The sequence below is a fragment of the Pristiophorus japonicus genome, unplaced genomic scaffold, assembly GCF_044704955.1.
Source record: "Pristiophorus japonicus isolate sPriJap1 unplaced genomic scaffold, sPriJap1.hap1 HAP1_SCAFFOLD_468, whole genome shotgun sequence".
Lineage (NCBI taxonomy): Eukaryota > Metazoa > Chordata > Chondrichthyes > Pristiophoridae > Pristiophorus > Pristiophorus japonicus.
In genome coordinates this window covers 373,080-492,071 of record NW_027254372.1, presented here as the reverse complement: position 1 = coordinate 492,071, position 118,992 = coordinate 373,080, and the positions used below count along the sequence as shown (strand labels likewise).

Sequence of the window (118,992 nt, the reverse complement as noted above, 5' to 3'; positions counted from 1 at the left end):
CCCCTTTCTCTTCCCCTCTTTCCTACTCCTTCTCGTCTCTTCTCCCCCACTTTCTACATTCTCCCCACCTCTATCTCTCCCCTTCCCCTCCTGTCTCCCCTTCCCTCTCTCTCTCACTCCTTCACCACTCTTTCCCGTTCCTCCACCCCTCTCTCCCCTTCAGCTCTCTCACTCCTTCCATTCTCGCTCTCCCCTTCCCCTCTCTCTGCCTCCCTGTCCCCCTTCCCCTCTCTTTCCTGCTCCTTCCCCTGGCTTCAGGGAAGCAGGAGGCTCCATAGCTCAGTCGTTAGAGCACTGGTTTTGTAAACTAGGGGTCGTGAGTTCAAATCTCACTTGTGCTTACTCAAAATTAATTTAGTTTTTAAATATGGATCTCTCATTTCTGGCACTCTCTTCCACCTCTGCCTTTTCACTTTCACTCTCACTTTTTCCCTTTCCTTTCAGACTCCCCCCTTCTCCCTCGCTCTCTCTCTCTCCCCTTCCCCTCTCTCCCCCTCTCCTTGCCCTCCCTCCCCCCCCCCCCCACTCACTCTCTACCCATCATAAAAGGCTTATAAAAAAACATCACTTTGTTCACAGTACTTGTAGCAGCACTTGTGTGCTGACAGATTTGCTTTGTATTGTCACTGGTGGCAATAAACGCATGGGCTATCGCTATGGCCTTACTCAAGGTTGGGGTCTCTACAGTCAAAAGTTTGCGAAGTACCGTTTCGTGGCCAATGCCAAGTACAAAGAAGTCCTTGAGCATGTGCTCCAAATGTCCTTCAAAATTTGCAATGTCCTGCAAGGCTCCTTTAGCTCGGTGACATAGCCTGCCACTTCCTGGCCTTCAGACCTCTTGTACGTGTAGAACCGGTACCTCGCCATCAGAACGCTTTCCTTCGGGTTCCCATGCTCCCGGACCAGTGTGCACAACTCATCGTATGATTTCGCTGTGGGTTTCGCTGGAGCAAGCAGGTTTTTCATGAGGCCATACGTTGGTGCCCTGCAAACGGTGAGGAGAATCGGCCTTCGTTTGGCAGCGTTCGTTTCTCCTTCCATCTCGTTGGCCACGAAGTATTGGTCGAGTCGCTCCACGAAGGATTCCCAATCATCTCCCTCCGAAAATTTCTCCAGGATGCCCACTGTTCTCTGCATCATTGGTTTCGTCATCAGTATCTCGTCGCCAGTTGTTGTGTATGAATAAAGAGTCTGACCAGATACTGCGGGCTCAAAGCAAAGTGTGACCTTAGTCTTTTTATTACAGGTCTCCAGAGTGCCTCCTAGCCTGTGAGGCCACCTTAAGTACAGGTGCTCCCAAGGGATTGTGGGATCCCTTGGGACTTCAGGGGATGAGCCCTCTGGTGGTTACACAAGGTATTTACAGATTTACATATATAACACCCATCATGACTCGCTCAACATCTTTTTACCCCTCTCTCACTCTCCCACTATCTCGCTTTCCCCATCTCTCACTCATTCCCCTCTCTCCTTCCCTCACTCACTCCTTCCCCTCACTCTCTCCATCCCCTCCCTCTCTTTCCCGACCTCCCTCACTTCCTCGCTGTCTCCCCTCACCCCTCTCTCTCTCTCTCCCTCCCCTCTCTCTCACTCCTCCCCCTCTCTCTTTCCCCTTCCCCCCTCTCTCACTCCTTCTGCTCTCTCTTTTCCCTTCCCCTCTCTTTCCTGCTCCTTCCCGTTTTTCCCAGAGCAGGTGGCTCCATCGCTCAGGGGTTAGAGCAGTGGGTCGTGAGTTCAAATCTCACTGGGGCCTAATGTTAGTATTTAAATACCCGTCTCTCATGTCTCCCACTCGTTTCCCTCCCTCCGATCTCTCTCTTGCCCTTTCCTTTCAGGTTATCCTCCTCTCTCTCCCCTCCCCCCTCTCGCTCTAACTCCTTCCCGCCTCTCCCCTTAACCTCTCTTTTCCTGTCCTCCCTCTCTCTCTCGCCCTGCCACTCTCTCCAACCTCGTTCCCTCTTCCCCTTCTCTCTCACCCCTCTCTCCACTCCCTCCTCTCCCCTCCCCCCTCTCTCCACTCCTTCCACTCTCTCTCCCTCCCTTCCACACTCTCTCTCTCACTCCATCCCTTCCTCTCTTTTCCCACCTCTCTCTTCCTCGCTGTCTCCCTTCCGTCTCTCACTCCTTCCCCTCTCTCTCCCTTCCCCTCTCACTCCCCTTCCCCTCTCTCTCCCCTTCCCTCTCTCTCTCACTCCCTTCCCTCTCTCACTCCCTTCCCCTCTCTCTTTTCCCTTGCCCCCTCTCCCTCACTCCTTCCCCTCTCTCTCCCCTTCCCCTTCCTCTTGTCCCCTTTCTCTCCCCTTCCGCTCTCCCCCCTGCCCCCTCTCTCCCACTCCTTCCACTCTCTCTCCCTCCCTTCCCACACTCTTGCTCTCCATCCCCTTCCTCTCTTTCCCTCCTCCTTCTTTTCCTCGCTGTCTCCCCTTCCTTTCCGTCTCTCTCCTTCTTCCCCACTCTCTCCCGTTCCCCTCTCTCTAGCCTTCATCTCTCTCTCCTCTCCCCTTCCCCTCTCTCTCACTCCTTCCCCTCTCTCTTTCCACTTGTCCCCTCTCTCTCACTCCTTCCCCCTCTCTCTCCCCTTCCGTCTCTCTCACTCCTTCCCCTCGCTCTCACCTTCCTCTCTCTCTCACCCTCTCTCTCCCCACTCCCCTCTCTCTCTCTCTCTCCCCTCCCTCTCCTCCCCTCTCTCTCCGTCCACTGTGGCTCACTCCTTCCCCTCTCTCCACTCTTCTCACCCTCCTCCCTCTTCCCTTTCTCTCCTTCCCCCCCTCTCTCTCCTCATTCCCATCAGACTCTCCCCTCCACCTCCAGCCCATCCCCCATCTCTCCACTTCTGCTTCCCCCCTCTCTCCCCTTCCCACTCTCCCATTCCCCTCTCTCTCACCCCTTGGCCACTCTCTCCCCTCCCTCCCTCCCTCTCTTTCCCCTCCCCGCCTCTCTCTCTCTCCCCTTCCCCTCTCTCTTTCTCCCTGTCTCCGGAGATTGTGGGTTCAAATCTCACTGGGGCCTACTCAAAATTAACTCAGTATTTAAATTCACCGTCAATGAACCAGGGCTTTAATTATAAATATTAAACAGCTCTGAGACTGACCCTGGAACAACAGGCTCCCCTCACACCCTTCCCCCCACTCCTCCTCTCGTCTCTCTTACACTCTCTCTCCCCTTCCAAATCTCTCTCTCCCTTCCCCATCACGATCAGTTCTACATATTTTCACTCCTCTCTCCCTTTCCCACTATCTCGCTTTCCCCATCTCTCCCTCATTCCCCTCTCCCCCATCCTCCTCCCTCACCACACCCTCTTTCTAATTCCCCCTCTATTCCCTCACTCTTTATCCTTCCCCCTCTCTCTCCCTTCCCACTCCCCTTCCCCTCTCTCTACCCGGCTCCTTCTCTCTCCCCTTCCCTCTCTCACTTTCCCCATCTTCCCCTCATTTCCCTCTCCCCGACTTCTCCCTCCCTCCCCTCTCTCTTCCCTTCCCCAGCCTCTCGCTCCCCTTTCCTCCTCTCTCTCACTCCTTCCACTCTCTCCCTTTCCCCTTTTCCCTCCCTCCTGTCTTTCTCTTTTCCTTTCCTTTCAGGTTTTCCCCCTCTCTCTCCCCTCCCCCTCTCTCTCACTCCTTCCGCCTCTCTCACCTGAACCTCTCTCTCCCCTTCCCCTCTCTCTTTCCCCCAGTCTCCCCTTCCTAACTTCTCTCCCATTCCATCCCTTCTCTCTCCCACCCTTCCACACACTCTCTCCATCCCCTCCCTCTCTTTCCCCACCTCACTCTCTTCCTCGCTGTCTCCCTTTCCCTCTCTCTCACTCTCTCCCCTTCCCCTCTCTGCCCTCCCCCTCTCTCTCTCACTCCTTCCCCCTCTCTCCTCTTAACCTCTCTCTCCTTTTCCCCTCTCAATTCCTCCCATCTCCCCTTCCTCCCTCTCTCTCACTCCTTCCCATCTCTCTCCCCACCCAATCTCTCCCCTCCCCCTCTCTCCCACTCCTTCCCCCCTCTCTCCCCACCCTTCCACATTCTCTCTCCCTTCCTTCCTCTCTCTCCCCTTCCCCCTCTCTCTCACTCCTTCGACTCTCTCTTTTCACTTCCCCTCTCTTTCCTGCTCCTTCCCCTGTCTTTCCTAAAACAGATGGCTCCATAGCTCAGGGGTTGTGAGTTCAAATCTCACTGGGGCCTAATCAAAATTAGCTCAATATTTAAATTCACTGTCAATTAACAAGAGCTTTAATTATAAATATTAAACAGCTCCGAGACCGACCCTGGAACAACATGCCTCCCCTCTCCTCTTCTCATCTCTGTTACACTTTCTCTCCATCCAAATCTCTCTCCGCCTTTCCCCATTCTACATCTTTTTAGCCCTCTCTCCCTTTCTCGCTTTCCCTGTCTCTCACTACTCATTCCCCTCTCCCCCCTTCCCACTCCCTCCCCTTCCCCTCTCTTTTCCCCTTCCCCTCTCACTCTGCCCTTCCCGCTCGCACCCTCCCCCTCTCTTTTCCTCTCTCCTCTCTCTCACTCCTTCCCCTCTTGCTCACCTTCCCTTCCCTCTCTCTCCCAGTTCCCCTCTTTCTTCCTCCCTGTCTCACCTTCCCTCGCTCACTCCATCCAATCTCTCTCCCCACCCCCTCTCTCTCTCCCCTCCCACTCTCTCCCCCTCCCCACTCTCTCTCCTTCCTCACTCTCTCTCGTTCCCCTCCCACTCTTTCCCCTTCCCCCTCGCTCACACATCTTCCTCTGTCTCACCTGTTCCCTCTCTCTCCTCTACCCATTTTGTTCTCTCTCTCTCTCTCCTTCCCCTCTCTCTCTCTCCCCTTCCCCCTCTCTCTCTCCTTCACCTATCTCACCCCGTCCCCCTGTCTCTCTCCCCTGGAGTATTGTGTAAAGTTTGGTATCCTAACCTGAGGAAGGACATTCTTGCTATTGAGGGAGTGCAGCGAAGGTTCACCAGACTGATTCCCGGGATGGCAGGACTGACCTATCAAGAAAGACTGGATCAACTGGGCTTGTATTCACTGGAGTTCAGAAGAATGAGAGGAGATCTCATAGAAATGTTTAAAATTCTGATGGGACTGGACATGTTAGATGCAGGAAGAATGATCCCAATGTTGGGGAACTCCAGAACCAGGGATCACAGTCTAAGGATAAGGGGTAAGACATTTAGGACCGAGATGAGGAGACACTTCTTCACCCAGAGAGTGGTGAACCTGTGGAATTCTCTACCACAGAAAGTTGTTGAGGCCAGTTCACTAAATATATTCAAATAGGAGTTAGATGTAGTTCTTACTACTAGGGGGATCAAGGGGTATGGAGAGAAAGCAGGAATGGGGTACTGAAGTTGCATGTTCAGCCATGAATTCATTGAATGGCCGTGCAGGCTCGAAGGGCCGAAAGGCCTACTCCTGCACCTATTTTCTATGTTTCTATGTTTCTATGTTTCCCTCACTCTCTCTCCCCTTCCTCCTGTCTCTCTTCCCTTAGCTCACACTCTCTCCCCTCACCCTGTCTATCTCCCCTTCCCTCGGTATCTCTCTCCTTCCGTCTCTCTCTCCCCTTCCCCTTCCTCTCTCCTTCTATCTCGCTCTCTCCCCTTCCCCCTCTCTCTCTCTCTCTCCCTTTCCACTGTCGCACACGCCTTCCCCTCTAACTTTTAATTTTCTCCCCCATTCTCTCCCTCTCCTCCCCTCGTCTCGCCCCCCTCCCACCTCCCTTTCTCTCCTTCCCTCGCTCTCGCTCTCCCCTTTCCCATCAGTATCTCCTCCTCCCCCTCTGGCCCATTCCCCCCACTCTCCCCTTCTCCCTCTCGACCCACTCTCCCGCTATCCCCGCTCTCTCGAACTCCTTCCACTCTCTCTTTTCCCTTCACCTCTCTTTCCTGCTCCTTCCCTGTCTTGCCCAGAGCAGGTGGCTCCATAGCTCAGGGGTTAGAGCACTGGTCTTGTAAACCAGGGGTCGAGGGTTCAAATCTCATTGGGGCCTTCACAACATTAACTCAGTATTTAAATTTATGTCAATTAACAAGGGTTTTAATTACAAATATTAAACAGCTCCGAGACTGACCCGAGATCAAAAGGCTTTCCTGTTCTTGTCTCTCTCCCCTATCGTCCCCTGACCCGCCCTTTCCCCCTTTCCCTCTCTCCCTACTTTCCCCATCACTACACATTCTGCCTCTTTTTCTCGTTCCCGCTCTCTCGTTTTCCCTGCTACTTTTCTCACTCATTCCACTCTCTCCCCTTCCTCTCTCTCTCCCTCATTCCCCACTCTTTCCCCTTCCCCCTCTCTCACACATCTTCCTCTATTTACTGTTCCCTCTCTCTCCTCTACCCATTTTCTCCTCTATCTCTCTCTCCTTCCCCCCTCTCTTTCCTTCCCCCCCTCACTCTGCTTCCCCTATCTGTCCCCTGCACCCTGGTTCCCCTTCACCCTTCACCCTCTCCCTCCCCTTCCCCCTCTTTCCCCTTCCGCTGTCGCTCACTCCATCCCCTCTCCCGTTTAATTTTCTCCCCCACACTCTCCCTCCCCTCCCCTGTCTCCACTCTTCTCGCCCCCCTCCCTCCTCCCTTTATCTCCTTCCCTCGCTCTCTCTCTCCCTTTTCCCATCAGACTCCCCCTCCCCCTCTGGCCCATTCCCCCCTCTCTCCCCTTCTCCCTTTCTCCCTTTCTCTCCCTTCCCCCCCACCTCTCCCCCCTTCCCCTCCCTCTCTTTCCCCTTCCCCCCCTCTCTCACTCCTTCCACTCTCTCTTTTCCCTTCCCCTCTCTTTCCTGCTCCTTCCCCTATCTTTCCCAGAGCAGGTGGCTCCAGAGCTCAGGATTTCGAGCCCTCGTCTAGTAAACCAGGGCTCGTGGGTTCAAATCTCCCTTGGGCCTAATTTAGTATTTAAATACCTGTCTTTTATTCCTCCCACTTTTCCCTTTCCTTTCAGGTTCTCCCCCTCTCTCTGCCCTCCCCCTCTCTCTCACTTCTTTCCCCTTCCCCTCCTCTCGCTCACCACTTCCTCCCTCCTCTCACTCTCCTTTCCCTTTCCTTTCAGATCCTTCCCCTCTCTTTCCCTTCCCCATCTCTCACTCTCTTCCCTTCCCCTTCACTTCTCTCCTCTTTCTCACTCCTTCCACCTCTCTTCCCTGAACCTCTCTTTCCCCATCCCTCTCTCTTTCTCCGAATCTACCTTTCCTTCACTGCTCTCTTCCGTTCCTCTCCCCTTCCCTCTCTCTCTCACTCCTTCCATCTCTCTTTTCCCTTCCCCTCTCTTTCCTGCTCCTCCCTTGTCATTTTTAGAGCAGGTGGCTCCTTAGCGCAGGGGTTAAAGCAGTGGTTTGGTAAACCAGCGGTTGTAAGATCAAATATCACTGTGGCCTACACAAAGTTAATTCTGTATTTAAATTCGCCATCAGTTAACAAGGATATTAAACAGCTCCGAGGCCAACCCTGGAACAACAGGCTCCCCTGTGTAACAATCTCTCTCTCCCTTCCCCATCACAACCACTTCTACATCTTTTTACCCCTCTCTCCCTTTGCCGCGATCTCGCTTTCCCTGTCTCTCATTCATTCCCCTCTCCCCACTTTCTCCTTCCCTCTCCCTCCCTTCCCTCTCTCTTGCTCTCCACTTCCCTCTCTACTTTCATTCACTCCACACTCCTTCCCACTCTCTCCCCTTCCCTCTCTCACACCATCCAATATCTCCCTCCACACACTCTCTCGCCTTCCCCCCTCTTTCCTCTCCCCCCTCTGTCTCTCTCTTCCTCCCTGTCTCCCCTTTTCCCTCTCTCTCACTCCTTCCCCACTCTCTTCCCTTCTCCCTCTCTCTCACTCCTTCCCCATTCGCTCCCTTCCCCTCTCTCTTTACTCTTCCCTCTCTCTCTCACTCCTTCCACCCGCTCTTTTCCCTTCCCCTCTCTTTCCTTCTCCTTCCCCTGGCTGTCCTAGTGCAGGTGGCTCCATAGCTCAGGGGTTAGAGCACTGGTCTAGTAAATCTCACTTGAGCCTACTCAAAATTAGCTCAGTATTTAAATTCATCGTCAATTAACAAGGGCTTCAATTATAAATATTAAATATCTCCGAGACTGACCCTGGAACAAAAGGTTCTCCTTTTCCCTTCTCCAACTTCCCCATCATGACACGTTTTGTCTCTTTTCCCTTCCCCTGCCCTTTCCCCCTCCCTCTCACATCTTCCTCTCTCTCAAACATTCCCTCTCTCTCCTTTGTCCATTTCCTCCTCTCTCTCTCTCTCTCCTCCCCCTTTCTCTCTCCCTTCCCCCTCTCTCTCCTTCGCTCACTCTCTCTCCTCTCCCTTTCCCCCTTCACCCTCCACCCTCTCCCCTTTCCCCCTCTCCCCTCTTCCCTCTCCACCCTCTCCCCTTTCCCCCTCTCCCTTCTTCCCTTCCCCCTCTCTCTCCCTTCCCCCCTCTCTCTCTCCTCCCCATCTCACCCCTTCCCCCGTCTCTCTTCCCTTCGCTCACTCTCTCTCCTCTCCCTTTCCCCCCGTCACCCTCCACCCTCGGCCCTTCAGTCGGTATCTCTCCCCTTTCCCCCTCTCCCCTCTTCCCTTCCCCTTCTCTCTCCCTTCCCCCTCTCTCTCTCCGGCCCTATCTCACCCCTTCCCCGTCTCTCTTCCCTTTGCTCAATCTCTCTCCTCTCCCCTTCCCCCCTGCACCCTCCACCCTCTCCTCTTCCCTCGGTATCTCTCCCCTTTCCCCATCACCCCTCTTCCCTTCCCCCTCTCTCTCCCCTTCCCCCTCTCTCTTCCCTTCCCCCTCTCTCTCTCCCCTTCCACTGTCACTCACTCCTTCCCCTCTCCCTTTTCATTTTCTCCCCCACTCTCTCCCTCCCCTCCCCTGTCTCCACACTTCTTGCCCCCTCCCACCTCCCACCTCCCTTTCTCTCCTCCCCTCGCTCTCGCTCTCCCCTTTCCCATCAGACTCTCCCCCTCCCCCTCTGGCCCATTCCCCCCTCTCTCACCTTCTCACTCTCTCATCTTCCCCCCTCTCTCTCCCCTTCCCCTCCCTCTCTTTTCCCTTCCCCTCTCTTTCCTGCTCCTTCCCCTGTCTTTCCCAAAGTAGATGATTCCATAGCTCAGGGGTTAGAGCACTGGTCTCGTACACCAGCGGTTGTGGGTTTAAATCTCACTGGGGCCTAATTTAGTATTTAAGTAGCTGTCTCTCAATCCTCCCACTCTTTTCCCTTTTCTTTCAGGTTCTCCCCCTCTCTGCCCTCCCCCTCTCTCTCTCTCACTCCTTCCCCCTCTCTCCCCTTAACATCTCTTTCCCCTTCCTCCCTTTCTCTCCCCTTCCTCTCCTCTCTCTCAATCTCTATTCCCTCCCTCCTCTCTCTCTCCTTTCCCTTTCCTTTCAGATTCTTCCCTTCTCCCTCTCTCTCCCCTTCCCCTATCTTTCCGTTCCCTATCTCTCTTCCCTTCCCCTCCCTCTCTTTCCCCCTTCCCTCTTTCCTACTCCATCCCTTCTCTCTCCCCCCTTCCATATTCTACATTCTACCCACCTCCGTATCTCCCCTTCCCCTCCCTGTCTCCCCTTCCCCCCCTCTCACTCCTTTCCCTCTCTTCCCTTCCCCTTCACTTCTCTCCCCTCCCCCTGTCTCACTCCCCTTCTGCTCCCTCCTCTTCTTCACTCTTTCTCATTCCTTCCCCCTTTCTTCCCTTAACCTCTCTTTCCCGGTCCCTCTCTCTCTCCCCTGCTCCCCTCTCTTTCTCCTAATCTACCCTTCCCTCTCTCTCTCACTCCTTCACCACTCTTTCCCGTTCCTCCACCTCTCTCTCCCCTTCCCCTCTCTCTCACTCCTTCCACCCTCACTCTCCCCTTCCCCTCTCTCTGCCTCACTGTCCCCCTTCCCCTCTCTTTCCTGCTCCTTCCCCCGTCTTCCTTACAGCAGGTGGCTCCATAGCTCCGGGGTTAGAGCACTGGTCTTGTCAAACCAAGGGTCATGAATTCAAATCTCACTTGGGCCTACTCAAAGTTAGTTTAGTATTTAAATATGCATCTCTCTCCTCTGCCCTTTTGCTCTCCCTCCTCACTTTCCCTTTCCTTTCAGAGTCTCTTATTCTCTCTCCCTCCACACCCTCACACTCTCTCTCTCCCCATCATAAAAGGTTTATAAAACAGCAGCACTTGTGTGCTGAGAGATTTGCTTAGTATTGTCACTGGTGGCAATAAACGCCTGGGCTATCGCTATGGTCTTACTCAAGGTTGGGGTCTCTACAGTCAAAAGTTTGCGAAGTATAGTTTTGTGGCCAATGCCAAGTACAAAGAAGTCCTTGAGCATGTGCTCCAAATGTCCTTCAAAATTTGCAATGTCCTGCAAGGCCCCTTAGCTCGGTGACATAGCTTGCCACTTCCTGGCCTTCAGACCTCTTGTACGTGTAGAACCGGTACCTCGCCATCAGAACGCTTTCCTTCGGGTTCCGATGCTCCCGGACCAGTGTGCACAACTCATCGTACGATTTCTCTGTGGGTTTCGCTGCAGCAAGCAGGTTTTTCATCAGGCCATACGTTGGTGCCCTGCAAACGATGAGGAGAATCGCCCTTCGTTTTGCAGCGTTCGTTTCTCCTTCCATCTCGTTGGCCACGAAGTATTAGTCGAGTCGCTCCACGAAGGTTTCCCAATCATCTCCCTCCGAAAATTTCTCCAGGATGCCCACTGTTCTCTGCATCGTTGGGTTCGTCATCTGTATCTCGTCGCCAGTTGTTGTGTATGAATAAAGAGTCTGACCAGATACTGCGGGCTCAAAGCAAAGTGTGACCTTACTCTTTTATTACAGGTCTCCAGCCTGTGAGGCTTCCTGAAGTACAGGTGCTCCCAAGGGATTGTGGGATCCCTTGGGACCCCAGGGGATGAGCCCTCTGGTGGTTACGCAAAGTATTTACAGGTTTACATATATAATACCCATCATGACCCGTTCTACATCTTTTTACCCCTCTCTCCCTTTCCCACCATCTTGCTTTCCCCATCTCTCACTCATTCCCCTCTCTCACTCTCTCCCCTACCCACTTTCTCCACCCTCTCTTCCCTTCTCTCTCTCCCCTTCCCCTTTCTCTCCCCATCCCCTTGTCTCTTTTTCCTCTTCCTCTCTCTCTCTCCTTCCCCCTCTCTTCCCCCTTCCCTCTCTCTCTCACTCCTTCCACTCTCTCTTTTCCCTTCCCCTCTCTTTCCTACTCCTTTTCCTATCAGCTTCTGCAAATGTGGCTTAATAGCTCTGGGTTAGAGCACTAGACTTATAAACCATTGGTTGTGAGTTCAAATCTTACTGGGGCCTGCTCAAAATTAGCTCAGTATTTAAATTCATCATTAATTAACAAGGGCTTTAATTATAAATATTAAACAGCTCTAAGACTGACCATGCAACAACAGGCTCGTCTCTCTTGCACTCTCTCTCCCCTTCCAAAGCCCTCTCTGCCTTCCCCATCATGACCTATTCTACATCTTTTCACCCCGTCTTTCACTCATTCCCCTCTGCCCCCTTTCCACTCAATCGCCTCCCCCTCACTCCCATTCCCCTCTCTCTCCGCTTGCTCTCCCCTTCCCTCTCTACTTTCATTCACTCCCCACTCCTTCCCCTCTCTCTCCTTCCTCGTCTATCTTACTTCTCTCCCCAACCCCTCTGTCCGCTAACCACTCCCCTTCCCTCTCTCACTCCATCCACTCTCTCCCTCCCTCCACACACGCTCTCCCCTTCTCCCCTGTCATGTATTCAACCAGCATTGTAACCCATGTATAAACTGACCTAAGTTGTACACCGTGAGAACACTGACCACCAGGTGGGAGACACTCCTAACCTGGACCTTCAGGTATAAAAGGGGAAGCTCCACCCACCTTCATCACTTGAGTGCTAAGGAATAAAGGACAGGTCACAGACTGACCTTCTCTCAAGCATGGACCTCGTGTGCATTTATACTGTGTAGTAAGGACGTATCAATGGCGACAAGAAACTGGAATTTAAACCACGCAAGCATGGCCACTAGCAGAACAGACGACAGGTACTGTGTTAAGGAATGGTTGGGACAGAGATTCAACATTGTTAAAGCAGCACACAGTTCTCCAGGCAGACAAGGGCAGTCAGGCATGCCCCAACATGTAGTTGAACCCAGAGGGGGAGTTCGACAGAGACAATGGCAAGCTGAACAGCGATTCACACCATTGCAAGGGACAACGCGGCCAGTAATGGGCCCATCAAGACCTGTTAATGGTGCACTCAAGGACAATAACAGGGGCAGTCAGGGACGATCGACTGGCAAAGGACCTTTTGTTTCAAACCACAACTCATGCTGGAGGCTTGGAGGCACACATTCAGCCGGAGTTTGCAGAGATGAGCAAAATACCTGCAGAAATTGCAGAAATGGACACTGGGGGAAATCGCTGGAAGCTGAAGTTCAGTGAGTTCATGTGGAGCACGTATACAGTTCATACACCAGGACGCCACCGATAATGATGAAAGTGCTCCTCAATGGCATCCCAGTATCAATGGAGTTAGACACGGGTGCCAGCCAGTCCCTGATGGGTATCAAACAGTTCGAAAAGTTGTGGGCATCCAAGGCCAGGAGGCCAAAATTATCGCCGATTGACGCACAGCTATGGACTTATACAAAGCAGATCATTCCGCTAGGCAGCGCCACGGAAGTCGTGACCCACAAAAATTCGGAGAACAGGTTGCCACTCTGGATTGTCCCAGGGGACGGTCCCGCACTACTGGGGAGGAGTTGGCTTGCTGTCATGAACTGGAAATGGGGCGATGTCAATGCAATTTCCTCTGTGGAGCGAGTATCATGCTCACAGGTCCTGGACAAATTTGACTCATTATTTCAACCCGGCATTGGCACTTTCATGGGGGCCAAGGTAGTGATTCACATAAACCCGGACGCCAGACCAGTACAGCACAAGGCCAGAGCGGTCCCGTACGTGATGCGGGAAAAGATAGAAGGTGAATTGGACCACCTGTTGAGGGAAGGCATCATCTCACCAGTCGAATTCAGTGACTGGGCGAGCCCGATTGTGCCGGTGCTCAAGGCGGATGGGTCGGTCAGGATATGTGGCGATTACAAGGCCACCATCAATCGGATGTCGCTCCAAGACCAGTACCCGCTACCGAAAGCGGAGGACCTCTTTGCGACCCTATCCGGTGGCAAACGTTTTTCAAAATTGGACCTGACCTCAGCTTACATGACCCAGGAGCTGGTGAGTGAGTCGAAGAAGCTGACCACCATCACGACACACAAGGGGTTGTTTGAGTACAACAGATGTCCGTTCGGGATTTGCTCGGCCGCCACGATCTTTCAATGAAATATGGAAAGCCTCCTCAAGTCGATTCCAGGGACGGTGGTTTTTCAGGACGACATCCTCATTATGGGTTACGATACTGAAGAACACCTCCACAACCTGGAGGAGGTGCTACGCAGACTGGACCGGGTAGGTCTGTGAGTGAAAAAGGCGAAGTGCATCTTCCTAGCTCCAGAGGCAGAATTCCTGGGGGGGAGGGTAGCAGCAGACGGGTTCAGCCCTACTGCGTCCAAGACGGAAGCGATCCAGAGAGCACCCAGACCCCGTAACACGATGGAGCTGCATTCGTTCCTGGGGCTCCTGAACTATTTTGGTAACTTTCTTCCCAAATTGAGCACGCTGCTAGAGCTGCTACACGTGCTCCTACGCAAAGGTCGCGAATGGGTCTGGGGGGACAGCCAGGAAACGGCTTTTAATAGAGCACGCAATTTGTTATGTTCCAACAATCTGTTAACGCTATATGACCCATGTAAGAAACTTGTGTTAACGTGCGATGCGTCGTCCTATGGTGTCGTGTGTATGATGCAGCATGTCAATGCCAAGGGTCAGTTACAGCCGGTAGCTTATCCCTCCAGGAGTCTGTCCCAGGCAGAAAGGGGCTACGGGATGGTAGAAAAGGAGGCGCTCGCATGTGTATATGCGGTAAAGAAAATGCACCAGTACCTGTTTGGCAGGAAATTTGAGCTGGAGACAGATCACAAACCCCGAACGTCCCTTTTGGCCGACAACAAGGCCATAAATGCAAACGCATCGGCCCGCATACAGAGTTGGGCACTCACGTTAGCTGCCTATGACTACACAATTCGGCACAGACCGGGCACCGAAAACTGGGCCGATGCACTCAGCAGGCTCCCACTAGCCACCACTGAGGGGGCTACTGAGCATGGTGCTGAGATGGTCATGGCCGTTGAAGCTTTCGGAAGCGAAGGCTCCCCCGTGACAGCCCGTCAGATTAAAGTCTGGACAAATAGAGACCCGCTATTGTCTTTAGTCAATAAATGTGTCCTGAATGGGGACTGGGCAGCCACGTACAGGGCATGCCCTGAGAAATTTAAACCATTTCACAGGCGCAAAGATGAGCTCTCGATTCAGGCCGATTGCCTACTGTGGGGAAACCGCGTAGTCATGCCCCAGATGGGCAGAGAGGTGTTCATCAGAGAACTCCACAATGGGCACCCGGGCATTGTCACGATGAAGGCAATTGCCAGGTCACATGTTTGGTGGCCAGGATTAGATGCAGATCTGGAACTTTGTGTTCGCAGGTGCAACACGTGTGCCCAGCTGGGCCATGCACCCAGGGAAGCCCCCCTTAGCCCCTGGCCATGGCCCGCCAAGCCTTGGTCACGCATCCATGTGGACTATGCAGGTCCTTTCATGGGGAAAATGTTTTTGGTTGTAGTAGACGCCGACTCCAAATGGATCGAGTGTGACATTTTAAATTCAAGCACATTCTCTGCCACGGTAGAAAGTCTACGGGCAATGTTCGCCGCCCACGGTCTACCGGACATCTTGGTCAGCGACAATGGCCCGTGCTTCACAAGCACTGAATTCCAGGACTTCATGGCAGGCAATGGAATTAACCATGTTAGAATGGCACCGTTCAAGCCAGCCTCAAACGGCCAGGCAGAACGAGCAGTGCAGATAATCAAACAGGGGATGCTCAGATTCCAAGGGGGTTGCCTACAAACCCACTTATCACGCCTCCTGTTAGCCTATAGATCCCGACCACACTCGCTCACAGGGGTTCCACCCGCAGAGCTACTAATGAAAAGGGCGCTCAAAACCGATTATCCCTTATACACCCCACCATGAAAGAAATTGTCGAGAGCAGGCGCCAGTCACAATATCACTACCATGACAGGTATGCGAGGGCGCGATGTATTGATGTAAATTATCCTCTTTTTGTCCTCAACTACGCTGCAGGGCCCAAATGGCTCGCAGGCACTGTGGTTGCCAAAGAGGGAAATAGGATTCTGGTAGTTAAACTTACCAATGGACAAATCTGCCGCAAACATGTGGATCAAACAAAAAGGAGATTCAGCAACCCCATAGAAGAAGCAGAGGAAGAACACGATATAGAGTTCACTCCACCACAGGTGACCGACCACCGGAACCAAAGGGAGGAGAGCCCAGTCACTGTGGGCAGTCTGGACAGGCCTGAGGCACTGCAAACAGACACTCAGGCCAGCGCCCAACAACCGGAGCCCCAACTCAGGCGCTCTACAAGGGAGCGTAAACCACCAGAGAGACTCAACCTGTGATCCCAATAAGACTTTGGGGGGGGAGGTGATGTCATGTATTCAACCAGCATTGTAACCCATTTATAAACTGACCTAAGTTGTACACCGTGAGAACACTGACCACCAGGTGGGAGACACTCCTGACCTGGACCTTCAGGTATAAAAGAGGAAGCTCCACCCACCTTCATCACTTGAGTGCTAAGGAATAAAGGACAGGTCACAGACTGACCTTCTCTCAAGCATGGGCCTCGTGTGCATTTATACTGTGTAGTAAGGACGTATCACCCCCTCTTTCCTCTCCCCCTCTGTCTCTCCCCTTCCCCTCTCTCTTCGTCCCTGTCTCCCCCTCCCCCTCTCTCTCACTCCTACCCCACTCTCTCCCCTTCCCCTCTCTCTCTCCCCTTCCCCTTCTCTCTTCTCTTCCTCCCTCTCTACCCCTCCCCCTCTCTCTCACTCTCTCCGCTTCCCCCTCTCTCTTTTCCCTTCCACACTCTTTCCTGCTCCATTCCAGAGCAGGTGGCGTCATAGCTCAGGGGTTACAACACTGGTTTATTAAACCAGAGGTCGAGGGTTCAACATCCCAGTAGAGCCCTACTCAAAATTAGCTCAGTATTAAACTTCACCGTCAATTAACAAAGGCTAAAGATATACAAAAGCTCTGAGACCGACCCTAAAAGAAAATTCTCTCCTGTTCTCATTTTGTCCCTCTCTCCCTGCTTTCCCCATCACTACACATTCTGCCTCTTTTTACTCATTCCCGCTCTCTCGCTTTCCCTGTTTCTCTTTATCATTCATTCCCCGCTCTCTCCCCTTCCCCACTCTCTCCCCTTCCCAATTCTCTGCCGTTCCCCTCCCTCTCTTTCCCTTTCGCCCTCTCTCTCTCACATCTTCCTCTCTCTCACCCATTCCCTCTCTTTCCTCGACCCATTTCCTCCTCTCTCTCTCCTTCCCTCTCTCTCCCCTTCCCCCGTCTCTCTCTCTTTCCCCCGTCGCTCTTGCACCTTCCCCCTTCTCCTTCTCCCCTTCCCTCATTATCTCTCTTCTTCCCTCATCTCTCTCCCCTCCCCCCTCTCTCTCCCCTGCTCCTTCCCCCCCTCTCACTCCTTCCACTCTCGCTCTCCCCTTCCCCTCTCTCTGCCTCCCTGTCTCACTTCCCCTCTCTTTCGTGCTGCTTCCCCTGTCGTTTTTATAACAGGTGGCTCCATAGCTCAGGGGTTAGAGCACTGGTCTTGTTAAACCAGGGGTCTTCAATTCAAATCTCACTGGGGCCTACTCAAAATTAGCTTGATATTTAATTTCACCACCAATTAACAAGGGCTTTAATTATAAATATTTAACAGCTCCAAGACCGACCCTGGAACAAAAGGCTTTCCTGTTCTCGTCTTTCGCCCCTTTCAATGTCGCTCATTCCTTCCCCTGTCTCCACTCTCCTCGCTCCCTTTCTCTCCTTCCCTCGCTCTCGCTCTCCCCTTTCCCATCAGACTCTCCCCCTCCCCCTCTGGCCCATACTCCCCACCCCTCTCTCTCCTCTTCGCTCCTCCCTCTCCCCTTCCTGCTCTTAAACACTCGTTACCCCCTTTCTCACCTTCACCCACTCTCTTCGTGGGAAAATTCGTGGGAAACCCCCCCCCCCACACAGTGTTTGGACTCATTGGAAAGGAAATTTAACTTGGAACTATCTACCAGAAAGTTTGAAGTCTTAAAATACTCATGGAAGAAACTACAAACTTTAATCGAATTTTGGATTCTACACGACAAATTAAGTCTGTGGGCAGGTTTAGTAGAACTAAATAAAGAAGCCAGTTTGATTATTGAAACTGTTTGGGGCATTGAGACTAAAATAGATTGTGTGGAAAATGGATACTCGAAAACCCTTCTCCACAAGAGACATTAACATTGCAACAATTAATTCAGAGATGGCCAGCCATCAACCTGAACCTGGAAAGCCATTTTCAGCTGATGCCATAAAAAAAGACCCACTCTAGCCTGTATGCAAAAACCAAGCACAAAGAACATTGTGATTACCAAGCTAATATTTCCATCAAGAAACAGATTTAGAAGATCAGCCCACCCGAGACATATTAGCTTTTATCGAGCCCGCCAAAATTAAACAAAGAATTTTGGTCTGATTTGGCACGAAGGTAAGGTACAGTATAACTGTTTTAACAAAGGGTATGCCATAATATGCCTTGGCCATCAAGAAGGGAGAGAAACCAACGCGACAGTTGTAAACTAACATCTCCAGCCTTGACGTCCTGAAATCAAAAAGGAAGGAAGGACATCACCTGCGCGGCAGCAACAGACCACAGCCAATGTGGTACCACTAAAAACCACTGCGATCGACCAACCTCGAAACAAAACTTCACAAGGAAGAAACCGAAGAATCGAAAGTTTCCACTCTACAATCTCGGCCTGACTACCAACAGGTGCAAACGTTACCTAAAAGGACTTTGAAACCTATTTCTAACGAAAAAAAATGCGTACTTACCCCACAAATCCAAAACGTGCCCTACCGCATCAGTGGACTCAGCCCAACTGAAGATTGAGCAGTAAGAAGTCTTCTCCGACGTTCGGGGTACGGCAAGCAGAACCTACAGAATCCAACGAACCACAAAACCGCCAACTACCACTAACTGACCAGAAAGGATTGGTAAGCATAGTCCCTGCCTGCCCTGGAGTCTAACCTAGCTAGGATTAGGAATCGGGGAGGTAGGAGGTATAATTTTCACTGTAACCCCTTTGAATGTGTGATGTATTGTTCTTTATTAGTGTAATTATAAGTGTGACATTGTATTTTCTTATCCTTAATAAAATCAAAGTTTTTTTGCACCAAACCAGTTGTCTCTTCCACTTTATCACACCCCAAATTAATCCATAATCTAAAACCCAAGAGAGTGGGGGCAATTTGAACTGCTTAGAAGGTCAGAGGTGAACCTGACCCCCGGGACCACCCCATACACCTCTCTCTCTCCCCCTCCCCTCTTTCTCTTTCCCCTTCCCGCCTCTCTCTCTCTTCCTCCCTCTCTCCAGGGATTGAGTTCAAATCTCACAGGGGCCAACTCAAAATTAGCTCAGTATTTAAATTCATCGTCAATTAACAATGGCTTTAATTATAAATATTAAGCAGCTCCGAGACCCACCCTGGAACAAATGCTCTCCTGTTCTCCTTACCCTTCCTTTCCCCTTCTCTATCTTTCCCTGCTGTCCACATCACTACACATTCTGTCTCTTTCTGCTTCCCCCGTTACTTTTCGCATTCATTCCCCTCTCCCCTTCCTCCTCTCTCTCTCTCCCCTTTCCTCTCTCTCTCTCCCCTTCCCCCTCTCTCTCTCTCCCCTTTCCTCTCTCTCTCCCCTTCCCCCTCTCTCTCTCCTCTTTCCTCTCTCTCTCTCCCCTTTCCTCTCTCTCTCCCCTTCCCCCTCTCTCTTTCCCCTTCCCTCCCTCTCTCTCTCTCCTTCCCCCTCTCTCTCTCCCCTTCGCACACTCTCTCTCTCCCCTTCCCTCTCTCTCTCTCCCCTTCCCCCGCTCTCTCTCCCCCCTTTCACTGTCGCTAACTCCTTCCCCTCTCCATTTTCATTTTCTCCCCAACTCTCTCCCTCCCCTCCCCTGTCTCCACTTTTTCGCTCCCCTCTCTCCTCCCTTTATCTCCTTCCCTTTCTCCCTTCTCTCCCACTCCTTCCCTTCTCTCTCCCACCTTTCCACACACTCTCTCTCTCTCTCTCCATCCCCTCCCTCTCTTTCCCCACCTCACTCTCTTCCTCGCTGTCTCCCCTTCCCTCTCTCTCACTCTCTCCCCTTCCCCTCTCTGCCATCCCCCTCTCTCTCTCACTCCTTCCCCCTCTCTCCTCTTAACCTCTCTCTCCTTTTCCCCTCTCTATTCCTCCGATCTCCCCTTCCTCCCCTCTCTCTCACTCCTTCCCCTCTCTCTCCCCACCCAATCTCTCCCCTCCCCCTCTCTCCCACTCCTTCCCCTCTCTCTACCCACCCTTCCACATTCTCTCTCTCTCCATCCCCTCCCTCTCTTTCCCCACCTCCCTCTCTTCCTCGCTGTCTCCCTTCCCCTCCCTCTCTCTCCCCATCCCCCTCTCTCTCACTCCTTCCACTCTCTCTTTTCCCTTCCCCTCTTTTTCCTGCTCCTTCCCCTGTCTATCGTAAAATAGGTGGCTCCATAGCTCAGGGGTTAGAGCGCTGATTTTGTAAACCAGGGGTTATGAGTTCAAATCTCCCTGGGGCCTACTCAAAATTAGCTCAATATTTAAATTCACCGTCAATTAACAAGGGCTTTAATTATAAATATTAAATAGCTCCGAGACCGACCCTGGAACAACAGGCCTCCCCTCTTCCACCTCTCATCTCTGTTACACTTTCTCTCCATCCAAATATCTCTCCGCCTTTCCCCATTCTACATCTTTTTAGCCCTCTCTCCCTTTCTCGCTTTCCCTGTCTCTCACTCATTCCCCTCTCCCCCCTTCCCGCTCCCTCCCCTTCCCCTCTCTTTTCCCCTTCCCCTCTCACTCCGGCCTTCCTGCTCGCACCTTCTCCCTCTCTTTTCCTCTCTCCTCTCTGTCACTCCTTCCCCTCTTGCTCACCTTCCCCTCCCTCTCTCTCTCCCATTCCCCTCTTTCTTCCTCCCTGTCTCACCTTCCCTCTCTCACTCCATCCAATCTCTCTCGCCTTCCCCTCTCTCTCCCCTTTGCCTCTCTCTCTCCCCTTCCCCTCTCTCTCACTCCTTCCCCTCTCTTTTCCCCTTCCCCTCTCTTTCCTGCTCCTTCCCCTGTCTGCACCAGAAATAGTAGCCATAGCTCAGGGGTTAGAGCACTGGTCTAGTAAACCAGGCGTCGTGAGTACAAATCTCACTGGGACTTAATTTATTATTTAAATACCCGTCTCTCATCCCTCCCACTCTCGTCACCCTTTTTCCTCCCTCCTGTCTCTCTCTTTTCCCTTTCCTTTCAGGTTCTCCCCTTCTCTCTCCCCTTCCCCTCTCTGTCCTCCCCCTCTCTCTCTCACTCCTTCCCCTCTCTCCCCACCCTCCACACGCTCTCTCTCCATCCCCTCCCTTTCTTTCCCCACCTCCCTCTCTTCCTCTCTCTCTCCACTTCCACCAATCTCTCCCCTTTCCTCTCTCTCTCTCCTTCCACTCTCTCTTTTCCCTTCCCCTCTCTTTCCTGCTCCTTCCCCTGTCTTTCCCAGAGCAGGTGGCTCCATACCTCAGGGGTTAGAGCACTGGTCCAATAAACAGGGGCCTACTCAAAATTAACTCAGTATTTAAATTAACAAGGGCTTTAATTATAAATATTAAACAGCTCCGAGACTGATCCTAGATCAAAAGGTTTCCCTGTTCTTGTCCCTTTCCCTCTCTCCCTGCTTTCCCCATCACTACATATTCTGCCTCTTTTTACTCGTTCCTGCTCTCTCATTTTCCTGGCTACTCTTCTCACTTATTCCCCACTCTCTCCCCTTCCCCAATCTCTCCCGTTCCCCTTCCACTCTCTCCCCCACCCCACTCTCTCCCCTTCCTCTCTCTCTCCCCTTCCCCACTCTCTCCCCTTCCCCACTCTCTCCCCTTCCCGTCTCTCTCCCCTTCCCCACTCTCTCCCCTTCCCCACTCTCTCCCCTTCCCCTCTCTCTCCAGTTCCACACTCTCTCCCCTTCCACTCTCTCTCCCCTTCCCCTCTCTCTCCCCTTCCCCTCTCTCTCCCCTTCCCCACTCTCTCCCCTTCCCCACTCTCTCCCCTTCCATAGTCTCTCCCCTTCCCCTCTCTCTCCTCTTCCCCACTATCTCCCCTTCCCCACTCTCTCCCTTTCCCCACTCTCTCCCCTTCCCCTCTCTCCCCTTCCCCACTCTCTCCCCTTCCCCACTCTCTCCCCTTCCCCACTCTCTCCCCTTCCCCTCTCTCTCCAGTTCCCCACTTCTCTCCCCTTCCACTCTCTCTCCCCTTCCCCTCTCTCTCCCCTTCCCCTCTCTCTCCCCTTCCCCACTCTCTCCCCTTCCCCACTCTCTCCCCTTCCATAGTCTCTCCCATTCCCCTCTCTCTCCTCTTCCCCACTATCTCCCCTTCCCCACTCTCTCCCTTTCCCCACTCTCTCCCCTTCCCCTCTCTCCCCTTCCCCATTCTCTCCCCTTCCCCACTCTCTCCCCTTCCCCACTCTCTCCCCTTCCCCTCTCTCTCCAGTTCCACACTCTCTCCCCTTCCACTCTCTCTCCCCTTCCCCTCTCTCTCCCCTTCCCCTCTCTCTCCCCTTCCCCACTCTCTCCCCTTCCTCACTCTCTCCCCTTCCATAGTCTCTCCCCTTCCCCTCTCTCTCCTCTTCCCCACTATCTCCCCTTCCCCACTCTCTCCCTTTCCCCACTCTCTCCCCTTCCCCTCTCTCCCCTTCCCCACTCTCTCCCCTTCCCCACTCTCTCCCCCTCCCCACTCTTTTTCCTTCCTCACTCTCTCTCGTTCCCCTCCCACTCTTTCCCCTTCCCCCTCGCTCACACATCTTCCTCTGTCTCACCTGTTCCGTCTCTCTCCTCTACCCATTTTCTTCTCTCTCTCTCTCCTTCCCCCCTCTCTCTCCCCTTCCCCCTCTCTCTCTCCTTCCCCTATCTCACCCCTTCCCCCTGTCTCTCTCCCCTGGAGTATTGTGTACAGTTTTGGTCTCCTAATCTGAAGAAGGACATTCTTGCTATTGAGGGAGTGCAGTGAAGGTTCACCAGTCTGATTCCCGGGATGGCAGGACTGGCCTATCAAGAAAGACTGGATCAACTGTGCTTGTAGTCACTGGAGTTCAGAAGAATGAGAGGAGATCTCATAGAAATGTTTAAAATTCTGATGGGACTGGACATGTTAGATGCAGGAAGAATGTTCCCAATGTTGGGGAAGTCTAGAACCAGGGGTCACAGTCGAAGGATAATGCGTAAGCCATTTAGGACCGAGATGAGGAGAAACATCTTCACCCAGAGAGTGGTGAACCTGTGGAATTCTCTACCACAGAAGATTGTTGAGGCCAGTTCACTAAATATATTCAAAAAGGAGTTAGATGGAGTTCTTACTACTAGGGGGTTCAAGGGGTATGGCGAGAAAGCAGGAATGGGGTCCTGAAGTTGCATGTTCAGCCATGAACTCATTGAATGGTGGTGCAAGCTCGAAGGGCCGAATGGCCTACTCCTGCAACTAATTCCTATGTTTCTATGTTTCTATGTTTCCCTCACTCTCTCCTTCCTCCTGTCTCTCTTCCCTTCGCTCACACTCTCTCCCGTTCCCCTCCCTCTTTTTCCCCTTCCCCCTCTCTCTCACATCTTCCTCTCTCTCATCCGTTCCCTCTCTCTTCTCTACCCATTTCCTCCTCCCTCTCTCTCTCCTTCCCCTCCCTCTCTTTCCCCTTCCTCCTGTCTTTGTCCCCTTTCTCCGGTCTCTCTCTCCTTCCCCCTCTCTCTCCTCATCCCCTTGCTCTTTCCCGTTCCCCCTCTCTCTCTCACATCTTCCTCTCTCTCATCCGTTCCCTCTCTCTTCTCTACCCATTTCCTCCTCCCTCTCTCTCTTCTTCCCCTCCCTCTCTTTCACCTTCCCCCTGTCTACCCTTCCCCCCTCTCTTTGCCCTTCCCCTGTCTCTCTTCCCTTCCCCCCTCTCACTCCCCTTCCCCATCTCTCAATCCCCTTCCCCCTTCTCCCTCTCTCCTTTCCTCGCTATCTCTCCCCTTCCCCCTCCCTCTCTCCGCTTCCCCCTCTCTCTCTCCTTCGCCTTCTCTCTCCCCTTCCCCTTCTCTCTCCCCTTTCCCCCCTCCCCTTCCCCTTCCCCCTCCATCTCTCTGCTTCCCTCTCTCTCTCCACTTCCCCTCTCTCTCCACTTCCCCTCTCCCTCCACTTCCCCCTCTCTCTCCCCTTACCCCCTCTCTCCGTCCACTGTTGGTCACTCGTTCCCCTCTCCCTTTTCATTTTCTCTGGCATTCTCTCTCTCTCCTCCCCTGTCTCCACTTTTTTCACTCCCTCCTTCCTCCCTTTTTCTCCTTCCCTCGCTCTCGCTCTCCCCATTCCCATCAGACTCTCTCCCTCCCCCTCCCCACGCTCTCCCCTCCCCCACTCCCTCCCCTTCCCCCTTCTCTCCCATTCCCCCCACTCCCCTTCCCGCTCTTAAACACTCGTTATGCTCTCTCTCACTCCTACCCCTCTCTCCCTTCCCCCTCTCTCCCATTCACCGCTCTCTCACTCCTTCTCTGCTCTCTCACTCCTTCACCACTCTCTCCCCCTCCCTCCCTATCTTTCCCCTCCCCGACTCTCTCTCTCCCCTTCCCCTCTCTCTCCCCTTCCCCTCTCTCTCACTCCTTCCACTCTCTCTTCGCCCTTCCCCTCTCTTTCCTACTCCTTCCCCTGTAATTCCCAGGGCAGGTGACTCCATAGCTCAGGGGTTAGAGCACTGATCTAGTAAACCAGGGGTTGTAGATTCAAATATCACTGGGGTCTACTCAAAATTAGTTCAGCATTTAAATTATAAATATTAAACAGCTGCGAGACCGACCCGAGATCAAAAAACTCTCCTGTTCTCCTTCTCCCTCTCTCCCTGCTTTCCCCATCACTACACATTCTGCCTATTTTTGCTCTCTCGCTTTCCCCGTTTCTCTTTATCACTCATTCCGCTCTCTCTCCCCTTCCCCCTCTCTCTCCCCTTCCCCTCTCGCTTTCCCATTCCCCCCCTCTCTCTCACATCTTCCACTCTCTCATCCGTTCCCTCTCTCTTCTTTACTCATTTCCTCCTCCCTCTCCCACTCCTTCCCCTCGCTCTCGCTCCCCTTCCCCCACTCTCCCTCCCCTTCCCCCTCTCCCTCTCCTTCCCCTCCCTCTCTCTTCCCATACCCCTCTCTCTCTCCCCTTCCCCCTCTCTCTCTCCTTCCCCCTCTCTCTCCGTCCACTGTCACTCACTCCTTCCCCTCTCCCTTTTCATTTTCTTCCCCACTCTCTCCCTCCCCTCCCCTGTCTCCACGTTTTACGGCCACTCCCTTTCTCTCCTTCCCTCGCTCTCGCTCTCCCCATTCCCATCAGAATCTCCCCTTCCCCCTCTGGCCCATTCCCCACTCTCTCCCTTTCTCCCTCCCCACTCTCTACCCACTCTCACCCCCCTCTCTCATCTTCCCCACTCTCTCCCCTTCCCAACTCTATCTCCCCTCTTCCCTTCCCCCCTCTCTCCACCTCCCCTCCCCGCCTTTCTCTCTCCCCTTCCCCTCTCTCTTGCTCCCTATCTTCAGGGTCGTGAGTTCAAATCTCACTGGGGCCTACTCAAAATTAGCTCAGTATTTAAATTCACCGTCAATTAACAAGGGGTTTAATTATAAATATTAAACAGCTCCGAGACCGACATTGGAACTACAGGCTCCCCTCACATCCTTCCCCCTCTCCTCTTCTCATCTCTCTTACACTCTCTCTCCACTTCTAAATCTCTCTCTCCCTTCCCCATCACGACCTGTTTTACATCTTTTTACCCCTCTCTCACTTTCCCGCTATCTCGCTTTCCCCATCTCTCACTCAGTCCCCTCTGTCTCTTCCCCTTCCCTTGCCTCACCCTGTCTCCTTCCCCCTCTCTCTTCCCTTCCCCTCTCTTGCTCTCCCCTTCCCTCTCTACTTTCATTCTCTCCCCACTACTTCCCCTCTCTCTCTCACCTTCCCTCTCGACTTTCTTTCTCTCCCCACTCATTCCCCTCTCTCTCCTTCCTCTAACTTACTTCTCTCCCCAACCCCTCTGTCCGCTAACCACTCCTCCCCCCTCTCTCCTCTTCCCTCTCTCACTCCATCCACTCTCTCCCTCCCTTCCACACACTCTCTCCCCTTCCCACCTCATTCCTCTCCCCCTCTGTCTCTCCCCTTCCCCTCTCTCTCTCGCCTTCCACTCTCTCTCCCCTTCCCCCTCTCTCTCTCCCCTTCCCACCTCTTTCCTCTCCCCCTCTGTCTCTCCCCTTCCCCTCTCTCTCTCGCCTTCCACTCTCTCTCCCCTTCCCCCTCTCTCTCCCCTTCCACTCTCTCTTTTCCCTTCCCCACTCTTTCCTGCTCCTTCCCCTGTCTTCTCCAAAGTAGGTGACTCTGTAGCTCAGTAAACCTGGGGTTGTGTCTTCAGCTTTCAGAGGGGCCTCCTCAAAATTTACTCAGTATTTAAATTCACTGTCAATTAACAAGGCCTTTGATTATAAATAATAAACATCTCCAAGGCCGACCCTAGAAGAAAAGGTTTCCCTATTCTTGCCTCTCTGCCTGCTTTCCCCATCACTACACATTCTGCCTCTTTTTACTCGTTCCTGCTCTCTCGCTTTCCTCGTCTCTGTTCGTCACTCATTCCCCTCTCTCTCCCCTTCCCCTCCCTGTCTCCCCTTCCCCCTCTCTCTCACTCCTTCCCCTCTCTTCCCTTCCGCTTAATTTCTCTCCCCTCCCCCTGTCTCACTCCCCTTCTGCTCTCTCCTCTTCTTCACTTTTTCTCACTCCTTCCCCCTCTCTTCCCTTAACCTCTCTTTCCCCATCCCTCTCTCTCCCCTGCCCCTCTCTCTTTCTCCTAATCTACCCTTCCCTCTCTCTCTCACTCCTTCCACTCTCGCTCTCCCCTTCCCCTCTCTCTCACTCCTTCCACTCTCGCTCTCCCCTTCCTCTCTCTCTGCCTCCCTGTCTCACTTCCCCTCTCTTTCCTGTTCCTTCCCCTGTCTTCCTTACAGCAGGTGACTCCATAGATCAGGGGTTAAAGCACTGGTCTTGTAAACCAGGTGTCGTGATTTCAATTCTCACTGGGGCCTACTCAAAGTTAGTTCAGTATTTAAATATGCATCTCTCCCTCCTTACTGTTACTTTGCCCTTTCAGACTTCCCCCTTCTCCCTCTCTCCCCATCATAAAAGGTTTAAAAAACAGCAGCACTTGTGTGCTGAGAGATTTGCTTAGTATTGTCGCTGGTGGCAATAATCTCCTGGGCTATCGCTGTGGCCTTACTCAAGGTTGGGGTCTCTACAGTCAAAAGTTTGCAAAGTAGAGTTTCGTGGCCAATGCCAAGTACAAAGAAGTCCTTGTGCATGTGCTCCAAATGTCCTTCAAAATTTTCAATGTCCTGCAAGGCGCCTTAGCTCAGTGACATAACTTGCCACTTCCTGGCCTTCAGACCTCTTGCACGTGTAGAACCGGTACCTCGCCATCAGAACGCTTTTCTTCGGGTTCCGATGCTCCCGGACCAGTGTGCACAACTCATCGTATGGTTTTGCTGGAGCAAGCAGGTTTTTCATGAGGCCATACGTTGGTGCCCTGCAAACGGTGAGGAGAATCGGCCTTCGTTTGGCAGCGTTCGTTTCTCCTTCCATCTCGTTGGCCACGAAGTATTGGTCGAGTCACTCCACGAAGGTTTCCCAATCATCTCCCTCCGAAAATTTCTCCAGGATGCCCACTGTTCTCTGCATCGTTGGGTTCATCATCTGTATCTCGTCGCCAGTTGTTGTATATGAATAAAGAGTCTGACCAGATACTGCGGGCTCAAAGCAAAGTGTGACCTTAGTCTTTTATTACAGGTCTCCAGAGTGCCTCTCCAGCCTGTGAGGCCTCCTTAAGTACAGGTGCTCCCAAGGGATTGTGGGATCCCTTGGGACTTCACGGGATGAGCTCAAGGTATTTACAGATTTACATATATAACACCCATCATGACTCGCTCTACATCTTTTTACCCCTATCTCACTTTCCCACTATCTCACTTTTCCCGTCTCTCACTCATTCCCCTCGCTCCTTCCCTCATTCACTCCTTCCCCTCAATCTCTCCATCCCCTCCCTCTCTTTCACGACCTCCCTCTCTTCCTCGCTGTCTCCCCTCACCCCTCTCTCTCTCTCCCCCTCCCCTCTCTCTCTCTCCTCCCCCTCTCTCTTTCCCCTTCCTCCCTCTCTCACTCCTTCTGCTCTCTCTTTTCCCTTCCCCTCTCTTTCCTGCTCCTTCCCGTTTTTCCCAGAGCAGGTGGCTCCATCGCTCAGGGGTTAGAGTAGTGGGTCGTGAGTTCAAATACCCGTCTCTTATTTCTCCCACTCGTTTCCCTCCCTCCTATCTCTCTCTTTGCACTTTCATTTCAGGTTATCCTCCTCTCTCTCCCCTCCCCCTCTCTCTCTCACTCCTTCCCCCTCTCTCCCCTGAACCTCTCTTTTCCTGTCCTCCCTCTCTCTCCCCTGCCGCTCTCTCTTCCACCCAATCTCCCCATCCCCTTCCCCTTCCCCCTCTCTCTCACTCGTTCCCCTTTCTCTCCCCTTCCGCTCTCTCCACTCCCCCTCTCTCCCACTCCTTCCACTCTCTCTCCCTCCCTTCCACACTCTTTCTCTCCATCCCCTTCCTCTCATTCCCCACCGCCTTCTCTTCCTCGCTGTCTCCCCTTCCCTCTCTCTCACTCCTTCCACTCTTTATTTTCCCTTCCCCTCTGTTTCCCGCTCCTCCCTCTCTCTTTCCCAACTTTCTTCCATTCCCGTCTCTCCCCTTCCCCCCTCTCTCTCACTCCTTCCTCTCCCTCTCTTTCCCCTTCCATCGCTCTCTCACTCCTTCCACTCTCTCTTTCCCCTTCCCCTCTCTTTCCTGCTCCTTCCCTTGTTTTTCCCAGCGCAGGTGGCTCCATAGCTCAGAGGTTATGTCACTGGTCTAATAAACTAGGGGCTGTGAGGTCAACTCTCACGGGGGCCTACTCAAAATTAGTTCATTATTTAAATTAACAAGGGCTTTAATTATAAATATTAAACAGCTCTGAGAACGACCCTGGAACAACAGGCTCTTCTCGTCTCTCTTACATTCTCTCTCCGCTTCCAAATCTCTCTCTCCCTTCCCCATCATAACCCGTTCTACATCTTTTTTCCCCGTCACTCACTCATTCCCCTCTCCCCCCTTCCCCCTCCCTCGCCTCACCCTCTCTCCTTCCCCCTCTCTACTTTCATTCTTTCCTCACTCCTTCCCTCTCTCTCCCCTTCCCCTCTCTCTCTCCCCCTCCCCCTCTCTTTTCCTTTCTTCTCTCTCTCACTTCTTCCCCTCTCTCTCCCCTTCCCCTCCCTCTCTCTCTCATACCCCTCTCTCTTCCTCCCTGTCTCACCTTCCCTCTCTCTCCATCCACTCTCTCTCCCCTTCCCCCTCTCTCTCACTCCTTCCACTCGCTCTTTTCCCTTCCCCTCTCTTTCCTGCTTCTTCCCCTGTCTTACCGAGAGTAGGTGGCACCATAGCTCAGGGGTTAGAGCACTGGTCTTGTCAAACAACGGGTCGTGGGTTCAAAGCTCACTGGGACCTAAATGCCTGTCTCTCATTCCTCCCACTCTTTTCCCTTTTCGTTCAGGTTCTCCCCCTCTCTGCCTTCCCCCTTTCCCCCTTTCTCTCTCTCACTCCTTCGCCCTTTCTCCCCTTGACATCTCTCTTCCCTTCCCCTACTCTCTCTCACTCTCGCTTCCCTCCGTCCTCTCTCTCGCCTTTCCCTTTCTTTTCATATTCTTCCTTTCTCCCTCTCTCTCCCCTTCCCCTCTCTTTCCCTTCCCCATCTCTCTCCCCTTCCCCTCCCTCTCTTTCCCCTTCCCCTCTCTCTTTCCTCTTTCCTACTCCTTCCCTTCTCTCTCCCCCTTCTACATTCTCCCCACCTCTCTCTCTCCCATTCCCCTCCCTGTCTCCCCTTCCCCCTCTCTCTCACTCCTTCCCTTCTCTTCCCTTCCCCTTCACTTCTCTCCCCTCCCCCTGTCTCACTCCCCTTCTGCTCCCTCCTCTTCTTCACTCTTTCTCACTCCTTCCCCCTCTCTTCCCTTCACCTCTCTTTCCGTGTCCCTCTCTCTCTCCCCTGCACCTCTCTCTTCCTCCTAATATACCCTTCCCTCTCTCTCTCACTCCTTCACCACTCTTTCCCGTTCCTCCACCTCTCTCTCCCCTTCCCCTCTCTCTCACTCCTTCCACTCTCGCTCTTCCTTCCCCTCTCTCTGCCTTGCTGTCTTCCTTCCCCTCTCTTTCCTGCTCCTTCCCCTGTCTTCCTCACAGCAGGTGGCTCCATAGCTCAGGGGTTAGAGCACTGGTCTTGTTAAACCTGGGGTCGTGAGTTCAAATCTCACTGTGGGCCTACTCAAAGTTAGTTTAGTATTTAAATATTTAAATCTTTCCTTTCAGATTCCCCCGCTCTCCCCTTTTTCCCTCTCCTTGCCCTCCCTCCCCAACCCCCACCCCCCCACTCTCTCTCTCCCCATCATAAAAGGTTTATAAAACAACATCACTTTGTTCACAGTACTTGTAGCAGCACTTGTGTGCTGAAAGATTTGCTTTGTATTGTCACTGGTGGCAATAAACGCCTGGGCTATCGCTATGGCCTTACTCAAGGTTGGGGTCTCTACAGTCAAAAGTTTGTGAAGTATAGTTTCGTGGCCAATGCCAAGTACAAAGAAGTCCTTGAGCATGTGCTCCAAATGTCCTTCAAAATTTGCAATGTCCTGCAAGGCCCCTTAGCTCGGTGACATAGCTTGCCACTTCCTGGCCTTCAGACCTCTTGTACGTGTAGAACCGGTACCTCGCCATCAGAACGCTTTCCTTCGGGTTCCATGCTCCCAGACCAGTGTGCACAACCCATCGTATGATTTCTCTGTGGGTTTCGCTGGAGCAAGCAGGTTTTTCATGAGGCCATACGTTGGTGCCCTGCAAACGGTGAGGAGAATCGCCCTTCATTTGGCAGCGTTCGTTTCTCCTTCCATCTCGTTGGCCACAAAGTATTGGTCGAGTCGCTCCACGAAGGTTTCCCAATCATCTCCCTCTGAAAATTTCTCCAGGATGCCCACTGTTCTTTGCATCGTTGGGTTCGTATCTCGTCGCCAGTTGTTGTATATGAATAAAGAGTCTGACCAAATACTGCGGGCTCAAAGCAAAGTGTGACAATAGTCGTTTTTTACAGGTCTCCAGAGTGCCTCTGCAGCCTGTGAGGCCACCTTAAGTACAGGTGCTCCCAAGGGATTGTGGGATCACTTGGGACTTCAGGGGATGAGCCCTCTGGTGGTTACACAAGGTATTTACAGATTTACATATATAACACCCATCATGACCCGCTCTACATCTTTTTACCCCTCTCTCACTTTCCCACTATCTCGCTTTCCCCGTCTCTCACTCATTCCCCTCTCTCCTTCCCTCACTCACTCCTTTCCCTCACTCTCTCCATCCCCTCCCTCTCTTTCCCGATTCCCTCTCTTCCTCGCTGACTCCCCTTACCCCTATCTCTCCCCCTCCCCTCTCTCTCACTCCTCCCCCTCTCTCTTTCCCCTTCCCCCCCTCTCTCACTCCTTCTGCTCTCTCTTTTCCCTTCCCCTCTCTTTCCTGCTGCTTCCCGTTTTTCCCAGAGCAGGTGGCTCCATCGCTCAGGGGTTAGAGCAGTGGGTCGTGAGTTCAAATCTCACTGGGGCCTAATGTTAGTATTTAAATACCCGTCTCTCATTTCTCCCACTCGTTTCCCTCCCTCCTATCTCTCTCTTTGCCCATTCCTTTCAGGTTATCCTCCTTTCTCTCCCCTCCTCCTCTCTCTCTCATTCCTTCCCCCTCTCTCCCCTTAACCTCTCTTTTCCTGTCCTCCCTCTCTCTCCCCTGCCGCTCTCTCTTCAACCCAATCTCCCCATTCCCTTCCACTTCCTTTCTTTTCCCACCTCCTTCTCTTCCTCGCTGTCGCCCCTTCCCTGTCTCTCACTCCTTCCCCTCTCTCTTTCCCCTTGTCCCCTCTCTCTCACTCCTTCCCCTCTCTCTCCCCTTCTCCTCTCTCTCACTCCTTCCCCTCTCTCTTTCATCTTGTCTCTTCTCTCTCACTCCTTCCCCTTTCTCTCCCCTCCCGCTCTCTCCTCTTCCCCTCTCCCACTCCTTCCACTCGCTCTCCCTCCCATCCACACTCTCTCTCTACATCCCCTTCCTCTCTTTTCCCACCTCCTTCTCTTCCTCGCTGTGTCCCCTTCCGTCTCTCTAACTCCTTCCCCACTCTCTCCCCTTCCCCTCTCTCTCCCCTTCCCCTCTCTCTCCCCTTCCCCTCTCTCTCACTCCTTCCCCTCTCTCTTTCATCTTGTCTCCTCTCTCTCACTCCTTCCCCTTTCTCTCCCCTCCCGCTCTCTCCCCTTCCCCACTCTCCCACTCCTTCCACTCTCTCTCCCTCCCATCCACACTCTCTCTCTCCATCCCCTTCCTCTCTTTCCCCACCTCCTTCTCTTCCTCGCTGTCTCCCCTTCCGTCTCTCTAACTCCTTCCCCACTCTCTCCCCTTCCCCTCTCTCTCCCCTTCCCCTCTCTCTCCCCTTCCCCTCTCTCTCACTCCTTCCCCTCTCTCTTTCATCTTGTCCCCTCTCTCTCACTCCTTCCCCCCTCTCACCCCTTCCCCCCTCTCTCCCCTTCCCTTTCTCTCTCCCCTTCCATCCCTCTCTTCCCCCCTTCCCCCTCTCTGTCCCCTCCCCCCCTCCTCTCTCGCCTTACCCCTCTCTCTCCGTCCACTGTCGCTCTCTCCTTCCACTCTCCACTCTTCTCACCCCCTCCCTCCTCCCTTTCTCTCCTTTCCCCCCTCTCTCTCCCCATTCCCATCAGACTCACCCCTCCCCCTCTCTCCCCTTCCCGCCCTCTCTCCCCCTCTCCCTTTCCCCTTCCCCCCTCTCTCACTCCTTCTGCTCTCTCTTTTCCCTTCCCCTCTCTTTCCTGCTGCTTCCCGTTTTCCCCAGAGCAGGTGGCTCCATCGCTCAGGGGTTAGAGCAGTGGGTCGTGAGTTCAAATCTCATTGGGGCCTAATGTTAGTATTTAAATACCCGTCTCTCATTTCTCCCACTCGTTTCCCTCCCTCCTATCTCTCTCTTTGCCCATTCCTTTCAGGTTATCCTCCTCTCTCTCCCCTCCCCCTCTCTCTCTCACTCCTTGCACCTCTCTCCCCTTAACCTCTCTTTTCCTGTCCTCCCTCTCTCTCCCCTGCCGCTCTCTCTTCAACCCAATCTCCCCATCCCCTTCCTTTCTTTTCCCACCTCCTTCTCTTCCTCGCTGTCTCCCCTTCCCTCTCTCTCACTTCTTCCCCTCTCTCTTTCCCCTTGTCCCCTCTCTCTCACTCCTTCCCCTCTCTCTCCCCTTCCCCTCTCTCTCACTCCTTCCCCTCTCTCTTTCCTCTTGTCTCCTCTCTCTCACTCCTTCCCCTTTCTCTCCCCTCCCGCTCTCTCCCCTTCCCCTCTCTCCCACTTCTTCCACTCTCTCTCCATCCCCTTCCTCTCTTTCCCCACCTCCTTCTCTTCCTCGCTGTCTCCCCTTTCGTCTCTCTAACTCCTTCCCCACTCTCTCCCCTTCCCCTCTCTCTCCCCTTCCGCTCTCTCTCCCCTTCTCCTCTCTCTCACTCCTTCCCCTCTCTCTTTCATCTTGTCCCCTCTCTCTCACTCCTTCCCCTCTCTCTCACCTTCCTCTCTCTCTCACCCCTTCCCCCCTCTCACCCCTTCCCCCTCTCTCTCCCCTTCCCTTTCTCTCTCCCCTTCCATTCCTCTCTCCGCTTCCCCCTCTCTCTCCCCTTCCCCCTCTCTGTCCCCTCCCCACTCCTCTCTCGCCTTACCCCTCTCTCTCCGTCCACTGTCGCTCACTCCTTCCCCTCTCCACTCTTCTCACCCCCTCCCTTTCTCTCCTTTCCCCCCTCTCTCTCCCCATTCCCATCAGACTCACCCCTCCCCCCTCTCTCCCCTTCCCGCCCTCTCTCCCATTCCCCTCTCTCTCACTCCTTCGCCACTCTCTGCCCCTCCCTCCCTCTCTTTCCCCTCCCCACCTCTCTCTCTCCCCTTCCCCACTCTCTTTCTCCCTGTCTCCAGGGTTGTGGGTTCAAATCTCACTGGGGCCTGCTCAAAATTAACTCAGTATTTAAATTCATCTTCAATGAACCAGGGCTTTAATTATAAACATTAAACAGCTCTGAGACTGACCCTGGAACAACAGGCTCCCCTCACAGCCTTCCCCCTCTCTTCTTGTCTCTCTTACACTCTTTCTCCCCTTCCAAATCTCTCTCTCCCTTCCCCCTCACGACCCGTTCTACATCTTTTTACCCCTCTCTCCCTTTCCCCGTCTCTCACTCATTCCTCCTACCCCCCATCCTCCTCCCTCACCACGCCCTCTTTCTAATTCCCCCTCTCTTCCCTCACTCTTTATCCTTCCCCCTCTCTCTCCCTTCCCCTCACACTCCCCTTCCCCTCTCTCTACCCAGCTCCCTCTCTCTCCCCTTCGCTCTCTCACTCTCCCCATTTTCCCCTCTCCCCGCCTTCTCCCTCCCTCCCCTCTGTCTTCCCTTCCCCACTCTGTCCCCTTCCCCTGCCTCTCGCTCCCCTTCCCCCCTCTCTCTCACTCCTTCCACTCTCTCCCTTTCCCCTTTTCACTCCCTCCTGTCTTTCTCTTTTCCATTTCTTTTCAGGTTTTCCCCCTCTCTCTCTCCTCCCCCTCTCTCTCACTCCTTCCGCCTCTCTCACCTGAACCTCTCTCTCCCCTTCCCCTCTCTCTTTCTCCCAGTCTCCCCTTCCTCTCTTCTCTCCCACTCCTTCCCTTCTCTCTCCCCACACTTCCACACACTCCCTCTCTTTCACCACCTCACTCTCTTCCTCGCTGTCTCCCCTTCCCTCTCTCTCACTCTCTCCCCTTCCCCTCTCTGCCCTCCCCCTCTCTCTCTCACTCCTTCCCCCTCTCTCCTCTTAACCTCTCTCTCCTTTTCCCCTCTCTGTTCCTCCCATCTCCCCTCTCTCTCACTCCTTCCCCTCTCTCTCCCCTCCCCCTCTCTCACTCCTTCCCCTCTCTCTCCCCACTCTTCCACATTCTCTCCATCTCCTCCCTCTCTTTCCCCACCGGCCTCTCTTCCTCGCTGTCTCCCTTCCCCTCCCTCTCTCTCTCCTTCCCCCTCTCTCTCACTCCTTTCACTCTCTCTTTTCCCTTCCCCTCTCTTTCCTGCTCCATCTCGTTGGCCATGAAGTATTGGTTGAGTCGCTCCACGAAGGTTTCCCAATCATCTCCCTCCGAAAATTTCTCCAGGATGCCCACTGTTCTCTGCATCGTTGGGTTCGTTATCTGTATCTCGTCGCCAGTTGTTGTATATGGTTAAAGAGTCTGACCAGATACTACGGGCTCAAAGCAAAGTGTGACCTTAGTCTTTTATTACAGGTCTCCAGAGTGCCTCTCCAGCCTGTGAGGTCTCCTTAAGTACAGGTGCTCCCAAGGGATTGTGGGATCCCTTGGGACTCCAGGGGATGAGCCCTCTTGTGGTTACACAAAGTATTTACAGATTTACATATATAACACCCATCATGACCGGCTCTACATCTTTTTACCCCTCTCTCCCTTTCCCACCATCTTGCTTTCCCCGTCTCTCACTCATTTCCCTCTCTCACTCTCTCCCGTCTCCCTCGCCTCACCCTCTCACCTTCCCCCCTCTCCCTCTCTCCTCTACCCACTCTCTCCACCTTCTCTCCCTTTTTCTCTCTCCCCTCCCCCTTTCTTTCCCCATCCCCCATTCTCTCTTTCCACTTCCTCTTTCTCTCTCCTTCCCCCTCCGTTTCCCCTTTCCTCTTTCTCTCACTCCTTCCACTCTCTCTTTTCCCTTCCCCCTCCATTTCCTGTTCCTTCCCCTGTCTTCCGCAGAAAAGGTGGCTCCATAGCTCAGGGGTTAGAGCACTGGATTTGTAAACTAAGTGTCGTGAGTTCAAATTGCACTATTCAAAAATTATTTAAATTCATTATCAATTAACAAGGACTTTAATTATAAATATTAAACAGCTCTGAGACCGACTCTAGATCGGAAAGGCTCTCCTGTTCTCCTTACCAGTCCTTTCCCCTTCTCCCTCTCTACCTACCTTCCCCATTGTGAATGTTTAAAAATGTATAGAGACATTGAAGTTAAGAATGTGGGAATTGTATAGGGACAGTATAAGCTAACAAAGAATTCATGGGGGAATAGTCATGACATCTCAGACTCGAGACTGCGAAATGTTACAACATTAACACATATTGAAACAAAACCCACAGCTTGCAGAAAATCCTCAAGGTCTTATTAAATCATGTTATTAACCTGAAACATTAACAGAAGATCTTTGTTTAAAATCAGACCATACTTAGGTCAGCTTATGAGTGGACAAAGGGAAAGAGGGATCAAAAGAGATAGGCTGAATTAGGATGTCACTCTGGCCCTATCTTGTTATCTTTTGCTGAAAATGAATAACCATCGTCCCTTTACAATGTAACGCCACTTTGTCCGTAGGAAGTGGGTGCGTTCTATCAGAGTTGCATTCCTTCTGTCTGATAAGGTCCCCGATCGGGATTTGCTTTTTAAATAAAAGCTTGCTTTGTTTAAAGCACAAACGGTATTCGTTTCAGTAATTTTGCTGAACCAGATTGAGGTAAAAGAATCCAGAAATCAACATTTGGTGTCAGAAGTGGGATCTCAACGGACGACTGTCGAAAACTTGCGAATTAAGAGCCAGACTAGCCTTGGACGAGACGAGGGGAAAGTGGCCACTGGAGTGAGTATGATTTCAATACTGCTCCAGTTTCCCCCGGTTTCAAAAGTCTGAGGAAAGTTTAGTCACTCGCTGGTTCTCAGGTAGTGTCTGAACGAGATCCAGGACAATCTGGTGAATACCTTTCAAACTTAGAATAGGGATAGAGATAGGGAAATTGCACGGTGATGCAAACCAAGCGGCGAGTTGGAAAGATAGGTTAGAATAGGTAAGTATTGCACGGTGACGCAAACCAAGTGGCGACTTGGAAAGATAGGTTAGAATAGGTAAGTCTTGCGCGGTGACGCAAACCAAGCGGCGACTTGGAAAGATAGGTTAGAATAGGTAAGTCTGCCTGGGTTTGAGGCCCAGAGCCTGACTGGGTTCGAGGCCCAGTGTCTGTGTGGGTTCAAGGCCCAAGTATGTCCGTGCGGCGACACGGAGAGTAGGGATAGTTAGAGCTAGATAGGGATAGATGATCAATCATGGATCCAAAAATTAATAGGAAAGAAAAGAGACTCTTGTGAACGTTTGTTTTAAATGAGAAATGCTTGTGTGATTTTTACTGTGTAAAAAAAAAGCCGGGGAGTTGTGGTTTGTTTTAGCTCCACCCACTTTTTCAAACAGAATGAAAGTTTTTTTTAACCCTTCGTAGTGTTGTCCTGTATGTGGGAAGTTTAAGAGTGTGAACCTTATTGAATTACGTATATTCGGATGATAAGTTACGGAGCCAGGAAATGCACAAAGGATAGGTTTGTTGAGTAAAAAAAAAAGAAAAAAATACATGGTCCCGGTGGTTAAAAAAAAGGATTTGACATGCTCACTTACTTGTCGAAAGAAAACATTCAGAGAAGGCACAGCAAAACAACTGAGATGGATTCAAAAGGATTCAAAAAAAATATTATATTAAATAACATGACCTTGAGGCTGGAACAATTGAGATAACGAAAAGCAGTCCACAGCCTATGTGCCAGACTTCTCTCTAGTTATGGAAAAGACAAAAAAAAAGTAACGTTCTAAATAGGTGCTGAAAGAAAAAAAAATGTTCTGACATTTTAAATTATGAGAAAAATTCCACTACAGTCTAAAAAAAATCACTCCTGTCGAGTTGGCAGAAAAACTCCATTAAATTAGGGCTTTCATTGACAGAAGGAGGACATATTAAAAACCGTAGACGTCTTAAAGAAAGAGTGCACGCACGAGAAACGTACTCAGAGTTCCACTGGGACCTCTGAGAAATGTATCGATAGACTACTTAGTTAAAATGGTTGGCTTTGCGTTGACCGAGGCTGATGACGAAATTGAATTTCAGTAAACAAATGTGTGGTCTCATTTTAAATCAATTAAAAAAATATATCTTTGGCAAGTACTTGAACAAGAAGTTAAAAAAATATTGGAGTTTAATCAAATGCTGCCTTTCCTGATGAAAATAATTTTTTTCACATGGTTACGTGAAGTCACGTAATGACATCAGGTCTTCTTACAAACCTGTAAAGGAGTTAACCCTTTCCATTGAAAGCCATTTCATACTGAACATTACCAATTTGGATTTCTTAATAGAAAAAAGTCTCACCTAACAGAGGAATGGTGCGATAGTCAGAATAAAAATAAAAACAGAACTAGCTTATGTAATAATACTTGCCTGATACAATAAAGAAATAGATACTCAAACAAAACAAATTGAAGAGTTAAAAGGCTAAGATAAATAAGCTGAAAGGGATCCACAAACCCAACTTAACCCTGACCTCCGATTTCACGGAGTGACCTCGACATGCATGGATATAATGCAGAATCAAGGGACCTGTGGGCCCTGGTAAAGCAAACCCTGAGCCCAACTGAGCATGCCCGATTTCTAACTCACCGAGGACGTGCTACTCATGATGCATTGGTGGTTGCTCACCCCAACGATGTCCAAGATCGCCTAAACGCTATCTTTAATGCTCTCACCACGACCCTTCAGAAGCCCATCAGTATCGAGCCGCCTCGGGTGGAAGGACCAAAACCTGACCCAAGGGGATACCAGATGGAACCGCAGTATTGCGTGCAGGGTTGGGTGGATAAACAGGGATACGGTTATATCAAACACCCAAATGGCCCGGGCCCTGCTAATTACGGACCGCCCTACTGTTCCCAGCCTGGTATGGGAAGAGGTCGGGGCTGGGAAAGACAAGATGGATGCTTTATTTGTGGGCAAGAAGGATATTGGAATGGAAATTGTCCCTCCCGTCAGCACGAAAAAGGAAGAGGAGGAAGAGGAGGGACAAGGGGGGGGCAAGGGGGGAGAGGACGGGGATCTTACACTAACTTCTCCCAGAACAACCCCTTTGGCCAACCGTCCCCCGATTAATCGTATTGACTCCGCAGCTTGATTGTGCAGGGACCCTCCCCGGATGACGAACCGATGATATTGTTAAAAATTCGGAATGAGTGGCAACCCTTCTTGATAGATACGGGAGCCTTCATGTCTTCTGTACAATCAAAGCTTAAACTCCCCGCCTTCACTGAAACACAGGGACTGTCAGGATTCCTGGGACAAGTCTCGACATTCCCGGTGTCAGAACCGGTTAAAATGGGTTACCAGGAAGAATCGGTGGAACATCGATTTATTATCACAACCGATCTAGACTGTAACTTGATGGCTAGAGACCTCCTCTGCAAATTCCAGTTGCATTTGGAGTGTGGAGATGATGGGATTATTGTAAAACAGGGAACCCTTAAGCGGCAGTATTATACCACTAAAACCCCTCAGTGGTGGTCTCTGGACCTGCCGCAGGCACCCTATCACGTGACCCTAGCATACGATCCCAGTGGAAAGAATCAGGACCTGCAGAACATTTATCAGGATCACGAAGGGGAAGTGAAGGAAATTCTATTAAGGGCTAGAGTGACTGGACCGGAAGGGAAGGCAGATTTTGTGGAAATGGACAGCCCCCAACGGTGGCACCACATATTACTCGTGAAGTATTACCTCCCCACCACGCTAAAGATTTGGAAGTTATGGTGCGCCAGGCTATAGACGAGGCTGACCCTACCAGCCGGGATGTGCAAATTGTAAAACATGGCCGAACAGTCCAATTCCACGGGGTCCCCGAGAAGGTCTTAACGACTCTACAGCATCATACTGGCTCTGGCATACCTGACTATGTGGATCCTCATGTGTGGGCAGAGGACCCCTCCCAAGTGGGTTATACTCCCATTGATCCGATTGAGATCCCAGTGCAGGGCAATGTGGACTGGCCCTCTATCCGACAGAACCCACTGAAATCACAGGCAATCCTAAACTGACCTTTCGGCACTGTACTGCCATTAATCCGGCCTGTTTTCTTACTGAGCCACCCCAAGATGAGGAAGAACCCAGTCATGATTGTTTATCTTTAATTTAAGAGGCCACATCAGTCAGGGAAGATTTAGTTGATGTACCAATGGAAGATCCAGACTGTATTATGTATGTTGACGGAAGTTCTTCTATTAATCCAGAAGGTGCACGAATCTCAGGATACGCCATAGTAAAACAGGAGAATCAGGTCTTGGAATCTGCCGCTTTTGAAACCGCCTATTCTGCCCAACAAGCTGAACTATTCGCCCTCACCCGAGCCTGTATCTTGGCCAAAGATCTCAAAGTCAATATCTATACCGACTCTAGGTATGCCTTTGGGGTGGCCCATGATTTCGGACAATTATGGCAAAATAGGGGATTCCTAACCTCACAGGGGAATGAGATATCCCATAACTAGTATCTGATTTGTTGCAAGCCCTCATGCTCCCCAAGCACATTGCCGTTGTTAAATGTACCGCCCACACCACCGGAAAATCCCTGGTTGATATAGGGAACCACTGTGCTGACAAAGAGGCTAAACAGGCCTCTCGTGACCAACAGATGGTAGTGCCCAAAATGATGAGTCAGACTAAAAATCCTGCGAAGGATAAGTTAGCCTCGGAAAAACCAATGCAAACCATCCAAGATGTTATAAAAGCACAGGAGGACGCTCCTGAAAAAGATAAACTGTTGTGGAAATATTATGGATGTACTTATGACAATGTTTCTAAACTCTGGACCACTCCCACGGAACAGACTTGCATGTCTGACGAGTTGGCTCTATGGGTTATTGACTGTATGCATTTTGCTACTCATTGTGGAGCAAGAACCACGAGTGATACACTTTTGGCTACTTGGTGGCACCCTAGACTCCAGGCGCTCGCCCAGAACATCAGTAGTCATTGCCTGGTTTGCCAGCAACATAATCCAGGGAAGGGAGTCCCCTGTGATTGGGGTAAAATGCCCCTACCCGAAGGTCCCTTTGAGACATTTCAGTTGGACTACATTGAGTTGCAAAAAGTTCAGTGTTACAAATATATGTTAGTAATAGTAGATGTGTTTAGCAAATGGATTGAAGCCTACCCTACCCTGGACAATAAGGCTCAAACTGTTGTTAAGGTGTTAATGAGGGAAATTGTTCCTAGATATGAGATCTCAGCTCGACTGATGACCACCTATGTTCTTTCTCTGACTCAGGCTCTGCGACTAGCTCACAACCAGGTTCAAGATGCTCACCTCGACCTCCCAGTTTTACCTGAATTGTCCCTCGTGGCACCAGGGAAGTATGGATTCGGAAGGGATTAGAGCCACAAAGGGAGGGGCCTTTTCAGGTGTTACTCACTACCCCCACTGCAGCCAAGGTTGAGGGGCAAAGTGCCTGGGTTCATCTGCACCACTGCAAGCTCACCACCCTCTAACGAACCTATTTTACTGGTTATTCTAACTCCTGTTTCTGTTCCAGACTTCCTCTTCTCCATAGCTGAACAAGGCCGTTGGCATCCTAATTGGAACGTGGACCAGTTTGAACTTTTACCCGTAGTGATAGACAGCCAGCTACACCGACGGTGACCTGAGACGAGAGACGGGAAAACTGAACTCTTTTAATCAGCAAAATAATTGGACTATTTATCTAAATCCTGAGCCATAAGATGAAACTGTGTCTGTATGCCACAGTCTGTATAATAGTGTTGATATATGACAGTTTCGGCGCATGGGAGGGGAGACAGAGACGAGAGCTTCATGTAAACACCTTTTTGTACATGTCTTATGTTTATGCACAAAATGGGAACTTTTCTAGATGTTGGGTGTGTTCACATTCCTTATACATTCCAAAGGGGGAATTCCTTTGCGCCCCGTTCCACTCACCCTAACTGAGACTGTCAGATGGATTCAGAGCCAAACTATCACGAGAGGAGGGGGGCCAATACAATACTGCTGAAGCTCTGGAGGGCATCACAGCTGTAATGGCAGCAATAAGGACCGTAGCTTTACAAAACCGAATGGCCCTCGATTACCTGTTAGTTGAGAAAGGGGGAACGTGTGCCCTGATAGGGTCTGAATGTTGCACTTACATTCCTGATAGTTCAGAAAACATAACCAATCTCGCTGATCACATAAGAAGGGAGGTGAAGAAGTTATCCACACCAGCAGAAGGATCTAGCTGGTTTGATTGGCTATCAGATGGATCTTGGAGATCCTATCTAATTGTTGGTTGCCTTAACCTTTGATGTAAAGTAATGATGGCAAGGTTAGCAAACCCTCTTGTGGTCAAGGGCTCTCGAGTTATGATCCAATGAACTAAAGAACTACTCGACACTAACAACAATATGGATCAGGAAAGAGAGTGCGAACGGCTGAATGCGATACTTCTGGAATAGTCACCAGGGTTGTTAGCGTTAGTGTTTTCTCAGAAGAATCACTCAACACTCAGAGTCGGTTCCAATGCTGATGCGGCCTTTATTACGCTTAGCGGGAGGAAATCACAAGACTGAGTCCAGGCTTCTCTCCACCGAACAAAGGGTTACATGCACCTTTATATGTTTCACAACAGTTACAAAACAGTTTACTACAGCTACACAGCCCATCACGGCTGGACACAAGCCAATCACAACGATTATAGATTACATATAGGTTCTTTTAACCCAATAGAATTCCCCTAGTATCCAGGGAACCATATGTTCGGTTATTGTCAGCTTGGGCTGATCGATGACTTTATAGGTTCTCTCCCTAGTTCTTTCATCTGGGAGAAATAATTGGTTTATAACCTTGTTTACAGGAGATGGTTTCCCTCTTATCTTTCTTCCTGGGGAATTAATTGGTTTATGACCTTGTTCACAGGAGATGGTTTCCTTTTGATCTCTGTCTTCCCGCATCCCAGGCATTCCTACAGTGGGCCTCACAGGGTTATTGCTTGGTCATTGAACGTTCAACAGTTCACAGCTTGACTACCTGATTTCCCATCATGCCTGGGCCGCCATTTTATGTGTGTGTCCACTTTAAACTTATATGCGTTTAGATATATCTAGCAGGTGCCTAATGCCTAGTATTCTGGTATATGCTAAAGGTGCCTACCTCCTACAACAGGGTTATCATGGAATGATAAAAGGGGGGAATGGGAATGTTTAAAAATGTATAGAGACATTGAAGTTGAGAACGTGGGAATTGTATAGGGACAGTATAAGCTAACAAAGAATTCATGGAGGAATAGCCATGACATCTCAGACTCGAGACTGCGAAATGTTACAACACTAACACATATTGAAAAAAAACCCACAGCTTGCAGAAAAACCTCAAGGTCTTATTAAATCATGTTATTAACCTGAAACATTAACAGAAGATCTTTGTTTAAAATCAGACCATACTTAGGTCGGCTTATGAGTGGACAAAGGGAAAGAGGGATCAAAAGAGATAGGCTGAACTAGGATGTCACTCTAGCCCTATCTTGTTATCTTTTACCGAAAATGTATAACCGTCGTCCCTTTACAATGTAACATCACTTTGTCCGTAGGAAGTGGGTGCGTTCTATCAGAGTTGCATTCCTTCTGTCTGATAAGGTCCCCGATCGGGATTTGCCTTTTAAATAAAAGCTTGCTTTGTTTAAAGCACAAACGGTATTCGTTTCAGTAATTTTGCTGAACCAGATTGAGGGAAAAGAATCCAGAAATCAACACAGTCATCCTGGTTAATCGTTGCCACTGGATAAAGACCTAGCTCTGTCAAGCTTGTGTGGTGGCTGATGTGCAACGGTCACCACACATTAAAAAAATTCACGCACAGGCATCCTCCACCCCCTCAACTGGAATTCAGGACTGGAACATCGGGTCCTTTATTCAAACATCTGTGAACTCTCGTGGAAGAAAGTCATCCTCGCTCGAGGGCCTGCCTATGATGATGATAATTTAATGCAGAGATTGTAAAGTGATGCATTTTGGAAGGAAGAAAAAGAGGAGGCATTTTAAACTAAATGGTACAATTTAAAGGGGATGCAGAAACATGTGTATGTACACAAATCTGGGAGGGTGACAGGATCAGCTGATCAATCTGTTAAAGCATATGGAGCCTTGGCTTTATGAACAGCAGTATAGAGTACAAAACCAAGTTGGTTATGCAATGAGGAACTTAACACAATCACTAAGGAGATGGTACTCAGTAAGATAATGGGACTAAAAGCGGATAAATCCCCTGGACCTGATTGTTTGCATCCGAGGGTCTTAAGTGAAGTAGCGGCAGGGATTGTGGATGCATTGGTTATAATTTACCAAAACTCCCTGGATTCTGGGGAGGTCACAGCAGATTGGAAAACTGTAAACAAGGAGGCAGACAAAAAGCAGGAAACCATAGACCAGTTAGCCTAACATCTGTGGTTGGGAAAATGTTGGAGTCCATTATTAAAGAAGCAGTAGCAGGATATTTAGAAAAGTATAATTCAGTCAGGCAGAGTCAGCATAGATTTATGAAGGGGAAGTCATGTTTGACAAATTTGCTGGAATTCTTTCAAGGATGTAACAAACAGGGTGAATAAAGAGGAACCAGTGGATGTGGTGTATTTGGACTTCCAGAAGGCATTTGACAAGGTGCCACATAAATGTTTACTGCACAAGGTAAAAGCTCACAGGGTTGGGGGTAATATATTAGCATGGATAGAGGATTGGCTAACTAACAGAAAACAGAGAGTTGGGATAAGTGGTTCATTCTCTGGTTGGCAAACAATAACTAACTAATGGAGTGCCGCAGGGATCAGTGCTGGGACCCCAACTATTTACAATCTATATTAACGACTTGGAAGAAGGGACTGAGTGTAACATAGCCAAGTTTGCTGATGATACAAAGATGGGAGGAAAAGCAATGTGTGAGGAGTAAAAAAAACCTGCAAAAGGACATAGACAGGCTAAGTGAGTGGGAAAAATTTAGGCAGATGGAGCATAATGTTGGAAAATATGAGGTCATGCACTTTGACAGAAAAAAATCAAAGAACAACTTATTATTTAAATGGAGAAAAATTGCAAAAGGGTGCAGAAAAGACTAAGGAGCATGATTACAGGGATGAGGGACTTCAGTTATGTAGATAGAATGGAGAAGCTGGGGTTCTCCTTGGAGCAGAGAAGGTTGAGAGATTTGATAGAGGTGTTCAAAATCATGAGGGGTCTGCACAGAGTCGATAGAGAGGCTGTTCCCATTGGCCGAAGGGTGAAGAACCAGAGGACACAGAGTTAAGATGATTGGCAAAGGAACCAAAGGCAGCAGAAGAAAACAATTTTTTACGCAGTGAGTGGTTAGGATGTGGAATGTACGGCATGAAAGGGTGGTGGAGGCAGACTCAATTGCGGTGTTGAGAAGGGAGTGGGATCAGGGTGTGAAGGAGAGACAATTGTGGTGTTGAGAAGGGAGTGGAGTCAGGGTGTGAAGGAGAGACAAATGTGGTGTTGAGAAGGAGTGGGATCAGGGTGTGAAGGAGAGACAATTGCGGTGTTGAGGAGGGAGTGGGATCAGGGTGTGAAGGAGAGACAATTGTGGTGTTGAGGAGGAGTGGGATCAGGGTTTGAAGGAGAGACAATTGTGGTGTTGAGAAGGGAGTGGGGTCAGGGTGTGAAGGAGAGACAATTGTGGTGTTGAGAAGGGAGTGGGGTCAGGTTGTGAAGGAGAGACAATTGCGGTGTTGAGGAGGGAGTGGGATCAGGGTGTGAAGGAGAGACAATTGTGGTGTTGAGGAGGAGTGGGATCAGGGTTTGAAGGAGAGACAATTGTGGTGTTGAGAAGGGAGTGGGGTCAGGATGTGAAGGAGAGACAATTGTGGTGTTGAGAAGTGAGTGGGGTCAGGGTGTGAAGGAGAGACAAATGTGGTGTTGAGAAGGAGTGGGATCAGGGTGTGAAGGAGAGACAATTGTGGTGTTGAGGAGGGAGTGGGATCAGGGTGTGAAGGAGAGACAATTGTGGTGTTGAGGAGGAGTGGGATCAGGGTTTGAAGGAGAGACAATTGTGGTGTTGAGAAGGGAGTGGGGTCAGGGTGTGAAGGAGAGACAATTGTGGTGTTGAGAAGGGAGTGGGATCAGGGTGTGAAGGAGAGACAATTGTGGTGTTGAGAAGGGAGTGGGGTCAGGGTGTGAAGGAGAGACAATTGTGGTGTTGAGAAGGAGTGGGATCAGGGTGTGAAGGAGAGACAATTGTGGTGTTGAGAAGGGAGTGGGGTCAGGGTGTGAAGGAGAGACATTTGTGGTGTTGAGAAAGGAGTGGGATCAGGGTGTGAAGGAGAGATAATTGCGGTATTGAGAAGGGAGTGGGATCAGGATGTGAAGGAGAGACAATTGTGGTGTTGAGAAAGGAGTGGGATCAGGGTGTGAAGGAGAGACAATTGTGGTGTTGAGAAGGGAGTGGGATCAGGATGTGAAGGAGAGACAATTGTGGGGTTGGGAAGGGAGTGGGATCAGGGTGTGAAGGAGAGACAATTGTGGTGTTGAGAAGGGAGTGGGATCAGGATGTGAAGGAGAGACAATTGTGGTGTTGAGAAGGAGTGGGGTCAGGGTGTGAAGGAGAGACAATTGTGGTGTTGAGAAGGAGTGGGATCAGGGTGTGAAGGAGAGACAATTGTGGTGTTGAGAAGGGAGTGGGGTCAGGGTGTGAAGGAGAGACAATTGTGGTGTTGAGAAGGAGTGGGATCAGGGTGTGAAGGAGAGACAATTGTGGTGTTGGGAAGGGAGTGGGATCAGGGTGTGAAGGAGAGACAATTGTGGTGTTGGGAAGGGAGTGGGATCAGGGTGTGAAGGAGAGACAATTGCGGTGTTGAGAAGGAGTGGGGTCAGGGTGTGAAGGAGAGACAATTGCGGGGACTGGGACTCCCTGAGATGCTCTGGCAGAGAGCCGGCACGGGCCGAGGGACCTCCCTCTATGATGTCACCAGTCTCTGATTCTGTGCCTGAGGCTTCAATCGGCGGAAGTCCCGCCCCTCGCCCCCCCTCCGATTGGTTAGAGGACCCGCCGCCACCTCAGCTCTCCAAGCCCCGCCCGTGCTCTCGCTATTGGTCGCAGCTAACGTCAGTCACCGCCGTGGAATGGATCACGCGACCCAGTCCCGCTCCCTGCAGGAGACACCGTGCTGTAGCCGCTCAATCCGTTCCGCTCGGTGCCCGGGCCGCTCCGGTTTGTATTTTATTTTTATTTATCTCTCCGCCCGCGCTCATTCCGCTATTTATATAAAAAAAACCCTCATAAAACTCACTTTCCGCGGGTAATCCGGACTCTCAGTCGGGTTGTGCGCTGAGCATCCGCGGTGGGGGCCAGGGGGCGCATGCGCGGTGCCCGCCACAACTCAGCGCGGAGAGCTTTCTGGGGCGCGGGGGCTTGTGGGTTTTTGCAGCCGCCATTACTATTGGTGCAACCTGTGCAGCAGCTGGGGTCTGGAAATCAGCTTCACTGCCGCTGGGAGCGGGTAGGTCCGAAGGCCTCCTCGTAGGACTGCTCCTGGGCACGGCCAAGGGTGCCATCAGCCGGTCCAGGCAGCGGGCGGTCGAGGGGGTCGTTCAACCTGACTGCCTGCCTCTCTTCCGCTCTTACATCCGGTCCAGGGTGTCCTTGGAGATGGAGCACGCGGTGTCCACCGGTACGCTCGCGGCCTTCCGCGAGAGGTGGGCACCGGAGGGACTGGAGTGCATCATCACGCCCGGCAACCAAATTTTAATTTGATTTTACGTTTTAAAGTTTAATTTGTTTTAATTGCCGGTGCTTTTAGTGTCCCCCTTCCCTTTTATAGGGGGCACTGGGGAAAATTGTGATTTTAGTGCCCAAAAAAAAAAACCAAAAAAAAAGAAAAACACAAAAAAAAAACCAAAAAAAAAAAGGGGGGAAAAAAAGGGCCTTGAAAATGTCTGGAGTGTCACCCAGGTCGGGTGGCACCGTTTATTGTTTTTATGTTTTCACAGGTGAACTCAAAAGAGTTTCATGCCCAAGGACCAATGGTAGAGCAGTAGAGGCGTGTCCTGCTCAGTTGGAGCTGTGAGCAGTGAGGGAAGCAGCTAGCAACTTGAGCTCCTGCCTGGAGAGCCCTGAGACCAGCCCAGGAAAAGAAGGAAGGAAGGGGCTTCAACACCAACTTTTACCCAGAGGGAGAGGAGGAGAACAGAAAACATTTCACTGCCGCTGGGAGCGGGTAGGTCCGAAGGCCTCCTCGTAGGACTGCTCCTGGGCACGGCCAAGGGTGCCATCAGCCGGTCCAGGCAGCGGGCGGTCGAGGGGGTCGTTCAACCTGACTGCCTGCCTCTCTTCCGCTCTTACATCCGGTCCAGGGTGTCCTTGGAGATGGAGCACGCGGTGTCCACCGGTACGCTCGCGGCCTTCCGCGAGAGGTGGGCACCGGAGGGACTGGAGTGCATCATCACGCCCGGCAACCAAATTTTAATTTGATTTTACGTTTTAAAGTTAATTTGTTTTAATTGCCGGTGCTTTTAGTGTCCCCCTCCCCTTTTATAGGGGGCACTGGGGAAAAATTGTGATTTTAGTGCCCAAAAAAAAACAAAAAAAAAAACACAAAAAAAACACAAAAAAAAAAAAAAGGGGGGGGGGAAAAAAGGGCCTTGTAAATGTCTGGAGTGTCACCCAGGTCGGGTGGCACCGTTTAATGTTTTATGTTTTGCAGGTGAACTCCAAAAAGAGTTTCACTGCCGCTGGGCTGGGAAAGGACGATTTGAGACAACATTTTTAAGTTTGTGATGCTGTGTCGTTTGGGAATCTCCAGCCCCAAAATTAATATTTTTTATTAATAGAGTAACTTTTGAGAATTATATTGGGTGGGAGGACAAAGTGCCAAGGGTGGATGTAGACATGATTCAGTTGGTGGGTCCCACAGATGAGCTTTGGTTCAAATATGGGAATGTGTTTTTTTCCACTCTCCCCTCCTGTGTGTGTGTGTAAGTCACCCATGGCTCAGTGGGTAGCACTCTCGCCTCTGAATCAGAAGGTAGTGGTTTGAAGTCTCACTCGAGAGACTTGAACACAAAATCTAGGCTGACACTGCAGCGCAGTGCTGAGGGAGTGCCACTCTGTCGGAGGTGCCGTCCTTTAGATGAGATGTTAAACTGAAGTCGGGTCTGCTCTCAGGTGGATGTAAAAGATCCTGTGTCACAATTTTGAAGAAGAGTAGGGGAGTTATCACCGATGTTCTGGGGCCAATATTTATCTCTCAATAGACATCATTAAAACACATCATCTGGTCATTATCACATTTGCACTTCAAAATTGGGTGTAAATGCTTTGGACCGTCCAGTGGTCGGAAAAGGCGTTATATAAATGCAGGTCTATCTTTCTTTATTGATGTTCAAAGAGGCCATTAACGGTCCTATAGAATCGTAACAACACAGAAGGCGGCCATTTGGCCCGTCGAGCCCATGCCGAATCTGAGCTAGTCTTACTCCCTTGCCCTTTCCACGTAGCCCTGCAAACATCACCCATCACTCCTGTGCTCGCTGACCCAGTTAAGCAACACCTCGATTTCAAAATTCTCATCCTTGTTTTCAAATTCCTCCATGGGCTCGGCCCTCCCTATCTCTAATCTCCTCCAGCCCTATAATCCCCCTACAGCTTCCTATTCTGGCCTTTTGATTATTGCTAATTTTAATTGCTCCACTATTGTCGGTCATGCCTTCAGCTGCCTCGGTCCTAAGCTCTGCAATTATCTCCCTAAATCGCTCCTCCTCTCCACTTCACTTTTCTCCTTTTAAAAGGCTCCTTAAAACCTACCTATCATGCAGGTACAGCAGGCAATTGGAAAAGCAAATGGTATGATGGCCTTTAATACAAAAAGATTTGAGTATCAGAGTAAAGACGTACAAATGCAATTATATAGGGCCCTGGTGAGACCGCATCTGGAGTATTGTGTACAGTTTTGGTCTCCTTACATAAGGAAGGATATACTTGCCATAGAGGGAGTGCAACAAAGGTTTACCAGATGGATTCCTGGGATGGGGGGATTGTCCTATGAGGAGAGATTGAGCAGACTAGGCCTACACTCTCAAGAGTTTAGAAGAATGAGAGGTGATCTCCTTGAAACATGCAAAATTCTCAAAGGGCTTGACAGGGTAGATGCAGGGAGGATGTTTCCCTTGGCTGGGGCATCGACAACCAGGGGCCACAGTCTCAGAATAAGAGATCAGCCATTTAGGACTGAGAAGAGGCGAAATTTCTTCACTCAGAGGGTGGTGATTCTTTGGAATTCTCCACTCCAGAGGGCTGTGGAGGCTCAGTCTTTTATATATTCAAGACCGAGATGGATAGATTTTTGGATATTAAGGGATATGGGGATTGGATGTGAAAGTGGGGTTGAAGTAGAAGATCAGCCATGATCTCATTGAATGGCGTAGCTGGCTCGAGGGGCCGAATAGCCTTCCTGCCCCTATTTATTATGTTCTCCTCGCCCAATCGTTTGGTCATCTGCCCCAACATCTCCTGGGCTTCAGAGTCCCGGTGATCAGCAGAGAAAGAACAACAACTTAGAATCATAGGCCCCAAGTTTCGTCCCGCGGCGAAAACGGCGCTTAAAAAAAAGTCCGATATTCTAGCTCGATGTCTGCTTGGCGCGGCGTGCTCTTCGCAGCAGGGGGCGGAGCCTAACACTCGCGCCGATTTTCTAAGTAGGAGGGGGCGGGTACAATTTAAATTAGCCTTCGTGGTGCCGGCAACCCTGCGCGTGCGCGCATGTCTCAAACAAACATTGGCACTCGGCCATTTTTAAAAGGACTGCAGAAAAAGTGAAGATTTGTTTCTTGGACCCACTGACGCCGCCCCATAAGCATGGCCGAACGGCCTAAAGAATCTTAATCAGCTGCGTGTGTCCTGTGTTCTTTCTTCGGCTCCCGGCCAGCCACTGACGCCGCTGCTATCTCATGGCCGAATGGCCTCATGTCCGTCCTTCCGCTCCTGATTCTTCGGCTGCCTTCGAGCCACTGACGCCGCCCCATAAGCATGGCCGAATGGCCTAAAGAATCTTAATCAGCTGCGTGTGTCCTGTGTTCATTCTTCGGCTCCTGGCCAGCCACTGACGCCGCTGCAATCCCATGGCCGAATGGCCTCAAGTCCGTCCGGGTGCTGCATCTTCGCGGGGAATGAAGGCCTGCCTCAAGCACCGCAGCTCAGCTCGAAGGCTGCTTCCCGCCTACCGCTGCCGTCGAGACACCCCTGCCTGTCTCCAACATGAAAGGCCTGCCTGAAACACAGCAGCTCGAATGCTGCTGCTGTTTCACACAGGTAGGAAGATTTATTTAATATTTTCTTTGCTTATACATTTTTATTCAGGTTTGATTTATTTGTATAATATTTGTATAAGTATAACTAAGGATTGATTGTAGAATTTAATGACTTCCCTTCCCCCACCCCCCACCTCGTTCCCTACGCCTAATTTGTAACCTATGCCTGATTTTATAAAGTGTAGACAAGGTTTTTGAGCGTACAAAAATCTTCACTTACTCCATTCTAGTTTGGAGTAAGTTTTCACTGACGAAACTTTGAAAACAGGCATAAGTGGCCGGACACGCCCCCTTTTTGAAAAAGAAATTCTGTTCCAAAGTGAAACTGTTCGAACTGACTAGAAATCAGGAGCAAATCATGTCGAAACTTGGGGCCATAGAATGGTTACAGCATAAAAGGCGGCCATTCAGTCTGTCGAGCCCATGTGGGCTTTCAGCTAGTCCCTCTCCCCCGCCTGCAAACTATTCCCCTTCAGATACTTATCCAACTCCCTTTTGAAAGATAAGATTAAGTCTGCCTCCACCACCCTTTCAGGCCATGCATTCCAGATCTTAACCACTCACCGTGTAAAAAAAAAAGTTTCTTCTTATGTTGCCTTTGGTTCTTTTGCCATCACCTTAACTCTGTGTCCTCTGATTCTCCACCTTTCTACCAATGGGAACAGTTCTCTCTATCTGCTCTGTCCAGATCCCTCATGATTTTGAACACCTCTATCAAATCTCCTCTCAATCATCTCCGCTCCAATGAGAACAACCCCAGCTTCTCCAGTCTATCCATGTAACTGAAGTCCCCCATCCATGGAATCATTCTCGTAAATCTTTTCTGCATCCTCTCTAAGGCCTTCACATCCTTCCTACAGTGCGGTGCCCAGAATTGGACACAATACTCCAGTTGGGGCTGAACCAGGGTTTTATACAGGTTCATCATAATTTCCACACTTTTGTACTCTACCTCTATTATGAAGCTCAGGATCCTGTAAGCCTTTTTAACTGCTTTCTCCAGCTGCCCTGCCACCTTCAATGATTTTTTGCATACATACCCCGAGGTCTCTCTGTTCATGCACCCCCTTTAGGATTGTACCATTTAGTTTATATTTCCTCTCACATTTTGGTAGAAAGAATATCACTTCACACTTTTCTGGGTTAAATTTCCTCTGCCACGTGTCCGTCCATTTTACCAGCCCGTCTATGTCTTCCTGAAGTTTATCACTCTCCTTGTCACTGTTCACTATACTTCCAAGTTTTGTGTCATGTACAAATTTTGAAATTGTGCCCCAAGTCATTAATATATATCAAGAAAAACAGTGGTCCTGGAACCGAACCCTGGCGAACACCACTGTATACCTTCCCCCAGTCCAAAAAACAACCGTTCACCACTACTCTGTTTCCTGTCCCTTAGCCTATTTTGTATCTATGCTGTCACTGTCCCTTTTATCCCATGGGCTTCAACTTTGCTGGCAAGCCTTTTATGTGGCACTTTGTTGAACGCCTTTTGGAAATCCATGTACACCACGTCAACTGCATTACCCTCATCAACCCTCTCGGTTACCTCATCAAAAAACTCGATTAAGTTGGTTAATCATGATTTGCCTTTAATAAATCCATGCTGGCTTTCCTTAATTAATCCACACCTATCCAAGTGACTGTTAATTTTGTCTCTGATCACTGTTTCTAAAAGCTTCCCCACTACTGACGTTAAACTGACTGGCTTGTAGTTGCTGGGTTTAATTTTACACCTTTTTTGAACAATGGTGTAATATTTACAATTCTCCAGTCCTCTAGCACCACTCCTGTATCTATGGAGGTTTGGATTATTATGGCCTGTACTTTTGCGATTTCTGCCCTCAATTCCCTCAGCATCCTAGGATGCATCACATCTGCACCTGGTGATTGATCTACTTTCAGTATAGCCAGCCTTTTTAATACCTCTTCTTTATCAATTTCTATCCATTCAAGGGTCTCCACAACTTCCTCCTTCACTATGTCTATGGCAGCATCCTCTTCCTTGGTGAAGACAGATACAAAGTACTCATTTAGTACCTCAGCCATACTCTCTGCCTCCATGCATAGGTCTCCTTTTTGGTTTTTAATCAGCCCCACCCTTTTACTATTTATATGCCTGTATCAGAACATAAGAAATAGGAGCAGGAGTAGGCCCAACACCCCCTCAAGCCTGCTCCACCATTCAATAAGATCATGGCTGATGATTCCACTAGACTCCAAAAATCTATCTATCTCAGCTTTGAATATATTCAGAGACTCAACATCCACAGTCCTTTGGGACCACAAATTCCATAAGATTCACACCCCTCTTAGTGAAGGAATCCCTCCTCATCTCTGTCTTAAATGGCCTTCCCCTTATCCTGAGTCTGTACCCCCTAGTACTAGACACTCCAGCCAGGGGAAACAACCTCTCAGCATCTACCCTGTCATTCCCCTTCAGAATTTTGTATGTTTCAATCAGATCACCTCTCATTCTTCTAAACTCAAGACTTTTGGATTACCTTTGATGTTGGCTGCCATTCTATTCTCATGCCCTCTTTGCCCCTCTCATTTTATTCTTCACTTCTCCTCTGATCTTTCTATATATATCCTGATTCTCAGATGTATTAGCAACAGCACATCTGTTATACACACTCTTTTTCTGCTTGATCATATTCTCAAAGTGTTTCGTCATCCGGGGAGCCTTGACTTTGGTTGTCCTACCAGTGGGAATGTACTCAACTTGTACCTGAACTATTTATTCTTTAAAGGCAGACCACTGATCCATTACAGGTTTAAACTAGCTTGGCAGGGGGATGGGAACCTGAAAATAGATTCAGTAGGTAGAGGAGTAAAGCTGGAATTAGAAAGCAAATATAAAGAAAGTGAGTTTGAAGGAGAGAGGAAACAAGTAGGAAAAAAGGGTAAAAAAACAAACTTAGGCACTTTGTCTGAATGCATGTAGCATTTGTAACAAAATAGATGAGTTGATGGCACAAATTGAGACAAATGGGTATGATCTGATATTATAGAGACGTGGTTGCAAGGTGACCAGGACTGGGAATTAAATATTCAGGGGTACTTGACAATCCGGAAGGACAGACAGAAAGGAAAAGGAGGTGATGTAGCTCTATGGATAAAGGATGGAATCACTGCAATAGTAAGAAATGATATTGGCTCAAATGATAAGGGTGTTGAGACAGTTTGGGTGGAGATAAGGAATAATAAGGGGAAAAAGTCACTGGTGGGCATAGTCTATAGGCCCCCGAACAGTAACAACTCTGTTGGTCGCAGCATAAACCAGGAAATAGTGGGGGCTTGTAAAAAGGGAACAGCAATAATCATAGGTGATATTAACCTCTATATTGATTGGACAAATCAAATTGGTCAGGGCAGCCTTGAGGAGTTCATGGAGTGCATAAGCAACGGGTTCCTTGAGCAGTATATAACAGAACCAACCAGGAGCAGACTATCTTAGATCTGATCCTGGTGTAATGAGACAGGATTAATAAACAATCTCCTAGTAAAGGATCCCCTCGGAATGAGTGATTATAGCATGACTGAATTTCAAATTCAAATGGAGGGTGAGAAAGTTGGATCTCTAATCAGCGTACTAAGCTTAAATAAAGGAGACTATGAAGGTATGAGGGCAGAATTAGGTAAAGTGGACTGGGAAAATAGATTGAAGTGTAGGACAGTTGATGAACAGTGGTGTACATTTAAGGAGATATTTCACAACTCTCAAGAAAAATATATTCCAGTGAGGAGGAAAGGGTGTAAGAGAAAAGATAGCCATCTGTGGCTAACTAAAGAAATAAAGGACGGTAACTAAAAACAAGGGCATACAAAGTGACCAAAACTAGTGGGAGGACAGAAGACTGGGAAGCTTTTAAAAGCCAGCAAAGAATGACAAAAAAAATTATTAAGAAAGGGAAGATAGACTATGAAAGTAAACTAGCACAAAATATAAAAACAGATAGCAAGAGTTTCTATGTATATAAAAAGGAAAAGAGTGGCTAAAGTAAATGTTGGTCCCTTAGAGGATGAGACCGGGGAATTAGTAATGGAGAACATGGAGATGGCAGAAACCCTGAACAAATATTTTATATCAGTCTTTACAGTAGAGGAAATTAACAATATTCCAACAGTGGATAGTCAAGGGGCTATACCGGGGGAGGAACTTAACACAATCACAATCATTAAGGAGGTGGTACTCCGTAAGATAATGGGACTAAAGGGAGATAAATCCCCTGGACCTGATGGCTTGCATCCTAGGGTATTAAGCGAAGTAGTGGCAGGGATTGTGGATGAATTGGTTGCAATTTACCAAAATTTCCTGGATTCTGGGGCAGTCCCAGCAGATTGGAAAACTGCAAATGTAACGTCCCTATTTAAAAAAAAGGAGGCAGACAAAAAGCAGGAAACTATAGACCAGTTAGCCTAACATCTGTGGTTGGGAAAATGTTGGAGTCCATTATTAAAGAAGCAGTAGCAGGACATTTGGAAAAGCAAAATTCAGTCAGGCAGAGTCGGCGTGGATTTATGAAGGGGAAGTCATGTTTGACAAATTTGATGCAATTCTTCGAGGTTGTAACAAACAATGTGGATAAAGGGAACCAGTGGATGTGTTGTATTTGGACTTCCAGAAGGCATTTGCCACAGAAACGGTTACTGCACAAAATAAAAGTTCACGGGGTTGGGGGTAATATATTAGCATGGATAGAGGATTGGCTAACCAACAGAAAACAGAATTGGGATAAATGGTTCATTCTCGGGTTGGCAACCAGTAACTAGTGGGGTGCCGCAGGGATCAGTGCTGGAAACCCAACTATTTACAATCTATATTAATGACTTAGAAAAAGGGACCGAGTGTAACGTAGCCAAGTTTGCTGATGATACAAAGATGGGAGGAAAAGCAACGTGTGAGGGGGACACAAAAAATCTGCAAAATGACATAGACAGGCTAAGTGAGTGGGCAAAATTTTGGCAGATGGAGCATAATGTTGAAAAGTGTGAGGTCATGCACTTTGGCAGAAAAAAAAATCAAAGAGCAAGTTATTATTTAAATGGAGAAAGATTGCAAAGTGCTGAAGTACAGCGGACCTGGAGGTACTTGTGCATGAAACACAAAAGGTTAGTATGCAGGTACAGCAAGTGATCAGGAAGGCCAATGGAATCTTGGCCTTTATTGCAAAGTGGATGGAGTATAAAAGCAGGGAAGTCTTGCCACAGTCGTACAGGGTATTGGTGAGGCCACACCTGGAATACTTCATGAAGTTTTGGTTTCCATATTTACGAAAGGATATACTTGCTTTGGAGGCAGTTCAGAGAAGGTTCACTAGGTTGATTCTGGAGATGAGGGGTTTGACTTATGAGGAAAGGTTGAGTAGGTTAGGCCTCTACTCATTGGAATTCAGAGGAATGAGAGATGATCTTATCGAAACGTATAAGATTATGAGGGGGCTTGACAAAGTGGATGCAGAGAGGATGTTTCCACTGATATGGGAGACTAGAACTCGAGGGCATAATATTAGTTTTAAATGGGTGGCCCCTTATTCTAAGATGAGGAGGAATTTCTTCTCTTAGAGGGTTGTAAATCTGTGGAATTCACTGCCTCAGAGAGATGTGGAAGCTGGGACATTGAATAAATTGAAGACAGAGATAGACAGTTTCTTAACCGATAAGGGAATAAGGGGTTATGGGGAGAGGGCAGGGAAGTGGACCTGAGTCCATGATCGGATCAGCCATGATGGGGGTAATGTACTGACGTGGATAGAGAACTGGTTGGCAGGCAGGAAGCAGAGAGTCAGGATTAATGGGTCCTTTTCAGAATGGCAGGCAGTGACTAGTGGAGTGCCGCAGGGCTCAGTGCTGGGACCCCAGCTCTTTACAATATATATTAATGATTTGGATAATGGAATTGAGTGTAATATCTCCAAGTTTGTAGATGACACTAAACTTGGTGGCGGTGTGAGCTGTGAGGAGGACACGAAGAGGCTGCAGGGTGACTTGGACAGGTTAGGCGAGTGAGCAAATACATGGCAGATGCAATATAATGTGAGGTTATCCACTTTGGGAGCAAAAACACGAAGGCAGAATATTATCTGAATGGCGACAGATTAGGAAAAGAGGAGATGTAACGAGACCTGGGTGTCATGGTTCATCAGTCATTGAAAGTTGGCATGCAGGTACAGCAGGCGGTGAAGAAGGCAAATGGTATGTTGACCTTCATAGCAAGGGGATTTGAGTATAGGAGCAGGGAAGTCTTGCTGCAATTGTACAGGGCCTTGGTGAGGCCCCACCTGGAATATTGTGTTCAGTTTTGGTCTCCTAATCTGAGGAAGGACGTTCTGGCTATTGAGGGGGTGCAGCAAAGGTTCACCAGACTGATTCCAGGGATGGCTGGACTGACATATGAGGAGAGACTGGATCAACTGGGCCTTTATTCACTGGAGTTTAGAAGGATGAGAGGGGATCTCATCGAAATATATAAGATTCTGACTGGACTGGACAGGCTAGCTGCGGGAAGTATGTTCCCGATGTTGGGGAAGTCCAGAACCAGGGGACACAGTCTTAGGATAAGGGGCAGGCCGTTTAGGACTGAGATGAGGAGAAACTTCTTCACTCAGAGAGTTGTTAACCTGTGGAATTCCCTGCTGCAGAGAGTTGTTGATGCCAGTTCATTGGATATATTCAAGAGGGAGTTAGATATGGCCCTTACGGTTAAGGGGATCAAGGGGTATGGAGAGAAAGCAGGAAAGGGGTACTGAGGTGAATGATCAGCCATGATCTTATTGAATGGTGGCGTAGGCTTTAAGGGCTGAATGGCCTACTCCTGCATCTATTTTCTTTGTTTCTATGATCTTATTAAATGGCGGAGCAGTCTCGAGGGGCCTTACGGCCTACTCCTGCATCTATTTTTTATGTTCTTATGTCCATGTTCCGACTGTGGGAAGAGCTTTAAAAGTGTCAGGGAGCTGAAGGTGCACCAGCGAGCTCTCACTGGGGAGAGGCCGCTCACCTGCTCCGTGTGTGGGAAGTGATTCACTCAGCTATCCACCCTCCTGTCACACCAGCTTGTTCACACTATCGAGAGACCGTTGAAATGTTCTGACTGTGGGAAGTGCTTTAAAAGCTGTGAGAGCGTTAAGAGACACCAGCGTGTTCACACTGATCATAGCATCCTGCAGAACATGAAGCTTCGGCCCTTCATGTCTGTGCTGCCATTTTAAAAGAGCTGTCCAATTTAGTCCCCCACCCCAGCTTTATCCCCATAACCCTGTAATCTCGTCCTCTTCAAGCACACGTCCAATTGCTGTTTGGAAGTTCCTATGGAACCTGAATCCATTATCCTTTCAGATGGTGCATTCCAGTCCTTAACCACCCTCTGTGTGAAAACAATTCCTCTCTCGTTATTGTGGCAATTATTTTAAATCTGTGACCTTTGGTTACCGACCCTTTTGCCAGAGGCAACAGTTTCTCCCGACTTGCTCTATCATAACCCCTCATAATCTTTAATATCTCTATTAGGTCTCCTCTTAACCTTCTCTGCTCTAAGGGGAACAATCCCAGCTTCTCCAGTCTCTCCACATAACTGAATTCCCCCATCCCTGGTAACATCCTGGTAAACCTCCTCTGTACCCTCTCCAAGGCCGTGTCATCCTACCTAAAGTGTGGTGCCCTGAACTGTACACAAGGCTCCAGCTGAGGCTAAAACCCTGCAGCTGTACAGAGCCCTGGTTAGACCACACCTGGAGCACTGTGAGCAGTTCTGGGCACCACACCTTGGGAAAAATAGATTGGTCTTCGAGGGAGCGCAGTGTAGGTTTACCAGAATGATAGCCGGACTCCAAGCGTTAAGTTACAAGATTACACAAATTATGGTTTTGTTCCTTAGAAGTTGGAAGGTTAAGGGATGAACTGATCGAAGTGTTCAGGATATTAAGGGGAACAGATAGGGTAGATAGAGAGAAACTATTTCTGCAGGTTGTGGAGTCTAGGATGAGGGGGAGGGGGTTAGTCTAAAAATTAGAGCCAGTCCTTTCAGGAGTGAAATTAATAAAGACTTCTACACACAAAGGGTGGTAGAAGTTTGGAAAACTCTTCTGCAAATGGCAATTGATGCTAGATCAATTGTTAAACCTGAGATTGATGGCTTTTTTTAACCAAAGGCATTAAGGGATATGGGCCAAAGATGGGTGTGTAGAGTTAGGTCGCAGATCAGCCCTGATCTCATTGAATGGCAGAACAGGCTCGAGGGGCTGAATGGCCAACTGCTGTCCTATGATCTTAACTAGTGATTTGCAAAGGTTTAGTGTAACTTCCTTGCTTTTGTATTCAATGGCCCTATTTGTAAAGCCAAGTATCCCATACACTTTCTGAACCACCTTACCAACTTGCTGTTGCACTTTCAATGATTTGTGAATGTGCAACCCCGGGTCCCTCTGTCTTGCACCCCCTCCAAATATGGCCAGTTAGATTATACTACCTCGCCATGTTGTTTCTCCAAAAGTGCATCACTTCACACTTATCCGCATTCCATTGCATCTGCTATGTGTCTGACCATTTCACCGGTCTGTCTATGTCCTCCTGACGCCTGCTACTATCATGCTTACTATTTACAATGTTGCCAAATTTTGTATCCTCCGTAAACTTTGAAATTGTACACCCATACACAAGTCTAGGTCATTTATATATAACAAGGAAAGCAATACTGCTAATACCAACCCCTGGGAACCCCACCGCATACTTCCCTCCAGTCAGAAACCTATCCATTCAGCACTACTCTCTGCCGCCTATCCCTTAACCAATGATATACTCAATTTACCATCATCCCTTTCATTCCCTGTGCTTCTTTTTTCCGATTACCTCACTTATGTGGTCCTTTATCAAATGCCTTTTGAAAGTCCAAATACACAACAACATCTGCACCACCTTTGTCAACCCTCTGTTACTTCATCAAAAACCTCAATCAGGTTAGTCAGACACGATTTGTCTTTAACAAATCCATAATGTGGGCCCCTTATTAACCCATGCTTCCCCTCGTGAGAATTCATTTTGTCCTTGACAATGGTCTCTAGTCATTCACCCACCACTGACGTTAGAGTGATTGGCCTATAGTTACCAGGTTTAGCCCTCTCCCCTTTTATAAACAGGGGTGTAATATTTCCAATCCTCCAGTTCTCTGGCTCCACTCCCATATATCCACTCCCATCTTTCCTCCTTATGCTTGGTTTGTACCCGGTGTCAAATGTTGTTTATAATGCTCTGATGAGTAACAAATTCCGGAGAGGGGAAAAAATACTATTTTTAGTCTCAAATATTAAATTCCACAGAAGCACGGGGTTTGTCTGCTTTTATTCATGAATTTAAAAAGTCTACATTAAAATCTGAGCCAGTGGGTTGTAAGCCCTAGAGCCTTGTGTCCAATAAGGGCAATAAAGGCCCACAGCCTCCCCTAGCCCCAGGCCCTTAACAATGGACAACACAAAGTCCCTCCCCTCGGGCTCCCCGATTGGTTGGAGGACGCGCCGCCGACTCGCTCTGTATTGGTCGGAAGCTCCTCCAGCACCGCCCCTTGCTCCCCATTGGTCGGAAGCTCCTCCTGCCCTGCTCGCTCCATTGGTGGAAGCTCCCGTCAATCTTCTCCGGAAGGCCCCGTGCCGACTCCGCACCACAGGATCTGAGCGCGCAGGCGGATCACCGAGTGTGGGGGAGGGGCGGTTGCTGTTCTCTGGGCCTGCGCGGTTATTACCGATAGCGACCGAGAGGGGCCACTGTGCCGGACGCGGTTCTGCGTGCGCATGCGTGGACTCGGCTGTCAATCACCCATCATGCAGCGCGGTTGCTGGTGAGACCTGTGACATCATAGAATCAGAGCCATTGACAGCACAGAAGGAGGCCATTCGGCCCATCGTGTCCCTGCCGGCCGACACAGAGCTATCCGGCCTAATCCCACTTTCCAGCTCTTGGGCCATAGCCTTCTGGGTACAACACTTCAGGTGAATATCCAAGTACTTTATAAACGTGGTGAGGGGTTCTGCCTCTACCACCCTTTCAGGCAGTGAGTTCCTGACCCCTACAACCTTCTGCGTGAAAACATTTCTCATCAAATCCCCTCTAAACCTTCGACCAATTACTTTAAATCTATGCCCCCCCAGTTATTGACCCCTCTATTAAGGGAATTAGGTCCTTCCTATCCACTCTATCTAGGCCCCCCCATAATTTATACTCCTCAATTAGGTCTCCCCTCAGCCTTCTCCAATCCAAAGAAAACAAACCTGGCCTATCCAATCTTTCCTCATCGCCAAAATTCTCCAGTCCAGGCAACATCCTCGTGAATCTCCTCTGCACCCTCTCGAGTGCAATCACATCTTTCCTGTAATGTTGTGGCCAGAACTGCACGCAGTACTCTAGCTGTGGCCTAACTAGTGTTTTGTACAGTTGAAGCATAACCCTGCTCTTGTAGGCTATGCCTTGGCTAACAAAGGCAAGTATCCCAAATGCCTTCTGAACCACCTTATCTACCTGGCCTGCTATTTTCAGGGATCTGTAGACATGCATTTCAAGGTCCCTCTGTTCCTCTACACTTCTCAATGTCCTACTATTTATTGTATATTGCATTGTCTTGTTAGCCCTTCCCAAATGCATTGCCTCACACTTCTCTGGATTGAATTCCATTTGCCACGTTCTGCACACCTGACCAGTCCATTGATATCTTCCTGCAGTCTACAGCTTTTTTCTTCATTTTCAACCACACGGCCAATTTTTGTATCATCTGCAAACTTCTTCGTCATACCTCCTACATTCAAGTTCAAAACATTGATCTATACCACAAAAAGCAAGGGACCTAGTACTGAGCACTGCGGAACGCCACTGTATACAGCCTTCTAGTCACAAAAACACCCATCGGCCATTACTCTTTGCTTCCTGACTCTGAGCCAATTTTGGATCCAACTTGCCACTTTGCCCTGGATCCCATGGGTTTTTACCTTTGTCTACCATGTGTGACCTTATCAGAAGCTTTGCTAAAATCCATATCGACTACATAACATGCACAACCCTCATCGACCCTCCTTGTTACCTCGATGGTAGAGCTATCCAATTAGTTCCACCCTCCTGATCTTTCCCAATATCTTCCCTTCAGTATTTATACAATTCACTTTTGAAAGGTACTATTGAATCTGCTTCCACCATCATTTCATGCAGTGCATTTCAGATTGCAACAACTCGCTCATAAAATGTTTTTCCTCATGTCGCCTCTGCTTCTTTTGTCAATCACCTTATTCTGTCTCCTCAGGTTACCAACCCTTCTGCCTCTGGAAAGTGTTTCTCTTTATTTAGTCTATTAAAATTGTTCATGATTTTGAACACCTTGATGAAATCTTCTCTTAAACTTTTCTAAGGCTAAGGGGTAAGCCATTTAGGACCGAGATGAGGAGAAACTCCTTCACCCAGAGAGTGGTGAACCTGTGGAATTCTCTACCACAGAAAGTTGTTGAGGCCAATTCACTAAATATATTCAAAAAGGAGTTAGATGTAGTCCTTACTACTAGGGGGATCAAGGGATATGGCGAGAAAGCAGGAATGGGGTACTGAAGTTGCATGTTCAGCCATAAACTCATTGAATGGCGGTGCAGGCTCGAAGGGCCGAATGGCCTACTCCTGCACCTATTTTCTATGTTTCTATGTTTTCTATGTTTCTGCTCCAAGGAGAATAACCGCAGCTTCTCCAGTATCTCCACATAACTGAGGCCCTTCATCCTTGGTACCATTCTAGTAAATCTCTTCTGCACCCTCTCTAAGGTGTAGACATCCTTCCGAAAGTGTGGTGCCCACAATTGAACACAATGCGCCAGCTGAGGCCTAACCAGTGTTTATAAAGGTTTAGCATAACTAAACTTCAAATGCTGATATTTGTGTGATGGGGTTTAGATGGGTGAGGTTTATCCTGTCAGTTGGATGTGAGCTGAAACATGTGCACTTGGAGCGGAGAGCCAGGGACACGCTGTGTAACCAGGCACAGACACTCTGCACAGCCCACACATCACTTGTTTCCCACTTGGCCCAAAAGGAATATATTAATTGCAACAATTCAGTTGAATTAATTTTAAGTAGTATTGTTTATAAATTTAATCATGCTTCTCTAATTTTATTTCTTAACTCAGATTCACGGCCTCATTTTATTTCTTCCTCTGAGCCCCTCAACTTCATCTGGCAGCGTAATGTTGCCGAGTGGTGATTGATTGCCCTGGGAACCAACAGGAAGAGAGCTCAGAGGTGGGCGGGCCCAGGGAGCAGCGTGTTCTGCAACCAATCGCGGGGCTTGGGGGATGGATCCTGAGTCGGCCAGTCAGGTGAGTCTGTGTAAACCTCTGTTAAACAATTTATTTTTTAAAAGTTATATGGGATTTCTTTTGTCAACCAAACAGTTTACCATTTGTCAGTATTTTGTTTCCCTAGAGTTCCTATTATGAGTTTCAGACATTTCAGTGTCAAGTGGACCATTTAAAGGTCATTCAATTTCCTCTTTCCATGTCACTGTTTGAAACAGACAGAGATTGATTACCTAAGAAAATAAGAAATAGGAGCAGGAGTAGGTCATTTGGCCCCTCGAGCCTGCTCTGCCATTTAATAAGATCATGGCTGATCCGATCATGGACTCAGTTCCACTTCCCTGCCCGCTCCCATAACCCTTTACTCCCTTACCGCTCAAAAGTCTGTCTATCTCCGCCTTAAATATATTCAATGACCCAGCCTCCACAGCTCTCTGGGGAAGAGAATTCCATAGATTTACAACCCTCAGAGTAGAAATTCCTCCTCATCTCAGTTTTAAATGGGCAGCCGCATATTCTGAGACTATGTCCCCGAGTTTTAGTTTCCCCTATGAGTGGAAATATCTTTTCTACATTCTCCTTGTCAAGCCCCCTCATTAACTTATATGTTCCGATAAGGTCCCCTCTCATTCTTCTGAACTCCAATGTCTATAGGTCCAACCTACGGAACCTATCTTCATAAGTCAACCCTCTCATCTCCAGAATCAACCTCGTGAACCTTCTCCGAATAGCCTCCAATGCAAGTATATCCTTCCTTAAATACGGAGACTAAAATTGTACACAGTACTCCAGGTGTGGCCTTACCAATACCCTGTACAGTTGCAGCAGCACTTCTCTGCTTTTATACTCTCTCCCCCTTGCAATAAAGGCCAACATTCCATTTGCCTTCCTGATCACTTGTTGTCGCTGAATACTAACTTTTTTTGTTTCATGCACAAGGACACCCAGGTCCCTCTGTACTGCAACACGTTGCAGTTTTTCTTAATTTAAATTATAATTTGCTTTTCTATTTTTTCTGCCAAAGTGGATAACCTCACATTTTCCCATATTATACTCCATCTGCCAAATTTTTTCCCACTCACTTAGCCTCTCTATGTCCCTTTGCAGATTTTTTGTGTCCTCCTCACAATTTGCTTTCCCACCCATCTTTGTATCATCAGTAAACTCAGCTACATTACACTCGGTCCCTCCATCCAAGTCATTGATAGAGATTGTAAATAGTTGAGACCTCAGCATCGATCCCTGCGGCACCCAATAGTCACTCTTTGCCAACCGGAAAATGGCCTGTGAACTTTTATCTTGTGCAGTAACCTTTTATGTAGCACCTTAACGAATGCCTTCTGGAAATTGAAATACACCACATCCACTGGTTCCCTCTTATCCACTCTGCTCATTACATCCTCAAAGAACTCCAGCAAATTTGTGAAACATGATTTCCCTTTCATAATACCACGCTGACTGAATTATGCTTTTCCAAACATCCTGCTACTGCTTCCTTAATAATGGATTCCAGCATTTTCCCAACGACAGATGTTAGGCTAACTGGTCTATAGTTTCCTGCTTTCTGTCTGCCTTTTTTAAATAGGGGCGTTACATTTGCCGTTTTCCAGTCCACTGGGACTTCCCCAGAATTCAGGGAATTTTAGTAGATTACAACCAATGCATCCACTATCTCTGCAGCCACTTCTTTTAAGACCCTAGGATGTAAGCCATCAGGTCCAGGGGACTTGTCCATCTTTAGTCCCATTATTTTACCGAGTACTACTTCTTTAGTGATAGTATTAAGTTCCTCCCGACCTATAGCCCCTTGATTATAGAAACATAGAACATAGGTGCGGGAGTAGGCCATTCGGCCCTTCGAGCCTGCACCATCATTCAATAAGATCATGGCTGATCATCACCTCAGTACCCCTTTCCTGCTTTCTCTCCATACCCCGTGATCCCTTTAGCCATAAGGGCCATATCTAACTCCCTCTTGAATATATCCAATGAACTGGCATCAATAACTCTCTGCGGTAGAGAATTCCACAGGTTAACAACTCTCTGAGTGAAGAGGTTTCTCCTCATCTCGGTCCTAAATGGCTTACCCCTTATCCTTAGACTGTGTCTTCCTGGTTCTGGACTTCCCCAACATCGGGAACATTCTTCCTGCATCTAACCTGTCCAGCCCGTCAGTATTTTATAAGTTTCTATGAGATCCCCTCTCATTCTATAAACTCCAGTGAATACAGGCCCAGTCGATCCAGTGTCTCCTCATATTTCAGTCTTGCAATCCCAGGAATCAGTCTGGTGAACCTTTGTTGCACTCCCTCAATAGCAAGAACGTCCTTCCTCAGATTAGGAGACCAAAACTGAACACAATATTCCAGGTGAGGCCTCACCAAGGCCCTGTACAACTGCAGTCAGATCTTCCTGCTCCTATACTCAAATCCCCTAGCTATGAAGGCTAACATGCCATTTGCCTTCTTCACCACCTGCTGTACCTGCATGCCAACTTTCAATGACTGATGTACCATGACACCCATATCTCGTTGCACCTCCCCTTTTCCTAATCTCTCGCCATTCAGATAATATTCTGCCTTCGTGTTTTTGCCATCAAAGTGGATAACCTCACATTCATCCACATTATACTGCATCTGCCATGCATATGCCCATTCACCTAACCTGTCCAAGTCATCCTGCAGCCTCTTGGCATCCTCCTCGTAGCTCACACCGCCACCCAGCTTAGTGTAATCTGCAAACTTGGAGATATTGCACTAAATTCCTTCATCTAAATCATTGATATGTATTGTAAATAGCTGGGATCCCAGCACTGAGCCCTGCGGTACCCCACTAGTCACTGCCTGCCATTCTGAAAAGGTCCCGTTTATCCCGACTCTCTGCTTCCTGTCTGCCAACCAGTTCTCTATCCACGTCAATACATTACCCCCAATACCATGTGCTTTAATTTTTCACAACAATCTCTTGTGTGGGACCTTGACAAAAGCCTTTTGAAAGTCCAAATACACCACATCCACTGGTTCTCCCCTGTCCACTCTCTCAGTTACATCCTCAAAAAATTCTAGAAGATTTGTCAAGCATGATTTCCCTTTCATAAATCCATGCTGACTTGGACCGATCCTGTCACTGCTTTCCAAATGAGCTGCTATTTCATCTTTAACAATTGATTCCAACATTTTCCCCACCACTGATGTCAGCCTAACCGGTCTATAATTCCCCTTTTTCTCTCTCCCTCCTTTCTTAAAAAGTGGTGTTACATTAGCTACCTTCCAGTCCATAGGAACTGATCCAGAGTCGATAGACTGTTGGAAAATGATCTCCAATGCATCCATTATTTCTAGGACCACTTCCTTAAGTATCCACTATTGGATGTTTTTAGTGTCCTCTACCGTGAAGACCGATACAAAATATTTGTTCAATGTCTCTGTCATTTCCCTGTTCCCCATTATTAATTATTAATTCCCCCATTATACATGTGTCGTAGTTAAAGTAACATCCTTCCTGTTAGTGAGTCATATTCTGCACTGGGGGAGACGGCTGGTGGCTTCAGCCTTTAACATTCTCATCCTCTTGTTCTAATCCCTCCAAGGCCTCACCCCTCCCTATCTCTGTAAACTCCTCCAGCCCACCAACACTCTTAATAAGCAGACACAGTTTTCAGTGTCAGGAGGATCAGTAACCAGAGACTCAGATTTAAAGTGATTGGCAAATGAACCAGATTGTACATGAAGGGAAAAATGAAGCAGCGAGATGTTATGACCTGGAGCACACTGCCTGAAAGGGTGGTGGAAGCAGATTCAATCGTAACTTTCAAAAGAGATCAGTACTTGAGTTGGAAAAAAATACCGGGTTATGGGGTAAGAGCAGGGGAGTGGAACTAATTCTACAGCTTCGGAGGAAAGAATGTTCCAGAGAAACTCGAACTGTCTGATCAGAATATCTATGCTGTGATTACTTTTTAAATTATGAAGCCAGATTGCAGAGACTAGGCTTGTATTCCCCAGAATATAGAAGAATATAGAAGAATAAGGGGGATCTAATTGGGGTGTTAAGATGATTAAAGGCGTTGATGGGGTAGATAGAGAGAAGCGATTTCCTCTGGTGAAGGGGACAGAACGTTTAAGAAAATGAAAGCTCGGCCGTTCAGGGTGATGTCAGGAAGCACTTCCTCACACAAATGCTGAGAGGTTGTTTCCCCGGCTGGAGAGTCTAGAACTCAGGGTCATAGTCACAGAATAAGGGCTCGGACATTTTGGACTGAGATGAGAAGAAACTTCCTCACTCAGAGGGTTGTGGATCTTTGGGATTCTCTGCCCCAGAGAGCTGTGCATGTTCAGTCTGTGAGTATATTCAGGGCTGAGATAGATGTATGGACACTTAAGGAATTAAAGGATACGGGGATAGGGTGGGAAAGTGAAGTTGAAGCACAAAATTAGCCTTGATCTTATTGAATGGCAGAACAGGCTCAAGGGGCTGAATGGCCTTCTCATGCTCCTATGTTCCTACTTGCAGTGATGACTTTTGTAAACTCATTTTCCAGGGGATTAGAAGGTGGGGATATGCAGAAGGGATTAAACCTGGGTCCCTCCTGTTAATATGACTCAGTCACATCGGTCAGTGTCTTTACCCACTGAGCCATTGGGAGGAGGGTCCTGTGACCCTGCTGGAGAATGCACGTGTGAGGCCTCAGGGAAGGGCAGTGGAATAGCCTGTCGACACTCACTGTTGAGGTTCACTCATGGAGATTGGGCACATGGGTCACATATTGGAGAGAAACTGGTGAGTGTAGAACTGAACCCAGCCAGAGTCAGCACCCTCGGGAGGAGAGGGAGGGGAACCAGTGAGTGTAGAACTGAACCCAGCCAGAGTCAGCACCTTCAGGGAGAGGAGAGGGAGGGGAACCAGTGAGTGTAGAACTGAACCCAGCCAGAGTCAGCACCTTCAGGGGGAGGAGAGGGAGGGGAACCAGTGAGTGTAGAACTGAACCCAGCCAGAGTCAGCACCCTCGGGGGTGGAGAGGAGAGCAGGGAATTAATGCAAAGTACCTTGTGCCTTGTTCTCGCCCTGGTATCATAAATCAATTGAACTCAGTCTTCCCCTCCTGAAGTCTATAGGCTCTAAAACTTTAGCTTGGTGGCCCTCAGTCCCTACTCCTTGACTTACCTCCCCTTCTCTCCTCCTCTTTCCCCCTTGTGTTCCACTCTGGGCCTTGGGCCTTCCCTGGGGATTCTCAGTATGAACAGGGGGATGTGTGTTGAGACAGGATGTCCCAGCTCTCCACCTTTAAAGGGACAAGGAGAGGACCCGCTGGGCTGAATGGCCCTGCTTTATGACATCACTGCACTGCCCAGCAACCAACCTCCCTGAGCCCTGCTCATTATGGGCTGGGTTGAGCTCAGTGCTGTTACAGGAAGGGAAACAGGAGCAGGGTTCGGCCCGTGTGGAGCCCAGGATTAATGGGGAGAGGTACAGGATCAATTTATACCTTACTGAGTGAGAAATGTCAGTGTCCCGGACACTCTCTGTCCCTCAGTACCTGTGTTGGGGAGCAATTGATGGGTTTGTGTTACTTTTAGGTGAATCTTTGTGCTCATCGAGATGATGGAGGTCAGTGCCGGGCAACAGGATATTTGATAAGAACAGAAGAATTCGGAGCAGGAGTAGGCCATACGGCCAATCGAGCCTGCTACGCCATTCAACAGGATCATAGCTTATGTTAAAAGTTTTTATCAGTCAGAGAACCTCTTGTCAACCTCTGGGATTCCTGGGGCAGGGACTAGAGTCTAATTTACATACAGAATATAGTTCCATCGACACTTCCCTGGGAGTGTTTGATGGGGACAGTGTAGCGGGAACTTTACTGTGTATCTAACCTGTGCTGTACCTGCCCTGGGAGTGTTTGATGGGGACAGTGTAGCGGGAACTTTACTCTGTATCTAACCCGTGCTGTACCTGCCCTGGGAGTGTTTGATGGGACAGTGTGGAGGGAGCTTTACTCTGTATCTAACCCGTGCTGTACCTGCCCTGGGAGTGTTTGATGGGACAGTGTAGAGGGAGCTTTACTCTGTATCTAACCCATGCTGTTCCTGCCCTGGGAGTGTTTGATGGGACAGTGTAGAGGGAGCTTTACTCTGTATCTAGCCCTGTGCTGTGCCTGCCCTGGGAGTGTTTGATGGGACAGTGTAGAGGGAGCTTTACTCTGTATCTAACCCGTGCTACACCTGACTGAAGAATGCTTCAGGCAGACACTTGGTGCTCAGAATACCCCATTCCACGGCACTGACATCCATCACTTCCATGAGAACAACATTTAACTGTAATTAAAAGATATGAGAAACCCATCAGTTCCGCCCCTGGACACAGATCCAGAGGGACAGTGAGTGTCCCGAACATTGTTGGTGCTCGACAGTTCCTCCCTGGATCTGAACGTTTTGGTGATGATTTGAATTTGATGCCCTCGAGTTACTGACTCACCGACTGGTGGAAATAGTTTATCCTCATTTATCTGATCAACTTTGAACAGCTCCCTCAGATCTCCAATTCCCCTTTGTTCTAATGAAAAGAGCCCCAGTTTCTCCAATCTCCCCTGATAACTAAAGCCTCTCTTCCCTGGTACCATCTCAGTGAATCTCTCTGCACCCTCTCCATGACCTCAACATCCTTCCTGGTGTAAGATCCCCAAAACCTGACACAATATTCGAACTGCAGCCTAACCAATGATTTGTGCAGGTTTACCCTTTTGTACTCCACACCCCTATTTATAAAACCTAGGATCCCATGTGCTTTTTAACCAATTTATCAACTTAAAGATTTGTGTATCTGAACTCCTTGTAGGTTTTAGAGTTATTAACATAACATGGCTAAAATATGTTGACATCAAATAGCTGATTAATGTGTATTGTGGGAAATAGAGGTTTAGTCTGAGTTAGAAACTCAAATAGGCCTTCACTGTCGACAGGTTGCTATGACAACACTGATAAGACATTCCATTTACTGAATCAACTGGTTGTAATCTGATCGGGGAAAGGACAGGGTTTTTCTGTTATTAACTGCAATATAAACTTAAACCAGAGTGAGTAATAGAATAGATTAGATTATAATATGTGATGTTTATACCTATAACTGAAACAATCTGAAATAAAGTAATGAACAGCAAGCAGGGGAGTTTAGGGATAAAGAGAAAATGACTGAGAAAAGTAACTGCTGGGAACCAGGGAAAGTGACCTTGTAAATCACAGATTAGAGAAATTCCAGCTGTCTTTTCCTCACTTCCTGCCCAAACCCAGCAGAGAAAACAAAGAAGAGTCCGGTGCCAGAGGTGGATCAGTGCAGGGGATAAAAGTGAGGGGAGACTGATGTAAGAGGGCAGTCGAGACTGGAGACATCGGAGATCAAGCTCAGGGTGCCCGAGGTTCCATCCAGCGGGCTGACCTGGTGTCAGTTACTGTGGACACGCGGGACTTGTATCTTTACTCTGATTGATGGATCAATATAAGGTACGGTAGAGGACGGAGAATCTGCTCATCTTGTATTTCTTAGTAAGATATTAAAGTTCCTGACACTGGACTCTTGAACCTAATTAATAAGGCAAGACATTAGCTAGAATCTTACAACCCTAAATCTTTCTACTCTGCTACTCTTGTTAAAGTTTTACCATTTAATGTACATTTTCTCCCAAAATCTATCATCACATTTCTCTGCATTAAATTTCATTTGCCATTTACCTGCCCCATTTACTAACCTGTGTGTTCACACTGAAGTCACTTACAGCCCCTTCACAGTTGGCCATGGTCCATCTTTTGGCATCATCTGGAGATTTTGATCTTGACCCGATGGCCTACATCCTAGGGTTTTGAAGGAGGTGGCCATTGAGATAATGGATGCATTGGCTGTCGTCATCCAAAATTCCATAGATTCCAGAAAGGTTCCCGCATATTGGAAGGAAGCTAATGTAACCCCGCTATTTAAGAAAGGAGGGAGAGAGAAAATGGGGAACTTACAGACCAGTTAGCCTGACATCAGTCGGAGGGAAAATGCTAGAATCTAATATTAAGGATGTGGGAGCAGGGCAATTGGAAAATAGTAATAGAATTGGGCAGAGTCGACATGGATTTATGAAAGGGAAATCATGTTTGACAAATCTGTTCGAGGTTTTTGAGATTGTAACTAATAGAATAGATAAGGGGGAACCAGTGGATATGGTGTATTTGGATTTTCAGAAAGCATTCGATAAGGTGCCACGCAAGAGGTTATTAAACACAATTAGGGCTCATGGGATTGGGGGTAATATACAAGCTTGGATTTAGGATTGGTTAACGGGCAGAAAACAAATAAACGGTAATTTTCGGCATGGCAGGCTGTTACTAGTGAGGTGCTGCAAGGATTGGTGCTTGGGCCCCAGCTATTCAGTATTGAATGGGGGGATTGTCCAATAAGGAGAGATTGAGTAGACAAGGCCTATATTCTCTAGAGTTCAGAAGAATGAGATGTGATCGCATTGAAACATATAAAATTCTTACAGGGCTTGACAGGGTAGATGCAGGGAGGATGTTTTCCCTGACTGGGGAGTCGAGAACCAGGGCTCACAGACTCAGAATAAGGGGTCGGCTATTTAGGACTGAATTGAGGGGAAACTTCTTCACTCAGAGGATGGTGAATCTTTGGAATTTTTTACCCCAAAGGGATATGAAGACTCAGTCTTTGAGTATAATCAAGACAGAGATCAATAGATTTTTGGATATTGAGGGATATGGGGACAGTGCAGGAAAGTGGAGTTGAGGTAGAAGATCAGCCATGATCTTATTGAATGGCGGAGCAGGCTCGAGAGGCCGAGTCACGTACACTTGCTCCTAATTCTTATATCCTTCTGTTCTTAGACCCTAGCCCAGATCGTTTCTCTATATTGAGAAGAGCAATGGTCCCAACACCGACCCCGAGGGATACCACTGTTTACATCCCTCCAGTCTGAAGAACATCCATTAACCACTACTCTCTGTTTTATGCCCTTAACCCAACTTCCTCTTCACGCTGCCCCACTCACTCCCTTTAATACCGTGAGCCTTAATTTTGATGAACAAACCTCCTGTCCGGCACCTGATCAAACACCTTTTGACAATCCATCTACACAACATCCCCTGCATTTCCTGTCTCACTACACTGTTATTTCCTGAAATAATCCCTGCTGTCTGTCCTGAATCAATCCATTTCACTACCAAATGTTGCAGAGTTTGCTCCAACCCACAGGGTTTCATCTGTTTAAAGCCACAACAGATAGGCCCACAAAGCGGCACCACGGCAAACTCCAGGGACAGGGAGGAAGTGAGTCAGGGAGCGTCTGTAAATGAGAGAGAAATAGAAACTGGTGAGGGAGCGTCAATGAATGAAGGAGAAATCCAGACAGGTCAGGGAATGTCTCTAAATGAAGGAGAAATGGAGACTGGTCAGGGAGTGTCTGTAAATGAAGGAATAATGGTGACTGGTCAGGATGAGGCTTCAGCAGCGGATGAGCTGAGGTAAGGGTTGAGGTGGGTGATGCTACGGAGGTGGAAATAGTGGGTCTTCGTTATGCTGTGGATATGAGGTCGAAAGCTCATTCCAGGGTCAAATATGACACCAAGGTTGCGAACAGTCTGGTTCAGCCATAGACAGAAGTTGGGGAGAGGGATGGAGTCAGTGGCTAGGGAACGGAGTTTGTGGCAGGGACCGAAAACAATGGCTTCGATCTTCCCAATATTCAATTGGAGAAAATTTCTGCTCATCCAGAACTGGATGTTGGACAAGCAGACTGACAATTTAGGGACCGTGGAGGGGTTGAGAGATGTGGGAGTGAGGTAGAGCTGGGTGCCGTCAGCGTACATGTGGAAACTGATGCTGTGTTTTCAGATGATGTCGCTAAGGGGCAACATGTAGATGAGAAATAGGAGGGGGCCAAGGACAGATACTTGGAGGACACCAGAGATAACAATGGGGATAACAACAGTGGGAAGAGAAGCCATTGCAGAAGATTCTCTGGCTACGATTAGAGAGATAAGAATGGAACCAGGCGAGTGCAGTCCCACCCAGCTGGACGATGGTGGAGAGGTGGTGGGGAAGGTTCGAGTGGTCAACCGTGTCAAAGGCTGCAGACAAGTCAAGAAGGACAAGGAGGGCTAGTCTGCCTTTGTCACAGTCACAAAGGACGTGGTTTGTGACTTTGATGAGAGCCGTCTCGGTACTGTGGCAGGCGCGGATACCCGATTGGAGGGATTCAAACATGGAATTGTGGGAAAGGTGGACACGGATCTGGGAGGTGACGGACTTTGGAGAGGAAACATAGCAACATAGAAACATCGAAATTTACAGTGCAGAAGGAGGCCATTTCGGCCCATCGTGTCTGCGCCGGCCGACAAAGAGCCACACGGCCCTCGGTCAGCAGCCCTAAAGGTTACATACAAACCCATGAACAATGACGGAAAGGCAAAGAGCACCCAGCCCAACCAGTCCACCCCACACCACTGCAACACCCCTTATACTAAAAACATCTACACCCCACCCCAACCGGAGCCATGTGATCTCCTGGGAGAGGCAAAAACCAGATAGAAACCCAGGCCAATTTAGGGAGAAAAAAATCTGGGAAATTCCTCTCCGACCCATCCAGGCGATCGAAACTAGTCCAGGAGATCACCCTGGCCGTATTCTATTCCCTGCAGTACTTACCATTATATCTGTGCTGACCAACAAAAAGTCGTCTAATCTAATCCCAATTACCAGCTCTAGGTCCGTAACCCTGCAGGTTACAGCACTTTAAGTGCCCATCCAACCATCTCTTAAAAGTGGTGAGGGTTTCTGCATCCACCACTCTTCCAGGCAGTGAGTTCCAGATCCCCACAACCCTCTGCGTAAAGAAGCCTCCTCTCAAATCCCCTCTAAACCTTCCACCAACCACCTTAAAACTATGCCCTCTCGGAATAGCACCCTCCACCAATGGAAATAGACCTTTACTATCCACTATGTCCAGGCCCCTCAACATTTTGTACACCTCGATGAGGTCTCCTCTCAACCTCCTCTGTTCCAATGAGAACAAACCTAGCCTATCCAATCTGTCCTCATCACTAAGATTCTCCATTCCAGGCAGCATCCTAGTAAATCTCCTCTGCACCCTCTCTAGTGCAATCACGTCCTTCCTACAATACAGACCAGAACTGCACGCAGTACCCCAGCTATGGCCTAACCAAAGTATTATTCAATTTAAGCATAACCTCTCTGCTCTCATATTCTATGCCTTGACCAATAAAGGCATACATTCCGTATGCTTTCTTAACCACCTTATCCACCTGGCCTGCTACTTTCAGGGATCTGTAGACAAGCATTCCAAGGTCCCTTTGTTCATCTACACTATTTAGTGGCCTACCGCTTAATGTGTATACCCTTTCCTTATTATCCCTCCCAAAGTGCATCACCTCAGACTTCTCTGAATTAAATTTAATTTGCCACTGCTCTGCCCACCTGACCAGTAGATTAATATCCTCCTGCAGCCCATGACTTTCCTCTTCATTATCAACCACACAGCCAATTTTAGTGTCGTCTGCAAACAAGGGGAGGTTGGAGATGGGGCGGTAGTTTGCAAGGATCGGGTGGGGGGGGGGAGGGGAATTGAGGGTTAGTTTTTTGAGAAGAGCAGTGATGATGGCAGATTTGAGGGAGAGGGGGACAGTACCTGAGGAGAGAGAACCGTCAACAATTTCAGCTAAATGGTGACTGGTCAGGGAGCATCTGTAAATGAAGGAGAAATGGTGACTGGTCAGGGAGCGTCTGTAAATGAAGGAGAAATGGAGACTGGTCAGGGAGCGTCTGTCAATCAAGAAAGAAAGAAGAAAGAAAGACTTGTATTTATATAGTGCCGGTCATGACCACCAGAAGTCTCAAAACGCTTTACAGCCAGTGAATTACTTTTGGAGTGTAGTCACTGTTGTAGTGTGGGAAGCGCAGCAGGCAGCCAACTTGAGTACAGCAAGCTCCCACAAACAGCAGTGTGATAATGATCAGATAATCTGTTTTTGTCATGTTGATTGAGGGATAAATATTGGCCAGGACACCAGGGAGAAGTCCCTGGCTCTTCTTCGAAATAGTGCCATGGGATCTTTTATGACCACCTGAGAGAGCAGACGGGGCCTCAGTTTAACGTCCCATCCGAAATATGGCACCTCCAACAGAGCATCATTCCCTCATCACTGCACTGGAGTGTCAGCCGAGATCGATGTGCTCAAGGGAATTGGTGATAAGTCAGGGAGTGTCTGTAAATTAAGGAGAAATGGTGACTGGTCAGGGAGTGTGTGGAAATGAGGGAGAAATAGTGACTGGTCAGGGAGCGTGTGGAAATGGTGACTGGTCAGGGAGCGTGTGGAAATGGTGACTGGTCAGGGAGCGTGTGGAAATGGTGACTGGTCAGGGAGCGTGTGGAAATGGTGACTAGTCAGGGAGCGTGTGGAAATGAGGGAGAAATGGTGACTAGTTAGGGAGCTGTGGAAATGGTGACTGGTCAGGGAGCGTGTGGAAATGGTGACTGGTCAGGGAGCGTGTGGAAATGGTGACTGGTCAGGGAGCGTGTGGAAATGGTGACTGGTCAGGGAGCGTGTGGAAATGGTGACTGGTCAGGGAGCGTGTGGAAATGGTGACTGGTCAGGGAGCGTGTGGAAATGGTGACTGGTCAGGGAGCGTGTGGAAATGGTGACTAGTCAGGGAGCGTGTGGAAATGAGGGAGAAATGGTGACTAGTTAGGGAGCGTGTGGAAATGGTGACTAGTCAGGGAGCATGTGGAAATGAGGGAGAAATGGTGACTGGTCAGGGAGCTTCTGTAGATGAAGGGAATTGGTAACTGGTCAGGGAGTGTGTGGAAATGAGGGAGAAATCGTGACTGGTCAGGGAGCGTCTGTACATGAAGGGAATTGGTAACTGGTGGCAGTGTGAGCTGCGAGGAGAATGCTATGAGGCTGCAGAGTGACTTGGACAGGTTAGGTGAGTGGGAAAATGCATGGCAGATGAAGTATAATGTGGATAAATGTGAGGTTATCCACTTTGGTGGTAAAAACAGAGAGACAGACTATTATCTGAATGGTGACAGATTAGGAAAAGGGGAGGTGCAACGAGACCTGGGTGTCATGGTACATCAGTCATCGAAGGTTGGCATGCAGGTACATCAGGTGGTTAAGAAAGCAAATGGCATGTTGGCCTTCATAGCAAGGGGATTTGAGTACAGGGGCATGGAGGTGTTACTACAGTTGTACAGGGCCTTGGTGAGGCCACATCTGGAGTATTGTGTACAATTTTGGTCTTCTAACTTGAGGAAGGACATTCTTGCTATTGAGGGAGTGCAGCGAAGGTTCACCAGACTGATTCCCGGGATGGCGGGACTGACATATCAAGAAAGACTGGATCAACTGGGCTTGTATTCACTGGAGTTCAGAAAAATGAGAGGGGATCTCATAGAAATGTTTAATATTCTGACGGGTTTAGACAGGTTAGATGCAGGAAGAATGTTCCCAATGTTGGTGAAGTCCAGAATCAGGGGTCACAGTCTAAGGATAAGGGGCATGCCATTTAGGATCGAGATGAGGAGAAACTTCTTCACCCAGAGAGTGGTGAACCTGTGGAATCCTCTACCACAGAAAGTTGTTGAGGCCAATTCACTAAATATATTCAAAAGGGAGTTAGATGTAGTCCTTACTACTAGGGGGATCAAGGGGTATGGCGAGAAAGCAGGAATGGGGTACTGAAGTTGCATGTTCAGCCATGAACTCATTGAATGGCGGTGCAGGCTCGAATGGCCTACTCCTGCACCTATTTTCTATGTTTCTATGTTTCTCCTTTGTCCACTCTGCTCGTTACATCCTCAAAAAATTCTAGAAGATTTGTCAAGCATGATTTCGCTTTCATAAATCCATGCTGACTTGGACCGATCCTGTCACTGCTTTCCAAATGAGCTGCTATTTCATCTTTAATAATTGATTCCAACATTTTCCCCACCACTGATGTCAGGCTAACCGGTCTATAATTCCCTGTTTTCTCTCTCCCTCCTATTTTTAAAATTGGTGTTACATTAGCTACCCTCCAGTCCATAAGAACTGATGCAGAGTCAATACAATGTTAGAAAATGATCACCAATGCATCCACTGTTTCTAGGGCCACTTCCTTAAGTACTCTGGGATGCAACCTATCAGGCCCTGGGGATATATCGGCCTTCAATCTCGTCAATTTCCCTAACACTATTTCCTGAATAATAAGGATTCCCTCCAGTTCCCCCTTCTCGCTAGACCCTCGGAGCCCGAGTATTTCTGGAAGGTTATTTGTGTTTTCTTTAGTGAAGACAGAACCAAAGTATTTGTTCAATTGGTCTGCCATTTCCTTGTTCCCCATTATAAATTCACCTGATTCTGACTGCAAGGAACCTACATTTGTCTTCACTAATCTTTTTCGCTTCACATATCTATAGAAGCTTTTGCAGTCAGTTTTTATGTTCCCTGCAAGCTTCCTCTCATACTCAATTTTCCCCCTCCTAATTAAACCCTTTGTCCTCCTCTGCTGAATTCTAAATGTCTCCCAGTCCTCAGGTTTGCTGTTTTTTCTGGCTGATTTATATGCCTCTTCCTTGGATTGAATGTTTTCCCTAATTTCCCTTGTTAGCCACAGTTGAGCCACATTCCCCGTTGTATTTTTACTCCAGACAGGGATGTACAATTGTTGAAGTTCATCCATGTGATCTATAAATGTCTGCCATTGCCTATCCACTGTCAATCCTTTAAGTATCATTTGCCAGTCTATCCTAGCCAATTCACGTGTCATACCATCGGAAGTTATCTTTCCTTAAGTTCAGGACCCTAGTCTCTGAATTAACTGTTTCACTCTCCATCTTAATAAAGAATTCTACCATATTATGGTCACTCAATTAGTCCTCTCTCATTACACAACACCCAGTCTAGGATGGCCAGTTGTCCAGTAGGTTCCTCGACATATTGGTCTAGAAAACCATCTCTAATACACTCCAGGAAATCCTTCTCCACAATATTGAAACCAGTTTGGTTAGCCCAATCTATATGTAGATTAAAGTCGCCATGATAACTGCTATACCTTTATTGCATGCATCCCTAATTTCCTGTTTGATGCCATCCCCAGCCTCACTACTACTGTTTGGTGGTCTGTACACAACTCCTGCTAACGTTTTCTGCCCTTTGGTATTCCGCAGCTCTACCCATACAGATTCCACATCATCAAAGCTAATGTCCTTCCTTACTATTGCGTTCATTTCCTCTTTAACCAGCAATGCTGTCCCACCTCCTTTTCCTTTCTGTCTCTCCTTCCTGAATGTTGAATACCCCTGGATGTTGAGTTCCCAGCCTTGGTCTTCCTGGAGCCATGTCTCCGTAATCCCAATTATATTATGTTTGTTAATAATTGCCTGTGCGGTTAATTCATCCACCTTATTACGAATACTCCTTGCATTGAGACACAGAGTCTTCAGGCTTGTTTTTTTAACACTCTTTGTCCCTTTTAGAATTATGCTGTAACGTGGGCCTTTTTGATTTTTGCCTTGGATTTCTCTGCCCTCCACTTTTACTTTTCTCCTTTCTATCTTTTGCTTCTGCCCCCATTTTACTTCCCTCTGTCTCCCTGCATAGATTCCCATCCCCCTGCTATATTAGTTTAACCCCTCCCCAAAAGCACTAGCAAACACTCCCCCTCGGACATCAGTTCCGGCTCTGCCCAGGTGCAGACCATCCGTTTTGTACTGGTCCCACCTCCCCCAGAACCGGTTCCAATATCGCAGGAATTTGAATCCTTCCCTCTTGCACCATTCCTCAATATACGTATTCATCTTAATTATCCTGTTATTTCTACTCTGATTAGCACGTGGCACTGGTAGCAATCCTGAGATTACTATCTTTAAGGTCCGACTTTTTAATTTAACTCCTAGCTCCTTAAATTCAGCTTGTCGGATCTCATCCCGTTTTTTACGTATGTCGTTGGTACCTATATGCACCATGTTAGGGTTAACTTCAAACCACCACTCGGAGTCCATTAGCCTTAAAGTAAATGCAGTTTTTATTAATAAAAGATACAAACCGGCAGGAGAGTTATCCTTGAAGGAATGCTCAAAGAAACTGCCACAGACATCTTATTTTATACAATTTCAGATTATAGCATTACGTAATTACGCAAGTTACAATTAATACGTGCTGATTGATTAACACATGATTGATTGGTCGGGTGCTTCCTCCAATCTGCCTTCTATATGCCTTAATTGGTAATTCCCGATACATGTTGTTATGATTCTTTTTCTACAATTCAAATTCTGTTATCTGTGTCTGTGCCTGGCTCCTAAGGCCTTTGGTCTATGAATTGGAACATCTGCTCCTCTGTGGAAGGCATCCCACACATGCTTCCCACAGTCTGAAAATCAGGCTGTGGGATCCATCTTAAAAAACCTGTTAACTCCATTTTAAAACATCCCAATTATTATTATGAATTGTAATTACAATTTGTAATCAGCCCTTTCAGTCCCTCCTGTTGGTCCCTGATTATTTCTAAATAATCAGCTTAGCACATATATGTTCTGAGCTATCTGCTGGAAATGGTGATATCAAGTCCATATCCTTGGGATCGCTCATAGTTCCATCTTTTGCAGAGTGTTTACATACTACCCCTGACCATTTCCCTAGGATATTGGCACGTCACTTATATTTGTTTTTGTCCATACAGAGCATAAGCTCGGGAGGCTTAGTTGTTTCCCTAATGTGTTACAAAGTCATTCGCCTCCCTATCATGCCTACATTATATAGTTAACAAGGCTGTTTGCTGTTCGGCTAGAACCACGCGGTTGTATATCCCTCAGATCTTACACAGCAGATATAGTTGTATCACGATATATATCCCTACCACTACCATTATTACCACAATTGGATGCCACATCAATTTGAGGACTGCGTAGGCTTTAGGTGACCAGCCCTTAAAAATGTCTCACCATGAACAACAATTTTCCTTTCCCTGCCTTATCCTGTCTTGATTCGTGTGTCTCCCGCCTCGGTTTCGTTGATCAGGCGATAGGATTGGGACACTCCCGACTCATTATCAGGTATTCGTTCTGTCTTTGTGTTTGATAACAAAGGCTTTCTGCGTTCTTGGTTACAAGCCTTGGTCAACGTCTTCGCTCTGCGTCTCTTGTATTTGCCTGCACATTCTCCCCGGAGTATCAGCACCACTATTGCTGCACTAGGACTAACACATGGGATATAATTCTAATCCCTATCTTGTAACTTTACTCGGATATGCCTCACACTTGTTACATGACATCACCAACCAACTCGAGGCTATTCCTATCTGTACTGCCACTAGTGTATGTGAAAGGATCCTTATCCACGTATGTATAATCTCAAGTACCAAGGCAGGTTTTTCAGGTTATCCTTTATTTCACTGTCCAGTTCTTTTGCTTTTATCCTTTAGCTCATAATATCTTTTAATGTTATTTCTTAATGGTCCTTTGAGCTCAGTTAAATCTTCAAGTAACAGGGGAATTGGTGGTGCTTGCTCTTTCATGTAATCATCAATATCTCGCTTCATCTCATCGCTTATGTTTAATGTCATTGTCTTCCTGGCGTGTATATACGTCATGCGTGCTCTTCCCACTGACACCGACATTCTGGGAGTAAAGCAAAAGTTAGGCATTGTAATGTTACAAGTCAAGCCTCCGTAATTGTAAGTTCCCAGGCTAGTTACCACACAATATTCTCCTCGCCCTTGATAGGTGTAATGTGTGGGTTCGGTTCGGGCAGGGCTTATTCCAGTGACACATCCTTCCGTAGTATTGTCAAACCCGCAGCTATCCTTGCTCACGTCTCCCACTGGGTGAGGGCATATAGTTAGGTTTCCTTCTCTCCGGCACCCGGATAAAGATATTCCCCTTATATTTCCATTCTTTTTGATCTCATACTGGTCCATCACGGATGTACTCTTCCCCTCGTATTATGTCTGTTTCCCCTCGCATCCTCCTGTAACCGCATACACCCTAGAGCAGGTCTCCAGTCATCCTGGTTCAACCCTTGTCACTGGATAAAGGCCAAGCTCTGTCAAGCCCCGAGTGGTGGCTGATGTGCAACGGTCACCACACATTAAACAAATCCATACACAGGCATCTTCCACCCTTCAATTGGAGTTCAGGACTGGAACGTCGGGTCCTTCATTGAAACATCTGTGAACTCATGTGGAAGCAAGTCATCCTGGTTCCAGGGAACGCCTATGATGATGAGTCATTCCTTTCAGAGTGCAGGCGTCTAATGGCCCAGTGTGCTGTGCCATTTCTTTCAACTGGGTGCTATTTATTCAATCTGGAACTTGCCCGGTTTGTATCTGATCCATATTGTGTCTCACCTGACCGATCATACATCTCCCATAGGCATGACATGTGTCTCTTTTCTTGTCCTCGCCATTGTCCTCTTATTCCTGCTTATTTAGCTCATTAATTGTTCGTGCATGGCCTTCCAATACGGATATCCCTCTAGCAGTATTTTGGATGTTTCAGATCCTAACTCTGAAGATTCTATCCCTATCCTGGCCTGTTTCCTCATTAGTACCTCCATCATTCCCCTCAAACTATCTACTCCTGATGGGATCGCCTGTATATCTAGTGCATCTATTAGAGGGGGGCATGTACAGTTAATACGTCATTCTCTATAGATCTCCTCTGTCTTCCTCCTTTGTGTCTCAGCTTCTTGTGTTACTCCCTTGCTCCTCATGTGTCACTAGCTTTTCTCAGGATTGTGTCTAGTAATCTTGTGTGCAACGCTTTAGTCTTGGGGCTAAACTTTTCTGGCAGGTATAGGGCTGATAAATTTATTTAACATTTCATACTGCACATTGTCAAATAACAACATTACTTCTGTTCCAGGTTTAACTTCCACGCACTTTCCCAAGGTTAATTCCCCTGGTTTACAATATTCAGGTAACATTTTGTTACCCACTTATCTTGTGGCTTCAAGATAAACGCTCCTGGCATTCAGATGCCACCCTGCAGGGGCTGCTTTACGTAGTTGTTGTACCCTCCGGTGTGGGTATATGCTTCTGGGCCCCCCAGGGGCAGCCTTGTAGCTTGTCCTTGTAGAATAGGAAGAGCGGTGGTGATCACGTTTATATTCTGTTGATAAAACACATCCTGGATATTCCAGGTTTTTAGTTAGAGTCTTACCATTTCTATTTCAACTGCATTGTTTGCACCATTTCTCCGATTGTTTGCACCGTTTCTCCGGGCATGTGCCCCTTTCCAGAGCAATATTATTATAGCCAGTACCCCTAATATTGCAAATATCCATCCTAATCCTCTAAAAAGTCCCTCTGTCGTACCTTTATATTCTTTCAGCTGGGACCAGTGCTTCCACCAGCCCCTACCTTTCATACTCACGCAAGCACATGTATCTCCACTAATTAATACCTCCTATGGTCCACTCCACCGAGGTGCGAACCCTGGTTTCTCTGCCACCTCCTTAACCATTGCCTTCGCCCCCACCTCGGGGATTATAGCCGAGGCAGTTATCACACCATCTTCATCCTCCTCCTTCTGCCTTTCCCGGACCTCCTGTCGTATACCTTTCAACTGCTCACTCAATTCCCTCACATACTTTCTGATTCGGTCTCATAGGGGGCCTAAGTCAGCTCCTCCTGTCACTATTCCTTCTGGTAACCTCATTGTCTCACTCGAGCCGGTTGTAAGGGTCCGATTCATTCTCTCTACCATCCCTGAACTCTAGGGGTGATATGGGATGTGAAACTTCTGCTTAATGCCGAATATTCTACAAGTTTCTTTCATCACTTGACCCGTGAAATGAGTCCCTTGATCTGAGTCAATCATGTGGTAATAGGACTGCCTCCCATTTAGCATTTCCACCAGTGTGTGTTTTGTGTGCAGTATTATTTCTCCTGTCATTATGACAGGCTCACTAATTTTGACTGCCCAAGTGACACAATCCAGTGCGGCCACACATCTGGACAGACCGGGAGCCGCTGGTGATTGCTGTGTCCAGTAGTAAGCTACGGGTCTCATCCTATCCCCATGTATGTGTGTCACCACAGCTCCATAGAAGTCTCCCTGGTTCTCACAATGTACATGGAACGGGAGATCCATGTTCGGGAGTCCCAGCCCTAGAGCTGACATTAGGGTTTCCTTCAGATTACCGTATGCTGCTTCTTGTTCGGGGCCCCACTCTATAGTTTCTAAGCATGGTCTTCCCCCTTTCACTAGCCGCTGTAATGCTTCTGCAATTGTCGCAGTTAGATACAAAATTCCTACAATAGTTAAAGAACCCCAGTACCTTACACACCCCTCGGACTGTTTTTGGTCGGGGAATAATCCTAATGGCCTCCTTCCTGTCATTGGACATGGTCCTAGTTCCTTGGGATATTTTGTGTCCCAGGTATGACAGCTTGTCCAATTTGTGCTTTTTTGGGATTTACTTTAAATCCTGCTTTCCGTTATCTCAAATGTCTTTTCCATAACTAGAATAGAGTCTAGCACGTAGGCTTTGAAAGCTGCTTTCCGTTCTCTCAAATGTTCCAGTTTCAAGGCCCATTACATCTCACTTTCTGTGGTTCTTCAACCACCGTATCTGAAGTCACAAGTTCAACTTATGTTGTCCTTTGTTCTAAACTGCTAAAACCTGTAGTTTTAACATTTTAATTTTTCCAAAATCCATTTTACATTTTCGCAGATAGCTCCCCACTTGCCCAGGAGTTTGACCTGATCCCTGAAGGTATTTCTAGATTGTTCGAAACCTTTTAGTTTTATTTCCTTTTTTTTTAACAAAAGATCAGATTTAACTTTTTATTTTAAATGTATCTCATTTTTTTGTGTCTTTTCTTAATCAGTGGTACTTAAAACCTTCACAACAAAATTAACTCTTCACTGTTCCCATCCTAATTTCTGTTCCCCTTTTGTAGTATTTGTACTTATTGTTGGATTACAAAATGTCAAATATGGTAATACTGTTTTTTTTTTAACATCGGACTTCTCATTTATGTTTATAGTGATTCACAGATCACAGAATGTAAAGTACTTGTTTTATAATTATGTGCTTAACTTCTGTTTTAGAGGCTGATCAAAAACTCTAATCTTTTGCTCTGTAACTTCAATTTTGTGATACAGTATCTCATAAATTACATCTTTTTAAGCTTCAGCTTCTGACGCAGTATGTGTACTTTTATTAAAAGGCTTCCAAACCCAAGATTTTCCAATACAACCAAAATGTTTATCAAGGAAAATCACCTGAAATATCTCAAAATCCCAATTCAAATATTGTACTGCCGATTTTTTATTTCAAAATTTTTTTTACTGAGCTAGAAGCTTTCGCGTCAAGGTTTTACACAAAGGAAAATGGGGGGGGGGGCGGGGGGTGACTTCCCCAGCCTTCAGCCTCGAGACACCCACGCAGGCTTTTTAAAAAAAAGGCATTACAACTTCCCTTCTCCGTTCTTTATCTCATTCCTAAACTAAATTTATTGTCTTTCAACCCAATGTAATCAATGATTACATGTTTTCTTTTGACAAATGAGCGTGTCGAAATTTTTTAAAAAACCAACGGGACCACACATTTTTTATCTTTTGCTCAACAAACCGATCCTTTGTGTATTTCCTATCTCCGCAACTTATCATCCGAATAAATCCGCACCTTAAAATGTAATTCAATTCTAGGTACACACTTTCTTAAAACTTCCCACATACAGAGCAACACTGCAAAGAATTTAAAAGAAAACTTTCACTCTGTCTGAAAAAGTGGATGGAGCCACCATTTTCCCAAACAGGCTTTCAGACACATGAAAAATTCATTAATTCCCACCTCAAATATTCCGCAGTCAAAAATCACACAAGCACTTTCATTCAAAGACAGACATTCACAAAAGTCTCTCTTCATTCAACAAAGCTTATTGTTTGGCTGGCTCTATTTTAGGATCCATACTTCACTTAAGATAGTCACTATAAGATTTTTATGGTTGTCCGAAAAATATCTACTAAGCGAGCCGTCCGGCCCCCAATCAATTCTTTAGTTTCCTCGGGTCCTAATCCTAACCCTGTTAATGGGGGATACAAATTTGGGCCAAATTCTTTTGTCCATTCCCTTTTGTCATCTATATCTATTTTTATACTTGCATCCTCTTGCCTTTTGTCACTTTCTCTGTCCATCTCACCTTCGGGTATCTTTCTATTCGTCTGTACGGCTGCTAAAATGATTTTTATCCCTTCATAATATCCTGCCTCAACCATCTTCTTAACCTTTTCAAATTTATCTCTCAGAAACTCTTCTGGTAGTTTATACCTCACCCCTCCAAGGGCCTTGGCAGTTTCCTTTGCCATTTCTTACACCGGGGCTTTTTCCCCAGTTCCCGTTTTTCCGCCTTTACTGATGCGGAGCTTTTTCCACCGAGGCTTTTTCCCCGATATCCCGTATACGTACTTATTCTCCTGACACACGTATCTACTTACAGTGTTCTGACACGCCCCTCGGCTGGATTTACTGGCTGCACGGACTCTGCTTCAGATTTGTTGGATCTCTGGCTGGGACTTTGGGAGGAGAATTTCTCGATAATTCTCTACTCACTCGGTTTGGCTGTTTGAGTTGAATCTTCCCCTGCAGTAGATCCTGCCCGACTACGCCAAGTTGTTAGGGTTAACTTCAAACCACCACTCGGAGTCCGTTAGCCTTAAAGTAAATGCAGTTTTTATTAATAAAAAATACAAGCCGGCAGGAGAGTTATCCTTGAAGGAATGCTGAAAGAAACTGCCACAGACATCTTATTTTAGACAGTTTCAGATTATAGCATTACGTAATTACGCAAGTTACAATTAATACGTGCTGATTGATTACACATGATTGATTGGTCGGGTGCTTCCTCCAATCTGCCTTCTATATGCCTTAATTGGTAATTCCAGATACATGTTGTTATGATTCTTTTTAAACAATTCAAATTCAATGTTTTCTGTGTCTGTGCCTGGCTCCTCAGGCCTTTGGTCTATGAATTGGAACATCTGCTCCTCTGTGGAAGGCATCCCACACATGCTTCCCACAGTCTGAAAAACAGGCTGTGGGATCCATCTTAAAAAACCTGTTAACTCTATTTTAAAACATCCTAATTATTATTATGAATTGTAATTACAATTTGTAATCTGCCCTTTCACACCACGACAACTGGCTGTTCACACCCCCCCCCAGAATGCACTGCAGCCGCTCCAAGTCATCCTTGACCCTTGCACCAGTGAGGCAACATACCATACCATCCTGGAGTCTCGGTTGCGACCGCAGAAATGCCTATTTATTCCCCTTACAATAGAATCCCCTACAACTATCGCTCTCCCACTCTTTTTCCTGCCCTCCTGCGCAGCAGAGCCACCCCTGGTGCCATGGACTTGGCTGTTACTGTCTTCCCCTGATGAGTCATCTCCTCCAACAGTACCCAAAGTGGCGTATCTGTTTTGGAGGGAGAGGACCCCTGCACTACCTTCCTTCCACTGCTCTGCCTGATGGTCACCCATTCCCTATCTGCCTGTGTAAACTTTATCTACAGTGTGACCAACTCACTAAACGTGCTATTCACGACATCCTCAGCATCGCGGATGCTCCAGAGTGAATCCATGTGCAGCTCCAGTGCTGCAATGCAGTCTGTCAGGAGCTGCAGCTGGATACACTTCCTGCAAACATAGAAGTGTTCCTGATTTCCCACATAGCGGAGGAGGAGGAGGAGGAGGAGGAGGAGGAGGAGGAGGAGGAGGAGGAGGAGGAGGAGGAGGAGGAGGAGGAGGAGGAGGAGGAGGAGGAGGAGGAGGAGGAGGAGGAGGAGGAGGAGGAGGAGGAGGAGGAGGAGGAGGAGGAGGAGGAGGAGGAGGAGGAGGAGGAGGAGGAGGAGGAGGAGGAGGAGGAGGAGGAGGAGGAGGAGGAGGAGGAGGAGGAGGAGGAGGAGGAGGAGGAGGAGGAGGAGGAGGAGGAGGAGGAGGAGGAGGAGGAGGAGGAGGAGGAGGAGGAGGAGGAGGAGGAGGAGGAGGAGGAGGAGGAGGAGGAGGAGGAGGAGGAGGAGGAGGAGGAGGAGGAGACGACGACCAATGGCTCCCCTTCAGGGGAGGAGAGGGAGGGGAACCTTCAGAGGAGGAGAGAGAGAGGAACCAATGACACTATATCTGAACCCACCCCAAGTCAGCACCTACAGGGGAGGAGAGGGGAACAAGCGAGTGCGAACTGAACTCAGCCAGAGTCAGCACCTTCAGGGGAGGAGAGGGAGGGGAACCAGTGAGTGTAAAACTGAACGCGGCCACACTCAGCACCTTCATGCGAGGGCAACCAGTGAGCGCAGAACTGAACTCAGCCAGAGTCAGCACCTTCAGTGGAGGAGAGGGAGGGGAACCAGTGAGTGTAGAATTGAACACAACAATAGTCAGCTTCTTTAGGGGAGCAGAGGGAGGGGAACGAATGAGTCTATATCTGAACCCACCCCGAGTGAGCCCTTTCAAGGGAGGAGAGGGGAACAAGCGTGTGCGGAACTGAACCCAGCCAGAGTCAGCTCCTTTTGGACAGGGAGGGGTAACCAGTGAGTGTAGAACTGAACCCAGACAGAGTCAGCATCTTCACAGAAGTAGAGGGAGGGGAACCAGTGAGTGTAGAGCTGAACCCAGTCAGAGTCAGCATCTTCAGGGGAGGGGAACCGGTGAGTGCAGAATTGGACCCAGCCCCTTCAGGGTAGGAGAGGGAGGGGAACCAGTGAGTGTAGAACTTAACCCAGCCAGAGTAAGCTCATTTGAGAGGGAGGGGAAGCAGTGAGTGCAGAACTGAACCCAGCCAGAGTCTGCACCATCAGGGGAGGAGAAGGAGGGAAACCAGAGTGTGTAAAATTGAACCCAGCCACAGTCAGCACCTTCAGGTTCACTCCCTGGTTCCACTCATAGAAACATAGAAAATAGGTGCAGGATTAGGCCATTCGGCCCTTCGAGCCTGCACCACCATTCAATAAGATCATGGCTGATCATTGCCTCAGTACCCCTTTCCTGCTTTCTCTCCATACCCCTTGATCCCCTTAGACGTAAGTGCCATATCTAACTCCCTCTTGAATATATCCAATGAACTAGCATCAACAATTCTCTGCGGCAGAGAATTCCACAGGTTCACAACTCTTGAGTGAAGAAGTTTCTCCTCATCTCGGTCCTAAATGGCCTACCCCTTATCCTAAGACTGTGTCCCCTGGTTCTGGACTTCCCCAACATCGGGAATATTCTACACGCATCTAACCTGTCCCGTCCTGTCAGAATCTTACATGTTTCTATGAGATCCCCTCTCATCCTTCTAAACTCCAATGTATAAAGGCCCAGTTGATCCAGTCTCTCCTCATATGTCAGTCCTGCCATCCCGGGAATCAGTCTGGTGAACCTTCCCTGCACTCCCTCAATAGCAAGAACATCCTTCCTCAGATTAGGAGACCAAAACTGAACACAATATTCCAGATGAGGCCTCACCAAGGCCCTGTACAACTGCAGTAAGACCTCCCTGCTCCTATACTCAAATCCCCTAGCTATGAAGGCCAACATACCATTTGCCGCCTTCACCGCCTGCTGTACCGTCATGACAACTTTCAAAAACTGATGAACCATGACACCCAGGTCTCGTTGCACCTCCCCTTTTCCTAATCTGCCGCCATTCTGATAATATTCTGTCTTCACGTTTTTGCCACCAAAGTGGATAACCTCACATTTATCCACATTATACTCCCATCTGGCAATCCCCTCATCACGGGAATGGAGACAAGTCCAGACCTAAAGTGTGCGCAGTACTCCAGGTGTGGTCTTACCAACGCCCTGTACAGTTGTAGCAGGACTTCCCTACTTTTATACTCCATCCCTCTTGCAATAAAGGCCAGCATTCCATTTGCATTCCTGATTACTTGCTGTACCTGCATGCTAACTGTTTGAGTTTCATGTACAAGAACCCCAGATCCCTCTGCACTACGGCATTTTGTAATAGTCTCCATTTAAATAATAATTTGCTTTTTTATTTTTCCTACCAAAGGGGATAACCTGACATTTTACAACACTATAGTCCATCTGCCAGATTTTTGCCCGCTCATTGAGCCTATCTATATCCCTTTGTAGATTCTTTGCGTCCTCCTCACAACTTGCTTTCCCACCTATCTTTGTATCATCTGCAAATTTGGCTACGTTACACTCGGTCCCTTCATCCAAGTCATTAACATAAATTGTAAATTGTTGAAGCCCCAGAACTGATCCCTGCGACACCCCACTAGTTACAGTTTGCCAACCGAAAAATGACCCATTTTTCCTGAATCTGTTTTGTGTTAGTTAACCAATCCTCTATCCATTTTGACTGCAGGGGTTGGATTCTACTATTATTGCTGGTGTTACTCGCATCCTGACTGAATCGTGTTTGTTCTGTCAGTTGGAGTTTGTTCTGCTGAAGTTGATAACCCCGAAAACTGGGCTGGAGTTGAATATTTTGATATTTCAAACAACACAGTGTGTCGATAATTGACGTTTCCAAGATAAGGTGAGACTAATTGATGTCCTGTTACCGACTGCACCATTTTGCGCATTTTCTCCTTTCTAATTTGAATATTTCAGTTCTCATACCTTCAATTACTCTTATGGACAAATCCCAGTCCCCCATAAATTTGAGAGTATTTCTCCTTACATAAGAACATAAGAAATAGGAGCAGGAGTAGGCTATTCCTCGAGCCTGCTCCACCATTTAACATGATCATGGCTGATCCAATCATTGACTCAAGTCCACTTCCCTGCCCGCTCCCCATAATCCCTTATTCCCTTATCAGTTAAGAAACTGTCTATCTCTGTCTTAAATTTATTCAATGACCCAGCTTCCACAGCTCTCAGACGGTTATAAATCTGTGGAATTCACTGCTTCAGAGAGAAGAAATTCCTCCATCTCAATTTTAAATTGGCAGCCCCTTATTCTAAGATTATGCCCCCTAATTCTAGTCTCCTCTATCAGTGGAAACATCCTCTCTGCATCCACCTTGACAAGCCCCCTCATAAACTTATACGTTTCGGTAAGATCACCTCTCATTCTTCTGAATTACAATGAGTAGAGGCCCAACCTACTCAACTTTTCCTCTAAAGTCAACCCCCTCATCTCTGGAATCAACATTGTGAACCTTCTCTGAATTGCCTTCACAGCAAGTATATCCTTTCTTAAATATGGAAACCAAAATTGTATGCAATATTCCAGGTGTGGCCTCACCAATACCCTGTATAACTGTAGCAAGACTTCCCTGCTTTTATACTCCATCCCCTTTGCAATAAAGGCCAAGATTCCATTGGCCTTCCTGATCACTTGCTGTACCTGCATACTAACCTTTTGTGTTTCATGCACCAGGTCCCGCTGTACTGCAGCACTATGCAATTTATCTACATTTAAATAATAACTTGCTCTTTTATTTTTTTCTGCCAAAGTGCATAACCTCACACTTTCCAACATTATACTCCATCTGCCAAACTTTTGCCCACTCACTTAGCCTGTCTATGTCCTTTTACAGGTTTTTTGTGTCCACACTGTTTTACCTCCCATCTTTGTATCATCAGCAAACTTGGCTACGTTACCCTCGGTCTCTTCTTCAATATAGGTTGTAAATAATTGGAATCCCAGCACTGTTCCCTGCAGCACCCCACTCGATACTGATTGCCAACCCAAGAATGAACCATTTATCCCGACTCTGTTTTCTGTTAGTTAGCCAATCCTCTATCCATGCTAATATATTACCCCCAACCCCATGAGCTTTTATCTTGTGGTAACCTTTTATGTGGCACCTTATCGAATGCCTTCTGGAAATTCAAACACATCACATCCACTGGTTCCCTCTTATCCACCCTGTTCATTACAGCCTCAAAGAACTCCAGAAAATTTGTTAAACATAATATATTCTTCAATGCAAGGAGTCTAGGGAATAAGGCAGATGAGCTGAGGGCACAGACAGACACGTGGGAGTATGATATTGTAGCTATTACTGAGAAATGGCTAAAAGAAGGGCAGGAATGGCAGCTCAACATTCCTGGTTACAGGGTTTTCAGACGAGATAGAGATGGGGGTAAAAAAGGAGGGTGCATTGCAGTATTGATTAAAGAAACAATTAAAGCTGTGAGGAGGGATGATGTGTCAGAAGGATCATCAAATGAGGCTACATGGGAGAACTGAAGAAGGGACAGTCACACTGCTGGGGATGTACTATAGACCCCCAAACAGTCAGAGGGAGACAGAAGAGCAAATATGTAGGCACATTTCTGACAGGTGCAAAAACAATAGGGCAGTAATACTCGTAGATTTCAACGACCCTAATATTAACTGGGATAGAATTAGTGTGAATGGTATAGAGGGAGCAGAATTTTTAAAATGTATTCAGGAGAACTTTTTTAGCCAGTACGTAGCAATCCCAGCAAGAGAGGGGGCGGTTCTGGACTTAGTTTTAGGGAATGAAGCTTGGGCAGGTGGAAGGGGTATCAATGGGAGAGCATCTTTGGTGCTGGTGATCATAATTGAGTCAGATTTATGGTAGCCATGGAAAAGGACAAAGATGGACCAGGAATAAAAGTTTTCAACTGGGGAAAAGCTAATTTTACTCAGCTGAGATGTGATTTCGCCAAAGTGGACTGGAAACAGCTACTTGAAGGTAAATCAGTGTCCGAGCAGTGGGATGCATTCAAGGGGGAGATAGAGGGTTCAGAGCAAGTACGTTCTCCTAAAGAGAAAGGGTGGGGCTAATAAATCTAGAGGGACGAACATTTACTTTAGCCACTCTTCCTTTTTATATACCTGTAGAAACTCTGTTTTTAGATTTCTTGCTAGTTTACTTTCCTAATCTATCTTCCCTTTATTATGTTTTTAGTCATTGTTTGCTGGAGTTTCAAAGTTTCCCAATCCTCTAGCCTCCCACTAAGCTTGGCCATTTTGTATGACATTGTTTTCAATTTGATACCCTCCCTTATTTTCTTAGTTAGCCACGGATAGTTATCCCATTTGTTAAAGTCTTTCCCTCTCATTGGAATATATTTTTGTTGAGAGCTATGAAATATCTCCTTAAATGTCTGCCACTGTTCATCAACCGTGTTACACTTTAAATCTATTTTCCCTGTCCACTTTAGCCAGCTCTGCCTTCATACCTTTGTAGTCTCCTTTATTTAAGCTTAGAACACTGGTTTGAGATCCAACTTTCTTACCCACCAACTGAATTTGATATTCAACCAAGCTATGATCACTCTTTCCCAGCGGATCCTTTACTAGGAGACCATTTATTAATCCTGTAAAAATTATGAGGACAGGTTGCACAGACTAGGCTTGTATTCCATTGAATATAGAAGATTAAAGGGTGATCTAATTGAGGTGTTTAAATGATTAAAGAAGTTGATCGGGTGGATGGAGAGAAACTATTTCCTCTGGAGGAGGAGTCCACAACAAGGGGTCACAACCTTAAAATCAGAGCTGGGCCGTTCAGGGTGAGGTTAGGAAGCACTTCCTCACACAAATGCTGAGTGGCTGTTTCTCTTGGCTCGAGAGTCCAGAACTAGAGGTCAAAGTCTCAGGATAAGGGGTCGGCCATTTAGGACTGAGATGTGGAGAAATTTCTGTAGTCCGAGGGTTGTGAATCTTTGGAATTCCCTACCCCAGAGTACTGTGGATGCTGAGTCATTGAGTATATTCAGGACTGAGAGAGAGAGCTGTTTGGACAGTAAAGGAATCATGGGATACGAGGATAGTGTGGAAAAGTGGAGCTGAAGAACAAGATCATATTTCTGATGTTCTTAAAGCCGAGTGGAAATCTGGATGTCTGTTCCCCATAAAACTGAGGCTGGGACAATTGAAAATTCTAAAACTGAGATAGATAGATTTCCTTAGGCAAGGGTATTAATGGCGATGGAACCAAGGCAGGTAGACAGAGTTAAAATACTGATCAGCCACAATCTCATTGAATGGTGGGACAGGCTCAAGGGGCTGAATGGCCTATTCCTGTTCCTATGTTCCTACTTACAGTGATGACTTTTGCAAACAGCTTTCACAGGGGATTAGAAGGTGAGGATATGCAGACAGGATTAAACCTGGGTCCCTCCTGTTCCTATGACTCAGTCACACTGGGCGTTACCTGTACCCACTGAGCCATTGGGAGGAGGGTCCTGTGACCCTGCTGGAAAATGCACGTGTGAGGCCTCAGGTGAGGACAGTGGAATAGCTTGTCGACACTCACTGTCGAGGTTCACACTGTTAGCGTTAGTGTTTTCTCTGAAGAATCACTCAACACTCAGGGTCGGTTCCAATGCTGAAGCAGCTTTATTACGCTCAGCGGGAAGGAAAAACTCAGGACCGTATCCAGGTTTCTCTTCACAGAACAAAGAGTTACATGTACCTTTATATGTTTTACAACAGTTAAAAAACAGCTTACTGCAGTTACACAGCTCATCACGGCTGGACACAAGCCAATCATAACGATTATAGATTACATATAGGTTTTTTAATCCAATAGAATTCTCCTAGTAACCAGGGAACCATTGTCAATTTGGGTTGATCGATGACTTTATATGTTCTCTCCCTAGTTCTTTCATCTGGGAGAAATAATTGGTTTGTAGCCTTGTTTACAGCAAATGGTTTCCCTCTTATCTTTCTTCCTGGGGAATTAATTGGTTTATGGCCTTGTTCACAGGAGATGGCTTCCTTCTTATCTCTGCCTTCCCAGGCATTCCTACAGTGGGCCTCACAGGGTTATTGCTCGGTCAGTGAACGTTCAACAGTTCACAGTTTGACTACCTGATTTCCCATAATGCCTGGGCAGCCATTTTATGTGTGTGTCCATTTAAGCTTATGTGAGTTCTAAATATCCAGCAGGTGCCTAATGCCTAAGTCTATATATATCTTTCGACTCTCTACAACAACACGGAGATTGGGCACAAGGGTCACATATTGGAGAGAAATTGGTGAGTGTAGAACTGAACCCAGCCAAAGTCAGCACCTTCAGGGGAGGCGAGGGAGAGGCACCAGTGAGTGTGGAACTGAACCCAGCCAGAGTCGGCAGCTGCAGGTGAGGGAAGGGATTCACTCAGTCATCCACCCTGCTGATACACATGCGAGTTCACACTGGGGAGAGGCCGTTCACTTGCTCTGTGTGTGGGAAGGGATTCATTCAGTCATCCACCCTGCTGATACACATGCGAGTTCACACTGGGGAGAGGCTGTTTACCTGCTCTGTGTGTGGGAAGGGATGCAGTACGTCATCCAACCTGCTGAAACACCAGCGCGTTCACAAGTGACTGCAGGGGTTGGAATCTGCTGTTATTGCTGTTGTTAATCACATCCCGACTGAACCATGTTCATTCTGACAGTTGGGGTTTGTTTCTGCTGATTTTAATAACCCTATAACGGGGCTGGGCTTTAATATTCTCGCTATATTGCTGGTTGTGTTCTCGGGGCTGCAGTGTCCATTTAAGAAACGTTGTGTGTTACCTTTCCCCTTAATTCAGCGACTCTCAACAGAAATTCAGTTTGGAATAAAATTATGAACTTTTACTTTAATTCTAAACTGATCTTTGGTACAAAATCTACAATAGTGTGTGAAAGTTTCCACTGAATAAAATCTCCAATTAGAAAGAGCTTGCTGACAATTCTTACTGACTTGCACATTACACACAGTGGCCCCTCCATTATCCACCAGAAAGAAGTGGAATGGGAATTGTTGGGGAATCAATGTCCCCAAATGTTGCCCTTCCCGTCTGGTGTAGCAATCCCCTCGGCACGGGAATGGAGACAAGTCCAGACCAAAACTGCGCAGTACTCCAGGTGTGGTCTTGCCAACGCCCTGTACAGTTGTAGCAGGACTTCCCTACTTTCATACTCCATCCCCCTTGCAATAAAGGGCAGCATTCCATTTGCCTTCCTGATCACTTGCTGTACCTGCATGCTAACGTTTTTAGTTTCATGTACAAGAACCCCCAGATCCTTCTGTACTACAGCATTTTGTAATTTTCACATTTAAATAATTGATTTTTTTATTTTTCCCACCAAAGGGGATAACTTGACATTTTACCACATTATAGTCCATCTGCCAGATTTTTGCCAGCTCATTGAGCCTATCTATATCCCTTTGTAGATTATATGTGTCCTCCTTTCAACTTGCTTTCTCACCCATCTTTGTATCATCAGCAAATTTGGCTACGTTACACTCAGTCCCTTCATCCAAGTAATTAATATAAATTGTAAATAGTTGAGGCCCCAACACTGATACCTGCGGCACCCCACTAGTTACTGATTGCCAACCAGAGAATGACCCATTTATCCCGACTCTCTGTTCTCTGTTAGTTAGCCAATCCTCTATCCATGCTGATATATTACCCCCAACCCCATGAACTTTTATCTTGTGCAGTAACCTTTTATGTGGCAACTTGTCAAATGCCTTCTGGAAGTCGAAATGCACCTGATCCACTGGTTCCCCTTTATCCACCCTGTTCATTACATCCTCAAAGAATTGCATCAAATTTGTCAAACATGACTTCCCCTTCATAAATCGATGCTGACTCTGCTTGACCGAATTTTGCTTTTCCAAATGTCCTGCTACTGCTTCTTTAATAATGGACTCCAACACTTTCCCAACCACAGATGTTAGGCTAACTAGTTTCCCGCTTTTTGTCTGCCTCCTTTTTTAAATAGGGGCGTTACATTTGCAGTTTTCCAATCTGCTGGGACCTACCCAGAATCCAGGGAATTTTGATAAATTACAACCAGTGCATCCACTATTCCTGCCGCTACTTCTCTTAAGACACGAGGATGCAAGCCACTCCGCTGCTCTTGCCTCATAACCCTGCAAATCTTTCCAACTCAAATATTTATCTCTTTTGAAAGTAACGTGAATCTGCTTCCATCACCCTTACAGGCAGTGCATTCCAGGCCATAACATCTGGCTGCTTAATTTTTCCCCCTCATGTAACATCTGGTTCATTTGCCAATCACCTTAAATGGGTGCCTTCTGGTTACCGAACCTTCTGACACTGAAAATTGTTTCTCCTTATTAAGAGAGTTGGTGGGCTGGAGGAGGTTACAGAGATAGTGAGGGGCGAGGCCTTGGTGGGATTTGGACAAGGAGTATTTTAAAGGTTGAAGCCACCAGCTGTCTCTCCCAGTGCAGAATGTGACTCACTGAAAACAGGAAAGATTTTTGTTTAACGATTAAAGATGCATAATGAGGGTAAATCAATCTCTGTACCTTTAACTAACAGCAACATTGACCCCCGACACTGTAAATTGTTTCTCATTATAGAAGCATAGAAATTTACAGCATGGGAGGAGGTCATTTAGGCCCATCGTGTCTGCACAGGCTGACAGAGAGCTATCCAGCCTAATCCCACTTTCCAGCTCTTAGTCCGTAGCCATGTAGGTTATAGTACTTCAAGTACACATCCAAGTATTTTTTAAATGTGGTGAAGGTTTCTGTCTCTACCAACCTTTCAGGCAGTGAGTACCAGACCCCACACCACCCTCTAGGTGAAGAAATTTCCCCTCTAATCCTCCTACCAATTACTTTAAATCTATGCCCCCTGGTTGTTGACCCCTCTGCGAACGGAAATAGGTCCTTCCTATGCACTCTATCTAGGCCCCTCTCAATTTTATACACCTCAATAAGGTCTCCCCTCAACCTCCTCTGTTCCAAAGAAAACAAACCCAACCTATTAAGAGGGTTGCTGGGCTGGAGGAGGTTACAGAGATAGGCAGGGGTGAGGCTTTGGAGGGATTTCAACAAGTGGAGGAGTATTTTAAAGGCTGAAGCCGCCAGCTATTCCTCCAGCACAGAATGTGACTCACTACCAATAGGAAGGATGTTACTTTAACTATTACGACTGAATAATGAGGGGAAATCAATCTCTGTCCCTTTAAGTAACAGTGACATGGTAAGAGGGAAATGAATGATCTTTTCAACATCTATTCCACTTGGCACTGAAGTGTCTGGAACTCATAATAGGAACTCTAGGGAAACAAGATATTGACAAATGTTAAACTGTTATGTTGAGAAAACAAACCTCGATTTAACTGTTAAAAGATAAATTCTTTAAGAGGGCTTCACACTGACTCACCTGATAGCCCGACTCAGGCTCCAACCCTCAAGCACCTCGATTGGCTGCAGAACATGCTGCTGCCTTGGCCCACTTGTCATGGCCTACTCCTGCACCTATTTTCTATGTTTCTATAGCAGGAATGGGGTATTGAAGTTGCATGTTCAGCCATGAACTCGTTGAGTGGCGGTGCAGGCTCGAAGGGCCGAATGGCCTACTCCTGCACCTATTTTCTATGTCATGTATGCAACCCCAGGCAACCTGTATAATGCTGCCACCAGAGGGCTTACCTGTTGGAGTCCCAAGGGATCCCAGCATCCCTTGGGAGCACTGTATATAAGCAGGCCTCCCACGCTGTACCAGCATTCTGGATGGAGTCTGCATAAAGGAGCTAAGGTCACATTTACTCATTGTCTACAGTACTCTGTTGCATTACTTTATTATGAGCATAACAATTGGCGATGAGATAACGAACAACCACGCTTAAATGAAGAGAACTGTTGGTATCCTGGAGAAATTCTCAGAAGGGGACGATTGGGAGGCCTTCGTGGAGCGAATGGACCAATGCTTTGTAGTCAATGAGCTGGAAGGGGATAAGAACACTGCCAAACGAAGGGCGATCCTCCTCACCGTCTGCGGGGCAACAACCTATGTGGCCTCATGAAGAATCTTCTCGCACCGATGGAACCAACAACCAAATCCTATGAAGAACTGTGTACGCTGGTCCGAAAGCACCTAAATCTGAAGGATAGCGTTCTGATGGCGAGGTATCGATTCTACACGTGTCAGCAGTCGGAAGGCCAGGAAGTGACGAGCTACGTCGCTGAACTAAGGCGCCTTGCAGGACATTGCAAATTCGATGGATTCCTTGAGCAAATGCTAAGAGACTTTTTTGTGCTTGACATTGGCCATGAGGTTATCCTTCGCAAACTGTTGACTGTTGAAACACCGAATCTGAGCAAAGCCACTAACTCACCTACTCATTCCCACTCACTCACTCATCCACCCACTCACTTACTCACTCACCCACTCACTCCACACACTCACCCACCCACTCACCCATCCACTCACCCATCCACTCACTCACCCACTCACTCATTCCACTCACTCACCCATCCACTCACTCACTCACATTCACCAAATCACTCACTCACTCACTCTCCCACTCATTACTCACTCACTCCGATGTTGGGGAAGTCCAGAACCAGGGGACACAGTCTAAGGATAAGGGGCAGGCCATTTAGGACTGAGATATGGAGAAACTTCTTCACTTAGAGAGTTGTTAACCTGTGGAATTCCCTACCACAGAGAGTTGTTGATGCCTGTGCATTGGATATATTCAAGAGGGAGTTAGATACGTCCCGTACAGCTAAAGGGATCAAGGGGTATGGAGAGAAAGCAGGAAAGGGGTACCGAGGGAATGATCAGCCATGATCTTATTGAATGGTGGTGCAGGCTCGAAGGGCCAAATGGCCTACTCCTGCACCTATTTTCTATGTTTCTATGATAGCCCAGGCATTTATGTCCACCAGCGATAACACTAAACATATTTCACAGCATAAAGAGGTTTCAGCAAGTACTGTACACAAAGTAACATCGTTTTCAGGCAGAAATGCATATGACAGAACGTAAACGCCGGCAGCTGCATGACCTCAGATGACCCAGAGCCCACCATCAACCATTAATTCGAGGCAGTTAACACCTTGTTGGTGCTGTGGAGGTCATCATCGAGCCCATCAATGCCGCGTCAAACACTATGTGTGCAAAGGCTGTGGAACAATGGGACACCTCCAGCGAATGTGCAGATGACCTGCAAATCCTGTAAACCACCACGTTGCAGAGGAGAACAGATCCATGGCGGATCAGGCTGAACTAGAGACTCGAACCGAGGAGGCACGAGTGTACAGGGTATACACCTTCACCACCGATCATGCTAAAAGTTTAACTGGATCGAATTCCAGTATCCATAGAACTGGACAAGGGTGTGAGGCAGTCTATCATGAGCAAAAAGGCCTTCGACAGGCTGTGGTGCAACAAGGCACACAGGCCCAAGCTTAGCTCCGTTCATACCAAGGTAAAAACTTACACTAAAGAGCTCATCCCTGTAATTGACAGCGCAGCAGTAAAAGTCTCCTATGATGGAGTAGTGCATGAACTCTCACTATGAATTGTACCAGGAGATAGCCTCACACTGTTCGGCAGAAGCTGGCTGGGAAAAATCCATTGGAATTGGGACAGTATCCGAGCATTCTCATCCATCGACAACACCTCGTGCCCAGGTTCTGAGCAAGTTCCCATCATTGTTTCAGCCAGGCATCGGCAGTTTCTCGGGGTCACAGGTGCAGATCCACTTGGTTCCTGGTACACACAAGGCATGGGCGGTACCATATATGATGTGAGAGAAAGTGGAAATTGAGCTGGACAGGCTGCAGTGAGAAGGCATCATCGCGCCGGTGGACTTCAATGAGTGGGCCAGTCCTATTGTTCCAGTTCTAAAAGGTGACAGCACGGTCAGAATTTGTGGGTACTATAAAGTAATGATTAATTGTTTTTCGCTGCAGGACCAGTACCCACTACCTAAGGCAGACGACCTATTTGCGACTCTGGTTGGAGGAAAGACATTCACCAAGTTGAACCTGGCTTACATGACGCAGGAGCTGGTGGAATCTTCAAAAGGCCTCACCTGCATCAACACGCACAAAGGTCTGTTCATCTACAATAGGTGCCCGTTTGGGATTCGATCGGCCGCGGCAATTTTCCAAAGGAACATGGAGAGTCTGCCACAGTCGGTTCTGCACACCGTTGTTTTCTAGGACAACATACTGGTCATAGGTCGGGACACCATCGAACACTTGCAGAACCTGGAAGAGGTTCTAAGTCAGCTAGATCGCGAGGGACTCAGGTTGAAATGCGCAAAGTGTGTTTTCCTGGCACCAGAGGTCGAGTTCTTAGGGAGAAGAACCGCGGCAGACGGCATCAGACCAACCGACACCTAGACAGAAGAGCCATCAAGAACATGCCGAGACCACAGAACGTGACAGAGCTGAGGTCGTTCTGGGGACTCCTCAACTATTTTGGTAATTTCCTACCCGGTTTACGCACCTTGCTGGAACCCCTACATGTGCTACGCAAGGGAGACAACTGGATATGGGGGAAATCACAAGTGGCTGCTTTTGAGAAAGCCAGAAATCTGTTATGTTCCAACAAACTGCTTGTCTTGTATAACCCATGTAAACGTTTAGTGCTAGCTTGCGATGTGTCTTCATACAGGATCCGGTGTGTGTTACAACAAGCTAACAAATCGGGAACATTGCTACCAGTCGCCTATGCGTCCAGGAGCTTGTCCAAGGCCAAAAGGGCCTATAGCATGATTGAAAAAGAAGCTCTGGCATGCGTTTACGGGGTGAAAAAAATGCACCAGTATCTCATGTTTGGTCTCATGTTTGAGCTGGAAACTGATCATAAGCCGCTCATATCGCTATTCTCAGAGAGCAAAGGGATTAATACCAATGCCTCTGCCCGCATCCAAACATGGGTGCTCATGCTGGCTGCATACAACTATGTAATCCACCACAGACCAGGCAGAGAAATGCACTGATGCTCTCAGTTGGCTACCATTGCCCACCACCGCGGTGGAAATGGCACAGCCTGCAGACTTGCTCTTGGTGATGGATGCATTTGCAAACGAAAAGGCACCCGTTCCAGCCTGCCAGATCAGGATCTAAACCAGCCAGGATCCTTTACTATCCCTTGTAAAAAAAACTGTGTCCTCCATGGGAGCTGGTCCAGCGTCCCAGCGGAAATGCATGAAAGATCAAGCAGTTCCAATGGAGCAAAGACGAAATGTCCATACAGGTGCACTTTCTTTTGTGGGGTAATCTCGTGGTTTTGCCCAAGAATCATAGAAACATAGAAATTAGATGCAGAGCAGGCCAAATGGCCCTTCGAGCCTGCACCGCCATTCAATAAGATCATGGCTAATCATTCAACCTCAGTACCCCTTTCCGCTTTCTCTCCATACCCCTTGATCCCTTTGGCCGTAAGGACCATATCTAACTCCTTTTTGAATATATCTAACGAACTGGACTCAACAACTTTCTGCGGTAGAGAATTCCACAGGTTCACAATTCTCTGAGTGAAGAGGTTTCTCCTCAGCTCGGTCCTAAATGGCTTACCCCTTATTCTTAGACTGTGACCCCTGGTTCTAGAACTCCCCAGCAATGGGAAAATTCTTCCTGCCTCGAACTTGTCCAGTCCCATCAGAATTTTATATGTTTCCATGAGACCCCCTCTCATTCTTCTAAACTCCAGTGGATACAAGCCCAGTTGATCCAGTCTTTCTTGATATGTCAGTCCTGCCATCCCGGGAATCAGTCTGGTGAACCTTCGCTGCACTCCCTCAATAGCAAGAACGTCCTTCCTCAGATTTGGAGACCAAAACTAACACAATATTCCAGGTGTGGCGTCAGCAAGGCCCTGTACAACTGCAGTAAGACCTCCCTGCTCCTATACTCAAATCCTCTAGCTATGAAGGCCAACATGCCATTTGCCACCTTCACTAACTGCTGTACCTGCATGCCAAACTTCAATGACTGATGTACCATGACACCCATTTCTCATTGCACCTCCCCTTTTCCTAATCTGTCACCATTCAGATAATATTCTGCCTTCCTGTTTTTGCCACCAAAGTGGATAACCTCACATTTATCCACATTATACTGCATCTCCCATGCATTTGCCCACTCACCTAACCTGTCCAAGTCACCCTGCAGTTTCTTAGCATCCTCCTCACAGCTCACACCGCCACCCAGCTTAGTGTCATCTGCAAACTTGGCGATATTATACTCAATGCCCTCATCTAAATTATTGATGTATATTGTAAATAGCTGGGGTTCCAGCACTGAGCCCTGCGGCACTCCACTAGTCACTGCCTGCCATTCTGAAAAGGACCCGTTTATTCCGACTCTCTGCTTCCTGTCTGCCAACCAGTTCTCTATCCACGTCAATACATTAAACCCAATACCATGTGCTTTAATTTTGCACACTAATCTCTTGTGTGGGACCTTGGCAAAAGCCTTTTGCAAGTCCACATACACCACATCCACTGTGTCCACTCTACTAGTTACATCCTCTAAAAATTCTAGAAGATTTGTCAAGCATGATTTCCCTTTCATAAATCCATGCTGACTTGGACCGATCCTGTCACTGCTTTCCAAACGCGCTGCTATTTCATCTTTAGTAATTGATTCCAACATTTTCCCCACCACCGATGTAAGGCTAACCAGTCTAGAATTCCCTGTTTTCTCTCTCCCTCCTTTTTTAAAAAGTGGTGTTACTTAGCTACCCTCTAGTCCATAGGAACTGATCCAGAGACAATAGAATGTTGGGAAATGATCACCAATGCATTCACTATTTCTCGGGCCTTAAATACTCTGGGATGCAGCCTATCAGCCCCTTGAGATTTATCGGCCTTCAATCCCATCAATTTCCCAAACACAATTTCCTGACTAATAAGGATTTCCTTCAGTTCCTCCTTTTTGCTAGACCCTCGAATCCCTAGTATTTCCGGAAGGTTATTTGTGTCTTCCTTAGTGAAGGCAGAACCAAAGTATTTGTTCAATTGGTCTGCCATTTCTTTGTTTCCCATATAAATTCACCAGATTCTGTCTGCAAAGGACCTACGTTGGTCTTCACTAATCTTTTTCTCTTCACATATCTATAAAAGCTTTTGCAGTCAGTTTAAATGTTCTCTGCAAGCTTCCTCTCATACTTTATTTTCCCTCCTAATTAGACCCTTTGACCTCCTCTGCTGCATTCTAAATTTCTCCCAGTCCTCAGATTTGCTGCTTTTTCTGGCCAATTTATATGCCTCTTCCTTGGATTTAACATTGTCCCTAATTTCCCTTGTTAGCCACGGTTGAGCTACCTTCCCCTTTTTATTTTTTACTCCAGACAGGGAAGTACAATTGTTGAAATTCATCCATGTAATCTATAAATGTCTGCCATTGCCTATCCACTGTCAACCCTTTAAGAATTATTTTCCAGTCTATCCTAGCCGATTCACGTCTCATACCATTGAAGTTACCTTTCCTTAAGTTCGGGACACTAGTCTCTGAATTAACCCTGTCACTCTCCATCTTAATAAAGAATTCTACCATATTATGGTCACTCTTCCCCAGGGGGCCTCGCACAACAAGATTGCTAATTAATTCTCTCTCATTACACAACACCCAGTCTAGTATGGCCAGCTCTCTAGTTGGTTCCTCGACATATTGAACTAGAAAGCCATCCCTCATACACTCCAGGAAATCCTGCTCCACCGCATTGCTACCACCTTGGTTAACCCAATCTAGATGTAGATTAAAGTCGCCCATGATAACTGCTATATCGCTAATTTCTTGCTTGATGCCATTCCGAACCTCACTACTATTGTTTGGTGGTCTGTACACAACTCCCACTAGCGTTTTCTGCCCTTTGATATTCCGCAGCTCTACCCATACAGATTCCACATCATCCAAGCTAATGTCCTTTCTTACTGTTGCGTTAATTTCCTCTTTAACTAACAACGCTACCCCACCTCCTTTTCCTTTCTGTCTATCCTTCCTGAATGTTGAATATCCCTGGATGTTGAGTTCCCTGCCTCGGTCACCCTGGAGCTATGTCTCCGTAATCCCAATTATATCATAATCTTTAATAGCTGCCTGCGCAGTTAATTCATCCACCTTATTACGAATACTCCTCGTATTGAGGCACAGAGCCTTCAGGCTTGTCTTTTTAACACTCTTTGCCCCTTTAGAATTTTGCTGTAATATGGCCCTTTTTGATTTTTGCCTTGGGTTTCTCTGCCCTCCACTTTTACTATTCTCCTTTCTATCTTTTGCTTCTGCCCCCATTTTATTTCCCTCTGTCTCTGTGCATAGGTTCCCATCCCCCTGTCAGGGAAATGTTCATACGTGACCTACACAGTACCCATCCAGGGATAATAATGATGAAAGCTATAGCCAGATCCCATGTGTGGTGGCCCGGCATCAAGGTAGACTTAGAGTTGTGCATGCGCCAATGCAACAGTTGCTCTCAACTGAGTAATGCACCCAGAGAGGCACCGCTAAGTTTGTGATCATGGCACTCCAAACCATGGTCGAGGATCCACGTTGACTTTGCGGCCCATTCCTGTTTTTGGTTGTTGTGGATGCTTATTAAAAATGGATTGAATGTGTAATAATGTCTGTAAGCATGTTCCCACTGCCACATCGAAAACCTACGAGCCATGTTTGCCACACATGGCCTGCCCGATGTCCTTGTCAGTGACAATGGGCCATACTTCACCAGTGCTGAATTCAAGGAATTCATGACCCGCAATAGGATCAAGCACTTCACATCTGTCCCGTTCAAGCCCACATTCAATGGTCAGGCAGAATGTGCAGTCCAGACCATCAAGCAAAGCTTGACATGCGTGTTGGAAGGTTCCCTGCAAACCCGCCTCACCCGAGTCCTGCTCAGCTACTGCACCAGACCCCACTCGCTCACCGGGGTTCCTCCAGCCGAGCTGCTCATGAAAAGGGCGCTCAAAACAAGGCTCTCTCTTGTCCACCCTGATCTCCATGATCACATCGAAGACAGGTGGCATCAATAAAACATGTACCATGATCGTGCAAACTTGTCACGTGATATTGAATCAATGACCCTGTATTTGTACTCAGTTATGGATATGGTCCCAAATGGCTTGCTGGCACTGTCATAGCCAAAGAAGAGATTAGGGTGTTTCAGGTCAAACTTGCCAATGGACTAATATTCAAAAAGGCTTTGGATCAAACCAAACTGTGATTCACAAACAGCCACGAGCAACCCAATGAGGACTCCAACTTCGACCCTCCAACATACACACAAGTGGCAACCGACATCACGGTTGACCACGAAACTGAACTCACCATCCCCAGCAGCCCAGCAAGGCCAGCTGTCCAGCTGTCCAGCAGCCCAGCGAAGAACCAACCAACTCACTCACACCCGCATTTCTACCGAGTCTATCGACAAGGGAGCGAAAAACCCCAAATCGTCTCACCCTGTAAATAAGAGTACTATTAACTTTGGGAGGGAGTGATGTCATGTATGCAACCCCAGGCAACCTGTATAATACTGCCACCAGAGGGCTTACCTGTTGGATCCCAGCATCCCTTTGGAGCACTGTATATATGCTGGCCTCCCACACTGTACCAACACTCTGGAGTCTGAATAAAGGAGCTAAGGTCACACTTACTCATTGTCTACAGTACTCAGTTGAATTACTTTATTATGAGCATAACACCACCGATCTCTGAGCTCTCTTCCTGTTGGTTCCCAGGGCAATCAATTAACACTCGCCAACATTATGCTGCCAGATTAAGTTGACGGGCGCAGAGGAAGTAATAAATTAAGGCCGTGAATTTGAGTTAAGAAATAAAATTAGAGAAGCATAAATAAATAAATGAGGAGAGGCAATATAAACTAAAGGGTACAATCCTAAAGGGGGTGCATGAACAGTGAGAACTGTGGGTTTACGCGCACAAATCGCTGAAGGTGGCAGAAAAGGTTGAGAAAGCAGTTAAAAAACTTACAGGATCCTGGGCAGACAAAAGCAAGGAGGTTATGATGAACCTTTGTAAAACACTGGTTCAGCCTCAACTGGAGCAGTGTGTCCAATTCTGGTCACCGCACATTATGATGTGAAGGCCTTAGAAAGGGTGCAGAAAAGATTTACAAGAATGATTCATGAGATGAGGGACTTCAGTTACGTGGATAGACTGGAGAAGCTGGGGTTGTTCTTCTTTGAGCAGAGAAGGTTGAGAGCAGAATTGATAGAGGTGTTCAAAATCATGAGGGATCCAGACAGATTAGATAGAGTGGTTGCAGGGTGGCCAAGACTGAGAATTAAACATACACGGGTATCTGACGATTCGGAAAGATAGACAAGAAGGGAAAGGAGGTGGGGTAGCTCTGTTAATAAAGGATAATATCAGGGCAGTTGTGAGAGACGATATTGGCTCTAATGAACAAAATGTTGAATCATTGTGGGTGGAGATTAGAGATAATAAGGGGGAAAAGTTTATAGGCCCCCAAATAATAACTTCACGTTGGGGCGGACAATAATCAAGGGAATAATCGAGGCATGTGAAAAAGGAATGGCAGTAATCATGGGGGATTTTAACCTACATATCGATTGGTCAAATCAAATCGCACAGGGTAGCCTTGAGGAGGAATTCATAGAATGCATACGGGATTGTTTCTTAGAACAGTATGTTACAGAACCTACAAGGGAGCAAGCTATCTTGGATGTGCTCCTGTGTAATGAGACAGGAATAATAAACGATCTCCAAGTAAAAGATCCTTTCGGAATGAGTGATCACAGTATGGTTGAATTTGTAATACAGATTGAGGGTGAGGAAGTAGTGTCTCAAACGAGCGTACATAAGAACATAAGAATTAGGGACAGGAGTAGGCCATCTAGCCCCTCGAGCCTGCTCCGCGATTCAAAAAGATCATGGCTGATCTGGCCGTGGACTCAGCTCCACTTACCCGCCCCCTCCCCATAACCCTTAATTCCCTTATTGGTTAACAATCTATCTATCTGTGATTTGAATACATTCAATGAACTAGCCTCAACTGCTTCCTTGGGCAGGGAATCCCACAGATTCACAACCTTCTGGGAGAAGAAATTCCTTCTCAACTCGGTTTTAAATTGGCTCCCTCGTATTTTGAGGCTGTGCCCCCCTAGTTCTAGTCTCCCCTACCAGTGGAAACAACCTCTCTGCCTCTATCTTGTCTATCCCTTTCATTATTTTTAAATGTTTCTATAAAATCACCCCTCATCCTTCTGAACTCCAACGAGTAAAGACCCACTCTACTCAATCTATCATCATAAGGTAACCCCCTCCTCTCCGGAATCAGCCGAGTGAATCATCTCTGTACCCCCTCAAATGCTAGTATATCCTTCCTTAAGTAAGGTGACCAAAACTGCACGCAGTACTCCAGGTGCGGCCTCACCAATACCCTGTACAGTTGCAGCAGGACCTCCCTGCTTTTGTACTCCATCCCTCTCACAATGAAGGCCAACATTTCATTCGCCTTCCTGATTACCTGCTGCACCTGCAAACTAACTTTTTTTTGGGATTCATGCACAAGGAGCCCCTGTTTTATTATTGCCCCTGTTTTATTATTTAAAGGGGCTGCTCCTGAAATTCTGGCTGCACTTCAGTCCCACACTCCTGATCTTTGGGCACCCTGTGCGGAGGGGAGCGGGTAGGTCCGAGGGTCTCCTCGTAGGACTGCTCCTGAGCACGGCCAAGTGTGCCATCAGCCGGTCCAGGCAGCGGGCGGTCGAGGGGGTCGTTCAACCTGACTGCCTGCCTCTCTTCTGCGCGTACATCCGTGCCAGGGTGTCCTTGGAGATGGAGCACGCGGTGTCCACCGGTACGCTCGCGGCCTTCCGCGAGAGGTGGGCACTGGAGGGACTGGAGTGCATCATCACGCCCGGCAACCAAATTTTTATTTGATTTTATATTTTAAAGTTTCATTTGTTTTAATTGCCGGTGTTTTTAGTGTCCCCCTCCCCTTTTATAGGGGGCACTTGGAGAAAAAAATATGATTTTAGTGCCCAAAAAAAAACTTTAAAAAAAAACAAACAAAAAAAATACAAAAAACAAAAAAAAAGGGCCTTGTAAATGTTTGGTGCGTCCCCCAGATCGGGGGGCCACGATTTAATGTTTTTGTTTCCCCCAAAAGAGTTCATGCACAAGGACCCCCAGGTCCCTCTGCACCGCAGCATGTTGTAATTTCTACCCATTCAAATAATATTCGCTTTTACGGTTTTTTTCCCCAAGGTGGATGACCTCACATTTTCCGACATTGTATTCCATCTGCCAAACCTTAGCCCATTCGCTTAACCTATCTAAATCTCTTTGCAGCCTCTCTGTGTCCTCCACACAACCAGCTTTCCCACTAATCTTTGTGTCATCTGCAAATTTTATTACACTACATTCTGTCCCCTCTTCCAGGTCAATTATGTATATTGTAAGCAGTTGTGGTCCCAGCACCGATCCCTGTGGCACACCACTAACCACTGATTTCCAACCCGAAAAGGACCCATTTATCCCGACTCTCTGTTTTCTGTTAGCCAGCCAATTCTCTATCCATGCTAATGCATTTCCTCTGATTCCACGTACCTTTATCTTCAGCAGTAACCTTTTGTGTGGCACCTTATCGAATACCTTTTGGAAATCTAAATACATCACATCCATCGGTACACCTCTATCCACCATGCTCATTATGTCCTCAAAGAATTCCAGTAAATTAGTTAAACATGATTTCTCCTTCATGAATCCATGTTGCGTCTGCTTGATTGCACTATTCCTATCTAGATGTCCTGCTGTTTCTTCCTTAATGATAGCTTCAAGCATTTTCCCCACTACAAATGTTAAACTAACCAGCCTTTTGTCTGCCCCCTTTTTTAAACAGAGGCGTTACATTAGCTGCTTTCCAATCCGCTGGTACCACCCCAGACTCCAGAGAATTTTGGTAGATTATAACGAATGCATCTGCTATAACTTCTGCCATCTCATTTAATACCCTGGGATGCATTTCATCAGGACCAGGGGACTTGTCTACCTTGAGTCCCATTAGCCTGTCCAGCACTACCTCCCTAGCGACAGTGATTGTCTCAAGGTCCTCCCTTCCCACATTCCTGTGACCAGCAATTTTTGGCATGGTTTTTGTGTCTTCCACTGTGATGACCGAAGCAAAATAATTGTTTAAGTTCTCAGCCATCTCCACATTTCCCATTATTAAATCCCCCTTCTCATCTTCTAAGGGACCAACATTTACTTTAGTCACTCTCTTCCGTTTTATATATCGGTAAAAGCTTTTACTATCTGTTTTTATGTTTTGCGCGAGTTTACTTTCGTAATCTATCTTTCCTTTCTTTATTGCTTTCTTAGTCATTCTTTGCTGTTGTTTAAAAATTTCCCAATCTTCTAGTTTCCCACTAACCTTGGCCACCTTATACGCATTGGTTTTTAATTTCTTCTAAACTCCAGTGAATAAAGGCCCAGTCGATCCAGTCTCTCCTCATATGTCAGTCCTGCCATCCCGGGAATCAGTCTGGTGAACCTTCGCTGCACTCCCTCAATAGCAAGAACGTCCTTCCTCAGATTAGGAACCAAAACTGAACACAATATTCCAGGTGAGGCCTCACTAAGGCCCTGTACAACTGCAGTAAGACCTCCCTGCTCCTGTACTCAAATCCGCTAGATATGAACGCCCACATACCATTTGCCTTCTTCACCATCTGCTGTACCGCACGCCAACTTTCAATGGCTGATGTACCATGATACCCAGGTCTCGTTGTAATTCCCCTTTCCTAATCTGCCGCCATTTAGATAATATTCTGCCTTCATATTTTTTCCACCAAAGTGGATAAGCTCACATTTATCCACATTATACTGCATCTGCAATGAGTTTGCCCACTCACCTAACCTGTCCAAGTCACCCTGCAGCCTCTTAACGTCCTCCTCACAGCTCACACCGCCACCCAGCTTAGTGTCATCTGCAAACTTGGAGATAGTACACTCAATTCCTTCACATAAATCATTAATGTATATTGTAAATAGCTGGGGTCCCAGCACTGAACCATTCCACTAGTCACTGCCTGCCATTCTGAAAAGGACCCGTTTATCCCGACTCTCTCCTTCCTGTCTGCCAACCAGTTCTCTATCCACGTCAGTACATTACCCCCAATACCATGTGCTTTGATTTTGCAAACCAATCTCTTGTGTGGGACCTTGTCAAAAGCCTTTTGAAAGTCCAAATACACCGCATCCACTATCCTGAAAAAATTCTAGAAGATTTGTCAAGCATGATTTCCCTTTCATAAATCCATGCTGACTTGAACTGATCCTGTCACTGCTTTCCAAATGCGCTGTTATTTCATCTTTAATAATTGATTCCAACATTTTTCCCACTACTGATGTCAGGCTAACTGATCTATAATTACCCGTTTTCTCTCTCCCTCCTTTTTAAAAAAGTGCCGTTACATTAGCAACCCTCCAGCCAATATGAACTGATCTAGAGTCGATAGACGGTTGGAAAATGATCACCAATGCATCCACTATTTCTAGGGCCATTTCCTTAAGTACTCTGGGATGCAGACGATCAGGCCCCGGGAATTTATCGGCCTTCAATCCCATCAATTTCCCTCACACAATTTCCCGCCTAATAAGGATTTCCTTCAGCTCCTCCTTCTCACTAGAACCTCGGTCCACTCATATTTCCGGAAGGTTATTGGTGTCTTTCTTCGTGAAGACAGAACCAAAGTATTTGTTCAACTGGTCTGCCATTTCTTTGTTCCCCATTATAAATTCACCTGAATCTGACTGCAAGGGACCTACGTTTGTCTTCACTAATCTTTTTCTCTTCACATATCTATAGAAGCTTTTGCAGCCGGTTTTTATGTTCCCAGCAAGCTTCCTCTCAAACTCTATTTTCCGCCTCCTAATTAAACCCTTTGTTCTCCTCTGCTGAATTATAAAATTCTCCCAGTCCTCAGATTTGCTGTTTTATCTGACCAGTTGATATGCCTCTTCCTTGGATTGAACACTATACTTAATTTACCTTGTTAGCCACGGTTGAGCCACTTTCCCCGTTTTATTTTTACTCCAGACAGGGATGTACAATTGTTGAAGTTCATCCATGTGATCTTTAAATGTTTGCCATTGCCAAGCCACCGTCAACCCTTTAAGTCTCATTCACCAGTCTATTCTAGCCAATTCATGTCTCATACCATCGAAGTTACCTTTCCTAAGTTCAGGACCCTAGTCTCTGAATTAACAGTGTCACTCTCCATCTTAATGAAGAATTCTACCATATTATGGTCACTCTTCCTCAAAGGGCCTCGCAAATAAGAGTGCTAATTAGTCCTTTGTTATTACACATCATCCAGTCTAGGATGGACAGCCCTCTAATTGGTTCCTCGACATATTGGTCTCGAAAACCATCCGTAAAAGACTCCAGGAAATCCTCTTCCACCGCATTGTTACCAGTTTGGTTAGCCCAATCAATATGCAGATTAAAGTCGCCCATGATAACTGCTGTATCTTTGTTGCACGCATCCCTAATTTCTTATTTGATGCTGTCCCCAACCTCAATACTATTGTTTGGTGGTTTGTACATAATTCCCACTAGGGTTTTCTGCCCTTTGGTATTCCATAGCTCCACCCATACTGATTCCACATCATCCAAGCTAATGTCCTTCCTTACTATTGCACGAATTTCCTCTTTAACCAGCAACGCCACCCCACCTCCTTTTCCATTCTGTCTATCCTTCCTGAATGTTGAATACCCCTGGATGTTGAGTTCCCAGCCTTGGTCACCCTGGAGCCATGTCTCTGTGATGCTAATTACATCATATCCGTTAACAGCTATCTGTGCAGTTAATTCCTCCAGCTTATTACGAATACTCCTCGCATTGAGGCACAGAGCCTTCAGGTTTGTCTATTTAACACACTTTGCCCCTTTAGAATTTTGCTGTAATGTGGCCCTTTTTGCTTTTTGTCTTGGGTTTCTCTGCCCTCACTTTTACTTTTTTTCTTTCTACTTCTGCATTCTACTCTGGTTCATCTACACTCACTAATTCCTGGTATTGTTGTTGATGTACAAAATTCTAAATAAATGACACTGCAGTGTGAACAGCACTTAATTACAATTGTTGACATTTACAATGGGTTTGCTTCTGCCCCCATTCTACTTCCCTCTGTCTCCCTGCATAGGTTCCCATCCCCCTGCCATATTAGTCTAACCCCTCCCCAACAGCACGAGCAAACACTCCCCCGAGGACATTGGTTCCGGTCCCTCCCATGTGCAGATCAATTGTACTGGTCCCACCTCCCCCAGAACTGGTTCCAATATCCCAGGAATTTGAATCCCTCCCTTCTGCACCACTGCTCAAGCCATGTATTCATCTGAGCTATCCTGTGCTTCCTACTCTGACTAGCACGTGGCATTGATAGCAATCCTGAGATTAATACCTTTGATGTCCTACTTTTTAATTTAGCTCCTAGCTCCACAAATTCGTCTTGTAGGACCTTAAACAGAACAAGTCTGGGGGTTGATATGATAGAAGGCAAACTAGGTGAGAAGTGATATAAGTTAGATTAAGAAAAAGCACTAAAATGGAACATCACTTGGTCTCCTGTGATCACGGAGCAATCAAATATTCGAAACACTGTGTTTGAAACACAGATAATTTATTCAATATTTAGACAGGGTTTTAAATTCCAGCTCAGGTATAGGGGTTATTAAGTTCATCAGAAACGAACAAGAGCTGCCAGAATGAACATGGTACAGTGCCCAGTGAAATCACAGTAAATCCTGTTCTATTCACAAATGTAGCCTTTCTCCTCAACCCATTTAAAACTGAGATGACGAGGAATTTCTTTTCTCAGAGGGTTGTAAATCTGTGGAATTCTCTGCCCTAGAGAGCAGTGGAGGCTGGTTCATTGAATATATTTAAGGCGGAGATGGACAAATTTTTGAGCGATAAGGGAGTAAAGGGCTCTGGGGAGCGGGCAGGGAAGTGGAGCTGACTCTATGATCAGATCAGCCATGATCTTATTGAATGGGGAGCAGGCCCAGGGGTCCGGGTGGCCCACTCCTGCTCCTATTTCTCATGGTCTTATGTACTCAGCATGCCCCGCGGGGAAGAATGTGCTGCACCCAGACTACAGGAGCTCAGTGCGCAGGCGCGGGTCCTGGGGGGGCGGGGGAGGGGCTTTGGAGCATTTGTGGTGCGGGTAATGGCGGAGGCAGTATGTTTTGGGTTGGTTCCTCAGAAGTGTCCTTTTCATCGGTACAGAGCGGAGTAATGAACCAGCGGGGAGCCGGGGAGGCTTCATAAACAACCGGTGCCCGCCGCAAGCCCGAAATAATAACCGGAATATCGGCGGTTGCAGCTTCGGGGCTTTCTCCCGGCCACAGGCCCAGGCTAACGGCGGACATATTTGTGCAGGAAGTCAGGTTCAACGGTCTGCCATCTATATTCAGTGAGTAGCAAAGCGCATGCGCGGCCATGTTGGTGCAGGAACAATTTGAATGATGTCAGTGTCTGGAACTGAACCCAGCCAGAGTCAGCACCTTCAGGGGAGGGGAACCAGTGAGTGTAGAACTGAACTGAGCCAGAGTCAGCACCTTCAGGGGAGGGGAACCAGTGAGTGTAGAACTGAACCCAGCCAGAGTCAGCACCTTCAGGGGAGGGAAACCAGTGAGTGTAGAACTGAACCCAGCCAGAGTCAGCACCTTCAGGGGAGGGGAACCTGTGAGTGTAGAACTGAACTGAGCCAGAATCGATGGTGAAAACTGGGAGTGGAGGGGAAACTGTCGAGAACATAAGAAATAGGAGCAGGTGTAGGCCATTTGGCCCCTTGAGCCTGCTCCCCATTCAATAAGATAATTGCTGATCCGATCATGGATTAGGTTCCAATTCCCCGTCCGCTCCCCATAACCTTTTACTCCCTTATCGCTCAAAAATGTGCCTATCTTCACCTTAATTATGTGTAACTCTCCATCTTAATAAAGAATTCTACCATATTATGGTCACTCATCCCTAAGGGGCCTCGCATAACAAGATTGCTAATTAGTCCTCTCTCATTACACATCACCCAGTCTAGGATGGCCAGCCCTCTAGTTGGTTCCTCGACATATTGGTCTAGAAAACGATCTCTAATACACACCAGGACATCCTCCTCCACAGCATTGCTACCAGTTTGGTTAGCCCAATCAATATGTAGATTAAAATCGCCCATGATAACTGTTGTACCTTTATTGCACGCATCCCTAATTTCTTAATTGATGCTGTCCCCAACCTCACTACTACTGTTTGGTGGTCTGTACATAATTCCCACTCGCGTTTTCTGCCCTTTGATACTCCGTAGCTCCATCCATACTGATTCCACATCATCCAAGCTAATGTCCTTCCTTACTATTGCATTACTTTCCTCTTTAACCAGCAATGCCACCCCACCTCCTTTTCCATTCTGTCTATCCTTCCTGAATGTTGAATACCCCTGGATGGTGAGTTCCAAGCCTTGGTCCCCCTGGAGCCATGTCTCCGTGATGCCAATTACATCATATCCGTTAACAGCTATCTGTGCAGTTAATTCGTCCACCTTATTCCGAATACTCCTCGCATTGAGGCACAGAGCCTTCAGGCTTGTGTTTTTAACACACTTTGCCCCTTTAGAATTTTGCTGTAATTTGGCCCTACACTTTAACCATCCTACACTTTAATCTATTTTCCCAGTCCACTTTTGCCCAATCTGCCCTCATACCTATGTAGTCTCCATCATTTAAGCTTAGAACTCTGGTTTGAGATCCAAATTTCTCGCTCTCCATCTGAATTTAAAATTCAACCACGCTATGATCACTCATTCCAAGGGGCTCCTTTATTCGGAGATTGTTTATTAATCCTATCTCATTACACAGGACCAGATCTAAGATAGCCAGCACTTCAGAGGAGGAGAGAGAGAGGAAACCAGTTATTGTAGAACTGAACCCAGTCAGAGTCAGCACCATCAGGGGAGGAGAGAGAGGGGAACCAGTGAGTGTAGAACTGAACCCAGCCAGAGTCAGCATCTTCAGGAGAGGTGAGGAACCAGTGAGTGTGGAACTGAACCCAGCCAGAGTCAGAACCTTCAGGGGCGGAGAGAGAAAGGAACGTGTGATTGAAGAACTGAACCCAGCCAGAGTCAGCACCATCAGGGGAGCAGAGAGTGGGAAACGTGTGATTGAAGAACTGGACCCAGCCAGAGTCAGCACCATCAAGGGAGCAGAGAGTGGTGAACATTTCATTGAAGAACTGAACCCAGCCAGAGTCAGCACCATCAGGGGAGGAGAGAGAGGGGAACCAGTGAGTGTAGAACTGAACCCAGCCAGAATCACCACCATCAGGGGAGGGAGAGGGAGGGGAACCAGTGAGTGTAGAACTGAACCCAGCCAGAGTCAGCACCATCAGGGGAGGGGAGGAAGGGGAACCAGTGAGTGTACAACTGAACCCAGCCAGAGTCTGCATAAGAACATAAGAAGAAGTAGGTCATACGGCCCCTCGAGTCTGCTCCACCATTTAATACGATCATGGTTGAGCCGATCATGGACTCAGGTCCACTTCTCTCTCTGCTCCCCATAACCCCTTATTCCCTTATCGATTAAGAAATTGTCTATCTCTGTCTTAAATTTATTCAATGAGCCAGCTTCCACAGCTCTCTGAGGCAGCAAATTGCACAGATTTACAACCCTTTGAGGGACGACATTCCTCCTCATCTCAGTTTTAAATGGGCGGCCCCTTACTCTAAGATTATGCCCTCTAGTTCTAGTCTCCCCTATCAGTGGAAACACCCTCTCTGCATCCACCTTGTCAAGCTCCCTCATAATCTTATACGTTTCGATAAAATCACCTCTCATTCGTCTGAATTCCAATGAGTAGAGGCCCAACCTTCTCAACCTTTCCTCATAAGTCAACCCCCTCATCTCCGGAATCAACCTTGTGAACCTTCTCTGAACTGCCTCCAAAGCAAGTATATCCTTTCTTAGATATGGAAACCAAAACTGTATGCAGTATTCTAGGTGTGGCCTCACCAATACCCCGTATAACTGTAGCAAGACATCCCTGCTTTTATACAACATCTCCTTTGCAATAAAGGCCAAGATTCCATTGGCCTTCCTGTTCACTTGCTGTACCTGCATACTTACCTTTTGTGTTTCATGCAGCAGGACTCCCCAGGTCCCGCTGTACTGCAAATTTTTCTCCATTTAAATAATAACATGCTCTTCGAATTTTTTTCTGCCAAAGTGCATAACCTCACACTTTCCAACATTATACTCCATCTGCCAAATTTTTGCCCACTCACTTAGCCTGTCTATGTCATTTTGCAGGTTTTTTGTGTCCTCCTCGCACATTACATTTCCTCCCATCTTGGCTACATTACACTCGATCCCTTCATCCAATTCATTAATCTAGATTATAAACAGTTGGGGGCCCAACACTGATTCCTGCAGCACCCCACTAGTTACTGATTGCCAAACCGAGAATTTATCCCGAATCTCTGTTTTCTGTTAGTTAACCAATCCTATCCATGCGAATATATTACCCCCAACCCCGTGAACTATTATCTTGTGCGGTAACCTTTTATGTGGCACCTTGTCAAATACCTCTGGAAGTCCAAATACACCACATCCACTGGTTCCTCTTCATTCACCTTGTTCCTCAAAGCCAGAGTCAGCACTTTTAGGGGAAGAGAGGGAGGGAAACCAGTGAATGTGGAACTGGGCCCAGCCATAGTCAGCACCTTCAGGGGTGGAGAGGGAGAGGAACCAGTGAGTGTAGAACTGAACCCAGCCAGAGTCAGCACCTTCAGGGGTGGAGAGGGAGGGGAACCAGTGAGTGTAGAACTGAACCCAGCCAGAATTGGTGGTGAAAACTGGGAGGGGAGGAGAAACAGTCTAGAAATGTGCGATGGGTTTGGATTTCAGCACAGCAGGAGGGACAATGTGTGGTATAGGGATTTACAGCTTTGGAAGAACAAGAGAGGAAAGAATGTTCCATGGAAACTAGTTGTGTCTATCCTGAATTTCTGTCTTGTACTGACAGTGATGAGTTTTATTATCTCCTTTTACAGAATATTAGAAGGGGAGATTTTCACACAGGAAACACAAACCAAACATCACGTCAAGATCTGACGGAGTCAATCGATTCATCAGGACCTGAATATCATCGGCCTTTGAAAGTGGAAGGAGAAATGTTTGTCTGTTCTGTCTGTGGGAAAAGATTTCAAACATCAGTGTGTCTGGAAAAGCACCGAGACACACACACCCGAGTGAGTGTTCCAGTGCACTGCCTGTGGAAAGAGCTTTAACCAATTAAACAGCCTGAAAAATCATCGCACCATTCACAGCGCGAAGAAACTGTAAACGTGTTGTGTGCGTGCGCGAGGCTTCAACCCATCGTCCGACCACGGAGAGTCACAAGGATACCCGCACCATGGAGAAACCGTGGAAATGTGGTGACTGTGGGAAGGTATTCAGATCACCGTCTAAGCTGGAAATTCATCGACGCAGTCACACTGGGGAGAGGCCGTTCACCTGCTCAGAGTGTGGGAAGGGATACACTGGGTCATCCCAACTTATAGCTCATCGGCGAGTTCACACCGGGGAGAGACCGTTCACCTGCTCTGAGTGTGGGAAGGGATTCATTTATTCATCCATCCTGCAGATACACCAGCGAGTTCACACTGAGGAGAGGCCATTCACCTGCTCTGAGTGTGGGAAGGGATTTACTCAGTCATCCTACCTGCTGAAACACCAGCGAGTTCACACTGGGGAGAGGCCATTCACCTGCTCAGAGTGTGGGAAGGGATTCATTCGGTCATCCACCCTGCTGACACACCAGCGAGTTCACACTGGGAAGAGGCCGTTCATCTGCTCAGAGTGTGGGAAGGGATTCATTCAGTCATCCACCCTGCTGGCACACCAGCGAGTTCACACTGGGGAGAGGCCATTCACCTGCTCAGAGTGTGGGAAGGGTTTCACTCGGTCATACTCCCTGCTGATACACATGCGACTTCACACCGGGGAGAGGCCATTCACCTGCTCTGAATGTGGGAAGGGATTCACATGTTCAGCCGACCTGCTGAGACACCAGCGAGTTCACACTGGGGAGAGGCCATTCACCTGCTCTGAGTGTGGGAAGGGATTCACTCGATCATCCGACCTGCTGATACACCAGCAAGTTCACACTGGGGAGAGGCCATTCACCTGCTCTGAGTGTGGGAAGGGATTCATTCGGTCATCCACCCTGCTGATACACCAGCGAGTTCACACTGGGGAGAGGCCATTCACCTGCTCAGAGTGTGGGAAAGGATTCACTCGGTCATCCCACCTGCTGACACACCAGCGAGTTCACAAGTGACTGCAGGGGTTGGTATCTGCTGTTATTACTGCTGTTAATCACATCCTGACTGAACCATGTTCATTCTGACAGTTGGGGTTTGTTTCTGCTGATGTTAATAACCCTATAACTGGGCTGGACTTTAATATTCTGGATATATTGCTGATTGTGTTCTCGGGGCTGCAGTGTCCATGTAAGAAACATGGTGTGTTATCTTTCCCCTTAATTCAGCAACTCTCAACAAAAAGTTAGTTTGCAATAAAATTGTGAACTTTTACTTTAATCCTAAATTGATCTTTGGTCCAAAATCTGCAATAGTGTGTGAAAGTTTCTACTGAATAAAATGTCCAATTAGAAAGAGCTTACTGACAATTTTTACTGACTTGCACATTACACACAGTGGCCCCTCCATTATCCACCAGAAAGAAGGGGAATGGGAATTGGTGGGGAATCCGTGTCCCCAAATATTGCCTCTCCCATCTGGTGCAGCAATCCCCTCGGCATGGGAATAGAGACAAGTCCAGACTAAAACTGTGCGCAGTATTCCAGGTGTGGTTTTACCAATGCCCTGTACAGGTGTAGCAGGACTTCCCTACTTTCATACTCCACCCCCCTTGCAATAAAGGCCAGCATTGCATTTGCCTTCCTGATTACTTGCTGTATTTGCATGCTAACTTTTTGAGTTTCATGTCGAAGAACCTCCAGATCCCTCTGTACTGCAGCATTTTGCAATAGTCCCCATTTCAATAATTTTGTTTTTTCTTTTTCCTACCAAAGGGGATAACCTGACATTTTACCACATGGTCCATCTGCCAGATTTTTGCCCGTTATAGAAACATAGAAAATAAATGCAGGAGTAGGCCATTCGGCCCTTCGAGCCTGCACCACCATTCAATGCTTTCTCCCCATACCCCTTGATCCCTTTAGCTGTAAGAGCCACATCTAACTCCCTTTTGAATATATCTAACGAACTGGCCTGAACAACTTTCTGTGGTAGAGAATTCCACAGGTTCACAATTCTCTGAGTGAAGAAGTTTCTCCTCATCTCAGTCTTAATTGGCTTACCCCTTATCCTTAGACTGTGAGACCTGGTTCTGGACTTCCCCAACATCCGGAACATTCTTCCTGCAT

At 47.6% G+C, this 118,992-nt stretch overlaps 1 protein-coding gene and 1 non-coding gene across 12 annotated transcripts; both read left to right on the top strand.

Annotated features, from left to right (window-relative positions):
• The first annotated feature begins 5,893 nt into the window (after window positions 1–5,893).
• trnat-ugu (transfer RNA threonine (anticodon UGU)) lies at window positions 5,894–5,966 on the top strand. The gene has a single exon. It is a non-coding gene; the product is annotated as a tRNA-Thr (tRNA).
• A 41,854-nt stretch (window positions 5,967–47,820) lies between these two features.
• LOC139252423 (zinc finger protein 432-like) lies at window positions 47,821–118,234 on the top strand. 11 transcript variants are annotated; one of them, XM_070873410.1, is made up of 5 exons: window positions 47,840–50,484; window positions 62,633–62,821; window positions 89,179–89,352; window positions 112,780–112,966; window positions 116,594–118,232. In XM_070873410.1, the coding sequence occupies exon 5, from the start codon at window positions 116,956–116,958 to the stop codon at window positions 117,880–117,882; it is 927 nt and encodes a 308-aa protein (XP_070729511.1). In that variant the 5' UTR covers window positions 47,840–50,484; window positions 62,633–62,821; window positions 89,179–89,352; window positions 112,780–112,966; window positions 116,594–116,955; the 3' UTR covers window positions 117,883–118,232. The 11 variants fall into 11 exon arrangements, 8 of the variants coding, with proteins under 8 accessions (XP_070729511.1, XP_070729512.1, XP_070729516.1 ...); XM_070873411.1 differs by lacking the exon at window positions 89,179–89,352; XM_070873409.1 differs by lacking the exons at window positions 47,840–50,484; window positions 62,633–62,821 and adding an exon at window positions 70,154–70,296.
• Window positions 118,235–118,992: the final 758 nt, after the last annotated feature.

Excerpts from the sequence above, each read along its gene's own strand:
- LOC139252423 (XM_070873416.1), top strand. The coding sequence starts at position 93,927 with ATGCGAGTTCACACTGGGGAGAGGCCGTTCACTTGCTCTGTGTGTGGG. Across the intron at positions 94,101-116,934 it reads ACCTGCTGAAACACCAGCGC|AGTCACAAGGATACCCGCAC; the intron begins GTTCACAAGTGA and ends CCGACCACGGAG.